The sequence below is a fragment of the Myotis myotis genome, unplaced genomic scaffold (genome assembly GCF_014108235.1).
Source record: "Myotis myotis isolate mMyoMyo1 unplaced genomic scaffold, mMyoMyo1.p scaffold_m19_p_9, whole genome shotgun sequence".
Lineage (NCBI taxonomy): Eukaryota > Metazoa > Chordata > Mammalia > Chiroptera > Vespertilionidae > Myotis > Myotis myotis.
This window is the reverse complement of record NW_023416401.1, coordinates 89,969,708-90,084,035: the sequence shown is the minus strand read 5'-3', so window position 1 is coordinate 90,084,035 and position 114,328 is coordinate 89,969,708. Positions and strand designations below refer to the sequence as shown.

Sequence of the window (114,328 nt, the reverse complement as noted above, 5' to 3'; positions counted from 1 at the left end):
GTGTCTGACTCCCCCTGGATTGTGCCTTGCACACACGAGACCGAAACTAATATGCATTGTGTCCTCTCTTATTTGCTTGCCCACAGTGCTAGGTGCTGTATTTGATTTCATTTAATTCTGAAAATTACACTACCTGGTAGATAACATCCCCATTTTTTTTAGTTGAAGAGAGTGGAGCGCACCTGAAGTCCCACAGCTGGTAAATAGCAGTCAGTACCCAAACCTACCCCAGAACCCAATTTTGATGATGATTGATAGAAAAGAATTTTTATCTAACACTATAATCTAAAAACCTATTTAACAACAAATAAGATTAAAAAGAGTGATTGCCTTTTTTTCTTCCTTGTGGTGGTATACTGATGTTTACCAAACAATTCCTATGCTTTTTGTACAAATGAAACAATAAAAGAAATCTAACTCTTCTCCTCTGCTACAAAGTGGCACATTGAGAAATCACTACTTATAATTTTTGAAGTGTCTGCTGTATCCATTTCTGCATGGCTTGTATATTTTACCCAAGCACGATTGCTTTTATCGTTTAAACTGATACTTTAAATGGAAACATTGTAAAAACCCTGGGATATACTGATGCTCCTGCTCAGTATCAGGCCCAGAGGGGCGAAGCCTAATTTCCCAGAAGGGACTTGGGTTCTGCCTACTGAAGAGGCAGCTGCTCCTGCTTCCAGGAAACCCAGGCAGGAAACCCTCCAGCAGAAAGGACACGGGCTTGGCAGCCTGGCGGGGCGGGGCGGGGCGGGGCCGGACAGGGCGGGGCTGTCGGGAGGAGGGGGCGTGGCCGGCGGAGAGGGAGCGAGACTGACGCAGACTGAGTCTTGGCCGGAAGCCAGGGCTAGGGCGCGGCAGTGAGGCTTTGAGGTCCGCGGGGACTTGGTCCGTGTGGCTCTGCTGCCCTCTGCCGGCCCGCAGCGTGGGACTCTCCAGAGGGTGTGCAACCCCAAGCATCCTCGCAGGTTCGCTGGTCTCCCTCGTCTGTGCGGCCCTGACTAGCCCTCCCGGGTGGTTGTGGGGATGGCAGGGGCCCTCGGAGGAAGAGACAGAAGAGAAGCTGAGGCCTCCTCTGGCTGCGCATACCTGAGGAGAAGCCTTCCGGCGAGGACGGCGCCCGGGAGGGGTCAAGGGTCGGGGTTGGGGTCATGATCAGGACGCTGCAGTCCACTTACTTGAGGCTCAGAGCCACGCCCACCGCGGCGCTCCTGACTCTGGCCTCCTGCTGCCGGCACGCGCGACGGTTACAAGGGGCGGGACCTTGCTGGGCGGTAGCGCTGATTGGACATGGTGCATAGCGCTGATTGGACGGACGCTTCCCGCCTTCCGCTGGCCGCCTCAGGCGCTGAGACACGACTCTGGGCGGCCGTTGGGTCTGGACTCCACGCAAACTCCGAGAGCGGCAGGTTGAGCTGGGCCCAGGGGCGGGGGACCTGCCGGCCCAGACGGTGAAGGGTGAAAGAGGAGCCATTGTGAAAAAGGCCAAGCAGGCGCGGCGCCAGGTTTGAGGGCGTCCAGAGGGCCTTGCGTAGCCCGCGGGGGCGGGGGAAGAGGCGCTCTGGGGTCCGAGGGGGCGGTGCGCGCTGTGCGGGCTCAGCCTGTGCTCTGAGCGGCAACGGTCACTCGGTCACTCGGTTAGGGGCGGATGTGACGGGAGCCCTCTCCGTGCCCGCAGTGTGTCTCAGAACCGGGCCTGCTCGGCAGGTGTGATCTTACGGTTTCAGGGGGGAGGCCACGGTGGCTCCCAGGGGTGGCAGTGCGGTGCGAGTTGCGGCAGGCGGGGCGGGACTGGCACGAGGCCCACTTCGGAGGATGGTGCCCGCCCCTGGCCCCGCCCCGCGGGCCTTCAGGGCCTGCGCTGTCTGCTCGGCTGCCCCTGGATCCCTCTTTCAGGCTCTGTTCCGAGGCCCCCTGTATCCGAATAGTGGTCAGAACAAAATGGGTCTGTATGCTGAATGTCGGGGCGGCATGACGCGTGCTTTATTAGATAGTTGCGTTAACACTTCAGTCGTTACGGAAGGTGTTGCCCTCCCTCTTGGCCAGCGGCTCGCATTTGGGAAACGTGGCATGTAGCGAGGACCTCGTATTGAACTATCGCTGCGTGCGTGCGTCCGGCTCTGCCTCCGGGCTCTGTGAAGCTGCTGGGAGTTTTAACCCTTAGCCGTTTTCGGCCGGCTTGCACACGGAGCAGACCAGGGCGCGGAGCCTGCTGGGTGGACGCGCAGGCCCGGCGCTTCTTGCAGTTATTCTGTCGGGGCTTCCCGGGCGGGCGGCGCCTCGTTCCTTGTTGGCGAGGTGGTGTGTGGTGAGGCTGCTTTAGTTGTGTGCTCTTGATGCGGGAAAGGGGGTGAGCCACGTTTCCTCCTGGAGGTCGCCTTTGCTTGCAGGCGCGAATGTTTCCCCGCTGAATGGAGAGTACTCCCTTTTTGGCTCCAGTGAATCCAGTCTTCCGAGGAGGGGGGAGGGGGAGTGCCTGGATTGTTCCGTTTCCTTACTTTTAAAAATCTGCCTGTGTGGATGCTAATTTTCTTTTTCTTCGGCTGACTTGCACAAAAGTAGATTTAGAAACTAAATCAACTTGTTAGCTTTACATGCCTCTGGGCCTCAAGTAATTCTGTGCTATATCCTTGTCGAGGACCACTTTGTAAATTACACTTAACTTGAGGTTGTTTCCAGGTGGGGGCCTGGCCCAACGGTTACTGGACCCAGGCAGAGTACAAATGGAGGCCCCTACTGTATATTTAAGTATTTAAGCCTTTTAATGAAGTTTTAAAATTGTGAAATAAAATGTTCTAGTCTTCAGCCTCACAAATATACCACCATTGCAACAAAATAGAAAAATATATGTAAAGCTATTTTTATGACTGACTTGGAAAAATATCACAGATATTTGAATGCATTTATTATGGCTATTTGATGATAGACTGGTGAATTTTGGATAAGTAATAAAATAATAATGAATTAACTGCCTAATGTAAAATGTAAAGGTTTAAAAACTTACAAGGAAATACGTAGGATATCTCTCAGGCTTTATAATATGGGAATATTTAAGACAAAAAGCACAATCATGAAAAGTAATAGATATGAAGTTTTTGTATATCATTGTCTCTTACACAAATTGCTATTTGATATTTTTACATTTTACATTAGGCAGTTAATTCATCTATTATTTTATAACTTAAAATGAGGCCCAATGCACAAAGATTCATGCAAGAATGGCCTTCCTCACCCTGGCTGCGTGCACTGCCTTCGCTGAGGCCAGACCTGCCTTTCTGCCTTCCCACAGGCCCCCAGAGGGTGGGGCAGTGCAGAGTGCTTGTGTGGTGCCTCCCACCCAGCCCCCAGCGCTTCAGGCCTGTGTAAGCAAATTACCCACCATCTTTGTTGGGTTAATTGGCATACTCACTCCTGATTGGCTGGTGGGTGTTGTGAAGGTATGGGCAATTTGCATCTTTCTCTTTTATTAGTGTAGATATTAATTATATCAATATATAATGAATAAATTAGTATACCGTATATTTTTATCAAAATCAGTGAATATGTTATAAGCAAGACTTATTTGTTCTAGTGACAGTATGATTTAAGGATAAAACTATGTATTTATTCAAAATATACTAATTTGAGTATATTTTTATCAAAAACATAAAATAAGTATAGAAAGTATTGTTTAAAATTCTCTGAAATATTAAAATTATTTTAAAATTAAGGTACAATACAATGAATATTAATAAAAATTATTTGAATAACAAATTATTTATTTTTAATATGTAAATCTTATTATTTTAATATAAACGTAGTCACCATTCTAGTCTTTACTTGCCATCTAATTGCCATTTTAAAGAGTTCATATCATGTTCATGCAGATATGTCTAGATTTACATAGATACAAATTAAAGAATAATATGAATTGCTTAGAACTACAAGTGTTCCCCAGTCACTATGTGTAACTGTTGCAAATACTGGTATTGTGCACAAAATTGCTAGTGCTTCTAGTACCACAAGTTGGAATACAAAGAGAAGCAAGAAAATGGACATTAGGCATTATTAAGAATCAGTTCTTCTTTATGCAAGAATCAACTGTAAGCTCTGCCAGAGGAAGGATTTGATTTAATTACTATCTTTTCTCTTACCTGAGAGCACTTAAATTGCTCAAATTATAGCATCATTCTGAAGTATAGACTAAAATATCAGTATCAGCGCAATCTATATCTTATCCTGCATTGTTTTAACCCCCCCCCCCCCCCCAGCCCATTCTTTAAACTTTTTATTATGGAGGATTTCTATCCTATCCTATCTAATTAAGAGGGAATATGCTAATTGACCCTCATGCTGTCACAAAGATGGCGGTGCCCACAACCAATAAGGAGGAAATATGCTAATTGACTGCCACGCCCTCAAAGATGGCAGCGCCCACAACCACAAGATAGCGGCACCCAGTCCCCTCAGCCCCACCAGGGTGGCAGGCATGCATCAAGCCTTGGATGGCAGCTGCCCAGCCACCCAGGGCTGCCTGAGGCACAGGTAACCAGGGCCAGCCAAGGCTTGCACTGTCAGCAGTGGCAGCAACAGAGGTGTGATGGGGTGTCTCCTTCCCCTGATCACCAGGTTGCCTCCCACCCCGGAGAGCTCCTGGACTGTGAGAGGGGGAAGGCAGGGCTGAGGGACCCCCCCACCTCCAATGCATGAATTTTCATGCACTGGGCCTCTAATACCAAATAAACAGAATAGTGCAATTTACTACAGTCCCCCTCTTTCAGAGGCATGGCCAAGGGAAGTGTTTCTTTGGGATGTGATGGGTGTAAGTTGACAGTAGAGGTGTTATGGTTATAGGACTTGCTGAGCCAGTACTAAGCAGTTAATTCATCTAGAGTTTATTTTTGTGAATGGTGGGAGATAGAGGTCTAATTTTATTTTTTCCCATATGGTTAATTTGCGCATACCATTTATTAACTAGTTTACCTTCATCCTCTGGTTTGCAAAACCTTACTTATAAATGAACTTCCAATATATGCTTGGATGGTATGCATGTCACTTCTCTTTTATTGATCCATTTGTCTATTTCTATTCCTAATACTGTCTTTTGGTAATTGTGACTTTGTGATATGTTTTAATATCAAATGGGATGATCCTTCCCTTTATTTTTGAATAGTATTTTTGCTGGTTATAGAATTCTAGTTTTTAGTTTTTTCTTTCAGCAATTGTAATTTATTTTCTTGTGTTTCTGCGTTGACTTTGGTATCATGGCAGTGATGCTTCTTAAAATGAGTTTGGAAGTGTTCTTCCTTTCTTCTTCCTCCTCCTCCTTTTCCTCCTCCTCCTCCTCCTCTTCTTCCTCATCCTCTTCTTCCTTCTTCATTTGAGAAGGATTTGTGTAGTTCTTTAAATGTATAGTATAATTCACCAGTGAAGCCATCTGATCCTGAACTTTTTGTTGTTAAAAGGTTTTTGATTGCTGATTAAATCTCCTTTTGTAATTGATCTGTTCAGACTTTATATTTCTTTAAGATTGATTAAGTATTAGTAGGTTGGATGTTTCCTCCAGCTTTCATTTCTTCTAGGTCAGAGGTTCTCAACCTGTGGGTCGCGACCCCTTTGGCGGTCGAACAACCCTTTCACAGGGGTCGCCTAAGACCATCCTGCATATCAGATATTTACATTACGATTCATAACAGTAACAACATTACAGTTATGAAGTAGCAACGAAAATAATTTTATGGTTGTGTCACAACATGAGGAACTGTATTTAAAGGGCCAGAAGGTTGAGAACCACTGTCTATCAGTGATGGTGAACCTTTTGAGCTCGGCGTGTCAGCATTTTTGAAAAACCCTAACTTAACTCTGGTGCCGTGTCACATATAGTATTTTTTTTTATATTTGCAAAACAAAGACTTATATTTTTGATATTTATTTTATATATTTAAATGCCATTTAACAAAGAAAATCAACCAAAAAAATGAGTTCATGTGTCACCTCTGACACGCGTGTCATAGGTTCACCATCACTGGTCTAGGTTGTCCAATTTGTTGTGTTTATCTTATTTTCATTTCATCTGTGTCTAATCTGCCATTTAAACCTATCACCTTTGTTCTGAACTTAATTATTTTTTTAATTGACTATTTTTGTTTCTAGAATTATTTGGTTGTTTTTCAAATTTTCTGTGCTTGTTCTCCCCCTCCCCCCTGAGTTTCCAGTTCTCTGCCAAATTTCTCAGTCTTGTTTAATAATCTTTTTTTGTTGTTGTTTATTAATCCTCATGTGAGGATATCTTTTCCATTGCTTTTCAGAGAGAGTGGAAGGGAGGGTGAAGGGGTGGAGAGAGAGAGAGAGAGAGCGAGGCGCAGACAGACATTGATGTGAAAGAGACACACCAATCGGTTGCCTCAGGCACATGTCCCAACCAGGGGTGTGGGGGTGGGAAGCGAACCCTCAGCCCAGGTATGTGCCCTTGACCAGGAATAGAACCCACATCCCTTTGGTGCTTGGTCAAGTCTAACCACTGAGAAACACCGTCCATGGCCTTGTTTAATAATCTTTATGTACGTAGTATTTACAGTTATTTTAAAATATTTGTTTAATAACCCTACCATTTGTTTAATAACCCTACCTTCTGAAGATCCTAGGGACCTGTTTCTCACCATTTTTGTTTGTTTGTTAATCCTCACCTGAGGGTATTTTTCCATTGGTTTTTAGAGAGAGTGGAAGGGAGAGAGAGACAAACATATATGCGAGAGAGACACATCCATTGGTTGCCTTCACAAACGTCTGACCAGGCTCAGGGATTGAGCCTGCAACTAAGGTACATGCCCTTGACCAGAATCAAACATGAGACCCTTTAATCTGCAGGCCGATGCTCTTCCCACTGAGCCAAATTGGCCTAGGGCTGTTTTTTACCTTTTAATAAATTCATTTAAGGCTATGAATTGCATTTAAATATTGCTTTGGTTGCATCCTGTAGGTTTTTATGTATATACACATGTTCTTATGCAGTTAAATATTTTGTCATTTCCATCTTTTTATATCCCATGGACTATTCAAATGTATGTATTTTAATTTCCAGATATATAGGAAGTCTGAGGCTACCATTGTACCTAATTTCTACATTTTTATTGCATTCTAAGAACAGGGTATCTATTATGTTGATTTATTTGCATGCTTCTGTTTGTTTTTGCTCTGGTGACCTAAGATTTTCTCTTTTTTCTTATTCAGAAATGTCCTCACAGTGTGTCAAGATGTACTTTTTTTATTTATCTTCCTTGGAATTCAGTGGATTCCTTCAATTTGTGGGTGTTTATATTTATTTTGGGAAATTTCTTGGCTATTATTCAAATGTTGTCACCCTTTTTTTATTTTATTTTTTTTTTCTGAAATTCTTTTTTTTTAAATTAAATCTTTATTGTTCAAATTATTACATTTGTTCCTCTTTTTTCCCCCCATAACTCCCCTCCTCCCAGTTCCCACCCCACCCTCCACCCTCACTCCCCGCCCACTGTCCTCATCCATAGGTGCACAATTTTTGTCCAGTATCTTCCTGCATCTCCCTCACCCCTTTTCCCCCCAAGAATAGTCAGTCCATTCCCTTTCTATGTCCCTGATTCTATTATAATCACCAGTTCATTCTGTTCATCAGATTATTTATTCACTTGATTCTTAGATTCACTTGTTGATAGATGCATATTTGTTGTTCATAATTTGTATCTTTACCTTTTTCTTCTTCTTCCTCTTCTTAAAGGATACCTTTCAGCATTTCATATAATACTGGTTTGGTGGTGGTGAACTCCTTTAGCTTTTCCTTATCTGTGAAGCTCTTTATCTGACCTTCAATTCTGAATGATAGCTTTGCTGGATAAAGTAATCTTGGTTGTAGGTTCTTGGTATTCATCACTTTGAATATTTCTTGCCACTCCCTTCTGGCCTGCAAAGTTTCTGTTGAGAAATCTGCTGACAGTCGTATGGGTACTCCCTTGTAGGTAACTGATTTTCTTTCTCTTGCTGCTTTTAAGATTCTCTCTTTATCTTTTGCTCTTGGCATTTTAATTATGATGTGTCTTGGTGTGGTCCTCTTTGGATTCCTTTTGTTGGGGTTCTCTGCGCTTCCTGGACTTGTAAGTGTATTTCTTTCACCAGGTAGGGGAAGTTTTCTGTCATTATTTCTTCAAATAGGTTTTCAATATCTTGCTCTCTCTCATCTTCTGGCACCCCTATAATTTGGATGTTGGTATGCTTGAAGCTGTCCCAGAGGCTCCTTACACTATCTTCGTATTTTCAGATTCTTTTTTCATTTTGCTTTTCCGGTGGGTGTTTTTTGCTTCTTCGCATTTCAAATCTTTGACTTGATTCTTGCACTCCTCTGGTCTGCTGTTGGGAGTCTGTATAATATTCTTTATTTCAGTCAGTGTATGCTTAATTTCTAGTTGGTCCTTTATCACAACATCGAGGGTCTCATTAGATTTCTTGTACATCTCATTAAGTTTATCAGCAGTCTCTAGAAGCCTCTTGAAAGAACTCAAAAGTGTGGTTTTGAATTCCATATCCAGCAGCCTGCTTTCCTCCAGTTCTGCCATTTGTGTCCTGTTTCTTTGTCTCGGCATTTTTTATGCTTCGCTGTGTCGATAGAGTGGCTTTCTGTGCTAAGTGTCCCAATTACCTGAGGTAGACACTCTTGGTGCACCCCCTTGTGGTTTTGTGCACAGTCTTGTTGTAGCTAAGCCTTGATTGTTATAGGTAACACTGGGAGGGATTTGACCTCCAGGCCAACTGGCTGTGAGAATCAGCTGTGTCTGCAGTGGGAAAACTTCTGTCCTCTAGGGAGGTGCTAATCTAGCCTTTGCCTGAGGCTATCCCGAAAATGCCTCTGTGCAGGGCTTGGGCGGGGCGGGTCCCAGGGGATCAACAGGGCGGGCTGAGCAAGCAATTATGACTGCTCTCAGTCCCATCCCCAGAGGCTCTGCCTCTCAGTGTCCCAGCAACCGCTGCAAACCCCGGAGAGAAAGCTGCCCTCGAGTTCAGACCGATGCCAGACAGCCCCACTTCTCCCATTTGAGTCTGGGTCCCTAGAAACTCGCCTGGAACTGGAGCTCAGAGCCTGAGACTCCCTCCTGATTGAAAAAGACAACTGCGCCCTCCGCCGCCAGCCCACTCCATGCGCACCTCTGCACCTTAGTATTTCACTTCCGCACTGCGCCTCCTCTGAGTCTCGGTATGCTTTTTTCTTTCCTTCTAGTTGTGGAATTTCCACTCAGCCAGCCTTCCTGTGGTTCTGGGTGATGTCCGTTCCGTCTTTTAGTTGTATTTTTGAAGTGGTTTTGCGAGGCAGCAATCTCCGGTGTTTACCTATGCCGCCATCTTGGTTTCTCTACTGAAATTCTTATTGAATAGGTATTGGAATGTCTGCATTTCTCCTTTATATCCCAACTTTATCTTCTGTATATTCTTTGTGATATTCTGTATTATGTTTTCAACCTGGTTTTTCTGTCCCAAAGAATGTTTCCTCCTGAAAACAGCCATCCCCCTGAGCTTTCAGGCCTATGATGATATGGGTTGCTGACCTCAAATACTTATTTATCTCCATTTTGAAATAATACTTTCCTATCTTTTAAAAAACGTTCTATCTATGAAGCAAGTTTATACATATGTCTGTATATATGTGTGTATATGTGTGTGTGTGTGTGTGTTTGTGTATACATGCATATATAAATGCACATGCACATTTTAAGCTAAAATCTTGTAACTTGTGATAATAATATTTTCAAACAGGACCAGGCTAAATTTCTATCTTCTGTGATGGCCTGGGAAGAATGAAAGAGTGAAACTACATAGAAAATAGGCAAACTCCTTTTTAGGAATTGGGGAGGCAAAGAGTGTGTCCCTGCATCTCTGAGTTGGATACAATGACTTCTGACTATGTAGAGGTCCTGGAATCATTGTTGGTGTATTGGAATCCCCAGCTACCACAATTAGACTGGCCCCTTTTAGAGTTAAGCCAGAGTAAATAAATACAACCAGATGGGGCAAAACCACAGTTAGGCCCTGGATAGATTTGGATGGAGTAGCTGGACTCCTAGATGTTTAACTGCAAAGGCTAGCTTTGGTCATTTCAGTTCCCTCACAATGACTCAAATCCACAATTTACTGATCCCATGTTTTGGATGTCGCTTACCTGCATTTTGGCAAGAATTTACTATACTTTTAGTAAGGTATCTATATATATATATAAAAGCCTAAACAACTGTTACTGCCAAAGGACTGGAATGACTGGTCACTATGATGTGCACTGACCACCAGGGGGCAGATGCTCAATGCAGGAGCTGCCCCCTGGTGGTCAGTGCACTTCCACAGCCAACCTCTCACGGTCCCTCCCCCCGGCCAGTCCCTCCCCCAGGCTAAGGCTCCGGGCACAAGAGAATCTGGGTCTGGGAAGTCTGTAGGAAGAGAGCGAACCTGATGCTGATTGAAACAGAGTAGCAGCTCAGAGGGGGCAGAAGGGGCAAGGCAGCAGCCTAACTGCAAAGACGCAAAGTAAGCACCACCACCACCTTACCTCTACCACCGCATAGTGCCACTCGCCCTTCTGCCCCTGTCAGCCACTTCTAGCTCAGCCCCGCACCTTTCTGGGCTCCCAACCACTAATTGGCTAGTGCTCCTACAGCGGTGTGCCACCATTGGCCAAAGTCAGCTACCTATCATGCTTGGAGCAGAGCCCCCCAAAAATGTGCAGCAGAGGTAGGAGAGATGACCTGTCTGTCAGCAACTCTGCCCTGGGGAGAGTGAGATGCCCAAGGGTGGGCAGCAAAATAGAGCTGTATTTCCACCTCAGAGCATAGCTGGTGTTGAGGCCATTTTGGAGCACTCTGTCTGTGGTCTTTGCTTGCCACTACCTCAGCACATGTACACAACTGGATTGGGGCCTGCCAGCCATCCTCCTGTGGTCCCTCCCCCACCCCCGCCCCTGCACGAATTCATGTACCAGGCCTCTAGTATAAATATAAATTACAAATAAAACTAAAGTCTTACTTTGACAAATAGTTTACAGTTTACAGTTCTGTACAACTCCTTACTGCTCCTCTCCAATGAGCCTGATAAGCATTCCAACTGTCTTGATTGATATAGGTCAATGGTCGGCAAACCACGGCTCGCAAGCCACATGCGGCTCTTTGGCCCCTTGAGTGTGGCTCTTCCACAAAATACCACGTGCGGGCGTGCACGTACAGTGCGATTGAAACTTCATGGCCCATGCGCAGAAGTCAGTTTTCGGCCTGGGCGAGTCTATTTTGAAGAAGTGGGGGTACGTTCGCTGAGGTCGACCCCTCAGATCGAGGACGTTTTTAGCAAAGGCCAGCTTAGGAGTACCCTAATTAAGTTAATAACAATGTACCTACTTACATAGTTTAAGTTTAAAAAATTCGGCTCTCAAAAGAAATTTCAATCGTTGTACTGTTGATATTTTGTTCTGCTGACTAATGAGTTTGCCGACCATTGGTATATGTGAATGTCTGTCTGTCTACACACATGCACACACAAATATGTGTATATGTACATGCATATACCTAGACATATAAATGATACAAAGTTTCTTTTTTCGCTGTATCATTTAGCAACATATTTTTAATCACTTAAAATTTAATACAAATACCTAAAATTCTGGGCCTTTTTATTTGACTATTATATTCACAAAATTAGTTACCACATTGTATTTATTTATTTCTCATGCTCCTCTCATTCCCAAATCCCATCTAGGTGCTTTTGAATCATTGCCACTCAAAACAATGCTGCAAAAACATCTTTAGACCTAGTTTCCTATGTACATAGAGCAAATATTTCTTTGGGGATCAGAACTTTTTCCCTAAAGTTAATCTTTGGAAATGCAAGAGATTATTTTTACTCACCCTTTTTGTTTGCCTTATATGTATATCCTCATTGGCACTTAAATTTCTCTACTGCTATATCTGCAAGAAAGTAAACTAATGCCTCTTGTTGTCTTATAGTACACAGTCCTCTATTCCTGTTGGATTAATGAATTAATTGCCTCTCTATGTTGGATGTCCTAGTGTTTCTGTTACATAGTAGATTAATTTTAAATTGTTCTAGTCGTGATATCTAGAAAAGATTGTAGTATTTCTTTTCCTTTATAGAGCTAACCTCCAAATTGCATTTGGAAATTTTAGACACTTTTGTTAAGGTGGTAGGTGGTGCTTCATGTAACTGCATTGTTTCTTGTTTCCATTCTCTTTTTAAGAGAAAATGTGTTTAGGTTATCTTTTCCTCACTCTTCTCATCGTATTTTTGTGTGTTCCCATATATCCTATTCTTTGGTAACATACTCGCATATTCTTCCCTTCTTAACCTATTGTGTTTATAAGTCTGAATATCATTTAGACAATAATTCAAGGTTATTTTTCTTCTTTTACCCAAAATTGGAACAAATATAGCAAGACTCTAGGATGAGGCAGATCCCGATTTTTCTTTCACTAGTTTTGTGACCTTTTAGCAGAGTTTTTGGCGTTTAAGTAGTTCATAAACAGTAACAGCTTGAATAAATGCTACTCAGGCTTTTTTCCAGAAACTTTTTGGCCAAATTAAAATGAGTAATTTCATAAACAGCGAGGAAATTGAAGAAACAATATTTATTGCCTTTGGTATAAACAGCAATGCATATGTATGTGTATTAAGATTTTTAAATATGTAGAACAGATTGTAAGATACAGAGTGTATGTTTTCTTTTATAGGTGTTTGTTTTGACCTGCCATTTTAAAAATTAAATCAAAATGCCAATAAGACCAGATCTCCAGGTATGTAGTCCTGGACCAAAAACAAGTATTTTATTTTAGTCTCTAAAATCATTTTTTGTTTGTTCATAGGTATTAAGTGCTATATTTTTAAGAAAGACAAGCGTTCTTGTTTTTATGAAGAGGTCAAGAGGAGAATAAATGCAAATGTTATCTTTTTATTTTTAATAGATTTGTTTTCAATATTTAAAAATATTTAAATTATAGACGCTAATTATTTATGTGTATATGTATCTATATATCTTTTATATTGAAAAGAATCATACATTTATTCATGTTTAAAACTTATGCCTGAATATTATCATATCAAAGTTTAAAATGGTAAGATACTTCATTTAGGTAAAGACTAAGTTTTATCTATTTAATTGCTATGCAATTCATTCCAAAGTCTGATGATCAGATTGTAGTATGAAAATTACTTATTAATGATGTTTACATTAATACCTGGAATGACAGATTTTGTAAAGGTTATACAGTCATGCGCTGCTTAATGATGGGGATGCTTTCTGAGAAATGCGTCATTAGGCAATTCTGTCATTGTGTGAACACCATAGTACAAGTACACAAACCTAGGTGGTCTACTACACACGTAGGCTATATGGTATGTAGCCTGTTGCTTCTAGGCTGCAAACCTGTGTAGCTTGTTACTGTACTGAATATTAAGGCAGTTATAACACAATGATATTTGTGTATCTAAACATAGAAAAGGTACAGTAAAAATATGATATGAAAGATGGAAAATGGTACAGCTCTATCAGGCTCTTAACTGTGAATGGAGCTTGCAGGAATTGAAGTTGCTCTGAGTGAGTCAATGAGTGAGTAGTGAGGGATTTTGAAAGCCTAGCACATCACTGTACACTAATGCAGACTTTATAAACACTGTACACATAGGCTAAACTAAATTTATAAAACATGAGATTAAATCAAACATAAGAGAAAATTATGCATTCAGAAGATGTAATAAACATGAGATGTATGAGGCTGCTTGCAGGCCTAATGGCATACTGTTTTACAGCAGATATCTATAATTAGAAAGAGTACTAGTATACTCTAATGTAATAAAAAGTATAGTACAGTAAATATACATAAACCAGTAACATAGTCATTTATTATCATTATCAAGTACTATGTACTGTACATAATTGTATGTGCTGTGCTTTTCTATGATTGGCAGTGCAATAGGTTTGTTTACACAAGTATGTGAGCAACGTGTTGTGATACGAAGTTACAATGGCTATGATATCACTAGGCAATAGGAGCATTTTAGCTCCATTATAATCTTGTGGGACCACCATTATATACGTGGTCTGTTGTTGACCCAAACCTCATTATGTGGCACATGACTATAAATATGTAATACAATAAATACTGTGTTTGTGTGAGAGAGATGCTTAACTCATTGGTTGGTATAGTTTCTAAATAGTGCTTTTAACCATCTATGCATTTTTTATACATTTAAATCTCATTAAGAAGTTGATAGATATATTTAAGTTTTATCCATGGTATTACAGATTATTTACCATAAAATTTATTTTACTTCTTTTATTAACAGGTTTTTGTTGAATTCAACATAATGATGACTTTCCAATTTAAGACATGAAGTGGAAAATTAGTAAAATATATTTTTCTTATATAGAATCTTATCAAAGAAACTTAATCTGACTATATTACTCCAAATTTAAGAGTGGGCAGTTTAGCCGAAACCGGTTTGGCTCAGTGGATAGAGCGTCGGCCTGCGGACTGAAGGGTCCCAGGTTCGATTCCGGTCAGGGGCATGTGCCTGGGTTGCAGGCATATCCCCAGTGGGAGATATGCAGGAGGCAGCTGATCGATGTTTCTCTCTCATCGATGTTTCTGACTCTCTATCTCTCTTCCTTCCTCTCTGTAAAAAATCAATAAAATATATTTAAAAAAAAAAAAAAAAGAGTGGGCAGTTTAAAAAAAAATAAGTGTGCATTGATATTATATAAATTCTTTTGAGAATTTTCATGTGAAAACCATTCTCAAATTACTAGATTGCATAAGGTGAATAATTTTCGTTTTGACTCAATATATGTGCCATTAATTATATTTCTCTAGCAGTTGGAAAAATGCATTGATGATGCTTTAAGAAAAAATGATTTCAAACCTTTGAAAACACTTTTACAAATTGATGTTTGTGAAGATGTGAAGATTAAATGCAGCAAACAGTTTTTCCACAAGTTGGATGACCTTATATGCAGGGTAAATATATTTATTTTTGTTGAATTATTGTTATCATTATTGGATAGCAGTCTACTTTCCAGGAAAGTACCATTGGAAAAAAATGAATAAAAACCTTTGGCAAACTCGCTTATAATTATATAAATAAATCTTTATTTTACCACTTGCTTTTTTGTTTTTTAATTTGACAAGCTCCAAATAGCATATTGGACCATTTTCTAAATAAAGTACTAAAATAGCTATGTTTGCAGAGTTACCACTGGTGAAAAATAGTATACATCTTGGAAGTTTAAACAATTTAATCTCTTTTTTAAAAGCCTATCAATATATTCTGCATGTTATATGGACAAAGTTTGTTGCTTGCAAATATAAAAAATAATATCCAAAACCTTGGACTTTGTAAGACAGGTTTATATGCAAGAAAATGTGGTTATTGACAGTCTCTCCCAGTATTTGAGATTTGCTTTGACTCTAAAAGATTGCGTAAAAGTTTATTTTATTTGTTAAATACCTAGAGCTTTTTAGAATGGAGAGTAACTTTGTATCATAGTCTAAAGTTTCTTGAATTTATACAGATCTGCATTTTTTATCCTCACTCGAGAATATGTTTTTTATTGATGAAAGGGAGAAAGAAAGAAAGAAAGAAAGAGAAACATTGATTGGTTGCCTCCCATATGCGTCCCAACTAGGGTTCAAAACTGCAACCTAGGTATGTGCCCTGACCAGGAATCGAACCCACAACCTTTTGGTGGATGGGATGATACGCCAACCAACTGCTAGATCTGCATTTTTGTACTGAGTTTGTCATTTACTGGCTTTAGACAAGTTGCTTTTTTTTTAAAACCACATTTTGTCCTTTGTCCTTGAAGATTAAAATTATAGCTTTCAGGATTTGTGACAATTATAAAGTCCTTAGCCAGTTCCATGCTATTTTGTGTTAACAGATGTTTAAATGTATACTTTTCATTTCAGGAACTTAATAAAAAGGATATCCAAACTGTTTCAATCATTTTGATTTCTTTTGGAAGATGTAGCAGGAATATCAGTATTTTGGGGCAAGTTGGACTTCTAACTTTGATAAAACAAGGACTAGTCCAAAAGATAAGTATAGACTATGTAACATTCATATGAGGGAAATATTATTAAAGGTGTGCTTTCTAATAAAGTAAATGCTTCAAACCGTTGAAAAATAAATTTGGGTACTTTATATAAAACTTTGAGTTACAATAAAGATTTTTATAACCTGTAGTATGTCACAAGGAAACTATTCACAGGGTCCTTGATAATCATGTGAATTTAAGGCCACAAGACTCTCTAGCGACTTTACTTGCTTTATTTTCTCTTCAGCTCATCTTAATCACTATCTGACTTTATTATTTTTTAATATTTATTGTCTTTCTGCCATACCAGAATGTACGGCATTAATTTTTGTTTGTTTTGTTCGTTGCTGTATACCCAGTGCCCTGAACAGTATCTGAGATGTAGTTTATATTCAAATATTTTAATTAATAAAAGTGAAAAATACCAAAAATTATCAAATAGTAACAGTGCCAAAATAATCTAACTTGTGATTATTATTTTCATCTAGTATATGAATGTATCTGAACAAGGAATTTGAAGGGGGAAATAAAGGTCTTCTACCTGGAATTAGTATTAACTTTATCCATTCCATCCAAACAATGGGCAAATAGAGTGAGTTACCAAAAAAACAAAAACAATCACGATGTTTTGAAAGCATAAATTTATTTTGATACAATACTGGAATTTTTATTTTTGTTATTTCTTTATTCCTAGGTTTACTATTTATACAAATATAGATAAGTACATTCTCAAAATTGAATTTAAAATAACTAATATACATTTTTCTTTACATGGTTGCCTGGTTTGAAAAATCCAAGGAGATAATTCTGAGTCGAGGAACTTCAAAAGATGAAGCTCTTATAAATATGATAGAAGACTTATTTGATCTTTTGATGGTAAAATCACATTGATTAACCAATGTTATAAAGCTTGTGCTTATTTAGTATATATGCTGCCTAAGCGAGCACTTTATTTAAAAACAAGTTGTACATATGTCTCCTTTTTTTCCCACAATTGACCTTCTCCCAGCCTCCCCTAACCCCAGGCACATGCCCTCACCCCCTCCCAGTGTCTTGCGTCCATTGGTTATGCTTATATTTGTAATACTTTAAACAATAAACAAAGAAAAGAAAGAAAAAGAAAACACAGTTCATGATGAAAAAAATTAAATTAAAAATAAATAAAAACAATTTGTGTTCTATATGCCTTAAGCCTAAAAGACAGTAACAGAATGGCTTGTGACTTGGTTGGATTAACCTATTCAGATTGTAAAGCATTTATCTTGTGTAATGTAATTAAATAATTAGTGCTTATGTGGTGAGTTCAAATTTAACCTGTTATTTTAATACTATTTATAATGGTTTATAATATAAGACAGTAAAATATTAATATTATTCCTTGCTTTTCAGGTCGTATATGGCATCAGTGATGAAGGTATAATAAACATTTTCTTTTATGGAACAGTAATTTGCAGTTAGAGTTTTAGTATAATTTTGCAATTCTCATAGCAATTTTCCCAATATTAGGAATTTATTATCTAATTCGGAGATCAACAAACTTTTTCTGTAAAGGGCCATATAGTAAATATTTTAGGTTTTGTGGGCCAGAAAAAAAATTGAGGATAATATGTAGGTACTATAACAAGAAAGAAAACACATTTCCACAAATGTTTTATTGGTGCAATTCAAAACATAATAATTGAGTATGATGTTTTTGTAATACAGGTATACTAATGTGAAGAATAGCACTCTTTTTTGAGGGAATGATATTTCACTTATTCAGGTTCAGAGTTAGTTTTTGCTCTAGTCAAAATTGATTATATTCATTTATTGATGCTTATATGTAATGAGAATATATATATATATATATATATATATATATATATATATATATTGCATTAGAAAATCTTTTCATGCCAATGACAAATACTGCTATAAGTTTATCAGCATGATTCTTTTTTTTAAAATATATTTTATTGATTTTTTACAGAGAGGAAGGGAGAGGCATAGAGAGTTAGAAACATCGATGAGAGAGAAGTATCTATCAGCTGCCTCCTGCACACCCCCTACTGGGGATGTGCCCACAACCGAGGTACATGCCCTTGACTGGAATCGAACCTGGGACCCTTCAGTCTGCAGGCCGACGCTCTATCCACTGAGCCAAACCAGCCAGGGCTATAAGCATGATTCTTAATTGAGCATATTCATCACTTAGAAAGCATTTATAGAATTAATATTAAGTTATTTTCTTAATATTTGCCTTTTAAAATGTCATTGCACTGCAGATTAATCACTTTAATTGAAGGTTAAGTAGAAGCTCCTCATCTGCACAATTAAAAAGATTTTCACATATGGAAACTTTCCCTTGCACTTACATCAATGTCTAAAAATGCTGCTGGACCTGTAGTTGGAACTTGAAAAAAAAAAATATCCCCTATAAATATGTGTGTGGGAATGGAGATGTCAATTCTTGTTTTAGTTTTTGACAACCCAGGAAGTACAGAAAGAAGGTTGGCATTACTTGTAATGCAAATAACTTCATTTAGTGTCATTAAAATGACTTTACTGAATTATAAGTTTCTTATATAGCACATTTTTGCCTTGTAATTTTGGGTTGAGGTCATTAAGAAACATTATTGACTCTGCAGCACAAGCTATTACCAAAATCATTCACTGGTAACTGAAGATAGCTAAGTTCATGAAAGTAAATGAAATTCACCTTGATGCTACTAGTTCAATAAAACATGATAAATTCAAACATTTCCAGAGTACTTGCTGGTGAAATGTATTATTCATCAGCAGTGGGTTGAATTTGGTTCATGGGCCATAGTTTGCCAACCCTTGAGCTAATGGAACAAAATTTTCAATAGTCCACTGAGAACTCTTCCATTCACTTATGGCTAGCAGGTGTCTTATGAAAAGCAGTCAGTCCAAGTTATGTTTATCTCTGTGTTGCTTGAGAAAGAATTAACTAGAATTGGTAACTGAGGCTGGTGAATTATTTATACATAAAGGAACAGCTGCTATTTGCTGCCATCAAAGCCAAAATGTTAAAGATCAGTTGCTATTTTGTTAGCTGTAATTTAAAAAAATTAATGGAGATTTCCCTATAAGATGGAAAAACTAGTAGACTTGCTTTTTATGTAGTCACCTTCTCAAAATAAGTTTACATTTTGAAAAAGTTTTAATTTGTCCCTCATTATTTAAACATTTTTGAAAATGTCTTTGAAAGACCATATGTGCTTTTAGTTGAACTACTATACAAAAGAAATCATATGATAGTTGAGAATTACATAGATATAAAATTTTAGGCCATTGATCATTAGCTAAATGTGGTTGTCTAGATATCAAAATTGTTTACTATGTCTTTGAGACCCAACTTCTCTGTCCTCATTTGGAGACAGTACCTCATTGATCACTGTTACTTTGCTCTCTGTGTTAGCACTTGCCATCTCCTCACATTGGAATGATCTACCTCAGATATGCTCATGACTCACTATTGAATTTATTTAGGTCTTAACCTCGAAACCCACTTTAAAGTAGCCTTACTAAGCAGTTTTCTCTAAAATATACCCATGTATCACTAAAAAAAAAACTCAATTACTGTTTATTTCAATAGTAGCTACTACTTTTTCAATGATTTCTTTGCAATCTAGCCTGAATTCTTACATTTTTAGAGTAGAAAACAGTCTTAAACCACTAGTGATTATAAAGTGATCTAACAGGGTTTTTTAAAAGTAAATTATTATATCTTTTCCCCTAATTGAGTGATTTTTTTTAATGTGGTCACTTTGGAATGTTCTGTTACATTATTGGCATTTTTAAAAATTATTTTTAAAATTTGTATTATGAAATAGCATGTGGAAAATTTCTTTAAATATATTTAGTATTGATAAAGCCTAGTCTTTTGAGAATACGGTTAGCTTTTAGGAATAGCTCAGAAGTATTGATGGCTATTATGGAATTTTTGAGTTATTAATATTAATGAGGTCAGTTTTCTAAAAATCTCAATATAGAAGTTTACACTTTTGAATGATATTTAGTTCATCCAGAAAAGTGCCTTATGTGCCTGAAAGAAGAAGCTGGATTTGGATTTCTTTGCCAGAATTCAGTCATATCTGTTGGTTTTGTGTGTGTTTTTTTCCAAAGCCACACACATAGCTAGTTCATAGCAGAACCAGGACTGAATTGTATGCTTCCTGATGCCCAGGCCTGTCAAGTCGACCTTCTCAACTGAACCAGTACTTCCTTTACATTAACTCATATAAGTAAAGACTGTCTTTTAAAAGAATTTAAAATACACATTTATCAATAATTTAACACTTTTATTCAGGTAAAAAGCAAGTAGTGGAAAGTTTCATACCTCGAATTTGTGCCCTGGTTATTGACTCAAGAGTGAATATTTGTATTCAGCAGGAGGTAAAGTCATTTGTTAGATTTTTCTTTTGAAACTTAAAAATGAGAAAGAAGAAAACGTGGTAGCAATTTATCAAATTAAATAATCATTTTATCTTGGCACTAAATTATTTATCATGTAGTATATATCTGTTGTCTTAATTCACTGCCTGACATGATGAATATGTTACCTATTTATTGAAAATTAATAACCATATTGGCTTATGTATACATATATCTCACATGAAAATAAATGATACCATCTAATATTAGGAGTTCTTAAGTATTAAATACTAAAAATAACCTTAATAGTGTGTAGATATTTGTACATTTGTATAACCATAAGAATAAATATTAATAAGTTAATATTTTTGCCTTCCTAGTTCGTAAAGTGATAATAAACATATGTTGTATTGCAAAGAGTATAACTATTTTAGTATAGAAATCATGGTATATTCTTTTTTATTATATTCTACATTTTTTTTGTATTCACTATTTTACACTTTACTAGAGGCCTGGTGCATGAAATTTGTGCACTCGGGTGTGTCTCTGAGCCTGGCCTGTACCCTCTCGTAGTCTGGGAGCCCGCGGGGGATGTCCGACTGCCGTGGAACCGCTGCACCAGCCAGCTATGAGCCCAGCTCAGGGCTTCTGGCTGAGTGGCGCTCCCGCTGTGGAAGCGCACTGACCACCAGGGGGCAGCTCCTGTGTTGAGCATCTACCCCCTGGTGGTCAGTGCACATCATTGTGACCGTTCATTCTGCCATTCAGCCTATTTGCATATTAGCCTTTTATTATATAGGATAGTCTTTACCTTTCTCCATTCCCTGCAAAAAATCCTATATAAAAAAAGCCCAGTACCATAATGGTGTCACAACCAGAATGACCGCTTGACCAGTCACTGTGAGGTGCTTTGACCACCTCTCGGTCCCTCCCCCCAGCCCACAGGCTCTGATTGCAGGATGGTGAACGGGAAACCACGGTGAACCAGGGTGGAGGTGGCGGCAGGGCAGGACTGGGGACTGGAGAGTGGGCAGAAGATGGCCGTGATCACAGGCTAGGCCTAAGGACCCTACCCATGCACAATTTTGTGCACTGGGTCTCTAGTGCTATGATAAAGAAAAAAATAGGCTTTTAAATTTATATACCTAGAATATTTTTCTGTAATGTTTCACAGAATATAAAATATTGATGGCTTATCTTTTTTCTTTTCTTTTGTAGACTCTAAAAAATATGAATGCTATGCTTGACAAAATACCTCAAGATGCCAGGAAAATACTCTATAACCAAGAAATGTTAAATCTCATGTAATAATTTCTACTATATTGCTTTAATTAGTGGTTCAAGTTAAGAATTTAAAGGATGCTTTATAAGGCAACCATGAATTGCATTGATAATTAAAACTCATAAAACTGTTGTAGGTTTCTATTATAATTTATGGATATAATTTCTGAAAAAGTGTGATACTAGCCAATTGTAAATTTTAGTGAAGTCCCTTCCCCCAACATATAGGCTTTCTATTTAATTTATATTAGTCTAGTATATAATCTATTCTTTTGATTCATAGGAATAGTATGGGAGAAAGGATTTTAGATGCTGGAGGTAAGTTTTTTTTCAAAATGTTTATATTTGAAGTTATTACACACATAATAGAATTGTTTTAGTCAAAATATATTAACATTTTAATGTAGTGAGATGTGAGAGGATTATAAACTATAGTCAAGCAATTTTAATTACTTTAGCAAGTAATTAAATGACAAATATTTTAGTAATTAACTGAAATAATTAAGCAGGAGTTAAATATAATTTGTACCCAAGTTGTAGATTTATGAATAATAACTTAATTTTCCAATAGATTTTAATTACTTTTGCTAAGAAGTGCCTCAAATGGTATTTTATGAAGTTAGGAGGTTAAATATTCCTGGGATTGATAGATTTATTTTTAAGCAATGTGTTTATTAAAAGAACTCAAATTTTCTTTTCTAAGTTTCATATTAGAAAATTTTGATCTTGTGATTTTATCTATAGAATAAACAAAGTACTTTGGAATAACTTTAAATGTCATATTACACAAAAGGAAAACAAAGATTCTGTGATTTATAGGCCATTGAGTTGTTTTATAGTTCACAACTCTAATAATAATGGAATGCATAGTCTTTGAATATTTAGGAGGGTCTCTTAAGTAACCTTTAGAAATTTTTTTCTCTCTTGTTAGTAAGCTTGTTTTGTTATTTGGGCTGTATTCATTTCTATAAGGAGCTAGTTTTAATTCATATGAAGAAATGGCAACAGATAAGTAATTTACACTAATGTTTTCTTTATCTTGCTAGTTGTAATACCTTATAAAATATATTGACATTTATAAACTCTTAATTTTTATAATTTCAAATAATACATTAACTTTTTTTTCAAGATTATGACTTACAAGTAGGTATCGTAGAGGCTTTATGTAGAATGACGACAGAAAAACAAAGACGGAAACTGGCATGTCATTGGTTTTCAATGGATTTTATTGCTAATGCATTTAAAGGAATTAAAGACTCTGAATTTGAAACAGTAAGTAGTATAAAAATCTACACTAATAAAAGAGAAAGATGCAAATTGACCGTACCTTCACGACGCCCAGCAGCCAATCAGGCATGAGTATGCAAATTAACCCACCAAAGATGGCAGGTTAATTTGCATACACAGGTGCCGAGTGGCCAGGGGTGGGGCGGAATGCTTGTATTGTGGCCATGGCGACGACGCAGGCATTCCGTACCGCCCCAGCCTCTCAGGGCCTCTGGGCAGCATGGGAAGGCGAAAAGGCAGCTCTAGGCCGGAACGAAGGCAGAAAGGTGGCTCCAGCCGGAGCAAAGGCGGTGCCAGCAGCCAAGGGAAGGAAGGCTCATTCTTGCACGAATCTTCGTGCATCAGGCCTCTAGTAAATTATTAATAGCTTTTGAAAATTAATATGCTTTTTAAATATATTTCTTATTATTGACATTATTACAGGTGACCCCCATTACACAGTCCCTTCCTCAACCCACTATTGTCTGTGTCCATGGGCTATACATATCCTATATAATAAAAGCCTAGGTGGCGTCACATGTGACATCATAACAAGATGGCCACCCTCAGGTCGTCACAAGATGGCCAGCAGGGGAGGGCAGTTGTGGGCGATCAGGCCAACAGGGGAGGCAGTTGGGGGCGAGCAGGCCAACGGGGTGGGCAGTTGGGGGCTATGGGACCAGCAGGGGAGGGCAGCTGGGTGCAACCAGGCCAGCAGGGGAGGGCAGTTGGGGGTAACCAGGCCTGCAGAGGAGGGCAGTTGGGGGAAATCAGGCTGTCAGGCGAGGGCAGTTGGGGGCAATCGGGCCAGCAGGGTAGCAGTTAGGTGTCAATCAGGCTGGTAGGGAGCGGTTAGGAGCAATCAGGCAGGCAGGTGGGCAGGCGGGCAGTTAGGAGCCAGCAGTCCTGGATTGTGAGAGGGATGTCCAAAACTGGCAGTCGGACATCCCCCAAGCGGTACCAGATTGAGAGGGTGCAGGCTGGGCTGAGGGACACCCCCTCTCCTCCATGCACGAATTTTATGCACTGGGCCTCTAGTAAGTATATAAGTTCTTTGGCTAATCTCTCCCTGTCACCCCCCTCCCTCTGAGATTTGTCAATTTACTATGCTTTTTTAAAGTCTCTCTTTTTTAAAAAAATTAGGATTGCAGGATTTTTCTCAACCTTGTAAATGGCATGCTTGGAGACAAGAGAAGGTAAATTTAATGCAGATTATTTAATCTCAGGAGTAGGCATGTGAGGCTAAGTGATGTAAACTTTTATCACTTTGATAATGACAGAAGAGCACAGTATTTGCAGTGCCTGGCACCTTATAGGTGCTCAGATACACTGGATGTCTGAGTTCACATTTTCTTTACTTACTAAGGAAATGAAAAATAGGTTGAGGGGTAAGTGCAATAAGTCATACTATTTGGATTTGAATCATAAATTTCTCTCTTTCTATTCTAACATTGGGCAGATTATTTAACCTTACTCGCTTCTGTTTCCTTATCTGTAAAATAAGAATACTAATAATATTTACTTAATACATTTGTTGTGAGGTTTAAAGGAGATAATTATATGGGAGTACTTGTAATCATATCTGACCAAGGAAATATTCACTGAATTCAGCCATTTTTATTAGGAGTATTATTCACTTCTCTTCTTTTCCCATCTAAGGTCTATGGGAACTTTCATTGTATTAATAGTACACGCTAAGATGGGAATCTCTGCTCAGAGTCAATAGCATGGAATGTAATAGCAATCTCCACTCAGAGTCAATCACTTCAGACATAATGGTAGTTTGAGTAGTACCCTCAAGATAATATGCTTTCTCTACAGAAATAAATTTTCATTAAGCTCTTTTTTAAAGTAATAAAAGAGATATGATTTTATTTAAATTGCTTTGACCACTGCCTGATTTCCCTTTGATCCTAGGCATGATTTCTATGGCTAGTCAAGCTTATGCTGTTGTAAAGTCTGATTAATTTATTTTTTTACCTCAAACTTCTTATTTCAGGGTCTTTACATTTCCTTGTTTATCAGCATTTCTTGATAAATATGAGGTAAGTTTTAAATTAACATGTGTTTTAGTTATTGGATAAATTTTGATGGAAGAGCCAAGTGAATTATAGATTACAAAGTGACAAAAACTTTAACAATAGTCATAATTAGACAAAAAATACAGCTGGTCTATTATTCTGTATCTAAAAGACATTTTATAACATGGCATATTTGTAGCTGTAGATAAATGAAATACAAAAAGCTGTATTTCAAATATTTTTCTGTTTCCTTAATTTCATTATTGATTTATCATTCATGAATATATTCAAACTAATACTTTCAACATTTATTTGCACTTGGAATATTCATGATTGAGCTAGCTAATTTCTGTGTATAAGACTAAGCATTTTTTTTATTCTTTCTAAATTTATTTAAATGCAATACTTGTCTCCTCTATGTTCCCTCCCCTTCCATCTATACTCTTTTAAAAAACAACACTCAACTATGAATTACATGATCATAATTCTCCGTTGTCACTTTTAATAGCATAGGATATATTAGTTTTATATGTTTATTTTAGTTTTATATGTTTATTTTATTAGCTGCAAATACCATCAGATGAAAAACTTGAGGAATTTTGGGTAGATTTTAATTTTGGGAGCCAGACCCTATCATTCTACATTGCTGGAGATGATGTAAGTTTTATTCCCTTTGTACTATTTTATATGTATGTATATGTATATATAAAATGTCCTAATTCAAACCCTATCAGTGTGGCTCAGTGTTGAGTGTCAACCCATGAACCAGGATGTCTCAATTTGATTGAGGGTCAGGGCACATGCCCGGGTTGCGGGCTCAATCCCAGTAGGAGAAATTCAATTTAACAATGTAGCCTTAGCCAGTTTGGCTTGGTGGATAGAGCATCAGCATGTGGACTGAAGGGTCCAGGATTCAATTTCGGTCAAGGGCATGTACCGAAGGCTCAATCCCTGGTCCTGGTCAGAGCGCATGTGGGAGGCAATCAATCAATGTGTCTCTTTTACATCAGTGCCTCTCTCTCTCCCCCACCCCCCTTTCCCTTCCACTCTCTAAAAATCAATGGAAAAATATCCTCAGAAGAGGATCAACAAAACAAACAAAAAACCAATTTAGTAATATTGATTTCATTGTATATTTTATAGCTATTTCAATATATTTCAGTGTTATCTGAGTGATTTCTATTAGTATGGTAATGTATCAAGCTAATCCTAACTAATAAAAGAGAAACATGGTAATTAACCATAACTTCGCTACCCTTCCCATTGGCTAATCAGCGAGATATGCAAATTAACTGCCAACCAAGATGGCGGCCGACAGCCAGGCAGCTGAGCGAACAGGAGGCTTGCTTGCTCCAGTGATGGAGGAAGCCAAGGTTCCCCGCCTGCCACTGCTGGCCTCTGAGCTTGCACTCTAAGAAACAATGTTGCAATTATAGAACCTAAACAAACCCCAGAAACCTGCTTTCAGTCAGCCAGCTTCGGAGCTGGAGCTGAAACAGTGTTTCAATTATAGAATCCAAACAAACCCAGATCAGCAGCCGAGGTCTCAGAGCTGGAGCCGTGCCTCAGAACTAAAGCCGGCTCTCAGTTCCAGTGACAGCCATAGAAGGCAAATCCCGGAATAAAAAAAAAGAAAAAAAGGAGAGGTTGGGAGCTTCAGTTGCCCGCCAGCCTGAAAACGGCCCTCAGCCCCTCACCCAGACCGGCCAGGCACCCCAGTGGGGACCCCCACCCTGAAGGGGGTGTGACCAGCTGCAAACAGCCATCATCCCCTCATCTAGGCTGGCCAGGCACCCAAGCGGGACCCCCACCCTGATCCGGGACACCCTTCAGGGCAAACCAGCCAGCCCCCACCCGTGCACCAGGCCTCTATCCTATATAGTAAAAGGGTAATATGCCTCCCAGCACCGGGATCAGCGGAGCTGTGAGGCCTCTTGGCCCCTGGAGCAGCATGACGGGGCAGCGCCCAAACCCCCTGATCACCCTGCGAATCTGTGTGTGACAGGGGCCTGGGCCACAACCTCCCTATCCACCCTGCTCTGTTGGTGACAGGGGAAGGCGCCCCAACCCCCTGATTGGCCCTGCTCTGTGTGTGACAGGATGTGGTGCCCCAACCCCCCCATGGGCCCTGCTGTGTGTGATGGGGTAGAGCCGCAACCTCCCCATCAGCCCTGCCCTGAGTATGACGGGGGAGTACCCAAACCCCCTGATCAGCCCTGCTCTGTGGGTGACGGGGCGGCGCCCCAACCCCCTGATCGGCCCTGCTCTGTGTGTGACAGGGGGTGGTGCCCCAACTCCCCTATTGGCCCTACTCTGTGCGTGACAGGGGGGAGCTCCCCAACCCCCTGATGGGCCCTGTTCTGTGCGTGACATGGGGGAGCTCCTCAACCCCCTGATGGGCCCTGCTCTGTGCGTGACAGGGGGCAGGGCCACAACCTCCCCATCGACCCTGCCTTGAGTGTGACGGGGTGGTGCCCCAACCCCCCAATTGGCCCTACCCTGAGCGTGACTGGGGGTGGCATCACAACCTCCCGATCCGCCCTGCTCTGTGCATGACAGCGGGTGGTGCCTCAACTCCCCAATTGGCCCTGCTCTGAGCCCGACCAGGGGCTGCACCTAGGGATTGGGCCTGCCCTCTGCCACCTGGGAGCAGGCCTAAGCCAGCAGGTCGTTATCTCCCGAGGGGTCCCAGACTGTGAGAGGGCACAAGTGGGGCTGAGGGACACCCCTCCCCCCATCCGTGCACAAATTTTTGTGCACTGGGCCTCTAGTCTAATCTAATAAAAGAGAAACATGGTAATTAGTGTCACTCCGCTACCCTTCCCATTGGCTAATCCCCCTGTCACTCACAGAGTAGGGCCGAGATATGCAAATTAACTGGCAGCCAAGATGGCGGCCGGCAGCCAGGCAGCTGATGCGAACAGGGAGGCTTGCTTGCTTCAGTGATGGAGAACTCCAACGTTCCCCGCCTGACTTGCCGTCCTCTCAGCTGCAACTCTAAGCAACTATGTTGCGAATAAAGAAGCTAAAAAACCCAGAAACGTGCTTTACTCAGCAGAGCTTCAGCCAGCCGGACTGCAACATTGTATCAAATACAGACGGTAAACAAAGGCCAGAAACCTGTTTTCAGCAGCCGAGGCCTCAGAGCTAAAGCTGGCCCAGAATAAAAAAAAAAAAAAAAGAAAAAGAAAAAAAGGAGCGGTTGGGAGCTTCAGTCCCAGCCTGAAAACAACCCTCAGCCCCTCACCCAGGCTGGCCAGGCACCCCAGTGGGGACCCCCACCCTGAAGGGTGTGTGACCAGCTGCAAACAGCCATCATCCCCTCACCCAGACTGGCCAGGCACCCCAGTGGGGACCCCCACCCTGATCCAGGACATCCTTCAGGGCAAACCAGCCAGCCCCACCCATGCACTAGGCCTCTATTCTATATAGTAAAAGGGTAATATGCCTTCCGGCACCGGGATCAGTGTGACAGGGGGCAGTGCCCAAACCCCCTGATCACCCTGCAGCTCTGTGTGTGACAGGGGGCGGGGCCCCAACCCCCCCACCCCCCACGGGCCCTACTCAGTGTGTGACGGGGTAGAGCCATAACCTCCCCATTGGCCCTGCCCTGAGTATGAGAGTGGCGGCGCCCCAACCACCTGATCGGCCCTGCTCTGTGAGTGTTAGAGGGCGGCACCCCAAACCCCCCCCCCCCCCCCGCCACGGGCCCTGCTCTGTGTGTGATGGGGTGGAGCCACAACCTCCCCATTGGCCCTGCTCTGAGTGTGACAGTGACGGCGCCCCAACCCCCTGATCGGCCCTGCTCTGTGGGTGATAGAGGGCGGCGCCCCAACCCCCCCCCCCAAGGGCCCTGCTCTGTGTGTGATGGGGTAGAGTCATAACCTCCCCATCTGCCCTGCCCTGAGTGTGACAGTGGCGGCGCCCCAACCCCATGATCCGCCCTGCCCTGAGTGTGACGGGGCGGTGCCCCAACTCCCCTATCAGCCCTACTCTGTGAGTGATGGGGGGGGGGGCTCCTCAACTCCCTGATCGGCCCTGCTCTGTGCATGACGGGGGAGCTCCCCAACCCCCTGACTGACCCTGCTCTGTGCATGACAGGGTATGGAGCCCCACCCCCCCTGATGGGCCCTGCTCTGTGCTTGACAGGGGGTGGTGCCTCAACCTCCCCATCGACTCTGCCTTGAGTGTGACAGGGGGTGGTGCCCCAACCCCCCAATCGACCCTACCCTGAGCGTGACTGAGGGTGGCATCGCAACCTCCCAATCGGCCCTGCTCTGAGCCTGACCAGGGGCTGCACCTAGGTATTGGGACTGCCCTCTGCCACCTGGGAGCAGGCCTAAGCCAGCAGGTCGTTATCTCCCGAGGGGTCCCAGACTGCAAGAGGGCACAGGCCGGTCTGAGGGACCTCCTTTCCCCCGAGTGCACAAATTTTTGTGCACTGGGCCTCTAGTCCTATATAATAAAAGCCTAATATGCTAAGTGTCTGGTCGTCCAGTTAGCTGTTCAACCAATCAAAGCATAATATGCTAATGATATGCTAAGGCCACTCAACCGCTCTCTATGTCATACACTGACCACCACGGGGCAGACGCTCCAATTGGTAGGTTAGCTTTCTGCTGGAGCCCGGCCAATCAGGATGGGCTGGACACACCCTGGAGCCCTCCCGCATCCCTCCCTGGCCCCGATCGTGTACCAGTGGGGGTCCCTCGGCCTGGCCTGCACCCTCTCGCAATCCGGGACCCCGTGGGGGTTGTCGGGGAGCCGGTTTCGGCCTGATCCTACAGGCCAGGCCACGGAACCCCACTGGTGCATGGATTCGTGCACTGGGCTTCTAGTTAGAAATAAAAACTATTTCTTGCCCTAACTGGTTTGGCTCAGTGGATAGAGTATCAGCCTGCGGACTCAAGGGTCTCAGGTTCGATTCCGGTCAAGGGCATGTACCTTGGTTGCGGGCACATCCCCAGTAGGGAGTGTGCAGGAGGCAGCTGATTGATGTTTCTAACTTTCTATCCCTCTCCCTTCCTCTCTGTAAAAAATCAATAATATAGCCGAAACCGGTTTGGCTCAGTGGATAGAGCGTCGGCCTGCGGACTGAGAGGTCCCAGGTTCGATTCCGGTCAAGGGCATGTACCTGGGTTGCGAGCATATCCCCAGTAGGAGATGTGCAGGAGGCAGCTGATCGATGATTCTCTCTCATCGATGTTTCTAACTCTCTATCTCTCTCCCTTCCTCTCTGTAAACAATCAATAAAATATATTTTTTTAAAAAAAATCAATAAAATATATATTTAAAACAAAAAAAAACTATTTCTGATGATTTATTGCAACAGAAAAGAGAAATTAACACTAAATTTTTAACAGCTTTTCAGAAATAAGTTACAGGTTAATGTCAGATAAAATTTACCACTCACATGAATAAAGTGAATTGAGTCTAGAAAAAAAAACAGTTACTCAAATACAGATGCACTCAGAAATAACATTAACAGATAATGACAAATGCTCTTATTCAGTCATATAATCTTTTGCTTGAAAATCGGCGTTAATTCTTATTGGTAGTATTTGGAAGTGAATTTTAGTTCTTTTCCTTCTGTGGTATATGGTAGCTATGTTTAAAACCTCCAACCAGGCAGTATATTGACTGACCTCTTTTTAACCTGAGGAAAACTCTTGAGCCTTTGTTTCCAAATAGCTGCTCCTTAATATTTGATACTTTGGGATACTTTAGCTCAAACTGTATTATCACTTTGCCAAAATCTGAGCAAAGAGTTGATCTGTATGTACTAATCCAATTGTGGCATCTGATATTATAATGAAGCATTAGTCCTTTTAGTTGATCTCTTGTAAAATCCTGCTTTTTCTTCCAGTTCAACTCTTAAAAATGAACATTAATCAAATGCCTCTTAGGACTTCCACATACCTTTGTTTCTTTTTATTTTGTAGTACTTCTTAGACTGTTTGATTAAAATGGAGTTCCAAATACTAGCACTGTTTCTAAGAGGTGCACTGACAGTTTTCATAAGTTTATTTATTCCTGCTGGATTTGTAGGAATATTTTGTTTATTTTTATTGATTTCAGAGAGGAAGGGAGAGAGAGAGAGAAAGAGAAACATCAATGATGAGAGAGAATCATTGATTGGCTGCCTCCTGCACACCACCCACTGGGGATCGAGCTCGAAACCCTGGCGTGTGCCCTGACCAGGAATCGAACCATGACCTCCTGGTTCATAGGTTGATGCTCAACCACTGAGCCACGCCAGCCAGGCTATAGGAATATTTTTAACTGGATTTTCTTCAGAAACTGAACTTCAGTTTTGGGAGAAGAGGACAGAATCGTATTGATGTAGTTCCTGCCTTCATTCAGCTCAGTTTATTGGTTGATTTAGACAAAATAAGCAATATAGTATTAAACATGATTGGGATAGCATAAAATGCATTTATAAGTATTTAATGCCTGTTATGTTCCAGACAGTGATCTGGAGATTCTAGGAAATTCTTTTTCCCCAAAATAGAGTATTTGGAATCCTCTCTCCTCTGGATTTCTATAGTAATAGTACATTATCCCTGTATTAGAAGCCATTCTACATGAGCAGCTGCTTAGAACCTTTTTTTTTTTTTTTTTTTTTTTTTTTTTTTGCTTCTTTACCATGGTATAGATCAGTGAGGTGAACCTTTTGAGCTCGGCGTGTCAGCATTTTGAAAAACCCTAACTTAACTCTGGTGCTGTGTCACACATAGAAATGTTTTGATCTTTGCAACCATAGTAAAACAAAGATTTATATTTTTGATATTTATTTTATATATTTAAATGCCATTTAACAAAGAAAAATCAACGAAAAAAATGAGTTCGCGTGTCACCTCTGACACGCGTGTCATAGGTTTGCCATCACTGGTATAGATGGTCTTTATGATCTGACCTCTGGCTATTGCTCTGACAGCTCAAACTGTTCTTTATGCTTACTATGTTCCAGCTGCATCTTACTTTTTTCTGGTCCTCTAATACAGATTATGCCCATTTTAGGTCTTTCTGCTTGCTGGCTCTTCTGCTTAGAAACCTCCTCCAGATCTTTGTATCTTAGTTCCTTCCCATTTAGATTCCAGCACAAAGCTCACCTCCTTGTAGAGGTATTCTCTAATAACTCAACCTAAAGTAACCTCCCAGCCACATCACAACACATTGTCCTGCTTTATTTTTTTTTTAGTATGCTGTTTCTACTTAAAGTTACTGTGTTTATTGTTTGTTTGTTTGTTGTCTGCTTTCTCCCCATTGAATGTAAGATTCATGAAATCCAGAACACAACTTTCTCATTTATAGCTATCCATATTTATTATAAGAATAAATAAATAGAATATTCAAAAAACTGAAAGATACATAGTATGGTTAGTGCAAAGGAGACTGGAAATAATAAGGCAGTGTGAAGCCAACTGATTAAAAGTAGGAGGTAACGGAGAAAACCAAGATGGTGGCATAGGTAAACACCGGAAATTGCTGCTTAGCACAACCACTTCAAGAATACAACTAAAAGACGGAACGGACATTATCCAGAACCACAGGAAGGCTGGCTGAGTGGAAATTCTACAACTAGAAGGAAGGAGACTCAGAGGAGCTGCGGTGCGGAAGTAAAGTACAGAGGTATGGAGGCGCACGCGGAGCGGGCTGGCGGCTGAGAACACGGTTGTCTTTTTCAATTGGTAGGGAGTCTCAACCTCTGAGCTCTAATTCCGGGCGAGTCTCTGGGGACCCAGACTCATACGGAAGAAACTGGACTGTCTGGCATCGGTTGGAACTCGAGGGCAGCTTTCTCTTAGAGGTGCTTGCAGCAATTGCCCAGACACTGAGAAGCAGGGCCTCTGAGGGCAGCCATAGCTGCTTGCTCCGCCCTGTTGATCCCCTGGGACCACCGCCCTGCCCAAGCTGTGCGCTGGCTTTTGCATATGAAAGGCCTGGCCCTTTGCAATCTGAAAATTACCTAACAAACTTGCAGCTGGCCCAAGGCCCCACAGCAACTTGCATTGCTTCACAGCTGAGCTCCTGCTGGGTAGCCTCAGGCGGAGGCTAGATTAGCACCTCCTTAGAGATCCAGGAGCCAGTGTGCCCGGTGGTCAGAGTGGGACCATCCAGACTGCAGCTCCTCAGATCCATAAAGGACACACTCAGGGGTCAGACTCAGTGAGCACCAAAGCCCCACTGAAGCAAGTCTTGCCCCAGAAGAGTGTCTCCAGCTCAGAAGTTCTCCCACTGCAGACACAGCTGATTCTCACAGCCAATTGGCCTGGAGGTCAATTCCTCCCAGTGATACCTACAACAATCAAGGCTTAACTACAACAAGACTATGCACAAAGCCCACAAGGGGGTGCACCAAGAGTGTCCACCTCAGGTAATTGTGGAGGCTGAGCCACTGGGCCCTATAGGACACCTAGCACAGAAAACCACTCTATCAACCCAGGGAAGCATAAAAAATGCAGAGACAAAGAAACAGGACACAAGTGACAGAAATGGAGGAAAGTAAACTACTGGGTATAGAGTTCAAAACCACACTTTTAAGGTTTTTCAAGAATTTTCTAGAAACTGCCGATAAACTTAATGAGATCTACAAGAAATCTAATGAGACCCTCGAGGTTGTGAAAAAGGACCAACTAGAAATTAAGCATACACTGACTGAAATAAAGGATATTATGCAGACTCCCAACAGCACACTAGAAGAGCGCAAGAATCAAGTCAACGATTTGAAATACGAAGAAGCAAAAAACACCCAATCGGAAAAGCAAAATGAAAAAAGAATCCAAAAATATGAAGATAGTGTAAGGAGCCTCTGGGACAGCTTCAAGGGTACCAACATCCGAATTATGGGGGTGCCAGAAGAAGAGAGAGAACAAGATATTGAAAACCTATTTGAAGAAACAATGACAGAAAACTTCCCCTACCTGGTGAAAGAAATAGACTTACAAGTCCAGGAAGCTCAGAGAACCCCAAACCAAAGGAATCTAAAGAGGACCACACCAAGACACATCATAATTAAAATGCCAAGAGCAAAAGATAAAGAGAGAATCTTAAAAGCAGCAAGAGAAAGAAACTCAGTTACCTACAAGGGAATACCCATACGACTGTCAGTGGATTTCTCAACAGAAACTTTGCTGACCAGAAGGGAGTGGCAAGAAATATTCAAAGTGTTGAATGCCAAGAACCTACAACCAAGATTACTTTATCCAGCAAAGCTATTATTCAGAATTGAAGGTCAGATAAAGAGCTTCACAAATAAGGAAAAGCTAAAGGAGTTCACCACCACCAAACCAGTATTATATGAAATGCTGAAAGGTGTCCTTTAAGAAGAGGAAGAAGAAAAAGGTAAAGATACAAATTATAAACAACAAATACACATCTGTCAACAAGTAAATCTAAAAATCAAGTGAATAATCTGATGAACAGAATAAACTGGTGATTATAATAGAATCAGGGGCATAGAAATGGAGTGGACTGACTATTCTTGGGGGGGAAGGGGTATGGGAAATGTGGGAAGAGACTGGACAAAAATCGTGCACCTATGGATGAGGACAGTGGGGGGTGGGGGTGAGGGCGGAGGGTGGAATGGGAACAGGGTGGAGGGGAGCTATGGGGGGGAAAAAGAGGAACAACTGTAATAATCTGAACAATAAAGATTTAATTTTAAAAAAAAAGAAGAAGATAAAGAATAAAAGTAGGAGGTAACATCCATTTAATGAACATTAGGAACTATGTGCCAGATATGTGCGAGGTGCTGAAGACCACATCATATAAAAGATTCTCCTACTGGGGACAATGGATTAAAAAAGGGACAAGACCAGAAGCATGTAGGAGATTTGCAATAATACAGGTGAGAAATCATGGTGGCATGGTTTTAGAAAGTTACAGTGGTGATGGATGGAAACATAGATTCCAGAAAAACTTGAGAATAGATAGAATTGAGAAGACCTGGTGATTTGTTCGTGGTAAAAAGAGAAAGGATTAATAAAACTAGGGTTAACTGGATGGTTGGGGATGCTGTCACAGGAGGATGTTTTGTAGAGAAAAGATGATGAGTTCAGCTTTGAGCATTTTGATTTGGAGATACTTGTGGGATATTTAGCTGGGGATATCTGGTGGGCAGTTGCATATATTGGTCTGACATTCAGGTAAGGGAACTGAGCCTTAGTAGAGATTTAGAAGCTATCTACATATAGCTGATAAATAAAATCATAGATTTAATTAATGCCTAGATAACAGAACTGTGAAAAACACAAATTTATACAAGGTAGGTAGAAGAGACTTTAGCCTGGAGGATACTTGAAGAATCAGTCAAAAGAGAACACAGTTAAAAGGTATGTTATGGAAGGCAAGGGATTAGTGTTTTCATGAGGAAATGATCCACACTGTAAAAAATGTTATCAATGAAAGCAGTTTCACTTAAGAGACAAGGATTTAGACATTCCTGGAAAGCTGAAATATAGAGGAAATAAGATATCAAGCTAAGGAAAAGAGCACAATAACAGCTCAAGTGTGATGTGGATTCAAGGGAGGGATTTTTGTTAGGTACTTTCTTTTAAGGATAAGAACTTTTTTAAGTTGATGACTGGGATGGCAGGTTAAATAAAAAGTTAATGCCAAGAGGAAGAGAGTGTAATGGAGGGAGAGTAGGGGGTGAAGATGAAATAAGATGGACACAATGTATTAGTAACTGTTGAAACTAGGTAAGCACATATTTTGCATTAGTTATATAATGATTTCTACTTTTTAAAAAGCTGCTTAAAATTTCCAAAATATAAAAAAAATGTAAAGGAAGGCAGTGAACCATGTGCCTCCATATACAAGGAAGAGTCATTTTGAAGTTAGTAGATGATAACCAGTAGGTTCTGGCACAGAGTATGTCACTTGGCATGGGCCTGGAAGGTAACATCTGTGTTTTACACACAGAGAAACAGAAAGCTGCTCAGAGCACTGGGCTTAGATGATTCCAACACTTTCCTCCTGACCTGGAGCTTTTGAGCTTTGGGAGAATTAGCACCTTAACTGAAGAGGGTTATAATGGTAGTGTTGCCATCAGAGTATAGACTGGTTTCAATTAGGGAGACTTTCTATAGAATGAGAGTGGTCCTTAAGTTAACTACAAAACTGCATCTATTTTTCTCACAGATTACTGGAAGGTTTTAGGATTCCATCTCTTAGGAATGGCATCCAATGTTCACTGACTTTTTTGTTAATTCAGTATTTTATTCAGTTATACACATTTTCTTTTTTAAATGTATTTTTATTGATTTCAGAGAGGAAGGGAGAGAGAAAGAGAGAAACATCAGTGATGAGAGAGAATCATTGATTGGCTGCCTCCTGCATGCCCCTTACTGGGGATCGAGCCAGCAATCCAGGCATGTGAGCTTAACTGGAATCAAACCTGGGACCCTTCAGTCCACAGCCCGATGCTCTATCCACTGAGCCAAACCAGCTAGGGCTATACACATTTTCAATGAAAGTACTTGAAGGGAAAATTATTTTAGGTTATTACTGTGCATTCAATGTTTAAATCTAAGGACAGTCAATAAGTGAAAATTGAGGAATGTGTATTTCACAAAACACTTCCAAGGAAGAAATGACAGGTTTTGATAACATTTTTGTTGTTGTTGTTAATCCTCACCTGAGGATATTTGTTTTTTTGTTGGTTTTTCAGAGACAGTGGAATGGAGGGGAGGAGGGGGAGAGAGAGAGAGAGAGAGAGAGAGAGAGAGAGAGAGAGAGAGAGAGAGAGAGAGAGAGAGAGAGACACCTGGTAGTGAGAGAGACACATCAACTGGTTGCCTCTTGCCCATGGCCTGACCAGGACATGGAGCAAACCTGAAACTCAGGTACATGCCCTTGATCAGAAATGGAACCTGAGTCCCTTTGGTACATGGGCTGATGCTGTAACCACTGAACCACACCAGCCAGGGCAGGATTTGGTAATTTTTTAAAAGGTATCTTCAAATAAATATTAATGAACAGTCACTTTTTTATGTCAAGAGTCAGAAACCATAAAATTAATACCATTAATTTCCTTTTAAGAGTGAAACAAATGTGACATGTATAATGTATTATGCAGTCAATAGATGGAGCAAGAAACATGTTATATCAACTGGTTACTTAGTAATAAATAACCATTATTGGTTGTATAACTGAAAAATTGTGATTATAGAAGCTTTAAAGCAGGAATAAATTATTTGTTTATAGTTAAAACCTGTTTTAAATTTTAAGGATCATCAGTGGGAAGCAGTCACTGTGCCTGAGGAAGAAGTACAAATATACTACATTAAAGGTATTAGTCTTATTTTCTGATTCTCTTCTTGACTCATCATATGGAGTACAAGTTGGATGCTGTCTGGGAAAACTAAATAGGCTAATAAAAGCAAAGTCAACATTTTCATTATGTTCACCTTCATAAATTTGATGGTTACTTTCCCCCCTCCCACAATCTCCCAGCTCCCTCCTGTACTTATTTCCTTCTCTGTCTAGTCTACAGTCCATGAACAGTCACTTTCTTGTTAATATGTTCAGGAGTCTTGCCCTTCCATAGTATTTTTTCAATTAGATCCAAACAACTGGAACTGCATAATCCTGGTGGACAAAAGCAGACAGTTTGGCAGACTGGCACCACTGCAGGTTCAGATATCAAGACCTGTTAATCATTGCAATTGGCATGGGGTAGAGCAGCAGTCACCATCCGGTGGTCTGTGGACCACTGGTGGTCCATAAGGTCTGAAAAGTTGGCAACTGCTGGTTTAAGGAAATCTTTGGAGCAGTGGTCGCCAACTGGTGGTCCATCAGGTCCGAAAGTTTGGTGGCCACTGGGGTAAAACATCATGACAGTTCTTATTTGTATTTTCCTAATGACCAGTGGTATTGAGCACTTTCTCATATGCTTAGTGGCCATTCATGTGTCTTCCTTTGTGAAGTATTTATTTAAATATTTAAACATTTTGTCCATTTTTTACTGGACTGCCTTCTTTTACTACATTTTTGAGTTCTTACATATACTAGATACCAATTCTTTGACAGATATATGTTCCATGAGTATTTTTCTCCCAGTCTATCTCTTACTTATTCTCTTAATGGTCATTATGAAATGGCCCTATTTTGCCTATGGTAATATTATTTGCTCTGTAATCTACTTTATGTAACATTAATATACCCTTCTAGCTTTTCATTGGTTAGTTATAGCAAGGCATATATTTTCTTTTATTTTTAACTTATTCATTTGTGTGTGTGTGTGTGTGTGTGTGTTTACGTATATATAATGAATTTCTTGTAGGCGTCATATATTGGCTCTTGTTTTTTAAATGTAATTTGTAATTTTTAAATGTAATTATTGATATACTTTAAATTTACCATCTAGCTCTTGTAAAATCTTGCCATTCCACCTGCCATGTTTCTATTTTTCTCTCTTTTCCTTCCTTTGTGTTAATTAATTTTACATGCTTTTATTGTATCTCTTTTGTTGGCTTTATACTTCTTTTCTTTGTGGTTGATTTAGGGTTTATTTGATACATCTTTAACCTAATAGTGTGTATGTTCAAGTAATATTATACCCCTTTATGTAGAGTATAAGAACCTTGTAACACAATATACTTCCAAAATAGCATAGAATGTTTGCTCACTCAATTTCTCTTTTGGTTTTTTTTTGCAATAATAAAAAAAAGTATAATATAAAATTGACCATCTTGGCCATTTTTAAGTGTATAGTTCAGAATAGTAAGTATATTTACATTGTTGTGAAATAGATCTCCAGAACTTTTGTCATCTTGCAAAATTGAAATGTATCCATTAAACAACTCCACTTTCACCCCTTCACCTAGCCAGTGATAACCACCATTCCATGTTTTATTTGTGTGAATTTGTATGAATTTGTATGAATTTGACTTTTAAGTGTAATTAATTAATATTCATCTCTAAAACCTGAAAACTTAATGTTGAAACTCATGACTCCCCCTAGTAACCCCCACCTTCCCCCCCCCCCCCCCCGCAAAAAACACACACAAAAAACAACCACTGGCACTGTTTGAGTTAGAAAATGTTGCAACTATCTTCAAACAATTAATAATTCTTAGTTCTATCAAAGGACATTACTGTGGAAGTTTCATGACTGTATAGTTGCAAAAGCAAGTAAGATTTTCAGCTGGGTAGCCTCATAAAAATCAGAGTGTTCTAGATTGCAATATAGTGACCGGCAAGAAGGTAGGGAGGGAGAGTGTGTGAGAGAGTGAGGGAGTGATAGAGGAGTGTGTGGACATGTGTGGTGTTTGTGTGTGTGTGAGCTAGGGACAGTTAGATCCTGCAGGTCTTCCAGGGTACTGCCAAACCGGGCAGTCTTAGACAGCAAAACCCTGCTGCCACCACAGACACTCCAGGGGCAGCCAGCACAGCACAGAGACCATGCCATCTTGAAAAACAGAATTGCTTGAGACTAGTATCCTAGCCTCACCACAACCCAATCTGGTCTCAGACACAAACCAGGACCCTACAGCCACTGGGGACAAAGACCTGCAACCACAGCTGCAGACCCACAGACACCAAGAATCCAGACATCCTGGCTCCAGATTTCTGTGAGTCACAGAGCCCAACCCCCTCCCCACAGGCCTGCTACAGCGGCATAGGAACTGCTAGACCCACTCTGCGCAAGGAGGCCTCCTGCCCACACAGGGCAGCTGTACTACCTGAATTTGAGCCTGAGTGCACAGACACTGGGAGGCTGTTTCCTGCAGCGCACACTTGCGCGACCAGACCCCACGCCAACACAGTGAGGCTGCACTACCTGAATTTGAGCCTGAGTGCACAGACATAGGGAGGCTGTTTCCCACAGTGTGCACTTGCGTGACCAGACCCCACGCCCACACAGGGCAGCTGTGCCACCTGACTTTGATTCTGGGCAAGCGCACATGGAAGTCTGTTTCCCACAGCACAGGAGTGGACCTCCCGCCGACACAGGGAGCTGTGCTACCCAGTCCCCCAAGCAGACCGGGGACCCTGATTCTCCACGTGAGAGGCAGCACTGAGTACCAGTGACTTGACTCTGTTTCTCATCGTACACACATGGGATCCCTGATTCCCAGCGCACGCACACTAAGAGCCAGTGACTCCAATTCTCAGCGCATGCACACACAGGGACCCTGATGCTTGCTTGGCACAAGGCCCCACCAAGCAACAGAGACTCTGATACTCGATTCTTGGTGCGGGCACAGGGGGACTCTGACTCCTGGCGTGCACTAGGGGACTCTGATTTTTGACACACACCAGTGGAGTTCTTGATTCTAGGTGTGTGCACAAAGCCACACTGAGCGCTGGTGACTCTGATCCTGGGTGAGCATGGCTCCCACCGACCCATGGTAGCTACAAGTCTTGGTGTCGGAGTTCTTCAGTGACACTCATGTGGCATGAAGCTCCCACTGCACATGGCCCAGGCCCCCACAACTAGTCATTTGAACCTTCTAGTGATAGCTAGAATGGGGAGACAACAAAACAATCCCCAGAGGAAAGAAAAAGAGGAATCACCAAGGAAGGAAATAAGTGAAACAGAGGCATGCAACATGACAGGAAAAGAATTCTGAGTAATGGTCATACAGTTCATAAACCTGATGGATGAGAAAATCAATAACCTATGCAAAAATCAGAAAGAAATCAAAAGTGATATAGCTACAATCAAAAACGCTATGTAAGGTTTCAACAGTACACTAGAAGAAGCAGAGGACTGAATTAGTGAGTTAGAAGATAAGGTAGAGAAACAAGCCCAAGCTGGACAGCAACTGGAGAAAAAAATTAGAAAGCAGGAAGAGAGCCTATGGGAGCTTTGGGACAACTTGAAACAAAGAAACATATGTATAATAGGGCTACCAGAAGGACAAGAAGAACAGCAAGGATTAGAAAATCTATTTGAAGAAATAATGACAGAAAACTTCCATGATATGGGGAAGAAAAAACTTACATAAGTACAGAGTCCCAAGCCAGATGAATCCCAAAAGACCCACACCAAGACACATCATAATTACAATGGCAAATGTTAACGACAAAGAGAGAATCTTAAAGTCTGCAAGAGAGAGACAGAGAGTTACGTACAAAGGATCCCCCATCAGATTATCAAATGATTTCTCAACAAACACATCAAGCTAGAAGGGAATGGAATGAAGTATACAAAGTGATGCAAAGCAAAGGACTGAATCCAAGAATACTCTATCCAGCAAGACTATCAATCAAATTGAGGGGGCAATCAGGAGCTTCATAGACGAAAAAAAAAAAAAAAAAAAAAAGGCTAAGGGAGTTTATCACTACCAAGCCAGCAATGCAAGAAATGCTAAAGGGAATGCTGTAAAAAGAAGAAACAGAAAGAGAGGAAGTAACACAGACATAAAGTACAGAAATGGCTACAAACAAGTACCTATCAATAATAACATTAAACATAAATGGATTAAATGCCCCAATCAAAAGACATCAGGTGGCCGAAACCGGTTTGGCTCAGTGGATAGAGCGTCGGCCTGCGGACTGAAAGGTCCCAGGTTCGATTCCGGTCAAGGGCATGTACCTGGGTTGTGGGCACATCCCCAGTAGGAGATGTGCAGGAGGCAGCTGATGGATGTTTCTCTCTCATCGATGTTTCTAACTCTCTATCTCTCTCCCTTCTTCTCTGTAAAAAATCAATAAAATATATTTTTTAAAAAAAAGACATCAGGTGACTGAATGGATAGGAAAACATGACTCATATATATGCTGTCTACAGGAGACCACCTCAGAACAAGGGACTCACACAGACTGAAAGTGAAGGGATGGAAAAATATCTATCAGACAAATGTAAATAATAAAAAAAAAAACCTGAGGTAGCAATACTTATATCTGACAAAATAGACGTCAAAGTGAAGACCATAATAAGACACAAGAAAGGCCACTTCATAATTTTAAAGGGATCAATACACCAAGAGGATACACTCTGGTAAACATTTATGCACCCAATGCAGGAGCTCCCAAATACATAAAAACACTTCTGAAAGATATCAGGGGAAAGATTGACAGCAATGCAATCATAGTAGGAGACTTTATTACCCCATTAACATCACTGGATAAATCCTCTAAACAAAAAAAAATAGCAAAGAAACATCAATCCTAAACAACTCACTAGATCAGATGGACTTAATTGACATCTTTAGAACATTCCACCCCAAAACTACAGATATACATTTTTCTCAAGCACACATGGGACATTTTTAAAGGTAGACCACATATTGGGACACAGGAAGAGTCTATACAAATTCAAGAGGATTGAAATCATGTCAAGCATCTTCTCAGATCACAATAGCATAAAATTAGAAGTCAACTACAGTAAAAAACAATCACAAAAATTCAGACGCTTGGAGGCTGAATAGCATATGGTTAAACAATGAATGGGTTACCAAATAGATCAAAGAAAAAGTAAAAAACATCCTGGAAATAAATGACAATGAAAACATAACAATCCAAAATCTTTGGGACACAGTGAAAGCAGTCCTGAGAGGGAAGTTCATAGCATTACAGGCCTACCTAAAAAACAAACAAAACAAAACAAACAAACAAACAAAAAAACAAAAAAAACACAAGAAAAACTAGTAATAAACCATTTAACTCTGCAATTCGAAGAATTAGAAAGAGAGCAACAAGAAAAGCCCAGTGTGAGCAGAAGGAAGGAAATAATAAAGATCATAGCAGAAATAAATGACATAGAGACCAAAAAAAACAATACAAAATATCAATGAAACCAAGAGTTGGTTCTTTGAAAGGATAAACAAGATTGATGAACCTCTAGCCAGACTCACCAAGAAGCAAAGAGAGAGGACCCAAATAAACAAAATCAGAAATGAAAGAGGTGAAATAACAACAGACCCCACAGAAATACGTAGAATTGTAAAAAAAAAAAAAAATACTATGAGCAACTCTGCTCCAACAAACTGGTCAACCTACAAGAAATGGACATATTCCTAGAAAAATACAACCTTCCAAAACTCAACCAGGAGGAATAAAAAAATCTGAATAGGCCAATAACTATGGAGGAAATTGAAGCAGTAATCAAAAAACTTCTAACAAAAAAAAAGCCCTGGACCAGATGGCTTCACAGAGGAGTTTTATCAAACATTCAAAGAAGGAATAAAGCCTATCTTCCTCAGACTATTCCAAAAAATTCAAGAGGAAGGAGCACTTCCAAGCTCTTTCTATGAAGCCAGCATTACCCTAATCCCTAACCCAGATAAAGACAATACAAAGAAAGAGGATTATAGGCCAATACCCCTCATGAACATAGACGCCAAAATCCTCAACAAAATCCTAGGAAATCGAATCCAGCATTACATTGGAAAGATCATGCACCATGACCAATTGGGATTTATTCCAGGGATGCAAGAATGGTACAATATCTGCAAATCAATAAATGTGATACACCACATAAACAAACTGAGAGATAAAAACCATATAATCATATCCATTGATGCAGAAAAAGCATTTGACAAAATCTAACAACCTTTTTTTTGTGGATTTCACTTGTTTTTTTTTTAAATTAAATCTTTATTGTTCAGATTATTACAGTTGTTCCTCTTTTTCCCCCCCATAGCTCCCCTCCACTCAGTTCCCACCCCACCCTCTGCCCGTACCCCCGCCACCCACTGTTCTCATCCATAGGTGTACAATTTTTGTCCAGTCTCTTCCCACTCCCCTTTCCGCCCCCCCCCCAAGAATAGTCAGTCCACTCCCTTTCTATGCCCCTGATTCTATTATATTCACCAGTTTATTCTGTTCATCAGATTATTTATTCACTTGATTTTTAGATTCACTTGTTGATAGATGTGTATTTGTTATTCAGCTGACAGTCGTATGGGTACTTCCTTGTAGGTAACTGATTGTTTTTCTCTTGCTGCTTTTAAGATTCTCTTTGTCTTTTGCTCTTGGCATTTTAATTATGATGTGTCTTGGTGTGGTCCTCTTTAGATTCCTTTGGTTTGGGGTTCTCTGTGCTTCCTGGACTTGTAAGTCTATTTCTTTCACCAGGTAGGGGAAGTTTTCTGTCATTGTTTCTTCAAATAGGTTTCTTTTTTTATTATTATTTTATTGCTTACAGTCTTACAAAGGGTATTACATATGTATCCCTTTTTTCCCGCCGCCCTTGACAATCCCCTGGCCTCCCCTACTCCCCAGTGTCTTATGTCCATTGGTTATGCTTATATGCATGCATACAAGTCCTTTGGTTTTCAATATCTTGTTCTCTCTCTTCTTCTGGCACCCCCATAATTCGGATGTTGGTACCCTTGAAGCTGTCCGAGATGCTCCTTACACCATCTTCATATTTTTGGATTCTTTTTTCTTTTTGTTTTTCCAGTTGGGTGATTTTTGCTTCTTCGTATTTCAAATCTTTGACTTGATTCTTGCGATACTCTAGTCTTCTGTTGGAACTCTGCATAATATCCTTTATTTCAGTCAGTGTATGCTTAATTTCTAGTTGGTCCTTTTTCATAACCTCGAGGGTCTCACTAGATTTCTTGAGGGTCTCACTAAATTTATCAGCGGTCTCACTAGATTTCTTGAGGGTCTCACTAAATTTATCGGCCGTTTCTAGAAAATTCTTGAAAAACCTTAAAAGTGTGGTTTTGAACTCTATATCCAGTAGTTTGCTTTCCTCCATTTCTGTCATTTGTGACTTGTTTCTTTGTCTCCGCATTTTTTATGCTTCGCTGTGTTGATAGAGTGGCTTTCTGTGTTAAATGTCCTATAGGGTCCAGTGGCTCAGCCTCCACAATTACCTGAGGTGGACACTCTTGGTGCACCCCCTTGTGGGCTTTGTGCATAGTCTTGTTGTAGTTAAGCCTTGATTTTTGTAGGTATCACTGGGAGGAATTGACCTCCAGGCCAATTGGCTGTGAGAATCAGCTGCGTTTGCAGTGGGAGAACTTCTGAGCTGGAGACACTCTTCTGGGGCAAGACTTGCTTCAGTGGGGCTTTGGTGCTCACTGAGTCTGCCCCCTGAGTGTGTCCCTTATAGATCTGAGGAGTTGTAATTTGGATGGTCCCACTCTGACCACTGGGTACACTGGCTCTTGGATCTCTAAGGAGGTGCTAATTTAGCCTCTGCCTGAGGCTATCCAGCAGGAGCTATGAAGAGTTTCCTCTTCTTTGTTTGGGGTTTGGAGGTGCACAGATGAGGCCCAGCTGTGAAGCTATGCAAGCTGATGTGGGGCCTTGGACCTTCTTTTGGAAGATCTGGGTCTCTCTGATTCAGCTGCAGTATGTTAGGTAATTTTCAGGTTGCAAAGGACCAGGCCTTTCATATGCAAAAGCCTCTGTGCACCCCTTGGGTGGGGCGGGGTCTCAGGGGATCAACAGGGTGGAGCAAGCAACTGTGGCTACTCCCCAGTCCTACCATAAGAGGCCCCGCGTCTCAGTGTCCCGGTAATCGCTGCAAGCACCTCTGAGAGAAAGCTACCCTCGAGTTCTGCCTGATGCCAGACAGTCCAGTTTCTCCCCGTATGAGTCTGGGTCCCCAGAGACTCACTCGGAACTGGAGTTCAGAGCAGTCGGGAGCTTGAGACTCCCTCCCGATTGAAAAAGACAACCGTGTCCTCAACCGCCAGCCCTCGCCACATGCACAGCATCCTCAGCCGCCAGCCCTCTCCACGTGTGCCACGTCCTCAGCCGCCAGCCCTTTCCATGTGCACCGCATCCTTAGCCACCAGCCCTTTCCAAGTGCGCAGCATCTTCAGTTGCCAGTCCTTTCGGCGTGCACCTCTGTACCTCTGCATTTTACTTCTGCACCTCCTCTGAGTCTCAGTGCTTTTCTCTTTCCTTCTAGTTGTAGAATTTCCACTCGGCCAGCCTTCCTGTGGTTCTGGATGATGTCCGTTTCGTCTTTTAGTTGTATTTTTGAAGTGGTTGTGTGATGCAGTAATTTCCAGTGTTTACCTAAGCCGCCATCTTGGTTTCCCCCTAACATCCTTTCTTGATAATAACTCTCAGCAAGGTGGGAATAGAAGGATCATACCTCAACATAATAAAAGCCATATATGACAAACCCACAACCAACATCATACTCAATGGGCAAAAACTAAAACATTTCCCCTAAGAGCAGGAACAAGACAGGGATGCCCACTCTCACCACTCCTATTCGACATAATACTAGAAGTACTAGCCATTTCTTCTTCAGACAAGAAGAAGGAATAAAAGGCATCCAAATTGGAAAAGAAGAAGTAAAACTGTCCTTATTCGCAGATGACATGAAATTGTACATAGAAAACCCCAAAGACTTCATCACAAAACTATTAGACTTAATAAATGAATTCGGCAATTTAGCAGGATACAAAATTAACACCCAGAAGTCTATAGCTTTTCGATACACCAATAATGAACTCACAGAAAGAGAAATTAGAAAGCAATCTCATTTACCATTGCAACAAAAAAATTAAGATACCTGGGAATAAACTTAACCAAGGAGACAAAGGACCTGTACTCAGAAAATTTCAAGACGCTTAAAAAAGAGATAGAGGGCCCTAACTGCTTTGGCTCAGTGGATAGAGCGTCAACCTGTGGACTGAAGGGTCCCAGGTTCGATTCTGGTCAAGGGCATGTACCTTGGTTGCGGGCACATCGCCAGTAGGGAGTATGCAGAAGGCAGCTGATTGATGTTTCTCTCTCATTGATGTTTCTAACTATCCTTCTCTCTTCCTCTCTGTAAAAAGTCAATAAAATATATATTAAAAAAAAAAAGATAGAGGAAGACATGAACAAATGGAAGAATATACCATGTTCATGGATTGGTAGAATCAACATCATTAAAATTTCCATACTACCCAAAGCAATCTATAAATTCAATGCAATCTCCATTAAAATACCAACAGCATACTTCAAAGACCTAGAACAAATTCTACAAAAATTCATCTGGAATAAAAAAAAAAAGACCCCGAATAGCTGCAGCAATCTTGAGAAAGAAGAACAGTGTTGGAGGGGTCATAATACCAGATATCAAGCTATACTACAAAGCCTCTGTTCTCAAAACTGCCTGGTACTGGCACAAGAACAGACATATAGACCAATGGAACAAAACAGAGAACCCAGAAATCAACCCAAGCCATTATGCTCAATTAATATTTGACTAAAGAGGCAAGAGCACACAATGGAGACAAGACAGTTTCTTCAATAAATGGTGTTGGGAAAACTGGACAGATACTTGCAAAAAAATGAAACTAGACCACCAACTTACGCGATACACAAAAATAAACTCAAAATGGATAAAGGACTTAATGTAAGATGTTAAGCCATAAAAATCTTAGAAGAAGCCACAGGCAGCAAAATAGCAGATTTGTCATAGCAATATCTTTACCGATACAGCTCCTAGGGCAATGGAAACTAAAGAGAAAAATAAACAAATGGGACTACATCAAAATAAAAAGCTTCTGCACAACAAAATAAACCATCAATAAAACAAGCCTACTGTATTGGAGAACATATTTGCCAATTTTATCTCCGATAAGGGTTTAATCTCCAACATTTATAGGGAACTCATACAACTTAACAAAAGGAAGATAAACAATCCAATCAAAAAATGGGCAAAAGACCTAAATAGACGCTTTTCGTAAGAGGCCATCAGAAAGCCAAGAAACATATGAAAACATGCTCATAGTCACTAATCATCCGAGAAATGCAAATCAAAACAACAATGACGTACCATCTCCCACCTGTCAGAATGGCTATCATCAACAAATCAACAAATGACAAGTGCTGGAGTGGATGTGGAGAAAAAGGAACCCTTCTTCACTGCTGGTGGGAATGCATACGGGTGCAACCATTGTGGAAAACAGTGTGGCGTTTCCTCAAAAAATTAAAAATGGAACTGCCATTTCACCCAATAATACCACTTCTAGGAATATATCCCAAGAAAACAGAAACACCAATCAGAAAGCATAATGCACCCCTATGTTCATAGCAGCACAATTTACAGTAGCTAAGATTTGGAAACAGTCTAAATGCCCATCAGCAGATGAGTGGATTAGAAAACAGTGGTACATCTACACAATGGAATACTACGCTGCTGTAAAAAGGAAGGAATTCTTACCATTTGCAACAGCATGCATGGAACTGGAGAGCATATTATGCTAAGTGAAATAAGGCAGTCAGTGAAAGATAAATATCACATGATTTCACTCATTTGTGGAATATAAAGAACATTATAAACTGTTGAACAAAAATAGAGGCAAGGAAGCATGGAACAGACTGTCAAACTACAGTGGGAAGGCAGGGGAGGTTTAGTGGGGGGTAAGAGATCAACTGAAGGACTTGTATGCATACATATAAGCATAACCAGTAGACACAAGACACTGGGGGGGGGGGCAGTTGAGGGCAAGTGCCAGGGGGTAGGGGAGGCCGGGAGGAGGTCAATGGGGAAAAAAAAAAAGGAGACATATGTACTACTATTTGTAATACCTTAAACAATAAAATCAAAATAAATAAAAGAATCAGAGTATTCTAGGCTGTGGGGACATGTGTCCTTTAGTGTAGGTCAATGAGTGGCCAACAGAGCTTTTCCTGTTATAGGGATAAATTTTTCTACTTGGTGTGCTCCTTTTCCCTGAAGATGATTTCCTGCCCAAAATTATACATGGGTACATGGGGCACAGGGACGGGGGGCGGGGGGGAGACAAAACTATACATGATCAGCAAGAAGAGCACTAGTGGAGGTTGGACAGGGCCAAAGTGGCGGTTGGCCCATAATACAGGCACAGGCATTGGGTGCCAAGTAAGTCTTTGATGATTTCTTGGAGGAAGGGAGGTGAATACCTCTTATAAACTGGCACTTACAATATCTTCTTTTCACTGTATTGATAAATTCATTGAAGGTTAGCACTATATCCTTAATTCACAATTTCCTAGCACTCATGTTTTTAGCAAATGCTGTTTGTCTACTGTCAACATGTTTGTAACTACTGTGGATTTAATAGAAATGTTCAAACAGATGCTTACGTATAGAAATATAGTTATTTATGGAATGAGCTCTTTTCTTTGCCTCTTTTAAATTAAGAAAATAGTTTTCTCAGATATGTTCAAGGACTATTTATTAAGAACCTGTTGGTGTTCAGAATATATTCAGAGCTTTTAGCTCATTAGTTATTTTATGGCCCGTTAATTTATAGATCAGGAAAGGGAGGCTCTGAAAAATAAATTGACTTAAAATTTATTTTAAAATTGACTTGATTTGTTTACATAGATAATATTAGAATTAATTTAAATACTGTGAAATTCTAAAAGTTAACTTTATCAAATTTACTTTTATGAATATGCTGTATACTTTTCTTATTTATGGTATACCTATAGAGTAGTATCATAGAAATGAATATAAAGTAATCAGTGTGATTTGTTTGTGTACAGAGAAAGAATCGAAGAAGCTACTGACCATAATTCTGAAAAGTATTTTAAAAATTAGTAACACAGAAGGGAAAGAATTGCTTTTGTATTTTGATGCTTCATTAGAAATCACTATTGTGACAGAAAAACTTTTTGGTGCAAATAAACATTGGGTAAGTGTTTAAACTATTTATAATCCATTATTTTCAGATTCTGGAAACTTGGTTACTTGGGATTATAAGTTCCATTAATTTTTTCTAGAATTTTTTAAATGACACATAGATTTTTAGTTCTTTAAATTTGTATTGGAATAGCCATTAGATTGTTAGCCATACCCTTTGAGATACTTATTAGGAAAAATTTCAGATGACAAAATTAGCAGCAGCTACTAAAAGCATTTAATGAATTCCTGCCAATTATTTAAAACATAAAATGAGATGAAGCCCTGTGAGAATTCTGTGAGAATTACAGAATAAACCTCAGAAGATGTAAATAAGTGACATAAGGAAAATGAAGTATAGACATTGAGGGAAGAGAAGACTCCTTAGAAGTCAGACTTGAAGGAAAGGCTGCAGAGATGGGGTTTGAATGGCCTTTGAAGTTTATGGATAAAAGTAGGTACGACCCTTTCCACCACATTATGAGTTAGATATTGTCTAATTGGAAATCCAAGGTGACAATTCATATTATGTTGGGGGGAAATAGTCTGTCGACAAGTTCAGGCTGCTATAACAAAAATACCATAGACTAGGTGGCTTAAACAACAAACATTGATATCTCACTGTTCTGGAGGCTGGAAAGTCCATGATCCAAGGTACCAGCAGACATGGTGTCTCATGGGGGCACTTTTTCTGGTTCATAGTGGCCATCTTTTCACTGGGTCCTCCTCACATGGTGGGTAGGAAAGGTGAGGGAGCTCTCTTCAGTCTCTTTTATTAGGGCACTATCCCATTTATGAGGGCTCTATTTTGGTTAGCTCTTCACCTCCCAAAGGCCCTGCCTCCTAACACTATCACATTGGGGTTTGGGTTTCAACATGAATTGGGGTGGGAGCACAGTCAGTCTATATAGTGTAAAAGATTTATGGTGAAAAACAGAGAATATGTTTATGAGCAGCCCTTGCCAAAATGACGGGCTAAGAAGACTGGTTAGTGGGGAGTCATTAATGTATTCTGAGAAATGTATTTATATATACAAAGTAATGACTTGAAATAATTTGGCAATTTTGAAACAGGTAGGAAATATATTAAAATAGAAAGAGCTAGAAGAAAATGATATCACTGAATTAATTTAATTTTAGGAGTATACCAGCAAACAAGGTATTTCAATTGCCCAAACATCTGTGCATATACATTTTGACGCAAGTGGATCACAGGTATGTGTCTAACTTATTTGATTTTAATCATTGGGCTAAGTTTAACTCAAATAATAGTACAATAATAAAAGTTCATGTTGTAGGGTAACTGTCTAAAAATTAAATTGTCTAAACATGGATACTGAATGCTTCAATAAGATGTTAGTGATTTTTAGACATGTTATTAATGACTAGAGGCCCGGTGCACAAAAATTTGTGCACTTGTGAGGGGGGGAATCCCTCAGCCCGGCCTATGCCCTCTCTCAGTCTGGGACCCCTCGGGGGATGACCACCTGCTGGCTGAGGCCTGCTCCCCGGGGGATTGGGCCTAAGATGGCAATCAGACATCCCGCTGGCAGCCCTCGGGGGATGTCCACTTGCCAGCTGTTAGCAGACCTAAGCTGCAGTCGGACATCCTTAGCGCTGCTGAGGAGGCAGGAGAGGCTCCCACCACCACCACTGTACTGGCAGCCATCAGCCTGGCTTGTGGCTGAGCAGAGCTCCTCCATGTGGGAGCACACTGACCACCAGAGGGTAGATCCTGCATTGAGCATCTGCCCCCTGGTGGTCAGTGTGTGTCATAGTGACCAGTCATTCCCAGTCTTTCTGCTGTTAGGGTCAGTTTGCATATTATCCTTTTACTATATAGGATAGAGGCCTGGTGCACAGGTGGGGGCCAGCTGGTTTGCCCTGAATGGTGTCTCGGATCAGGTTGGGGGTCCCGCTTGGCCAGCTGGGTGAGGGGCTGATGGCTGTTTTCAGGCTGCCCATACCCCCTTCAAGGTGGGGGTCCCCACTGGGGTGCCTGACCAGCCTGGATGAGGGGCTGAGGGCTGTTTTCAGGTGGACCAAGCCTGCAACTGAAGCTCCCAGTCCCTCCTTTTTTTCTTTTCTCTCTTTTTTTTTTTATTCTGGGATTTATTTACCTTCTGTAATTGAAACTTTGTTGCGGCTCCAGCTCCAAGGCCGGCTGGCTGAAAGCAGGTATCTAGGGTTTTTTTAGCTTCTATAATTGCAACATTGTTGCTTAGACTGGAGCTCAGAGCCCGGCTGCGGCAGGCGGGGAACCTTGGCTTCCTACATCACTGGAGCAAGCAAGCCTCATATTCACTTCAGCTGCCTGGCTGCCGGCCGCCATCTTGGTTGGCAGTTAATTTGCATATCACCCTGATTAGCCAATGGGAAGCATAGCAGAGGTATGGTTAATTACCATGTTTGTCTATTATTAGATAGGATTATTTGAGTACAGAAGATAGGTATTAAGTTTTTAATCAATATCAGTTTTGGTAAGTTTAAAAATCAGAAGTATATGTCCTTCCACTAATGCAAAAGCTTTTGTTAGGTCTATCAACATTTGAAAAAGTGGATGCCTTTAGTTGAGTTATTTTGTAGGACTAAAAATTATAACAATACATAGAATATGGAAAGAATTGACCTTCGGAAGTGTGAGATATCCAATGGTTTTTGAGGATGTCCTATAGTTTTCAGTTTTAAATATTTTTTTCCACATTCTCCAACAGATTCTTGTGCCAGAAAGTCAAATCTCACCTGTTGCAGAAGAACTCATTAGTTTGAAAGAAAATCCTAACTCCCAAAAGAAATTTCCTAAACCTCCAGAATACATCAAAAATAGTACTCAAGGGGACAGAAAAAACAGTCAATCTGAGGTAAATATGGTGTCAAAATAGTTATTTATAAAAAATATATAGATAGATCAAATTATTGTTATATATAATTACAGAGAAAAGCATCTGTAACATTTCAAAGTACTTTCCCTGCCTTTTACAAATAGAAACAAAAGGTAGTGTTTTAGCAAATTGTGTTCATGTGTAAGGTTAGAATAAGGTGCACTCTATACTTGGAAATTCCAAGTTAGAGATATAACCTTTCTGTCCTCTGTTTTCCCCTCTTCCTGTGCCATTGGGGATCTTCTCTAGGTCATGTCCTATAGCACCATTTCTCAGCCTCAGCCTTCTTCGTCATAGCTTCCTGGGACACTGAACATTGCTAACAGCCCTCTCTTCCTTAATGTCCTCCTATTGTTTGACGTCTATGTTAGTATTTTAATTCTCTACCTCCTTCTATTACTGTATCAGAGATACTGTCTCTCCCTACCTCCAGAAAGTAGATTTGCTCTCAAAGCTTCATACCCAAAATCTCTATGCCTTCTCCTTTAGCCAGCTTCCTTCCTGTGCATTAATTTAAGCTCTTAAAGTTCTGTAGCTACATCTCCACTTATTGTTTTAATATTTCCTTCTCTGTGTCTCCTCAAGCCCTTTTCTGAAGCCTAACAGGTATGTCTTTATCTTTCACCTCAAATTTGTATCTGCCTTCATACTTCCATAATGCACCATTGACAGTATCCTTGATTCCAGCCTCTTCTCCCCCTTACTACAACCACGGTGTTAGTGATTGTGTTTCCTGTATCTCCCTACTCTCCTCCTTGTTCCCTTTCATTGCTCACTTTAACTGACCTTAGTTAACATAGTAACCTCTTAATTGATCTTATTTGAACATTGTTTTTCCTCTGACTACCTTATATGGTAAACACTGGTTTTTCTTAATATTAGCACTTTTCTGCTCAGAAAACTTTGTGATCCGTGTTGATCTCACTCAGTCTAACCTTTGACTCTGTTCTGAGACTACAATTTTACTATATCAAAATGCCCTTCACTTTGAGAAGGTCAGTTGCTTTACTCTCTTTTATGTCATGGTCATTCTTGCCTCGATACTTTTACTTAAATTGTTTGTTCCTATTTTACCTTTACTCATCTAAGGTGTACATACATTTGCAAATCTTGGTTCATTTTTCTTCTTCCTGGAGTTTTTTTTCTGATTATTTCAGTGTTTACTAATCTCTTACCTTTAAGCAACTATAAATCACACAGGCTTTTCCATACATTTAATCATGTTTGTTATGATTTTTCCCTTTAATCTTGTGTCTGTCATTAAATTTAAAATGTCATAATTTCCTTAGATGATTATATCATAAAAGGCATTTTTGTGTCTTTATATCAGAATCATAACTTGAGTACTTATTAAAATGCAGATTCTTGGACTCTTCCCTCCACCCCTTATAACTACTAAATCATAAACCTCTGGGAAAGATCTTAAGCACAGTAAAGTTTTAAAATATTGCAGTATTGTGAAATAGCCACTATGTTTTCAGTAATTTCAAAAGATATTGTGTGTTTACTGTGGTTGTTTCTCATGGTTTAAGATAATTAACTCCTAGCACAGCGGTTCTCAACCTGTGGGTCGTGACCCCTTTGGGGGTCGAATGGCCCTTTCACAGGGGTTGCCTAAGACATTGGAAAACACATATATAATTACATATTGTTTTTGTGATAAATCACTATGCTTTAATTATGTTCAATTTGTAACAATGAAATTGGGGGTCACCACAACATGAGGAACTGTATTAAAGGGTTGCGGCATTAGGAAGGTTGAGAACCACTGTCCTAGCAAAAGAAAAATGTCTGATGCCTCAATAAGGAGTCACTGAAGCATTTATATGATTGAATAAACAGTGTCAAGTCCCATTTGCTATACCACTAGGAACTGACTTTTTTTTTTTTTTTAAGGAGAAGCAACTGGTTTCGTAGTTTGTTTCCAGCTTAATGTTAGAATGCACTTTTCTCCTGTGCTCTTCCACCTTTCTTCCATGCACCATATGCAGACCTACACCAGACTCCATCAGTATTTTTTTCTCTTAGGGGCAGGTGCATTTTTTAAATAGCTCTCCTCCTCCTCTATACTTGGTTACCATCTACTCCGTTATATGGTACCCTCTAACATTCCTGTCCCATGGTATCCCTGCCTCTGCTTATCTACTTCTGTGGCTCTTACCAGTCATTCCAGGGTGAAGTTAAAAATGCAGCTCATAGCTTGTGTGTCATTGAGTTTCTGAATTCCTGTAGCTACTTTTTACTCCAAAAGCAGTTTACTAGTAGTCTTCACAAAATATTAAAACAAATTTTTAAATGTGAGAAAGTTTTAGACAATGATTAACATTATGAATGTATTCACAAACAAGTTTACATCAATATGTCTAAACATCCTCTACATGAAATACAGTAGGAAACTATGAGCCATTGGTTAACTAGATAAACTCAGTAGCAATAAAAAAATTTTTTTACATGTCTAGATGTTCTATAAATATTCTTTAAAAACAACATTTCTTTCTTGTTTTGGCTACCTGTTCAATACCAAATATTAGGATTAAATTTTTAATGAAAGCCTAAAACAGAAATTTTTGGGCATCATCCTATATAATAAAAAGCTAATATGCAAATTGACCGGACAGCAGAATGACTGGTCACTATGATGCGCACTGACCACCAGGAGATAGATGCTCAATGCAGGAGCTGCTCCCTGGTGGTCAGTGCGCTCCCACAGGGGGAGCGCTGCTCAGCCAGAAGCCCTGAGCCAGACTTACGGCTAGTGAGCACAGCAGCGGTGGTAGGAGCCTCTCCCACCTCCACGGAAGTACTAAGGATGTCCAACTGATGGCTTAGGCCCGCTCCCCCATGGGCTCCCAGACTGTGAGAGGGCACAGGCCAGACTGAGGGACCCCCTGAGTGCACAAATTTTGTGCACTGGGCCTCTAGTGTTGTTTATAAAATGCCACATATCTTTTGTGTATAGTTAAGGTAAATTGTTATGAAGAATATTGTAGAATATTTAATTTCAAAAGATATTGTGTATTTACTCTGTTTCTCATGGTTTAAGATATTTACTCCTGGCAAAAGAAAAATGTCTGAAGCCTCAATTCTTGTTACTGGTGCAGAAATATACAACAAGAGAAGTCCATTACATTTAACCAACACATGTGAGTTTTCCCGTCTTAAAAGATTTCTAACAACTGTTAATATATTTTAAATCAGGCCTTTTTAAATTCAGGGATATTCTGGACATAATTTACCTGCGCGATAAGTTGGGGATATAAACATTGAAAACTATGAACCACTAATATCTTGTAATTGTCAAGAAATTTCAAATGACTAAGAAAGGTTTAATGGGGATTGACATATAAATATTATTCAAAATATTAATATCCAGCATAATAATTTAATATCACAAGTGGCAGCAGAATGACATAGTGGATAAAACATTGAATTAGGCCACATTGGGTTGTTTCCCCACTCCCAACTATGTACATGGTACAGATTATCCTCTAGCTAAGCTTAGAACCAGTTTCTTTTCTATAAAAGTTGTATAGAGGTTTAAGCAAAAATCATTCATTCACATGACAAGGAATATTGTGAAACATTTGGACAGTACCTGTTACATACTAAGAGCTAAATAAAAATAAATAACCTGATACTATATACAAATTGCTATAAATACCATCTTATTTCATTTTTATGACAATTTTTTTTAATCTTTATGATAATTTAATAGTGACTTTCTGTTTCCAGAATCAAATTGCCTACTGGGCTGCTGTCTAATGTCCAATAGGCTCCTCAGATTTAACAGGTCCAAGATAAATTCATCTTTCCACCACCACCACCCGCCAATTTTTTCTCCATATCTTACCTTGGTAAATGGTATCCACTTACTCATCTAAACCAGAAACCTGGGACCCATCCTAGAACCTTCCTTTTTTACCTTCCTCATCTAAATAGTACCTCAATAATAGCAATATGTAATGTTAAAAACCCACAAATATACCAGTCCTTCATTCTCCTTTTTAGCAACATCACGAAGAGGAAAAATTAAACCACCGCTGCAAGTGAGGAGTTCTGCAGAGAAACCTGGTGTTTCTGAAACTGGAGTGGATAATGCTGTATCACGTCAGTCTAAATCACCTGCAGAAAGAAGTAGAGGAGATGAGACACACAAAGTAACTTTACTTTGAAAGAATTTTTACATAAGTTATTTATCAAGTTATTGTAGAAATACATATAGAGCTAAGTTTTTACAAGCAGTGAGTGTCTTTGTTTAAGGCATTGCTTTCTTAAAAGTTATCATTTATTGTCCTTGAAAGTAAGGTCATTCTCACATACAACTCATTTACTGTGCTGACAATAGACTTTAGTAATATCCATTCAGTATAACTCTGATTTACCTACCCATTTGGTGGGAGAATGGACTCATCATCATTCTTTTAGTTATACAAATTAGTGTGTGCTATGGGGATGTTCTAGTATAAAAATATAAAATACAAGTGGACTCTGTCCTTAAGTATCTCCAACTCTAGCATGGGAATTAGATAAATTAATAAGATCATTCTACTATTGTATAAATCTTCTCACATCTACTTATAGCAGTGATGGCGAGCCTTTTGAGCTCGGTGTGTCAGCATTTTGAAAAACCCTAATTTAACTCTGGTGCCATGTCACATATAGAAATTTTTTTATATTTGCAACCACAGTAAAACAAAGACTTATATTTTTGATATTTATTTTATATATTTAAATGCCATTTAACAAAGAAAAATCAACCAAAAAAATGAGTTCGCCTGTCACCTCTGACATGCGTGTCATAGGTTCGCCATCACTGACCTATAGGGTTCAGTAGGAACCTATTGGGAGGCTAATGTCTAACCCCAGAGCTGGAGAGGGAAGGAAAAATCAAGAGAGGCTCTCTAAGGCAGTGGTTCTCAACCTTCCTAATGCCGCGACCCTTTAATACAGTTCTTCATGTTGTGGTGACCCCCAACCATAAAATTATTTTCGTTGCTACTTCATAATTAATTTTGCTACTGTTATGAATCGTAATGTAAATATCTGATATGCAGGATGTATTTTCATTATTACAAATTGAACATAATTAAAGCATAGTGATTAATCACAAAAACAACATGTAATTATATATGTGTTTTCCGATGGTCTTAGGCGACCCCTGTGAAAGGGCTTTTGACCCCCAAAGGGGTCGCGACCCACAGGTTGAGAACCGCTGCTCTAAGGAGATGGAAAATGAGTTGGTTTTTGAAGGATAAATAAAGGTTATTCAAATGGACATTGAGAAGAAGGGTATTCATTCCTGCTCTGAGGAAACAGAGCAGGGAATGGATAAGAGAAAGTTGTTTCTTGGAGAAATAGGAGGTAATCAGAGATATAGATAACTTTGTAGGTGAAGAACACCTACTAGCTAGCTTTTCTTTCCTCTGAAGTGTGAGGATGGTGGATTTTTCTTGGGGATACATTGATGTAGAGTGTTCAAGGAAAATTAAAGATTTGGAATAGCTACTGAGAGATAATGGAGAAAGCTAAGAATGAGTATCGTGGTAGGCAATGTGGAGACCCAGTTTAAATTAGAGACTATGAATTAACGTGTAATATTCTTCCAGAGTTTAGTATTCTTGATGTTAGATTGAAAAAGAATATAATAAAAGAAGATTGCAAATAGATAAAGAAAAAGAATAGATGGTGATTTTTAAAAAAATTAAATGGTTATATGGCATAAAGATAAAGGGTGCAAGAGTTCAAGATATTAGAAAAAGTAATCAAAGTGATGGTTCAAATTGTCTCGCTAAGTGCTTCTTACTAGGGACACTATTCAGTTCTGTGGTGTGGTACTGAATGTTGTAGGATGATAAGCATGCTAGGCCTGTGCTGGCTTATTGTCAGGGGAACCCTTCTTTCTTTATGATAACCAAAACCACACCTACACATTTTCATACTGCTCCTCTCCCAGGGTAGTGGACCACTGGCTAGAGTAAGTAGGAAGAAAGCCAGGATGGCCCTGGCTGGTTTGGCTCAATGGATAGAGCGTCAGCCTGCGGACTGCAGGGTCCCAGGTTCGATTCCGGTCAAGGGCATGTACCTTGGTTGCAGGCACATCCCCAGTGGGGAGTGTGCAGGAGGCAGCTGCTCAATGTTTCTCTCATCGATGTTCCTAACTCTCTGTCCCTTTCCCCTCCTCTCTGTAAAAAATCAATAAAATATATTAAAAAAAAAAAAAGAAAGCAGGATGAAGCAAAATATCTTAGCCTAGATTGCAGTGATGGCGAACCTATGACACACCTGTCAGAGGTGACACGTGAACTCATTTTTTTGGTTGATTTTTTTTTTGTTAAATGGCATTTAAATATATAAAATAAATATCAAAAATATGAGTCTTTGTTTTACTATGGTTGCAAATATAAAAAAAAATTTCTATATGTGACATGGCACCAGAGTTAAGTTAGGGTTTTTCAAAATGCTGACACACTGAGCTCAAAAGGTTCGCCATCACTGGTCTACAGGGTATATTCTTCTGACACTGATGTCAGATTTTTATTTGATCTGGGTAAGTGTGTATCTGTGGCTGTGGAAAAAGGGAAGCTTGCTGTAGTTAAGAAGTTGACTGTGCAATGGCCATAAAGTTACAAAACATTTAATGTTCCATGATTTCCAACTCCTTTATGTATATTAATGAAAAGACAGAATAGATGCAGGTTATGAGATCAAAACAATAGGAAATGTGCCATGGAGGTTCTAGAAATTGTCAGTTCCAGATGAAGATTGAATTGTTTTACTGGCTATGAAGTGATCAGAAAATTTATAGGATCTTGTGCTTCCTTATCTGCAGTGAAAATTATTTTCTTGTATTTTAGGGACAAGTAAAGATTTGGAATAGCTACTGAGAGATAATGGAGAAGACTAAGAATGAGTATCAGTGTTAGGCAATTTGGAGACCCAGTTTAAATTAACTGATATTCTAAAATGGGCATAACCTTAATAAAATACAGTTGACACTTGAACAACATGACCTTGAGCTGCATGGTTCACTTATACATGGATTTTTTTCAATAAATACTGTAAATATATGTATTTTATCAAGATTTTCTTAACATTTTATTTTCTCGGGCTTTATTATAAGAATACAATATATATACATATAACATACAAAATATGTATTAGTCAACTATTTGTTATCAGTAAGGAACCCAGACAATTCACTATTAGTAGTTAAGTTTGGGGGAATCAAGAGTTCTATGCAAATTTGACAGTGAGGGGTCAGTATCCCTAACCCCCAACTTGGTTTTTTTTTTAATTGTTTTATTGCTTAAAGTATTACAAAGAGTATTACATATGTCTCCTTTTGTTCCCACCCTTGACAATCCCCCGGCCTCCCCTACCCCCAGTATCTTATGTCCATTGATTATGCTTATATGCATGCATACAAGTCCTTTGGTTGATCTCTTACCGCCCCCCTCCTGCCCTCAACCCTCCGCGGCCTTCCCGCTGTAGTTTGACAGTCTGTTTGAGGCTGCTCTGCCTCTGTATCTATTTTTGTTCATAAGTTTATAATGGTCTTTATTATCCATAAATGAGTGAGATCATGTGGTATTTTTCCTTAATTGACTGCCTTATTTCACTTAGCATAATGCTCTCCAGGTCCATCCATGCTGTTGCAAATGGTAAGAATTCCTTCTTTTTTACAGCAGCATAGTATTCCACCATGTAGATGTACCACAGTTTTCTAATCCATTCATCTACTAATGGGCACTTAGGCTGTTTACAGATCTTAGCTATGGTGAATTGTGCTGCTATGAACATAGGGGTGCATATATCCTTTCTGATTGGTATTTCTGGTTTCTTGGGATATATTCCTAGAAGTGGGATCATGGGGTCAAATGGGAGTTCCATTTTTAGTTTTTTGAGGAAACTCCATACTGTCTTCCATAGTGGCTTCACCAGTCTGAATTCACACCAGCAGTGAAGAAGGGTTCCTTTTTCTCCACATCCTCTCCAGCACTTGTTGTTTGTTGATTTGTTGATGATAGCCAGTCTGACAGGTGTGAGATGGTACCTCATGGTTGTTTTGATTTGCATTTCTCGGATGATTAGTGACTTTGAGCATGTTTTCATATGCCTCTTGGCTTTCTGAATGTCCTCTTACGAAAAGCGTCTATTTAGGTCCTTTGCCCATTTTTTGATTGGATTGTTTATCTTCCTTTTATTAAGTTGTATGAGTTTCCTATAAATGTTGGAGATTAAACCCTTATCAGTGATAACATTGGCAAATATGTTCTCCCATGCAGTGGGCTTTCTTGTTGTTTTGTTGATGGTTTCTTTTGCTATGCAGAAGCTTTTTATTTTGATGTAGTCCCATTTGTTTATTTTCTCTTTAGTTTCCAATGCCCTAGGAGCTGAATCGGTGAAGAAATTGCTTCAGCATATGTGTGAGATTTTGTTGCCTTTGAATTCTTCTAGTATTTTTATGGTTTCCCATCGTACATTTAAGTCCTTTATCCATTTTGAGTTTATTTTTGTGTATGGTGTAAGTTGGTGGTCTAGTTTCATTTTTTTGCATGTATCTGTCCAATTTTCCCAACACCATTTATTGAAGAGATTATCTTGACTCCATTTTATGTTCTTGCCTCCTTTGTCAAATATTAATTAAGCATATTGGTCCGGGTCGATTTCTGGGCTCTCTATTCTATTCCATTGATCTATATGTCTGTTCTTGCCAGTACCAGGCAGTTTTGAGAACAGTGGCTTTGTAATACAGCTTGATATCTGGTATTGAGATCCCACCTACTTTATTCTTTCTCAGGATCGCTGCAGCTATTCGGGGTCTTTTTTTTATTCCAGATGAATTTTTGGAGAGTTCGTTCTAGGTCTGTGAAATATGCCGTTGGTATTTTAATGGGAAGTACGTTGAATTTATAGATTGCTTTGGGTAGTATGGACATTTTAATGATATTGATTCTACCAATCCAAGAACATGGTATGTTCTTCCATCTGTTTATGTCTTCCTCTATCTCTTTTTTCAACATCCTGTAGTTTTCTGAGTAGAGGTCTTTTACCTCTTTAGTTAAGTTTATTCCTAGATATCTTAATTTTTTTTGGTGTGATGGTAAATGGGATTGTTTTTTTAGTCTCTCTTTCTGTAAGTTCACTATTGGTGTATAGACATGCCATAGATTTCTTGGCATTAATTTTGTATCCTGCTACATTGCCAAATTCATTTATTAAGTCTAATAGTTTTTTGAGGGAGTCTTTAGGGTTTTTTATGTATAATATCATGTCATCTGCAATTAAGGACAGTTTTACTTCTTCTTTTCCAATTTGGATGCCTTTTATTTCTTCTTCCTGTCTAATTGCAATGGCTAATACTTCCAGTACTATGTCGAACAGGAGTGGTGAGAGTGGGCATCCCTGTCTTGTTCCTCTTCTTAGGGGAAATGGTTTTAGTTTTTGTCCATTGAGTATGAGTATGGGTTTGTCATATATGGCTTTTATTATGTTGAGGTATGATCCTTCTATTCCCACCTTGCTGAGAGTTTTTATCAAAAATGGGTGTTGGATTTTGTCAAATGCTTTTTCTGCACCAATTGATATGACTATGTGGTTATTTTCTTTCAATTTGTTTATGTGATGTATCACGTTTATTGATTTGCGGATGTTGTACCATACTTGCATCCCTGGGATAAATCCTACTTGGTCATAGTGTATGATCTTTCTGATGTACTGCTGGATCCAATTTGCTAAGACTTTGTTGAGGATTTTGGCATCTATGTTCATGAGGGATATTGGCCTGTAATTCTCTTTCATTGTGTTGTCTTTACCTGGTTTTGGTATTAGGGTGATGCTGGCTTCATAGAATGAGCTTGGAAGTGTTCCTTCCTCTTGGATTTTCTGTAGTAGTCTGAGGAGGATAGGTTTTAGTTCTTCCTTGAATGTTTGGTAAAACTCCCCTGTGAAGCCGTCTGGTCTTGGGCTTTTGTTTGCTGGAAGCTTTATGATGACTGCTTCAATTTCTTCCATAGTTATTGGCCTGTTGAGATTTTTAGATTCTTCCTGATTGAGTTTTGGAATGTTTTATTTTTTAAGGAATATGTCCATTTCCTCCAGGTTGTCTAGTTTGTTGGAGTAGAGTTGTCCATAGTATTTTTTAACAATTATTTGTATTTCTGTGGGGTCTGTTGTTATTTCGCCTCTATCATTTCTGATTTTGTTTATTTGGGTCCTCTCTCTTTGCTTCTTGGTGAGTCTGGCTAGAGGTTCATCAATCTTGTTTATCCTTTCAAAGAACCAGCTCTTGGTTTCATTGATTTTATGTATTGTTTTTGTGGTTTCTATGTCATTTATTTCTGCTCTAATCTTTATTATCTCCTTCCTTCTGCTCACTCTGGGCTTTTCTTGTTGCTCTCTTTCTAATTCTTTGAGATGTAAAGTTAGATGATTTACTACCATTTTTTCTTGTTTTTTGAGATAGGCCTGTAGAGCTATAAATTTCCCTCTCAGGACTGCTTTCATTGTGTCCCATAGGTTTTGGATTGTTGTGTTTTCATTGTCATTAGTTTCCAGGATGTTTTTAATTTCTTCTTTGATCTTATTGGTAATCCAATCAATATTTAATAACATACTATTCAGCTTCCAAGTGTTTGAGTATTTTGGGTTGTTTCTATTGTAGTTTATTTCTAATATTATGCCATTGTGATCTGAGAAGATACTTGGTATTATTTCAATCTTCTTGAATTTAGGGAGACTTTGTTTGTGACCCAATATGTGGTCTATTTTTGAAAATGTCCCATGAGAACCTGAGAAGAACGTATATTCCATGGCTTTGGGGTAAAATGTTCTGAAGATGTCAATTAAGTCCATCTGATCTACTGAGTCATTTAGGATTGCTGTTTCTTTGCTGATTTTTTGTCTAGAGGATTTATCCAGTGATGTCAGTGGTGTATTAAAGTGGTGTCAATCTCTCCCTTGATATCTTCCAGGAGTTTTTTTATGTATTTGGGTGCTCCTGCATTGGGTGCATATATGTTTATCAGGGTTATATCCTCTTGTTGTATTGATCCCTTTAGTATTATGAAGTGGCCTTCCTTATCTCTTGTTATGGCCTTCACTTTGAGGTCTATTTTGTCCAATATAAGTATTGCTACCCCAGCTTTTTTTTCCATTTCTATTTCCTGAATGATATTTTTCCATCCCTTCACTTTCAGTCTGTGTGAGTCCCTTATTCTGAGGTGGGTCTCTTGTAGACAGCAAACATATGGGTCATGTTTTTTTATCCATTCAGCCACTTGATGTCTTTTGATTGGAGCATTTAGTCCATTTACATTTAAAGTTATTATTGAAAGGTACTTGTTTGTAGCCATTTCTATTTTTTGTGCCTGTTTTCTTTCTGAGATTTTTATTTCTTCTTTTTACACCAGACCCTTTAGCATTTCTTGCATTGCTGGCTTGGTGGTGATAAACTCCCTTAGCCTTTTTTTTTGTCTGTGAAGCTTCTTATTTCCCCTTCAATTTTAAATGATAGCCTTGCTGGATAGAGTATTCTTGGATTCAGTCCTTTGCTTTGCATCACTTTGTAAATTTCCGTCCATTCTTTTCTGGCCTGATGTGTTTCTGTTGAGAAATCATTTGATAATCTAATGGGAGATCCCTTGTATGTAACTTTCCGTCTCTCTCTTGCAGCCTGTAAGATTCTCTCTTTGTCCTGAAAATTTGCCATGGTAATTATGATGTGTCTTGGTGTGGGTCTTTTTGGGTTCACCTTGTTTGGGACTCTCTGTGCTTGTGTGACTTTTTTCTTCCCCACCTCAGGGAAGTTTTCTGATATTATTTCTTCAAATAGGTTTTCTAACCCTTGTTCCTCTTTCTTTTGTTCTGGCACCCCTATTATTTGTATGTTGTTTCGTTTCATGTTGTCCCATAGCTCCCTTAGGCTCTCCTCCTGTCTTTTAATTTTTTTCTCTAATTGCAGTTCAGTTTGGGTGTGTTTTGCTTCCCTGTCTTCTGATTCGCTAATTCGGTCCTCCGCTTCTCCTAGTCTGCTCTTGAAACTTTCAGTTGTGTTTTTTATTGCAGCTATATCACTCTTCATTTCTTCTTGGTTCTTACATAAGTTATTGATATTTTCATCCATTTATTTTTTATTCTTACATAAGTTGTTGATTTTTTCATCTGTTTCTTCTTGATTCTTGCATAAGTTGCTGATTTTTTCCTCCATCCAGTTTATGCATTCTAGGACCCTTAATCTAAATTATTTTTCTGTCATGCTGCATGCCTCTGTTTCACTTAGATGCTTTTCTGGCGAGTCCTCCTTTTCTTTCCTTTGGGGGTTTCTTTGTCTACCCATGTTTGATCTCAATGACATATCTAGCTGTTGAATCATTCAGGGGCTGCTCCTCGGGCTGTGGTTGCTCCTCGGGTGGTTGTGGTAGGAGCTGCTCCTCATTTGGCAGCAGCTCCTTTGGTGGGTGCTGTTCACAGCTGTGGTGGCTCCTCTGGCTGGTGGGGTGAGTCTTCACACACAGCTGCTGTTCCTCAGACAGAGGGTGTGCTGATCACGAGGCTGCTGTTCCTTGGATGGGGGCGGGCTACACACACAGTTGCTACTCCTTGAACTGGGGTGGACTGCTCATGTGGCTAGTGTTCCTTGAATGGGGGCTGGATGCACGCTGCTGTTGTTCCTCTGATGTGGTGGGCTGCTTGTGGGGCTACTGCTCCTTGGACTTGGACAGGTTGATTGCAAGTCTGCTGCTCCTCGGATGGGGGTGGGCTGCTTGCGAGGCTGCTGCTCTTTGGACAGGAGTGAGCTGCACGCGTGGCTGCTCCTCCTTGGACGGGGACGTGCCACTCACCTGGCTGCTGCTCGTCGGACAGGTGCAGGCTGTTGTGGTTCTGCTCCTTGGACCGGTGCGTGCTGCGCAGGGCTGCCGCTCTTTGGACGTGGGCGGTCTGCTCGTGTGGCTGCTGCTCCTCGGACCGGGGTTGGCTGCTGCTGCTCCTCAAATGGAGATGGGCCGCTCACAGAACTGCTGCTCCTTGGATGGGGGCGGGATGCCCACACAGCTGCTGTTCCTCAGATTGGGCAGGCTGCTCGTGTGGCTGCTGCTGCTTGGACGAGGACAAGATGCTTGCACAGCTACTGCTCCTAGGACTAGTGCAGGGTGTGGGCTGTGCGCAGCTGCTGCTCCTCGGATGTGGGCAGGGTGTGCAGGGCTGCCGTTCCTCAGATGTAGGTAGACTGCTCATGTAGCTGCTGCTCCTCGGACAGGTTGGACTGCTCGCATGGTTGCTGCTCCTCAGACAGGGAAGCGGGCCGCTCACACAGCTGCTCCTTGGACAGGGGCAGGCCACATGAAGCTGCTGCTCTTAGGCCTGAGGCAGGCTGCTCATGGGGCTGATGCTCCCTGGACAAGAGTGCACCGCTCATGTGTCTGCTGTTCACGTGGTTGAAAAAATAATGTGAAAAAAGGTAGGATATAAAGGAACAAACAAAAAAAAAGAACAAAGAGAAAAGCAAAAAAGGAGAGCAAAAAACAAAAAAAAAAGGGAAAACAAAAAAGCCACAAAAAAAAGCTAACACAATAATAACTAAAAAATAAAAATGAAAAATTGAAATGTCATTCCTTTGGCTGGCTTAAGATCCCAGTTTTCTGGAATGTCTGTGATTTTTTTTTCTGTTTTTTTTTTTTAATATATTTTATTGATTTTTTACAAAGAGGAAGGGAGCGGGATAGAGAGAATCATCGATGAGAGAGAGACATCAATCAGCTGCCTCCTGCACACCCCCTACTGGGGATGTGTTCACAACCAAGGTACATGCCTTTGACTGGAATCAAACCTGGGACCGTTCAATCTGCAGGCTGATGCTCTATCCACTAAGCCAAACCTGTCAGGGCACCCCCAATTTGTTTTCAGGTCAACTGTAAATAGAAATACTATCCAGCTTTTAATAGCAAAGCAAATTTATTTTTAAAGTTTTAATCTTTAATATTCTGATTTTTAAAAGTTGTTTTCCTACAATACCTTAATTCACATTTACATTAACATGTCTCCTGTGTTTATAGCATATCAAAACTGCTGATGTTGCAGAAAAGACAGAAAATAAGAACATTGAATTCCGAAACCAAAATTTTAGTAAGTGCTTTTTGATTTAATCTTCTTTATAAATTTCCTTTTTGCCACACTGGCTTTCTTTGATTTGAAAAAGAAAGATTTATAATAAATGTATTCAACTTTATGCAAGGAACGTAGAGGTTACAAGGAAATATAATATACTCTCTATTCCCAAGAAGTTTGGGTTTGAGAAGGGGAAACCTTGATCAATCAATCTCTCCATCCCAATATGTAAACCTTGATCAAAATCTATACCAATTTTACCCTGTCAACTGCATGAAAAATGAAAATACCATAATTTTTGTTTTATTTAGATGAATCCCAGTATAGTGTTCATGGTTCTCAAGCAGTGGGGAAAATAGAGAAATCTGTGTAAGTATGAGAAAGCCTATCAATTTTTTAAGCATGTATATTTACTTTTTGATGAATGTGACAAATTTAAAGGAAAAGGCTTTATAGTCTTACTAGAGGCCCGATGCATGAAATTCGTGTGTGGGGGGTGGTGGTCCCTCAGTCCAGCCTGTGCCCTCTCGCAATCCAGGACCCCTCACTCCTAACTGCCCACCTGCTTGCTCTTTACCGCTTGGCTCGCCATTCCTTAGCGCTGCCTTGGAGGAAGGAGAGGCTCCTCCATTGAGTGTCTGCCCCCTGATGTGCACATCATAGCGACCGTTCATTCTGGTCGTTCTGCCATATGGTCGCTGGGCTTTTATTATATAGACTAGAGGCCCAGTGCACAAAAATTTGTGCACTGGCGGGGCGGGTGTCCCTCAGCCCCACTTGTGCCCTCTCACAGTCTGGGACCCCTCGGGAGATAACAACCTGCTGGCTTAGGCCTGCTCCTGGGTGGCAGATGGCAGGCCCAATCCCTAGGTGAGCCCCTGGTCGGGCTCAGAGCAGGGTCGATGGGGAGGTTGCGGCACCACCCCCTGTCATGCACAGAGCAGGGCTGATCAGGGGGTTGGGGAGCTGCCCCCTGTCACACACAGAGCAGGGCCCATCAGGGGGGTTGGGGCTCCGTACCCTGTCACACACAGAGCAGGGCCGATCAGGGGGTTGGGGAGCTCCCCCCCGTCATGCACAGAGTAGGGCTGATAGGGGAGTTGGGGCACCACCCCCTGTAACAGAGCAGGGTAGATCAGAGGGTTGGGGCGCCGCACCCTGTCGCACACAGAGCAGGGCCAATCAGGGGGTTGGGGAGCTCCCCACTATCAGGCACAGAGCAGGGCCAATCAGGGGGTTGGGGTGCCCTCCCCTGTCACGAACAGAGCAGGGCGGATAGGTAGGTTGTGGCCCCGCCCCCTGTGACACACAGAGCCGCTGGGCGATCAAGGGGTTTGGGTGCTGCCCCCTTCACACTGCCCCAGGGGCCAGGAAGCCTCGCAGCTCCACTGATCCTGGTGCGGGAGGCCTCGCAGCTCCGCTGATCCCAGGTTCGGGAGGCCTCGCAGCTCCGCTGATCCCGGTGCTGAGAGGCATATTACCCTTTTACTTACTATATAGGATAGAGGCTTGTTGCACGGGTGGGGGCTGGCTGGTTTGCCCTGAAGGGTGTCCCGGATCAGGGTGGGGGTCCCGCTTGGGTGCCTGGCCAGCCTGGATGAGGGGATGATGGCTGTTTGCAGCTGGTCACACCCCCTTCAGGGTAGGGGTCCCCTGGCCAGTCTGGGTGAGGGGCTGAGGGCCATTTTCAAGCTGGCAGGTGACTGAAGCTCCCAACCTCTCCTTTTTTTCTTTTTTCTTTTTTTCTGGGATTATTTACCTTCTATGGCTATCACTGGAACTGAGAGCCGGCTTTAGCTCTGAGGCTTGGCTCCAGCTTTGAGACCTCGGCTGCTGATCTGGGTTTGTTTGGGTTCTATAATTGAAACACTGTTTCAGCTCCAGCTCTGAGGCCGGCTGGCTGAAAGCAGGTTTCTGGGGATTGTTTAGCTTCTATAATTGCAACAATGTTTCTTAGAGTTGCAGCTCAGAGGCCGGCAGCAGCAGGCGGGGAACCTTGGCTTCCTCCATCACTGGAGCAAGCAAGCCTCCTGTTCGCTTCAGCTGCCTGGCTGCTGGCTGCCATCTTGGTTGGCAGTTAATTTGCATATCTCACTGTTTAGCCAATGGGAAGGGTAGCGAAGTTACGGTTAATTACCATGTTTCTCTATTATTAGATAGGATTGTTTATAGCATTAATCATCTCTCAAGTATTATGATAGCACAATGGGGAATAGTCTGTTTTGTCCATTTGTACCAACATAACTACTTTCAAATTGAGAGATTCAGATGAATGAGATTTTAAAAATAATAAAGTATGAATGTATACAAATGTAACCTACTTTAAATATACAATGGAACACGTAAGTTATGTGAGTTATATTTAGGTAGATATAAATATAGTAGCAATAATGGAACTTTTTAATCTCTAATTTGATTAATTATATGATAAATTTTAACTTCTATAATGACTTACTAAAACATTTTCATACTTGACTAGTAAAAATTGCTATCAATAAACATTGACTACATTTTAAAAAAACAAAGTCCTATGTCAGAATTATAGCTAATGTTTTATGATATATTAAGCAAATGAATTTATTTTCCAGGTTACCTGGTGTTTCATACAACATTCATGGAAATAAAATGTCTTCTAAATGGGCATGTTGGACGCCTGTAACAAATATTACGCTGTGTAGTAATGAAAGATCAAGTGCTTCACAAGGAGACACATTTATTCAAGGTGAAACATATACAGTTGATTCTAAAAAAAAAAATTTTATTGATTTCAGAGAGGAAGAGAGAGGGAGGGAGAGATAGAAACATCAATGATGAAAGAGAATCATTGAGCAGCTGCCTCCTGTCTGTCCCCCACTGGAGATCAAGTCTGAAATACAGGCATGTGCCCTGACTCTGACCCAGAATCAAACCGGTGACCTCATGGTTCATAGGTCATCACAACCACTGAGCCATACCAGTCCAGCTACAGTTGACTCTTAACACATTTCGTACCTCTCAGGAGTTTTCTCATGTTTTGTTAAGGACCTCTCATGAGTGTTCTCATTTTTCACGCCCATGGAAAAAGGAGCGAATCTAGATACTTATGTAAATTTTGTTTGGTCCTTCTTCATAGAGGAAAATGTTTTACGCAGTACCATACGTTAAAAAAGTACTAGGAACTTTAATTGTTTAATTGTTTTTGTAAATAAAAATGTTATAATTATTGAAAAACAACACCTAAAGTGCATTATGATGATTTAAATAACGTGCAGTTTGCCCAAAAATGTGTGGTCCCTGGCGTATGTCTTAGAGATTTCTATGCGGTATGCAATGTGTTAACAACACAGGTTTGAATTCCATGGGTCCATCCATTTATATGGAGATTTTTTTCAATAAATTTTGTAAATGTATTTTCTTTCTCATGATTTTCTTAATATTTTTTCCTCTAGTTTACTAGAGAAAAGAATCTATACTAATAAAAGGGTAATATGCTAATTAGACTAGACATCTTCTGGACGACTTCCAGACATCCTTCCAGAAAAGGCCACTGTGGCGGGGCCGAGGCAGAAGCCATTAGGGGTGATCAGGCTGGCAGGGGAGAGCAGTTAGGGAGATCAGGCTAGCAGGGGAGAGCAGTTACGGTGATCAGGCCGGAATGGAAGAGCAGTTAGGGGGATCAGGCCGGAATGGAAGAGCAGTTAGGGAGATCAGGCCAGCAGGGGAGAGCAGTTAGGGGGATCAGGCCAGCAGGGGAGAGCAGTTACTGTGATCAGGTCAGCATGGGGGGAGCAGTTAGAGGGATCAGGTCAGCAGGGAGATCAGTTAGGGCAATAAGGCAGGCAGGCAGAGGCGGTTAGGGATGATCTGGCAGGCAGGCAGAGGTGATTAGGGGCAATCAGGCAGGCAGGGGAGCAGTTATGGGAATCAGGCAGGCAGGCAGGCAGAGTGATTAGGGGTGATTAGGCAAGCAGGCAGGTGAGTGGTTAGATGCCAGCGGTCCCGGGTTGCGAGAGGGATGTCTGATGTCGGTTTAGGCCCAGTCCCGGGAATCAGGCCTAAACTGGCAGTCAGACATCCCCCAAGGAGTCCCAGATTCGAGAGAGTGCAAGCCAGGCTGAGGGACACCCTCCCCCCTGCACAAATTTCGTGCACTGGGCTTCTAGTATATAATACAAATTTCATATAAAATATATATTAATTGAATGTTATTATTAAGGCTTCTGGTTATTTAGTTTTGTGAGTCAAAAGTTATACGTAGATTTTTGGCTGTGTAGGGATTGATACCTCTAACCCTGTGTTGTTCAAGGGTCAACTATAGTTTTTTCTGTATATAATAGTAGTTCAGGGGAATATTCATTTCTTGAAATGTCTGACAAATATCTTTGGTTTTAATGAAGGTTATACATTATCAGTTTATTAATTTAACTAGAGGCCTGGTATATGAAATTAGTGCACAGGTAGGGTCCTTAGGCCTGGCCAGTGACCAGGGCCAATCTGTGGGGCCACCGGCGGGGTGATTGGGGCCCCCACTCACACCCACTTTGGCCTGGCGCTGCCCGCTTGCTGGCCTCACCACCGCCAGTTGCCTCTCTCTGTGGGGTGACTGGTGTTTATGGGATGACTAGCAGGACGATCAGTTGGCCCCCACTCACACCTGCCTTGGCTGGCCTGCCACCGCCTGCTTGCCAGCCCCCCCCCCCCCCCCCCCGCAAGCATCTGTCAGGGCCTGCGGGTTGGGGGCAGCTCCTGCAGTGAGCGGCTGCCTCCTGGTGGTCAGTGCATGTCATAGCAACCAGTCGTTCCACTGGTTGTTCTGCCATTGGGTCGATTTGCATATTAGGGTTTTATATAGATAGATAAGGATTAATTTCTTTTTTTCCCACTAGATATTTCTATCAACAAAAATTTTACTAAACAAAAATCATCCTCTTCAGTATCTGATGATAATTCTGAAGAAACAGGAAAGGTGGAATATAAGAAAGAAGTAACGCAGCATAACAAAATAGATAAAGGAGAAGTAGATGTTTGCAGAAGAACCAATCAACAACTAAATCAATGTTCAAAGCAGAAAAATATTGAAAATACCAAGCAGAGTGATTGGCATATTGAATCTGAAACTACTTTTAAATCAGTTCTCCTAAATAAAACAGTTGAAGAATCTCTCATCTATAGGAAGAAATACATATTGTCAAAAGATGTGAATACTGCTATTTGTGATAAAAGCCCCTCTCCTAGTAAAAATGCAAGGAGTCTTAGGAAATCAAGGAAAAGATTAACATCTGAACTTAATTCCTTGGATTTGAAACAAAAAAAAATGGTGAGCTTTCAGTGTGTTTTATTTCTGTTTACCCATAACATGCCTACTTAATAACATAAGAAAGAGAAAGAAGCTTGTTTGATTACTGTAAATTTAACATTTGTAAATACCTTGTTCTTTAATACAAACTCAAAGCAAGTGCATCTTGAATTCCTGCATCTCTCCCTAATCCTGGCTCTGACAAATCACATGCCTGTGGGTGCCATAGGAATTGCTTGAATGAACCCGGTTTTGGCGCCTTTTTGTGTGTCTGTGAGCCACATATGTAATTTTTCATTTTCTAGTTATATTACAATTTCTATAATACATTTGTAAAGTTTACAGGATAAATTCATTTTATTAATATATACTTTTACTTTTCAATTACAGTTGACATTTGATATTAATATTAGTTTCTGCCTTGTTTCCTCTTATTGGGTTTCCCACTCTGTCCCTTAGATTCTTTTGAACATGCATGTAGAACTGTGTGCCTTTGCCTCTCAAATGGTGCTTACCTTTCTTCTTAAATACATGGTTGTGTTTTGTGATTTTTTTCACTTTATAAGTGTAAAGACTTTCATTCAACATTTATACTTTGCACATAGTAGCATCTGAAGTATTTCTTGCATTATTGCATTAAAGTTTTACAAGGTTTTTCAAGAAAGGATGTAAGTGGGGTGGAAGATACTATCTTCTTCTATAATTGTTGCTCATCCCTATTGGCTGCCCCACTTTCTTCAGATGAATCATCTGTAGAACATCTCTAGGACAGTTTTAGGTATTTTGTACCATACTTTGAGACATATATCTGGGCTCTCTGTTTTCTTTCATTCTCTTTGTTTATTCTTTCACCAGTACTACACTATACTGATAACTCGATCATTATGCCTTAAAAGTAGAGTACTGTCAGTTCTCCAACTTTGTTCTTCTCCTTCAGCATTGTGTTGGCTATTCTGGATCTCTTGCTTCTCCATGTAAACTTGAGAATCATATTGTTGATAACCAAAAAATGACAGTCTGAGATTTTGATTGGGATTACATTGAATCTATAAATCAAATTGGAAAGAACTGACCTCTTGACAATATTGAGCCTTTCCATTTATTTTGATTTTTTTTTATTTTTCATCAGAGTCATTTAGTTTTCCTCACATGGATCTTGTGTATATGTTTGTCATATTTATTCTTTTTTTTTATTAAAATATATTTTATTGATTTTTTACAGAGAGAAAGGGAGAGAGATAGAGAGTTAGAAACATCGATGAGAGAGAAACATCGATCAGCTGCCTCCTGCACATCTCCCACTGGGGATATGCCCGCAACCCAGGTATATGCCCTTGACCGGAATCAAACCTGGGACCCTTCAGTCCACAGGCCGACACTCTATCCATTGAGCCAAACCGGTTTCGGCATGTCATATTTATTCTTGATTCCATTTTGGGGGGTGGTAATGTAAATGGAATATAATTTCATATTTCAATTGTTAGTTACTGATGTATAAGAAAGCGATTAGCTTTTATTATTACTTTTATATCCTTTCACCATTTCTATAATTGCTTTTTAGTTCCAGAAATATTTTTGTTGATTGATATTTTTCTACATAGACAAAAACAGTTTTATTTCTTCCTTCCCTATCTTTTTACTATGTATATCCTTTGCTTGTCTGTTGCCTTAGCTAGGACTTCCAGTATGATGTTGATAGGAGTGTGAGAGCAGACATCCTTTTCTTATTTCTGATCTTAGTGGAAAAACATCTAGTTTCTATTAAGTATGATGTTTGCTGTATTTTCTTTTTATAGCTGTACTTTATGAAGTAGAAGATGTTCCCTGTATTCCTGGTTTTCTAAGAGTTATGAATTGATATTGGATTTAGTCAAATGTTTTTTGTGCATCTATTGATGTGATCATGATTTTCTTCTTTAGCCTATTAATATTATGGATTACATTAATTAATTTTCAAAAGTTGAATCAGCCTTGCTTACCTGAAATAAATTCCACTTGGCTATGATAGACAATTCTTTTTATACATTTTTGGATTTGATTGCTAATATTTTATTCAGGATTTTTGCATCTGTGTTCATGAGCTGATAATCCTATCTAATAAAGAGGGAATATGCTAATTGACCTTCACACCATTGTAAAGATGGTGGCGCCCACAGCCAATAAGGAGGGAATATGCTAATTCACTGCCCCGCCCTCAAAGATGGAGGTGCCCACTCCCCTCAGCCCCACCGGGGTGGCAGGCGTGCGGCAAGGCTGGGCCCACCCCATGGGCCTGCCTCCAGAGCTCCTCCGTCCCCTCAGCCCCCCAGCCACCCAGGGCCGCCCAAGGCTCAGGTAACCAGGACCGGCCGAGGCTTGCGCTGCCGGCAGTGGCAGCAGCAGAAGTGTGATGGGGGCCTCGCCTTCCCCTGATCGCTGGGTCGCCTCCCACCCCTGAGGGGGCAGACTGGGCTGAGGGATACCCCCTCTGGTGCATGAATTTTCATGCACTGGGCCTCTAGAATCTTATAAAGTGAGTTAGGAAGTATTCCCTATGCTTCTGTCTCCTGGAAGATTGTAGAAAATTGTTATACTTCCTAAATGTTTTATAGAACTCACCAATAAACCCACCTGGGCCCGGTGCTTTCTTTTTTGGAAGGTATTAACTATTGATTTAATAGATACAGGCCTAGTCAGGTAATTCTTCTATGAGTTTTTATAGAATTTCAAGGAAATGGTCCGTTTAATCTAGGTTATCAAATTTGTGGGCATAGAGTTGTCTATAGTGTTTCTTTATTATCCTTTTAATGTCCATGTAATCAGTAGTGATAGCCTCTTTTGGTATTAGTAATATCTGTCTTTTACATCTTTCTTTCTTTTTTTCTTAACCTTACTAGAGGCTTGCCAACTTTATTGATCTTTACAAAGAACCAGCTTTTAGTTTCCTTTAGTTTTTTATATGAGTTTTTTTTCTATGGATAGAAACTTTTAAAAAGCAATATCTACAGAGCACTCTCCATAGTTCTTTCTATATGGGAAAGGACTGACCCTGGCTTGTTTTCATGCTCAACAAAGCCCAAGCTACCAAGTCACCTCTGGCTCCCTTTATTTCTCTTTGTGGCTATACTTAGAGCCAGATTTTTCTTAATTTTTTTCAGCCTTTATTTTCATTTGAAGGTTAACTTACAGAGTTTTTAAGTAACTTATGAATTGTTTCAGAGAGAAAAGTCAAAAGGGAAAATACTTGCTGATGCAGCAGAATCCTTGATAAGCCAAATTAATAAGAGATACAAACCAAATGATGCTATACGGTCTGCAAGAAAATTAAAGGAGTCTTTCATTAGCAGGTATGTTCCTAAGTTTTAGAAATGAATATCTTTCTGACAGATACAACTAAATTATTTTACACTGTTTTAAGGTTAGTTTTCAACAAGTTAAAGTAATGTAACTTTCTAGGAGAGAACACATAGTAACTTATTTACTTTTAAAAATAGTAGCTGTTTAAATTAGAACTAAATTTGAAATTAGACATTGTAGTATCTGATTACATTTTATAAAATATCAAAAATACCAAATTGATGCAGCATATCATTTTAGAAATCTTTAAGATATAGACATTATAGAAATTTTTCATTGAGTCTAGTGATGAGTAAAATGAAGTATATTTAAATATATTGCTTAAGTAAGAGATCAACAAAAGGACTTAATATGCATGCATATGAGCATAACCAATGGACACAGATGGGGAGGGGCGGTGAGGGCATGTGCTGGGGGTTGGGTTAGGCCGGGGAGAGGTCAATGGTGGAAAAAGATTTATGTAATACATTAAACAATAAAGAACTTAAATTAAAAATAAAAAAACAAAAATGAAATTTAAATAAGCTGAAATGATTTACTTTTATATAGTAAATATGTATTCCTTGTTTATAATCTTTCTGAAGGTTCTTTTCTTATTACAAAATGTATTTTTATAGGCTGCCAGTTGGTTAATTCACATTTAAATTCATTCCACTCTTATTGTAAGGAATGAAAATTATTATTTTCATGGCAGAACATTCAATTTAAATTGCTTGGCACCTCCTGCTACATAAATGATTCAGCTTAGAATTAAATATTATTGTTGCTATATACTGTGAGTGAAGGTGCAAAAATAGGGTACTAGTGCTATCACATCACAGTGATTTAGAAACATATGGATGTGGACTTAGTGACCCAAATATGTTCTACCTTATATAGAATGCCTTTTATGGAAAACATTCTACTGATATTTAATTGCTTTCTTAATTTTGACAAAACCTTTTTTATAGTGGTTTTTCAAACAAATATGATCTACAGCTCAGCAAGGTAGGTTTCATTTATTTAACTATATATCATAGCATCTGACTATATATATGAACATATCTATAATTGACTGTAAACACTAAAATAGAATAATGGTATGATGGAATTAGATTTAATGTTTTCAGCATATTGATAAAAGGATTAAACAACTAACATGTTTAGTGGCAAGTACTCAAAGAAGCCTTCTACTCTGCTTTTCAAAGAAAATGCTTCTTTTACATATATGAGCGTGATTTTTTAGTTTTTGGTTCATGATTTAGTATATCTTCTTTCTTAAGGCCACCTGCCAGTTTTCCATTGTTCTGTGGCCAGGTTTTGGTTTCCCACTATGAGTGGGTCATTTATAGCCTTGAGCTTGTGCAGGTATGACAAAGACAGAGGGACATTACAGTAGTTTCTGCAGGCCACTATAACAAACATAGCACTGTCTGGTGGAGTGGCTCAGTTGGTTGAGCATCATCCTGTGCACCAAAAGGTTACCGGTTCAATTCCTGATAAGGGCATATACCGGGGCTGTGGTTTGATCCCCAGTTGGGGTGCGTGAGGAAGGCAACCGATCAATGTTTATCTCTTTCTGTCTCCCTTCCTCTCTTTAAGTATGTCCTTCTGTGAGGATTTTAAAAAATACTATAGATTGGGTGGCTGAAACAACAAATATTTATTTCTCACAGTTCTGAAGGCTGGAAAGTTCAAGATCAAAACACTGGCAGATTTGGTATCTGCTGACTGCCATCTTCTTGCTGCATCCTCACATGGTAGAAGGACATGATTAGTATATCTTTGTCTCCATTTTTTTTCTAGCTAATCCTATCTGAAAGATTGAAGTTGGTGATACGTGGGCAGGCTAAATAGCTATCTCAGATGGTGAATAAAGAAAAATTGAATTTATTTCAGGAAAAGGGGATGGGGGATGGGGATAGCCAAAGGGAAGGACTACATAGCACTGAGTCAAAAGGGTATTGGTTCCATGATGGCAGCAAAAATATACCTAGGACAGTGAAACAAGGAAGTGCATTAGAGAAGCAACAGGAAAGCCTAGGCTGGGCTGCTTTGGCTCACTGAGAAGTCAGAGGGAAGGGGCCTTGGACACAGGTTCAGGGGATAAACCCTAGATGAGTTGCCTCTGCCCATTGCTCTCCTGGTTTCAAGTCTCATGGGATCCCTTGGGTTAGGGAATATGTTCCTGAGGGGGAAAGGAAGGGGAACGGGAATGGTAAGGGCATGCTCCTGGGAGGGAGAATACATGCTGGGTCATTTGTCTTGAGCCAATTTATCTCTCTCTCTTGCAGGTGGAAATCTTAGGGGAGGTCTCAGGGGGGTATCTCCATAGAATATTCATCAGTTTTCCAGCTGTGCTCTTTCTGGGTTGTGGTCTCCACTGATTGGTCGGTGCCAGGGCAGGGGATCATTAGTCAATGTAACCAGTCCAGGGGCAGCCATGGCAGCACCACTTGTCTTGTTTGCTGCTTTTCTGGACCTGGAGATGAAATATAACTGAGGCCTAGATGTTATCTTTAGGGAGGAAAAGGTCAGGGGTTCTAAACTGCATACCTGGTGATATGCTTAAGGGAGTATAGGTTACCCTGGGGACAAGGTTCTTGTTTTCCCAGTTTTGCCCCTTGCTAGGCATCCGGGCTTTCTGCCCTGGTGAGTTTCTGTACCTGGCCCATCATCCTTGCTCTACTCATGTCTGCCTAATACTATCTTCCCTCATAAGTAGGTCCTCCTTAAACCCTTATTTTTGTTAACAATGTTTATTATTCACCCAGGCTTAAAATATCAATTATCTTTTATTTCCTCACAATTACTTTCTCTCTCAACTTAATTTCAAGTTTTGAGGTTTACATTTTGTAATTTCCTCTTGAATCTTCCCTCTCCTGCCTATTCCAGCTGCTGTTTTTCTAGTTTGCATTCTAAATTTCTAATCCCTAGATTGCTACAATAGCCTTTATGTAAGTCTTAATGCCGCTAGTATTTCTTTGTGCCAATCCATTCAATACCAGCTACTTTCTTTCTAAATCGCACTTCACTCGTGTCATTCTCTTGTTCAGAACCTTTCTTGGATCCCTGTTGCTTATAGAAGTAAGCATGGAGACTTAGTCTGGCTCCCTAGTGCCTTTCAAAGTCAATCTTGTTTCTTAATATTAGTTTCCTAGAGAAACTAATAATCTGAAACATAACTTCAGATTCCCGAAGTGTTTATTCTCTTTTTCTTCGACCTTTGGAAAGAACTTGGAACTGACTCAGCAGGTTCCCACCTTCTTTTCTGATTGTCAAAACTTTATTCTTCTTTGTAAGACTTACTTTAGCAGTGGTTCTCAACCTTCCTAATGCCGCGACCCTTTAATACAGTTCCTCATGTTGTGGTGACCCCCAATTTCATTGTCACAAATTGAACATAATTAAAGCATAGTGATTTATCACAAAAACAATATGTAATTATATATGTGTTTTCCGATGGTCTTAGGCGACCCCTGTGAAAGGGTCATTCGACCCCCAAAGGGGTCGCGACCCACAGGTTGAGAACCGCTGCTTTAGAGTCTGCCTTCTTTACAAAAACTTTCCAAGATGTCCTGACTCAGAATCCATAATGCACAAGAATTCTGAATCTGCACAATTATTTTGGTACCTTTTGATGTCTTCTTCACTAGTGCAGATTTTTATATCACTTCTGTCTTTTAGCAGAGTGTAACTGTTTAATATCATCTTTGTATCCTGTATAACATCTTTGCTCATTTTTGTATCCTCTTTAATATCTTTTCTCATTTTTGTATCTTCTGTAATACCTAGCACACACTGGCATGCAAAAGATGAAATGAACAAGTGTAACTGAATAGTAGTAAAAATCATATTGGAAAGGGTAAGTCAGTTAAAGTAATAATATTCCCAAAAATATATACACACACTTTGAATAATTCTGAAGGCAGTGTTTATTAAAATACATTTCATTTTCAAAATTGAGCTATCAACTCTTAAAGTGTGCATACATTTTTGGGAGGACACCATATTAAGAGAAAAAAATTTTGGAATAATGCTCATCTATATAAAGCAGCTAAAAGAAATAATAAAATTGAAGATGAATTACAACTAAAATGAATATTTTCATTTTAATATTTCTAGCTTACTAAATATTATATTAGACGTCTGATTATTTCAGATTAGTAATCATTTAGTGACATTAATTATTTGTGTACCTAATAATCTACACTAATAAAAGACAAATATGCAAATTGACTGTACCTTCGCTACACCTTAAGGCACTCCCACCAGCCAATCAGAGTGACTATATGCAAATTAACCCAACCAAGATGGTGGCCAGCAGCCACAGAGCTGGAGCAAGCAGGAGGCTTCCCTCCTGCCTGCCCTAGCCAGCTCTGAGCTCCTCTCAAGGCTACAAAGTTTCAATTATAGAAGGTAAATAAACTTCAGAATTAAAAAAGAAAAAGAAAAAACGAAGAGGCTGGGAGCTTCCGTCACTGGGGGGCTTGGCCAGCCTGAAAACGGCCCTCAGCCCCTCACCCAGGCTGGCCAGGCATCCCAGTGGGGACCCCCACCCTGAAGGGGGTGTGAGCACCTGCAAACAGCCATCAGCCCCTCACCCAGGCTGGCCAGGCACCCCAGTAGGGACCCCCAACCCTGAAGGGGGTGTGACCAGCCTGCAAATACCCATTAGCCCCTCACCCAGGCTGGCCAAGCACCCCAGCGGGACCCCCACCCTGATCCAGGACAGTCTTCAGGGCAAACCAGCCAGCCCCCACCCATGCACCAGGCCTCTATCCTATATAATAAAAGGGTAATATGCAAACTGACCCTAACAGCAGAACGACTGGTAATGACTGGTCACTATGACACACACTGACCACCAGGGGGCAGACGCTCATGCAGGAGCTTCCCCCTGGTGGTCAGTGCACTCCCACAGGGGGAGCTCTGCTAAGCCACAAGCCAGGCTGACCGCTGCCAGTACAGCAGTGGTGGTGGGAGCCTCCCCGCCTCCTCAGCAGCACTAAGGATGTCTGACTGCAGCTTAGGCCTGATCCCCGCTGGCAAGTGGACATCCCCCGAGGGCTGCTGGGCTGCCAGAGGGATGTCTGACTGCCAGCTTGGGCCCAATCCCCCAGGGAGCGGGCCTAAGCCAGCAGGTGGACATCCTCCAAGGGGTCCCAGACTGCAAGAGGGCATAGGCCAGGCTGAGGGACCCCCCCGAGTGCACAAATTTTTGTGCACTGGGCCTCTAGTAGCTAAATATTTTAATAAAACAATTTTATTTTAAAAAAAATTTTATAGCAACGGTAGAAATTTATTAAAGTACAAGTACAGACTCCCACATAGGGAGGGGGAAGAGTCCCACTCACTTCCTGTTTCCATAGTTTATAAAGGCTGTAGTTCCTGTGTCCTAATATCCCCTCTGATTGGTCAATATTTCCTTTCAAATTGGTTGCTATAGTGACTCCTGAGGCCCCCCTTTTTCATTGTCCTCCTATTCCCTCTGGGCTTTCTTCCTTCTTTATTTTGTAAATATAGACCTTTTTTGGCTACTTCCAATTTTCTTGTCTTATGGAAATATACCTATTGCTGTTTCCTTGTCTTATGGAATTTTATTTAATAACTTTTCTGCCCTCACTATTTTTTGATCAGGTTGAATACATTTTGAACAGTAGTCTATAGGAATAATCTCACACATATTTTTCCCTAAGAGCCCTAGTTGATTGATAAAATTTTGAGCCTTACACTTGAGATTTTACATAAACCTTAGCCTGTCCCAAAGGTTTTTCTATTGAAGAATTTAAAGCAAACAAGTATTTAAAAAGTGCTTTGTGTGTATGTGTGATTCTAGAATCACTAAAATTCAGCTTGTGGAATACCAGAGAGGTCATTTTATCTAAGTTCAATAAGGTCTTATATTTTGTATTTGATTTTCAATACTTTCTATTATATTTTTAGTTAATCCTGAAGTCTTCAGTATTTTTAAAATGTATTTTTATTGACTTTAGAGAAGAAGGAAGAGGGAGAGAGAGAGGAACATCAATGATGAGAATCATTGATTGGCTGCTTCTTGCACACTCTCTCCTGGGGATTAAGCCCACAACCCAGGCATATGCCTTGACTGGGAATCAAACCCTGACCTCCTGGTTCATAGGTCAATGCTCAATGACTGAGCCACGCCGGCTGGGCAGTTTTCAGTATTTTTAAGTATGGATATTTAATGCTTTTATTTAATTCACATTAAAGAAACTATTACAAATGTAAAATTTATATTAGTGGAAAAACAACTAGAAAGTATATGAAAATTTAATTGCACATGTTCTTTATTTGCCAAGTATAGTAATATACAAGTTTGAATAGTTTTATGTAAACTTTTGTATTTAGGAAAAGGGTCAGAAAAAAAGTTATAGACAACTGAAGACTACTTTTGTTAATGTTACTTCTGAACATTCATTGTAAGTAATTTTTCATAAATTTTACAAATTGTTTTATATTTGAAGAAAACAAGTTTATTATATAATAGAGTTAATATTTCTCTTCATTTTTACAGGAATGATGTTTACAATTTTAATTTGAATGGAGCTGATGAGCCTATTATAAAACTTGGGGTAAGCTAGAAGTCTGTAGTTATTTTGTATTTATTCAGTATTTATTTTGTAACTATGATGCAGTTATTAGCGTGTATATTTTATTTCCATCCTCATATAGATGTTGTCCCAATTATGTCCCAATTAATTGATTATCTGTCTAGACTTAGTGGGACAAACGCAGGTGACCAGGAGTCAGCAATAACGGCCTATCCCCTGGTACTTCAATGTCTAGACAGCTGAGCCTAACTGGAACACATGAACACACACGACAGAATTAGTATGCAGTCACACAAGGTTTATTTACCTATTCCTAGTGGTCCTAGGCTCCAGCAAAGGCCACCTGGTGATGCACACCGAAAGATGGACGAGGAAGATAGAGACAGACAGGTGGCCACAATTGGTTCAGGCTCACACAGCAGGGCAGTCAATCAGGGGCTTGTCTCACAGAGTGACATGGAGTCCTCCTTTCATCAGGCAGGAGATGTTCACTGGAGAAAAATCTGTTGCTTGTATAGTCGGTGGTAAACAACTTGTGTCTTATTAGTGTGAGCCAGACGGTGTGCCTTGTGCTGGGAGCAGGGTGTTTATACTTTAAGGGCTTTAGGGCATTCACATCAAGATAGTGGGGTGTTCACCACATTTGGAAGTTACAGAGTATTGGGGTCTTCACACAGCAAACATTTCACATATTAATTATTTCACACATTAATTATTTCCACACATTAGAGGGGTTTCCTTATGACCATAACGTTATTATAACCTATGTGCTTTAAAATATTTTAAAATATATATTCTATTTATTTTTATTAAACTTATTGGAGTGACATTAGTTAACAACATGAATTTAAGTGTAAAACTTTGTAAGAAGACATATATACGCCATTGTGTGCTCACTACCCAAAGTTCAGTCTCTTTCCAAACATTTTTAAACATTTTAAAATTTGTTTGGTATCTACCTAGCTATATTTAGTTTCCTTTCAAGTACTTCGCATTGAAGTAGAGGAAAATGAGTAATTGGGACATGGAGGAACTCAGACTACTTCATCAAGAAAATCACTTTTCTTATAGATACAATAATTTAAAATACTTACAATTGGCTTGAAAATTTAAAACAGTTACTCTTTATTTTATTTTTAGTATATTTTACAGTTCTAGCTTTCTAAACTTAATTTTGTTGTCACATCTTAAGACTATATGAAGTGATAGAAACTAGATTTTATGTTTATTTCTTTTAGTTTTTGTTTACCTTATTTTGACACTAAGAAAAAAAAATTAATGCTTACTCACAATATAGATCCAGGAATTTCAAGCTACAGCTAGAGAAGCCTGTATGGATAATTCAATAAAATTGTAAGTGGTTTATTATAATTAGTTGAATCAGATTAAAATACACTTGTCTCAATTGTTCTTTTTCTTAAACATTTCCTTCCCATTTATCTGAGAGTTTTTAATATATGAAATACTGTCATAATTACTCCCATTATTATCCTGTTATTTCAGCATTTATAGTTGATCCTTGAACAACATGGGGGTTAGGAGCACCAGCCCCCTATGTAGTTAAAAATTTGAGTATAGCTTTTGACTCCCCAAAAACTTAATTTCTAATACCCTACTGTTGATCCAGAAGCCTTGCTGTTAACATAAACAGTTGGTAACACATACTGTGTATATTGTATGTGTTATATACAGTATTCTTACAGTAAAGTAAGCTAGAGAAAAGAAAATGTAAAGAAAATCATAAGGAAGAGAAAATACATTTGTAGTAGTTATTGAAAATAATCTGTGTATAAAGGAATCTGCGCAGTTCAAATCCTGTGTTTTTTAACAGTCAACTATATTTCTAAAGTTAATAATGCAGATTCTGTGCACTTTTTTATATTATTATTTTTATTGATTTCAGAGAAGAAGGGGGAGGGGGAGGGAGAGGGAGAAAGAGATAGAAACATCAATGATGAGAATCATTGATCAGCTGCCTCCTGCAACACCCCCTACTGGAGATCGAGCCCACAACCCTGGGCATGTGCCCTTGACCGGAATCAAACCCAGGACCCTTCAGTCCGCAGGCCAACACTCTATCCACTGAACCAAACCGGCTAGGGCCAGATTCTGTGCACTTTTAATATTAGTTGTACATCTTACATGATAAAACTGAAAGGGCTTAGTAGTACTTTCATCTAATCTTGTAATTTTATAATTAAGTGAAATCAGAGAGGAAACATCACTTGGCTAGAATTATATAAGTGAATTAGTAAAGACTAAGGCTGAAAATCCAGATCTAACTGTTCAGTGCATGCTACCTTAAGAAAAAAGTACTTAAGATTAATTAAAATTAATGTATATTTTTGTTTAAGGGTTGGTTTAAGGAATCATGATGAACTCGAACCTTCTCTCAAAACCAAAGATAAAAGAGTGAGTTATAATATCCTCATATTAAAACCAGTATTTCTTTTAATAATTTTCCAATACCAAAGGTTGTCACAGAACTGGAAAACATAAACAATTAGATCTTTTTTTTCCTCAGAGCTTATCCATGTTCCCAATTTGACTTTTCTTAATGGTCTCTGAGCTACTGTGATCATTGAGTAATAGATGTGACAACTTTAGTTCCTTTCTTTGATGGTAATAGGTTGTGTCTCTATGGAAGACAGCTGATGTGATTCAGCTTTTAATTAACAACAGCACAGAAAACAAAATACAAATCTCTGATCTGGATTTTCTCATGACTTCTTGGATAGGTCCTTAATGCCAGGTAGATTAGTTTGCTAAAAACATGAGAAGTTATTCTGTTTGTTGTTTTGTTTGTGGAATTTATTTTTGGCTTAACTTACTTTGGATGCCATATAAGACACATTTCTTCATCTATTATGAGTATTCTTTTTTTTAAAATAGGTAACAAGTCATAAAAATAAAAACCTCTTTAGTGATACTGACACAGAATACAGCTGTGATGACGGCAAGACTGACATTAGCTGGCTAAGAGAATCAAAATCAAAACCACAGCTAATAGGATATAGCAGAAATAAAAGTGTGAAGAAGAAAGAGAAAAGTGGGAAATCAAGTAAGAAATCACTTTTTAGAGAAATGTTCCAAATAATTTTACTATTTCAGCTATATAAAATGCTCTGTTGGTAGCTAAGTATATTTTTATATGTGGATAGTATTTTTTATTACACACCCTTATGAATAGAAAAAAGAGTGAAAGCAAATACACAAACACTACAGTGGTTTTGCTTTTTGTTTTATTACTTTTGTAAGATGGTTATATTTAAATTGCTTTTTTTTAAATGGGATATTTAGGGACATAAAGTATGATTTATCATGATCTTGGGTTCATGACATACTGTTACCATGTATCTGTTCTTGGCCTACTGTTATTCAGTTATTGGGTATTTATTGTGAATAATTATATTAAGTACTCATGAACCCAGCACCCTAAATAAAATCAAAGCTTGGACAACATCCCCATTCCCTGCCATACCCAACACACATGAGTTTTAGGAATTGATACAGATGCAGCAAATATATATTGAAAGGAAAACAATTTTTTTGTAGAAATATTTTTCCCAAATTTTCACAGAGTGTTTTGCTAGCATATATATGGCTTCTGCTTTCTCTAGTAAATCTCCTGAAGTAGTTGGATAAGAGTTTGAGGTATGTGTTTTGGGCTAGACGTAATGACCATTTTCATTGTTTAACATCAATTTTAATGTTTACTAAAATGCAAAGACTTAATATATTCCATTTTTAATAGAAGACAACATAACTGAGCTGTTAAATTTATATTTATTTTAAGGGAATCAGCTTTTTAAATTTAAATCATTTTTTTCAATTACATTTGACATACAATATTATATTAGTTTCACATGTATATCCCAGTGATTGACGTTATATAACTTATTAAGTGATCATCCTGATAAATTTAGTACCCACCTGACACCATACATAGTTATTAGAATATTATTGACTATATTCCCTATGCTATATTTTACAACCCCATCACTATTCTGTAACAACCAATTTGTACCTCTGAATCCCTTCATTTATTTACCAATTGCAACTCCCTTCCCATCTGGCAACCATCAAAATGTTCCCTGTATCTATCAGTCTGTTTGTGTTCTGTTTCTTCATTTATTTTGTTTTTAGATTCATTTGTTGATATATATGCATTTGTTGCCATATTATTGTTCATGTTTTTTTATTTACTCTTCTTCTACTTCTTTAAAAATACCCTTTAACATTTCACGTAATATTGGTTTGAGGTAAATTCCTTTAGCTTTTTCTTGTCTGGGAAACTCTACATATGTCCTTCAATTCTAAATGATAGCTTTGCTGGATAGAGTAGTCTTAGTGGTAAGTCCTTGCTCTTCATCACTTTGAATATTTCTTGCCAATCCCTTCTTGCCTGCAAAGTTTTTGTTGAGAAATCAGCTGACAGTCTTATGGGAGCTTCTTTGTAGGAAACTAACTGCTTTTCTCTTGCTGCTCTTAAGATTTTTTGTCTTTAAACTTTTGCATTTTAATTATGATGTGTCTTGGTGTGGGCCTCTTTGGATTCAGCTTATTTGGTACACTATGAGCTTCCTGTACTTGTATGAATATTTCCTTCATCAGGTAAGGGAAGTTTTTTGTCATTTTTTCAAATAGGTTTTCAACTTCTTGCTCACTCTCTTCTCCTTCCAGCACTACCATGATGCAAATGTTGGTACCCTTGAAGTTGTCCCAGAGGCTCCTACATCTTTTTGTATTCTTTTTTCTGGGAGTCAGCTTTTATTTTATTTCAGGATAAAAATAACCAGTAGCAACCTGTGAGGTGGGAGAAGAGGTAATGGCTTAAAAAGAAATAAAAATAGAGATATGGAAATGAACTTTGTCATGTGTTTAGATATGAGGCTGATTTTTGAAAACAGATGAGAGGCCAGTCATATGCACAAGGAAGAGAAGAAACAGGATTATCATAAAAAAGAGACTGAAGTATGAAGTAGCTTAGTGTGCTCAGAGGATGCAGTATTGTAGTAATTAGAATGTAGATCAAATTTGTGGGAAAATGTTCAAAGATGTGGCTAGATCTAGTCATAGTTAGTGGACTTTGAAGCATTGGAGAAACATAAGATTCACATGTTCTCAGGGAACTTACAGTCTAGTGGGAAGATGTACAAATAAGGACAAAGTGGAAGATTAGAGATCTTGGGAGACATGAAAGGTTAGAATATTGTAGTCAGTAATTACTTTTAAAGTTGAACTTCTGAGTGAATTGTTTTGTGCCCTTGACTGGAATCAAACCAGGGACCTTTTAGTCTGCAGGCCAATGCTCTATCCATGAGCCAAACCATCTAGGGCAACATTAACACTCTTGTGCTGGAAGCCAGTCCATCCTTGCTGCTTGACACAGTCACTGCAGGGAAGAAACATCTGCACAGCATATGTTTCAAGGGACCTGGCATATATGTCATACTGTTCTTAATATGTTTGCTCACCTTCTTGGCGCTATGTGTTTTAACCAAGGTCGCCTCTCCAAGAAAGGTTGTTTCCCCAGGTAGGGGTTTTTCCCTGAAGTTAGGGAGGGAATAAAACCCCTTAACTAAATGCCAGGCGGGTAGTTAATCACTTTAACTATGAACAATCACCCTTAAGCTACATAATCTTTACTCCCTGGAATGGAGATAAGAAACGCCCTAACCTTTGCAATAGAAATTGACAGGATTAAAATCAACTGGTATAAATACAGATGTAACAAGACAAGAACCAGAACTTGGCTGGAGTTCCTGGCTAGAAATCCTGGCTAGGCTGCTGATCAACTGAACGCTGTCTCCGTGTCATTCCTTCTTCACCGACTCCGTCCACACCTTTGGGGACCCCTGGACCTGTTGGGGTTGGACCCTAACACTCTTGATGGTCTCTTTATGTTTTAAAATTGTGTTAATCATTGATTTCACCAGCAACAAAAACGTTCTCTCCTTTGTTGCCCAATAGATGCTTTTTGTCAGGGGTTATCAGGTTGAAAACTGAAGTTTTGGTCGACAACCGAGACATTTTTTCTGTAAAAAATTAGGTGGAGAACCACACTGTTCAAGATGGGAGGCGTTTGAGAAAAGAGATCTGACTGATTGTAGATTGTCAATATGTTGAATCTACTTATATGTATTCTTTTATGAGATCCTCCATATTCCCTCTGCTGAAGGACTGAATGATAAGTCAATATGTCTGAGCTGTCTTATTGCCAAGGTTGGGAATCTTTCTTCCAGAACTTCATTGCTTGCTTTGCTTGGATAATCTCACTTCTTAGACTACAGAGAATATTCAGGAAATTGAAATTGTGCTTGAAAGGAAAAAGTGAATAGGGTCTAAAGCTACTCTCAAGAATGTGAATAAATCTCAGAAACAGAATGAGTGAAAAATAAAACAAGTCATAGAATATTACATAAAATATGACTATTTTATAAAGTTGATTGTATTGACTAGGGATACATATTTGCGAATTAAAACCTTTTTTGAGACAAATGAATGAGAAACACAGATTTCAGGATAGTGATTACCCTTTAGCAGAGGGAATGTAGAGGATCACATAAAAAAATACATATAAGTAGATTCAATATATTGACAATCTACAGTCAAACCTCATTTCTTGAGCATCTCCCATCTCAAACAGTGTGGTTCTCCACCAAGTTGTTCACAGAAATAATGTCTCGGTTGTTGACAAAACTTCAGTTTTCAACCTGATAATCCTTTCATGCTGATACTTCAGCATGACAAAAAGCATCTCTCAGGCAACAAAGGAGGGAATGTTTTTGTTGCTGGTGAATACAATGATTAACACAATTTTAAAACAAAGAGACCATCAAGAGTGTTAATGTTGCTCTAGCAGGTTTGGCTTAGTGGATAGAGCATTAGCCTGCAGACTAAAGGGTCCCTGGTTTGATTCCAGTCAAGTGCACATGCCCGGTTGTGGGCTTGATCCCCAGTAGGAGGTGTGCAGAAGACAGCCAATCCACAGTTCTCTCATCATTGAAGTTTTTATCTCTCCCTCTCCTGTCCTCTCTGAAGTCAATAAAAAATAAAGAACAAAGACCACAGGTCAGCAATTAAAAAAAAAAAAGAGTATTAATGTTGATAAGGATGTGAAAGTGCTCATAAAACAACAATCATGGGCAATTGAATAGGTAGAAAAACTGTTGTTGATTGGATAAAGGAAAAGCAGTTAGCCCGTGATAGCATTTTGGAGGCAGTGATATATTTAAAATTCATTTAAGGCTAGTAGAGGGTGGTTCGATAAATTTAAGAAGTGTTTATAGATGACACAGTACATTACACATTGTATTATATATAAGAAATCTACATTAATAAAATACAAACATGCAAATTGACTATACCTTCACTGTGCCTTAAGCCAGTGGTTCCCAAACTTATTTGGCCTACCGCCCCCTTTCCAGAAAAAATATTACTCAGCGCCCCTGGAAATTAATTTTTTTAAAATTTTAATAGCAATTAAACAGAAAGATATATGTATTAATGTTTCTACCTTTTTTGTAAAATATAGTAAAGAAAGGTGTAAATTAGAAACATTGAAGTTTGAAATTATGAAACTATTTATTGAACTCAGAATAGAAAGGTAATACAAAAAAAGTTAAAACAAATGCACCTGTGGCCATCACCGCCTCCCTGGATTGCTGCAGCACCCACCAGGGGGCGGTAGCGCACACTTTGGGAATCACTGCCTTAAGCCATGCCCACCAGCCAATCAGAGTGACTGTGTGCAAATTAACCCAACCAAGATGGCGGCCAGCAGCCACAGAGCTGGAGCAAGCAGGAGGGTTCGTTGCCTCAGTGATGAAGAAAGCCAAGCTTCCGGCCTGCCGCGGCCATCTCTGAGCTCTACTCAAAGCAACAAAGTTTCAATTATAGAAGATAAATAAACCCCAGATACCTGCTTTCAGCCAGCCGTGGCCACGGAGCTGGAGCAAGCAGGAGGCTTGGGTTGCCCCTGGCGATGGAGGAAGCCAAGCTTCTGGCCCACCCTGGCCGGCTCTGAACTCCACTCAAGGCTACAAAGTTTCAATTATAGAAGGTAAATAAACTTCAGAATTAAAAACGAAAAAGAAAAAACGAAGAGGCTGGGAGCTTCCGTCACCGGGGGGCTTGGCCAGCCTGAAAATGGCCCTCAGCCCCTCACCCAGACTGGCCAGGCACCCCAGTGGACCCCCCACCCTAAAGGGGGTGTGGCCAGCCTGCAAACAGCCATCAGCCCCTCACCCAGGCTGGCCAGGCATCCCAGTGGGGACCCCCACCCTGAAGGGGGTGTGAGCACCTGCAAACAGCCATCAGCCCCTCACCCAGGCTGGCCAGGCACCCCAGCGGGACCCCCACCCTGATCCAGGACAGCCTTCAGGGCAAACCAGCCAGCCCCCATCCATGCACCAGACCTCTATCCTATATAATAAAAGGGTAATATGCAAATTGATCCTAACAGCAGAATGACTGGGAATGACTGGTCACTATGACACACACTGACCACCAGGGGGCAGATGCTCAATGCAGGAGCTGTCCCTTGGTTGTCAGTGCGCTCCCACATGGGGAGCTCTGCTCAGCCACAAGCCAGGATGATGGCTGCTAGCACAGCGGTGGTGGCGGGAGCCTCTCCCTCCACCTCAGCAGCACTAAGGATGTCCGACTGCAGCTTAGGTCTGCTCCCTGCTGGTAAGTGGACATCCCCCAAGGGCTGCCGGGCTGCTAGAGGGATGTCTGACTGCCAGCTTGGGCCTGATCCCCCAGGGAGCAAGCCTAAGCCAGCAGGTGGACATCCTCCAAGGGGTCCCAGACTGCAAGAGGGCATAGGCCAGGCTGAGGGACCCCCCCGAGTGCACAAATTTTTGTGCACCAGGCCTCTAGTCTACATATATAAAAGCCTAAGCAACTGGAATGACCGGTTGCTATGACGCACACTGACCACCAGGGGCAGATGCTCAATGCAGGAGCAGACTCCTGGTGCTCAGTGCGCTCCCACAGCCAACCACCCCCAACCGGACAACCTCCTGGGGTCCCTCCCCACCAGCCAGCAGTCCCTGATCACCCGATCAGGGCTGGCCCCTGGGGTTGGAAAGGAGAATTGGGGATGGGTAGTGGCAGACATGGCCCCTTTCCCAGGGGGCTGAGGACCGGCTCCCTCCTCGGGGCCGGCAGCCAACCTCCCATGCCTCATCCCTCCTTCTGGCCAGCAGGCCCCGATCAGCATGCCGCCCTCCCGCCGTGGTGGTGGCGCAGCGGTGAGGAAAGGAGGAGGGGGGGGGAGGCGGGGTACTACACGGTGGCGGAGTGCCAATGATGACGGCAGTGGCCGTGGCCGGCGTCTGTTCCTTCCATGCCCCGCCCAGCAACCGTCGCTCCCTCTCCAGCAGTGCCCTGATCGGCCTGGCCTCAATTGGACCTGAACACTGGCCAGGCCTGTGGACCCCACCCATGCATGAATTTTGTGCACTGGGCCTCTAGTGTTAAATAAAATGGAATCATTTGGGGGTCTGGAACAGATTAATTCAATTTACCTTATTTCTAATGGGAAAAAATGATTCAGTGTTTAAACAAATGATTCAGTGCTTCTCGAACAGCCTTCCGGAACGCATTAAGTTTGAGAACCAAGGTTCCACTGTAGTTCCTAAACTGAATAGTAGCATCATGGATGTTAACTTTATAACTTACGTTACATATTCTCTTGTATGTTTAAAAAGTTTTATAATATAAAGGAGAAGGGAAATGGGTAAGTCACATGATATCAAATACTATACAGTTAAAGTTTTCAAAGTCAATTTGGCCTCAAATCATCTTTAAATTTAAAGTTGGAATGAGTTTAAAAATGTATTCCTATTTTCTATGATTTCAACTTATATACAGAAATATTCTAATAAGATTTATTTACTTATTTATTCATTTACTTATTTATTCATTTATTTATTAAATTGATTGGGGTGACATTGGTCAACATGAATGAGATTTCAGGTGTGGGTTTCTATCTTACAAGATCTGTATATTGCACCATGTGTCCACCACCCAAAGTCAAATCTTCTGTAACCTTATATTACAACCCCTTTCTCCTCCCACCCCCTTACCTCTGGCAACCACCATGCTGCTGTTTGTGTTCATGAGTTTCAGTCTTACATCCCACATATGAGTGAAATCATATGGTTCTTAGCTTTTTCTAACAGACTTATTCAACCTCACTGGCAATTAGGGAAATGCAAATCAAAACTACAATGAGATACCTTATACCTGTTCAAGTGGCCAGTAAGTTTTAATGCCAGTTTTTAACCATTTGAAAATTTTAACCTTATTTTCTTGAATTGCAGGACCATCTTTGGAAAGGGAACAACCAAGATCTAAAATGGTAAAACTTGGAAGTTTGTGTTCACACATCCCTTTAAAATCATTTTTCTCTTTGTCATGAAAAAAAATTCATGTGTCATCACATAATTTTATCCTTATCAGTCACTTGTTTCTCATATTTGTGTCAGTCTTTGCACCCTTACTCCTACCTTCTGCCTTTTTAAACATGTTAGCCTGTTGTACGTCTATTTTATTCTGTGGTGAAAGGTATTTTTGACATCTCTTTTTTTTCTCTCTCTTTTTTACTTAAGTTAGGTAATATAAATCAGGCCTTTCAAACCTTTAATTACAGGGATAAAAAGGCAATAGAGAAGATATTTGGAATGGAAATGTAAAATCCAGTCTTTTTAAAATATATAACTGGAAGTTCATGCTTTTTAATCTTTAGCCCCTTTGTCTTTCCTTCCCCCCTCCCACTTTGGCAGCCATCAGTTTGCTCTGTATTTATGAGTTGGTTTCTGTTTTGTTTTTGAGATTCTACATGTAATTGAAATCATACAGTATTTGTTTTTCTCTGAATTACTTTAGTTAACATGATATTCTCTAGGTTTTTATCACTAAGTAATACTCTGGTATATTCTAGTCTTTTTTGTAAAATTCTGTCTTTTTAAAAATACTAATCTGAAATCTTTTATTTCTAGAAATATATTATAGCAAATAACTTGTGCTTCTTGTAACTCAAATATTGATATAATATTCAGGAATTTTTCTCCCCCAGACACCCAAGAAGAGTACCACCAAAAAGGTAGATGAAACCATTCCAGATGGGAGAACCAGACTTCCACGAAGAGCAGCAAACACAAAAATAAATTATAAAGATCTCTCAAATTCAGAATCAGAATGTGAACAAGAAGTTTCACACTCATTGAAAGAGAAATTGCTAGTAAAGGTAAATAGAAACAATTTAGATTAATAATTTCTAAAAGCCTTTTAAAATATTAAATATAGGATTTTTTAAATGTCAAATGTATCTGTTCACTTCTTTTTAAGATTTAATCCTCTATATGAGAAAATTTATATAATTCTAAAAATTGATCCTTAGGCAATATAATGCTTGTAATAAGTTGTCATTAGTGTTACAAAACAGATGTTTGACTCCAGTAGAATTGTAACTTTAAGAATTTGTACTTCTCCTTGAATTAGAGAAATACTTGATCTTTCCAAAAAGCTTCAAGAAAGTACAGACTGATAGGAAACTATAGATCTTTCTCTTGATTGAAAGTAAAACTACTGGATCTGAGGTTCTTCTCATACACTATTTTTTCTCTGTCCATCCCTGACTTCTTCCTTAGATCTCATAATGTCACAGCCATTCCTACTCACTTGTGCTTGAAAGCTTTTAAATGAAGTTTTAGAAAATGGTGTTTAGCCCTGGCCGGTTTGCTCAGTGGATAGAGCGTTGGCTTGAGGACTAAAGGGTCCCGGGTTCGATTCCAGTCAAGGGCACATGCCTGGGTTGTGGGCTCAGTCCCCAATGGGGGGCGTTCAGGAGACAGCCAATCAATTATTCTCTCTCATCATTGATGTTTCTGTCTCTCCCTCTCCCTTCCTCTCTGAAATCAATAAAAATATATATTTTTTAAAGTGTTGTTTATAATGTGCCAGGTACTATTTTAAGTGCAGAAAGTCCTCAACTTACAATTGTTCAACTTATAATTTTTTACTTTACACTGGTGTGAAACTAGTAGAAACCATTCTTCAGGTTTTGAAGTTTTATCTTTGCCCAGACTAGCAATTTGTGGCCAGGGGCAGCAAGCCACAGCTCCCAGTCAGGCACACCATTGCCAGGGTCAACAAACAACACTGTAGTGCACTGTGTTGCCAGGGTTTTTTGGATAATGTGTTCTGAGCACAGTTAAGTAGATGAGACTAATGAAGTTCAGTAGTTAGATGTAGTAAGTACATTTTTTACAACCATATTTTCAACTTATAGTGGGCTTATAGGGACATACCCCACTGTAAATTGAGGAACATCTATATGTACTTTGTAAATTTGACTTCTTAAAATCCCATAAGTACTATAGGTGACTAGTACTATTATTATTTTTAATATGTATTTTTTATTGTTGATAGTATTAGAGATGTCTCCCCTTCCCCCCGCCTTCCTCCCAGCCCCTACCCATCCCCCAGGTCTTCACTACCCTATGCCCATGTCCATGGGCTATGCATATAACTATATAAGTTCTTTGGTTTATCTCTTCTCATCCCCCCAACCCCACATTAAGGTATGTCAGTCTGTTCCATGTCTCCATGCCTCAGGTCCTATTTTGTTGATCAATTCATTTTGTTCATTAGATTCCACAAATAAGTGAGATCATGTGATACTTGTCTTTCTCTGACTAGCTTATTTCAATTAGCATAATATTCTCCAGGTTCATCCATGCTGTCCCTAAGGGTAAGAGATCCCTCTTTTTTTTACAGCTGCATAGTATTCCATTGTGTAAATTTCCCACAGCTTTTTATCCACTCATCTACTGATGGGGACTTGGGCTGTTTCCAGACCTTAGCTAGTGTAATAATGCTGCTATAAATATAGGGATGCATATATTCTTTCTGGTTGGTGTTTCAGGATTTTTAAGATATATTCCCAGAAGTGGGATCTCTGGGTCAAATGAAAGTTCCATTTTTAATTTTTTTGAGGAAACTCCATACTGTTTTCCATAGTGGCTGCACCAGTCTGCATTCCCACCAGCAGTGAACTAGTGTTCCCTTTACTAGTACTGTTATTGACATCTCATTTTACAAATGAGAAAATTGAGGCACAGAGAGATGAAGGAACTTGCCCAAATCAGCACAGATAGGAAGTGGTAAACAAATGGTTTGAACCTAAAGAGTTTGGCACTATAGGTATGTGTCTCTGGCCATTACACTGTTCTGATTTTAAATCGTTAAACCTCCATATCCCTTTGTTTGTAACCTTATCTCTTACCTGGAAGACATTAAGGTAATGTCTTATTTTAGTTTACTATACATGTAGTCAGGTCAGTCTTCCCAGGCCACCTTCTCATCTTCTCCATCTTCAAAGGAAAACTTTGAGTATCTATCTCCATGTAGTCAGACATTCAAAGCATCAAAATACCTTTCCAAGCTTATTTCCTCTCCTCCCTAGTGTACCCCCAGGGCTGTGACAGTCAGAATACCTGCAGTTTCCAAATGAGACCTGTACTTGTCTACTCTGTGTGCCAGCAGGCCTCCATCCCCTCAATGCTCCTTCTCTCCCCACCCTCTTTTCCAGACTCCAGAGCCCTGGAACCCAGGAACTCTCTCTGCTTTCACTAAACTGAGTATAATCTCCTGAACTTTATTTTATTGTTATCTCTTGTGGTATTTATTATCCTATATAATAAAAGCCTAGGTGGTGTCACCATCACAAGATGGCCACCACAAGATGGCCAGCAGAGGAGGGCAGTAGGGGGCCATCGGGCCAGCAAGGGAGGGCAATTGGGAGTGATCAGGCCAGCAGGGGAGCAGTTAGGCGTCAGTCAGCCGAGCAGTTAGGTGTCAATCAGGCCAGCAGGAGAGCAGTTAAGGGGTGATCAGGCTGGCAGGCAGAAGCAGTTAGGGGCATGGAGGCAGACAGGCAGCAGGTGAGTGGTTAGGATCCAATAGTCCTGGATTGTGAGAGGGATGTCTGACTGCCAATTTAGGCCCGATCCCTGTGGGGATCGGCAGTCAGACGTCCCCCAAGGGGTCCCAGGTTGGAGAGTGTGCAGGCTGGGCTGAGGGACACCCCTACCCTCCATGCATGAATTTCGTGCATCGGGCCTCTAGTCCTATATAATAAAGAGCTAATATGCAAATGGTCCTCACGCCCTCATGCCATCACACTGTAACTGCTCAGACACTCAACACTGGGGAGAGAGGAATGGGGACCAGCCAGGCTGCAGCCCAGGAGAGGGACAAGCCGCCTGCCCCATGGTCCTGGGCGCCAGTGCCTGCAGCTGTGGCCCAGGAGAGGGACAAGCACCCACACCACAGTCCTGGGCACCTGCAGCTGTGGCCTGGGTGAAGTCGCCAACCCATGGTCCTCTGCAACTTTGGCTGGCCTGGGTGAAGCCAGCCCAGGTCCTGGGTGCCTGTGGCTGGCCAGAGGGAGGGAAGCCTGGGTCTCGGGTGTCCGCAACTGGCTGCAGGAGGGAATCCTGGGTCCTGGGTGTGGGGCAAGGCAGAGGCAATTAGGGGCAATCAGGCCAGCAGGGGAGCAGTTAGGGGTGATCAGGCCGGTAGGGGAGCAGTTAGGGGTGATCAGGAAGGCAGGCAGAGGTGGTTAGGGGCGATCAGGCAGGCAGAGGTGGTTAGGGATGATGAGGCAGGCAGGCAGGCGAGCGGTTAGGAGCCAGTGGTCCAGGATTGCAAGAGGCAGTCAGACATCTCCCGAAGGGTCCCAGATTGGAGAGGGTGCAGGCTGGGCTGAGGGATGACCCCCACCCCCAACATGAATTTCGTGCACTGGGCCTCTAGTAGTGTATATATTATATTTCTGGTGAATTTCCCATATGTCTTTGGGGGTATTAGACTCTTCCACTACTCATGTTGCAGCCCCTGCTATGCTCATATGTAGTAATATAAGACATTTCATAAATATTTCAATGTAATTTAAATTACTTGTATTATAGTATAATTTGAAAGTTATTAATACATTTAGGAGGAGAATATCCATTCCAGAAGCAAAACCATGAAGCTGCCAAAGAAACAGCAGAATGCCTGCTCTGCGGAAACACAAAAGGATATATCAAAAGAATGGGCAAACTCATCTCTCCTAAAAAGTACTACTATAAGAGACAACAGCCTTGACTTATCTTCTGTGTCTTTACCTGGGAGTTCACCCTCTATAGAAGTAATGAGATGTCAGTATCTTCTTATTTCTTTAGTTGAATATTTAAAAACCTTATAACTAATTATATGAAAATATAATTTGAAGAGTAATTTTAAGAGGTGTATTAAGATTATAGGTAGTCAAAATTTTATTTTGAAACTAGTTAATGCTCAGAACTTGGTCTTTGCTAAGTATAAGTAGACTTGGGATTAATGTTACTATGACACTGAAGTTGTTCATATTTGCACTTTTTATACTTTCAGTTTCTGTAAAGGGTGTTTTAAGCATTTCTAAATGTCTATAATTTCAGTTAAAATTCAAGACTTACATCAGTTAACATATACACTTCCTCTAAAGTGACTATTTTGTTCTTTTCTAGAATATTTCCATAATGCTTGGGAATGCTGTCAGATAAGCATATACTCACGAAGACAGATGCACATGCCCTAATTTGTTCTGAAAACTGAGAATTCACTTATATTGATTTATTTTAGCCATGAATTTCCTCATCCTATGTAATAAAAGGCTAATATGCAAATTGTCCCCTCAACCTGGAGTTCAACCAGGGGGCAGGGCCAGCCAGCCAACTGCCTGTGCCCCCCCCCCCCCCTGGCCGGACCCCACCCGTGCACGAATTCATGCTCTGGGCCTCTAGTATATATATGAAGGATTTAAGCCAAATGATTTGCCAAGTCTTTCCAACCATAAAATTCTGTGACTTATATATAATAGTACTGATGTCAAATACTCTGGTTGCTCATTATAGTAGTGCAGCTTATACTATAGATAATTTTGTTTAGAAATATTTGGACTATTCTTATGGTTACAATTACATTTTAAATGGACCCATTTAATATTTTTCAAAGTCTTATATAATATTTTAAACATAATTTGGTCTTGATTTAGTGAAAGTTTACCCTTTTTAAATACAGCTAAGACTTGAGAATTTGATAAATTATATATTCTTTAGAACTTAAATTAATCATGCTGTTCTAAAACAGACATCATTAAAACCTGCCATCTCTCTTTTATTTGTGTCTTGTGAGGAAATATAGGCACAGAAAAAATAACAGGAAGGGATTTTACTCAGGATCATGACTGTATAACAAAATCTATATCATCTAATACAAAAACTTCCTCACCTGAATCCTTCAACAGTAAATATGGAGTGGAAAGACCAGTAAAGTCACTGAAAAACAGTGTGAAAAATTTACTGTGTGCAAGAGAAAGTTGTTCACCAATTCCACAATCATTCTCTTTGGTAAGATTATAGAATATTTTCCTTAATCAGATATATTTATAGTTAGTAAATCATTTTCCTCTAATCAAATACACATTGTTTATCTACTATAGCTTAAGCTTTTGTGTCTGGTCTGGAGGAGAAGAGGATCCTACCAATAAGTAAAATAGCCTCAATAAACCTAATAGACTGATTAGAGCTGCTGGACAGGAGGAAAGTGGTGGTATGAGAAACACAGAGTGCTGGCAAGAGTGCTGTGATGGGAAGGCTTGTTTCCAAAGAGGCACGCTTATTTGTCTATACATCAAAACTACATAATTTATTTTCTAGATTTGAATAAGCTTAGTCCTGCAACACTGACACTTGTTTCAGATTCTACCGTAATTCTAAGTTTGTAACCTTTAGTTACTAAATCACAGATTGACAAAGCAAATTGCCAAGAATTTCAGTTGAAAACAGTATGCTGGGGGAGAACCAAGATGTCAGTGTAGGCAAATGCCTGTACTCGCTGCCTCCCCCAAACACATCAAAATTACAACTAAAATACAGAACAACCATCATCCATAACTGCCAGAAAGCTGGCTGAATGGAAGTACTACAACTAGAGAAGTAAAGAAGAAAGCACATTGAGACTGGTAGAAAGTGCGGAGGCATGGAAGGGGCTGGACTGAAGCGGCTGGCTGTGCCGCTTTTTTAATCAGGAGGAAAATTGCCTCTGCAGAGGCCACCCAGAGGAGCATGGGGTCCCAGCGCCACACCAGATGCCCAGCCCTGAGTCCCAGAGCTTGGAAAAGAAGTCCCTACAGGCAGTAAGAACTATGGGCTATAAAAACCAGCGCAGATTGGAGCTGAGTGACACAGGCTGCTGGAGACCCAGCTGCTCCTCTTAAAAGGCCAGCACCACGAATTGAAATTACAAGCTCCCACTTCCTCTGAGCTCCAGTGCTGGGTGAGGCTCTGGGGGACCCAGACACATATGAGGAGAAACTGGACTGTCTGGCATCAGGGCAGGCACTCGGGGGTGGCTTTCTTCCAGACGGAGGTACTTGCAGCAGTCTTGTTCCTGTGCAGGGACCTCCCCAGTTGCAGGACTGACTGGCATCCATTTCTGTTTGCTATGCTCTGGTGATTCCCTGAGACCTGCTCCACCCAATTTACAACCCCATCCAAGCTATGCACAGCAGCTTTTGCATATGAATCCCCTGTCCTTTATCAGGCTAAAAACCTATCAAACAAGCTGCAGCTGGATTGGGGAGCCCCAAACCTATTAAAAGGCCCAAGACCCTGCACCAGCACCAGCCTGCTTTGCTTCACAGCTGGGCCTCCTCTGGGCACTTCTAAACCTAATACAAAAAGAAGGAATATGCAGATCTCTCTGTAGCTCTTGCTGGATGGTCCCAGGCAGTGGCTGACTTTGCACCTCTCTGGAGACCCAAGAGCCAGTGTACCCAGTGTGAGACCATACCGGATTAAAACTCTACACATCCATAAGCAAAACACTTAAGGGGAAGACTCAGTGAACACCAAAGCCCCACTGAAGCAAGTCCTGCTTCATAAGGGTGTCTGCTGCACAGCAGCTCTCCCACTGTAGTCGTAGCTGGTGCCCACAGCCAACTGGCCAGACGTCAATTCCTCCCAGTGACACCATCAGCAATCAAGGCTCAACTACAACAAGACTGTGCACACAGCCCACAAAGGGGTGTACATAGAGTGTCCACCTCAGGTGATTGGGGAAGCCGGGCCACAGGGCCCTATAGGACACCTACTACACAAGGCCATTCTACCAACTCAAGGAGACTTAGCAGCTATCCAGTACACAGAAACAAACACAAGGAAGTAGCCAAAGTGTGGAGACAAAGGAACATGTCACAAATAAAAGAAATGGAAGAAAGCAAACTACTGGATATAGAGTTCAAAATCACAGTTATAAGGTTACTCAAGAATCTTGTAGAAACCTCCAAGGGACTTAGTGAGACTTTCAAAGATCTTAGTGAGAATGCCAAAAAAAGTGGAAAAGAACCAGTCAGAAATTAAGCATACACTGACTGAACTAAAGCATAATATACAGGAATTCAACAGTAGACAAGAGGTCCCGAGAATCAAATCAATGAGTTGAAATATGAGGAGGCAAAAAACACCCAAAGGAAAAAAGAATCCAAAAATATAAAGATAGTGTAAGGAGCCTCTGGGACAACTTCAAGCATACCAACATCCAAATTATGGGGGTGCCAGAAGAAGAGAGAGAGCAAGATATTGAAAACCTATTTGAAGAAATAATGACAGAAAACTTCCCCTACCTGGTGAAAGAAATAGACTTCAAAGTCCAGGACGCACAGAGAACTCCAAACAAGAGGAACCCAAAGAGGACCACACCAAGACACATCATAAGTAAAATGCTAAGGGCAAAAGACAAACAGAGAATCTTAAAAGGAGCAAGAGAAAAGCAGTTACCTACAAGGGAGCACCCATACAACTCTTCGCTGATTTCTCAACAGAAACTATGCAGGCCAGAAAGGAGTGACAATAAATATTCAAAGTGATGAATAGCAAGAACTTACAACCAAGATTACCCTACCCAGCAAAGCTATCATTTAGAATTGAAAGTCAGATAAAGAGCTTCACAGACAAGAAAAAGCTAAAGGAGTTCATCACCACCAAACCAGTATTATATGAAATGCTGAAAGGTATTCTTTAAGAAGAGGAAGAAGAAGAAAAAGGTAAAGATAAAAAATATGAACAACAAAGTGGCAACAAATACATATGTATCAACAATTGAATTTAAAAATCAAACGAATATGTGCCACGCCAGCACAGCCAAGGGTAAACCTGAGTCAGGGTGGTGAAGGATTTAGAAAAGACAGACAAGAGAATAAAGCTGGGTCTTGGTGGGACGCTGCTTCTCTGATGGAGAGACAGTCTTGGCACTCACAAGCCAAGTCTTTATTTTATAGCCAGATTCCACGAGGTAAAGTAAGGGCGTGGTTCAGATGTTTACACTCTTCTAATCTACTCAATTACATGCACCTGAACTCTATCAAGCCCACATTACTCAAACACATGGGGCCACGTGTTCAGACTATAGGTTCAAACTTACAATTATAGCTGTTGGCTATAATTGTGCTGGGAGTGTTCTGCCCTCAAAGATGGGACTTGCACATGGCAATGAGAGGATTGTGCCCTCTCATGAGGCTTGAACCTGTCCAAACACTGTAGTCACTCTCCACACAAAGAAAAAATCTGATAAACAGAATAAACTGGTGAATGGAATAGAATTGGGCATGGAAATAGAAGAGATTGACGATTCTCAGAGGAATGGGGCTTTGGGGGAGGAGGGTGCGGGAAGAGATTAGAAAAGATCTTATATGCATGTATGCATTACCTATGGACACAGACAATAGGGTGACAGGGGCCTGGGGCGAGGTGGGAACCAGATGGAGAAGGTCTATGGCAGGAAAAAACAGGGATATCTGTAATAATCTCAACAATAAAGATTAATTTTTTAAAAAAGGAAGGAAAACAGTATGACTATAGTATTTGCTTTAGAGCAGTGGTTCTCAACCTTCTGGCCCTTTAAATGCATTTCCTCATGTTGTGACCCAGCCATAAAATTATTTTCGTGGCTACTTCATAACTGTAATGTTGCTACTGTTATGAATCGTAATGTAAATATCTGGTATGCAGGATGGTCTTAGGCAACCCCTGTGAAAGGGTCATTCGACCGCCAAAGGGGTTGCGACCCACAGGTTTAGAACCGCTGCTTTAGAGTTTTGTAAGGAACTTTAAAACTGGTAGGTAAATACTATGAATATTAAATTTAATATATTGAAAATTCCTTTTATGTGTTGTTACATGTACTATTTTTTTTTAAATTGATTTTAGAGAGGAAGGGAGAGAGAGAGAAACATCAATGATTAGAGTGCATCATCGATTGGCTGCCTCCTGCACAGCCTCTACACTGGGGATTGAGCCTGCAACCCAGGAATGTGCCCCGATCAGAATCAAACCATGCCTGGCTCCATTATTTGTTGCCTATGTAACATTTTACAAGTTGATGATTCCCTCTGCACCTCCGTTTTCTCATCTGTCAAATGGGGTTGTGAAAAATTAAATAGGCTGATTATGTAAGTATAATACCTGATACATTGTAAATATTCAAATATTTACATAGTAAATTCTCTTGATATGTACTAACCTCTGTATATAAAGTGGAATTAATGACAGTTCAGAACACCTATAGCCAAGATCTACAACCTCTAATAAAAACAACCTTGTGTTTTACCACTTCAAACAGTGTTTTTATTCCTAGAAATGTTTTAAGGTCCTTTTATTCTGTTTAACCAGTAGTTTTCACAGACCATATTTTTCAAACAGAATTTTATATGAAACCTCCAATGTGCCAAACAGATAAAAATGAACTATGCTGTTTAGAGCAGATAGGAGATCTAAACCAGGGGTCCTCAAACTATGGCCCGCAGGCCACATGCAAATACAAATATTGTATTTGTTCCCGTTTTGTTTTTTTACTTCAAAATAAGATATGTGCAGTGTGCATAGGAATTTGTTCATAGTTTTTTTTAAACTATAGTCCAGCCCTCTAACGATCTGAGGGACAGTGAACTGGCCCCCTGTTTAAAAAGTTTGAGGACTCCTGATCTAAACCTTAGCCTACTCAGCCTGTCTCCAGTAACCCCAAGGGACTTTTGCAGGGCTCTCAATTTTTGCACACCACAATTTGAAAAACAGTTTCCCACTAGACCAGCCGTGGGCAAACTACGGCCCACGGCCCGTTTGAAATGAATAAAACTAAAAAAAAAAAAAAAAAAGACCGTACCCTTTTATGTAATGATGTTTACTTTGAATTTATATTAGTTCACACAAACACTCCATCCATGCTTTTGTTCCGGCCCTCCGGTCCAGTTTAAGAACCCATTGTGGCCCTCGAGTCAAAAAGTTTGCCCACCCCTGCACTAGACTATCATCCCATGGTCCTTTGTCAGTATTACTCTATCAGCCTTACTTTCACTGAATCTTTTATCCTTTCGGTATCCTGGTTTTCAAATCTCAAAACCTAGGTAATCGCCCACTTTCTTTGATGCTACTTTGTACTAGATGGAATTTAAATTGTTACATTTATTGGCTGGACATTTATATGAGACATTTTGTTTCCTACTTACTGTGTGCTATTAATTAGGTATTGGAAATTTGCTCTATAAGTTAGTTGTACCAGCTTGCATACTTTACCCTCACCAACAGTGCCCATTTCTCTATAGTTTTCATTAACTGGCTGTTATCAAATGTTTCTGTTTTTGCCAACCTGATGCCTATGTAATGTCTCTCACTTTAATTTGCATTTTCCTGATTAACAGTATCTAGTGTTTTCATATGTTTTTTGACCATTTTGTGAATTGCCTATTTTTTCCTTACTTTTAAATTGCGTTGTTTGATTTTTCTTACAAATCTATAGAAGTTCTTAATATACTCTGGACATTAATTCTGTATTGGTTATATACAACACAAAATTTTTTTCCAGTATTTATCTTGCCTTTATATCTCCCACAACTTTGACAGTTCCACCAGAATTGCCTGCCAATCTAGATTCTCCTGGATTTTGCGTATAGCCAATCACAAACTGTTATACCTGATAATTTTGCATTCTGTTCCACTCCTTATTCTTTCTGGGGTTTGTTTGTTTGTTTGTTTGTTTGTTTGTTTGTTTGTTAAGGTGGCTATGATCTCTGGAGCGATGTTAAATAGATATTGTGCTAGCAGATGCTTAGCCATGGTTTTTGGTAGATACTTGTTATCAAATTAATGTTCTTGTTATCTAAGGATTTCTTTTATAATTTTGAATAGATGTTGAATTTTAGCAACAGATGAATTATTCCCTCAAAATTTAAATAGTTTTGGTTTAATAGTTTTGGCTTTAAATAATTTTTTGGGTTTCTATATGTCTTGCTCATTCATAGCCCAGGATACTCCTATTAAAAATAATACTATTGTGCCAAAACCGGTTTGGCTCAGGGGATGGAGCGTCGGGCTGTGGACTGAAAGGTCCCAGATTCGATTCCGGTCGGGGGCATGTGCCTTGGTTGCGGGCATATCCCCGGTGGGAGATGTGCAGGAGGCAGCTGATCGGTGTTTCTCTCTCATCGATGTTTCTGACTATCTCTCTCTCTCCCTTCCTGTCAAAAATCAATAAAATATATTAAAAAAATAAATAAAATAAAAATAATACTATTGTGAATAGAAAAAAATGTAAATTTTGTTGTTTTTAAATAAGAAACATAAAATTGCAATAGCTATTCAGATATAAATAATTATAGTTCAGAAAAAAACAGTTTATGGATATTGAACCTCCAAATATCAATAACAATCATATACAAAGCAAAAGGGAGAGATATATATGATAGTATGGCCATAAAATTTTCCCTAAACTAAGGTGGTCTTATAAGAATCAATTATTGGCCTTTAATAATTATTGTAATATTTTAATATTTTCAACTATTATCTGTAAATCTCATGTTTAAAATGTGTAAGATAATTGGATCATAGAAAACTGAAATTTTTATTTTCCTTTTTCTAAAACAGAATACAATACTTTCTTTACATATATACTAGAGGCCCAGTGCATGAAATTTGTGCACTGGGGGGCGGGGTCCCTCAGCCAGCCTGCGCCCTCTCGCAGTCTGGGACCCCTCGCTCCTTACCACCCACCTGCTCGCTGCTCCTTAAAGCTTGGCTGACTGCTCCTTTGTGCTGCTGCAGCTGCACTCACCAACCATGAGCCTGGCTTCTGGTTGAGCAGCGCTCCCCCTGTGGGAGCACACTGACCACCAGTGGGCAGCTCCTGCATTGAGCTTCTGCCCCTTGTGGTCAGTGCGCATCATAGCAACTGGTTCTGGTCACTCTGCTGTAATGGTCACGTAGGCTTTTATTTTATATATATTACTTTCAGAGAGGAAGGGAGAGGGAGAGAAAAACATCAATGGTGAGAGAGAATCATTGATTGGCTGCCTCCTGCATGCCCACTGCTGGGGATCGAGCCTGCAATCCAGGCATGTGCCCTTGACTGGAACTGAACCTGGGACCTTTCAGTTCACAGACCGACGCTCTATCCACTGAGCCAAACTGGCTAGGGCAAAAAGCAAAAATTTTTAAAATGAGAAGAAATAAGGTCTTAAATAGTGAGGATATAGCTGCTGAACCAATGACATATATTTATAACTAGGACTTTATAGGCTTCATGATTATATAGGAATTTGGTTGATTTTTTTGCCACTAAAAAGTCCGTCACTCCATCAACAAAAATATTTTAATCTGTAAAATACAGAAAGTTAAAACAGAATTTTAAAGCATGGAGGGGCAGGGATTCGCCCTAGACTTAAATGGAGTAAGAACAGTAAACTACGTAAAGGAAGGGAACTGGAAGTGGACACTTTCATGAAATTTGACTGGAAGAAAGAAACCTGTATGTTGAAACAGTAAAACACAAGGTTAGATGAAAAAGATGTCTTAAAGATACAGCTTTAAAAAAAGTTTAGAATTATTTTCTATTATATTCCCCCAGTTTCTGACTCAAATAAATTAAAACCCTAATAAGGAAGAATTGAAAAGTAGGACTAGTCACAAAAGCCAGCTCAAAATTATTACCATAGTTTAAGATTGAGGTTCACCTAGGAATTTAGATTAATGCATAATAGTGTCAAAGATGAAAAGACAGGGAGAGAAACAAGACAATCTGAAAAAAAGAATCTACAGCTTTTGTAGTTTCCTGACTTTAGGGTTTGAGAGAGATGGTCAAAGGTGAGTCCAAGAATACTTATGGTATTTTTTTCAATTTTTGATATATATTTTAGGAAAGTCATTCAGCGTCTCTACTATCCATGTCTAGTGAGGAAGGAGAGAAAATAAGATGTGACATGCCCTGTGACTCTGCTCATTTATCAGGTTTGACTCACAGCCTTGCTTTTGTTTCTAAGTTAGTTACTGAAATGCTGTGAAAGTTCATCTAAAGGAATTATATATTTTAAGTCATACTAAATTATTCATTAGTTCATGTCAAAATGAAAACAAGGAACTAGATAGAATTTAATGCACAGTTGCCTAAAATGACATAAATAATTAATGAAACAAATTCTTTTTTCATAAAAGCAAGAACATATTAGGTATTTTAATCAATATTATAGCACTATTAATTTTTTAACTGTTCTTAAGGCCCTACACACCATCTTAATCGCAAACGAATGTACATAGAAGATATTAATCCTGTTGAAGTAGGATTGGAAGAAGAAGAGGAAGGGAGAGCAAACTTGCTTCCCAAAAAACTGTCTAAAATGGAAAATGCAGATCATCACAGTCACAAAAGTAGGTAGATCAAATGTGTTTGTCAAAATGTAGCTATTTGGGAAGGTAGTTTCTTAGATCTTGAGTGACTCTATCTACAAAACAAATCCTTTGTAAAGACAACTTTGGTCAAATCCAAGAAGGGTCATGTTTTATCACAAGTGTATTGATGTGAATAATGCAGTAAGAGTCTTTTTTACTCATAAATATCCTTCATCTTTCTATTACTGATTACCTCATACAAATTGTACTAGCGTGTGAACTTACTGAGAAATTAGTGTGTTACTAGATACTGGGGAGTACGGAAGTAGCTAAAACCATTAAAAATAATCTAAAATGTTCCATATTAATGTTACCATTCCTGCTTTAAATACCCATGCCAAAAGATTTTTTATAAATCAACTTTTTAAATTAAAAATATGTCTGCCTTTTTTTACACATAGAACCTAAAAATAAGGTTTTGTTCTCAGCTCATGACAAGTAAGGCTAAATTCGTAAAGTGTATTTTAACTTTGGTTGCTTGCCTTCATTTTTTAGTGTCTGAAAGTACATGTCCATTATCAGCAAATGACTCTTCTGTTCCTGTGAAGAACTGGGGAACTGAAATTTCAGATGTAGACATGATGTGTGAGCAGTTCAATACAGAATTTAAGAAGAAATATAATGTGAGTTATTTAAATTATACCCAGTAACATTATAATTATACCCAGTAACCCTACTTTCTTCTAAACCAGTGGTTCTGAACCTGTGGATGGTGACCCCTTTGGGGGTCGAACAACCCTTTCATAGGGGTCGCCTAAGACCATTGGAAAACACATATATAATTACATATTGTTTTTGTGATTAATCACTATGCTATAATTATGTTCAATTTGTAACAATGAAAATACATCCTGCATATCAGATATTTACATTACGATTCATAACAGTAGCAAAATTACAGTTGTGAAGTAGCAACGAAAATAATTTTATGGTTGGGGGTCACCACAACATGAGGAACTGAATTAAAGGGTCGTGGCATTAGGAAGGTTGAGAACCACTGTTCTAGACTATCCACTTGTTTGATCTTTTGGCAACAAAACACCCATTTGTGAATTCAACTTTCCTCATGCAGTGGTGAAAAATTGGAATGCTTCCTGGGTGAAAACCTTTTATCTCATGAGTGTATTTCTCTTCTAAAAGCCGTGCATTATCCCTATTGTTTTTTTTCCTACAGGTTCTTTCTCTTTATCCTATTTTTCTTTTTAACTAGTAGCCCAGTGCATGAAATTCGTGCACATTAAAAGGGAATTAATTGCCCTAACCGGTTTGGCTCAGTGGATAGAGCATTGGCATGCGGACTCAAGGGTCCCAGGTTCGATTCTGGTCAAGGGCATGTATGTACCTTGGTTGTGGGCACATCCCCAGTGGGGAGTGTGCAGGAGGCAGCTGATCAATGTTTCTCTCTCATTGATGTTTCTACTCTCTATCCCTCTCCCTTCCTCTCAGTAAAAAATCAATAAAATATATTTTAAAAAAGGGAATTAATTAGCAGAGATATTTTAATATTGCTATTTGCCCTTTCTCTATAATAAGTGTGAGAGATGAAAGGAAATTAGTAAAATGTATATGAAAATCATACATAAATTTATTAATAAACAGTAACAAAAGGATATAACAACAACAGAGGCATGATATAAAAATGGCAAAAACATGATATGAAAACAACAGTGATGCAAACAATAACTGATAAAGTGATTAAACTTATTCTAATATCTCCCTGTACACCACATTAAGAGTGAAAACACTTTCAGAGTGCTTGACTAATTTCCCTTGTGATGAAGTACTTAGAACTTTAACTGTAACATCACATACTCTTCAAACTCGAGAGAAAGCAGTATATAACTGACCATGTGCAAAAATGGGTTCAGGTAGGAATATGCCTACTCTGTCTAGAGTTTGTCCTTGTGATTTATTAATAGTCATCACAAATGCTGGCATCACGGGAAACCATCGTTGAATCAATTTAAATGGGAGGCCAGTGTCAGATGGGGACAAATTAATTCTTGGATTCAGAACAGCCTCTCCCACTGCAGATCCTGTTAATACTTCAGCTTCAATAATGTTAGGTCGTAATCTTTTGAAAATAAATCTGGTACCATTACAAAGACCCTATTGACTATTGAGATTTCTCAATAGCATGATGATTGCACCCACTTTCAATTTTAATTTATGACATGGCATTCCCGAAGGAGTAATACTATTAACACATTGTTTGCGGGTAGTTTTTATCTTGTGCTAACAGGTGGCGCGGGCCATTTTTGCTAATTTTTTGCGCAAATGGCAACGTTCAGTAAAATTACGATAACTTTAGTTTACATATTTATACATTACCCGCATTCTACCGCTAGTCTATAAAAAACGTATTAATACGTGTCCCGCGCTCTACTACACTGGTAGAACATATAAATACGTAAAACGTATAAATACGTTTCCCACATACAATGTGTTAAGAAATTCGATGGGAAAATTTTCCTTTTCAGCATCATCTGTGGAATCAATGGAATCATCACTCAAATATGTGTGAAAATCTCCGAGTATATCCAAATTTTCTTCATTTAATTTTTGAACATGCTCATTTTTTGGACAAAAATTGCACGTTTAGATATATTTTTAATATTATCTATAGCAGTGGTTCTCAACCTTGGCTGCACATTAGAATCACCTGGGAATCTTTTTAAAATCCTGATTCCTGGGCCTCATCCTCCAGAAACTGTTTCTTTGTTATGGGGTGGGGTCACAACATCAGTAACAAAGAAACAGAATTAAAACTTTATTGTGGGGAGCCGCTAGTGTTTTGGACAGGTTCAAGCCTTGGACTGAGGAGAGGGCACAGTCCTCTCATTGCCATGTGCAGGTCCCAGCTTGGAGGGCAGGGCCCTCTCAGCACAATTATAGCCAACAGCTGTAGCTGTAAGCTTGAACCTATGGTCTGAACACGTGGCCCCATGTGCCTGAGTGATGTGGGCTTGATAGAGTTCAGGTGCATGTTGTTGAGTAGGATTGAGACCTAGGAGAATGTTGTAAACAACTTGGTCACACCCTTTTTTTGCCTCGTAGGATTGAAACCTAGGAGACTGTTGTAAACAACTTGGTCACGCCCTTATTTTGCCTCGTAGCATCTGCTATAAAATAAAGGCATGGCTGTGGGCAGGGTCGTTGTCTCTCAGAGAAGCAGTGTCCCACCGAGACCCGGCTTTCATTCTCTTGTCTATCTTTTCTAAGTGTTTCAGCCACCCCCACTCAGGTTTACCCCTGGCCGTGCTGGCGTGGCACACTCTCAGGGAACCACGCTCCCAGGGCGGGTTCCTGCCTCAAACCCCGCCCTTGCCGGAAACAGCTCCAGGAAACAGCTGGGGAGGGTGCAGCCATTGCCAAGACAACCCCTGTAGGACTGACTTCCTTCTGGTTGGTCACGGCTGTTCTTCTGGATGTGATGAACACCACCCATGGTTTTTATATAAGTAGGTTGGTTTAACATTTTGACTCTTCTGTGGTGGTTCTTTTTTTTTAATCTCAGAGGTGACAGCTAGTGAAGGTACTAAAGGATGAGCAGCCTGTCAGAGAAATCCCATTTCACTTTGACCAGCTCTGTACTTACTAGTATATATCTATCCTTAGTTATTGAGGTTCCAATGTGGTCATGTTGATTTATTTGAGGTTGACCTAGTATAAATAGAGAAGCCCTCCTTGGTTGCGGGCCCATCCCCACTGGGGAGTGTGCAGTAGGCAGCTGATCGATGTTTCTCTCTCATTGATGTTTCTAACTCTCTATCCTTTCCCCTTTCTCTCTGTAAAAAATCAATAAAATATATTTTTAAAAAAATAGAGAAGCCCTGACTTGTATATAGGGTGGGGCAAAAGTAGGTTTACAGTTCTGAGTACTCAAAACACAGTTTATTATCCTTATGCACAACTGTAAACCTACTTTTGCCACACCCTGTATTATACATCTGGCTAGATGTGAATACAGTAGGTCCTTAGGTTACATCAGAGACCCATTCCTACGGCATGAAGTAATGCGATTTTCACTGTAAGTCAGAACCCACCTACATAAGCACCTATATCATGCACATGGAGCACATACACAGCAGTAATGAAGTGAAACAGTAAAAAAAAATTAAAATAAAGATAACAATTCCTAACCTTTACTTGTGGTAAATAAATGATAAAAAAACATAAAGCACATATGTACATACATCAAATGACGGAACTTTTTTTTTTTAATAAATAAACTAATGGCCCTGTCCATGAAATTTGTGCACGGCAGTGGGGGGAGCGGTGTTCCCTCAGCCCAGCCTGCACCCTCCAATTTGGGATCCCTCTTGCAATCTGGGACTGCTGGCTTTTAACTGCTCACCTGCCTGCCTGCCTGATCGCCCCTAATCACTGCCTGCCGGCCTGCTTGCCCCCAACTGCCCCCCCCCCCACCAGACTGATAGCCCTCAACTGCCCTCCCCTCCTGACCTGATCGCCCCTAACTGCCACTGCCTTGGCCTCACCACCATGGCTTTGTACGGAAGGATGTTGGGAAGGTCTCCTGGTCTAATTAGCATATTACCCTTTTATTAGTATAGATGGGAGATAGCGATGTAACCACAAAATGATGTACATTGAGTCCGAGGTAACCCGAGGACTGCCTGTATATGTTTTTGTGAAAAATGGTGATAAATAATTCTGACTCTGACTTTGAGGCTGTATTCCTGAAGGGAATTGTAATCACTCGCATTTTTAAAAAATATTGTAGAGTGTAGTGTCCTTATGAAAATGATTAGTTGCCAGTTCAGCCCTTAGTCAAAGCCTTTCTGATGGAAGCAGACACTGCTCTGCCTGAGCTTACTCATTAACACTTCCGGCTCAATCACTGAGCTGTTAATTTTTCACTTTTCTAAGTTCTTAGTCATTTACATTTTGTGGAAAAGGCTTTGTTTTTTATTTTGTTAACAAATATTTTTCAGAGTCACCACAAATTGATGGATAATTTTACTATGCAGTCTTGGAAAACAGCTCAACAACATCTGAAAATAATGAACCGTCATATTCAGGAATACAGGTATGTAATAAAAATCTCCTTTGAATGCTGTATGTTCTGAGTGCTATAGTTTTTAAAAATAATCTTATTTTGTTTCCTTAATAGGATAAAAAAACTTGATAAATTCCAGTTCAGCATCATAAAAGAGTTGGAGAATTTTGAAAAAGATTCACAGTCTTTAAAAGATTTGGAGAAGGAATTCGCGGTTTGTGTTTTAAGAATTTAAAAATAATTGTATAACCTCATTTTTAAAGAGCTACACTCAGGAAAACCTCTGGTGACCTGCTTTTAGAGCCTCCATAAATATTTTTAGTCGATTTCTTATAAACACACTTAAATTATAGACTTTAAATTTATGATGAGGGAGAAATCAAGAGAGACTTTACTTTCAATATTTTTTATCTAGAAAGAGTTTATAACATCTGGAATATTCTTAGCATGTAGCCAGCTTGTTTATTTAAATTAGAAATAGAAATATAGAAAATTCTACTGTCAACTTTGAATATTTAATGCTATTAAAGCATAACTAGTTTTTGTATTAAAATTTAGGACTTTGGAGAAAAGATGGTTCAGAAGTTCAGTGCCTATCAAAAAAGTGAACAAGAGAGGTTAGTATGACACTTTCTAGGACTGGAATCTATAAAACTAGTTTGTATTATTTATAATGTTTACTTTATATACTATACTATAGAGATTTAATTTGACTTCCTGATAAATGCCTTTGTAACTTGTCATTATTTTACTTGTTAGGCTTCACCATTTGAAAGCTTCCTTGGACAAAAATGTCTTCTATGGCACGGGTCAAGAAGAAACTATTTGTACATCTGAGGTATCAATTTCATATTTTTTATATAATTTCAGTACTGGTTAGTCTATCTTTGTGAAAATTTTATAGTAAATTTCATGGGGAAAATACATATGTTGATTTTTACAGATGTGTTCCATGAAAGAAAACATGAAAATTCTGCAAGACAAGCTTCTTAAGAAAATGGTAAATCAATTATCTAGTTTGGGTTTTTCAAATGGAATAAATATGCCTTTATTTCTTTTAACAGGAAATTGTTTCACAGGTTTTCTTTTTAGATTGAGAGGAGGCAGTTTTAGCTTAGTTGACTTTGGTATATAAATTAGAATAATGGGAGCATATTTATAGTAAAATACTAGAGGTGATTTAAAAGTGACCCTCCTGCCCTGCCTGTGTGGCCCAGTGGTTGAGCATTGACCCATGAAGTAGGAGGTCACGGTTTGATTTCCCATTAGGGCACATGCCTGGGTTGGGGGCTCAGTTCTCTCTCATCATTTATGTTTTTCTCTCTCCCTCTCCCTTCCTCTCTGAAATCAATAAAAAAATATGTGTTAAAAATAAATAAATAAATAAATAGTGAATAAATAGAGACCCTCCTAAAAGAAAAAAGACTATCAGTTTCCCACTTGAACAGTCGCTAGAAGAATGAGTCTAAGCACTATGCAGAGCAGTAGAACTCTGCCTTCTCCAGGAGAAGGGGTATCAGGAAACCCCCAAAAAATTATTGTCCACTTGGACAGCAAGACTTTGTATACATAGATTTGGGGATAAAATTAAGTGCTTCTTACAGATCTAGACCAGAGCTGGTTCTGGGGGGAAAGTACAGTTGTATGGGGGCTAAAGGCACTGCTCCAAGTGAACGTGTCGGTTTTTTCTCAAAGAGAGTAGACATGTTTTTGTATATTTGGTACTAATCCTTTTATATAGGCCATAATGTATTTAATAAATTTTAATAGAAGCTCAACATGCTGAAATAGTTGAAGATCAGGATGTTGAGCTTGAAGCAGACAAGCTAACTAACTAGATTGATCCTTTTTGAAATTGTTTCCTAGCCTATACTTACTTTACTTTCTTTATTTAAATATTAAATATAAATTTCATTGACTTGGGATTGAAAAGACTGAAAGTCTTCTCTCAATTGGTGATCAGTGATGATCATCAAGTGCTGTAGATATCTAGGACTAGATGCTGGGGGAGCAGAGAATGAGTACATTTGTTATAGCATTATGGAAGGGGTTGTTTTAAAATGAATCCCTAATAATGACATAATTTTCTTTCTTGGCCATAGCAAGAAGAGGAGCTTCTTAATGTACGCAAAGGACTACTGTCATTATTCATGGCTTGTGAAACAAATGTTAATGTGGAGCTCTAGCTGTTACCAAGTTCTATCCAATTCCTTTTTGTGTATAACTGAGGAAATACCAAATACAAAGAAAAAATACATGTTCCCCAGGAAAGAGTGCCTTTGACTCTGGATTCAAGGAAAGATCTTATGGATGAGAAAACAAACATTATAATAATACTCCAAACCCCCAACCTTGTCTGTACAATACTGCTCTTTTTTTTTTTTTTTTTTGGCTTCTTTTGTAGTAATATTAGCATTAGGCAGATAGTACTGTTAACTATACTGAATTATATTTATTATATTTACAAAACTAATTTAATCAACTAAAATTTATCACATAAAAAGTATTTTAGCCAGCACCGGTTTGGCTCAGTGGATAGAGCGTCGGCTTGTGGACTGAGGGGTCCTGGGTTCGATTCCGGTCAAGGGCATGTACCTTGGTTGCGGGCACATCCCCAGTGGGGGGTGTGCAGGAGGCAGCTGATCGATGTTTCTCTCTCATCGATGTTTCTGGCTCTCTATCCCTCTCCCTTCCTCTCTGTCAAAAATCAATAAAATATATTTTAAAAAAAAAAGTATTTTAAATGTATATAGTTTTATATATTATATTACTACTAGAG

The 114,328-nt window shown here is 39.8% G+C and overlaps 1 protein-coding gene across 1 annotated transcript; it reads left to right on the top strand.

Annotated features, from left to right (window-relative positions):
• Positions 1-12,767: 12,767 nt before the first annotated feature.
• Positions 12,768-113,931, top strand: SYCP2 (synaptonemal complex protein 2). Its single transcript, XM_036320983.1, is given in 44 exon segments — positions 12,768-12,791; positions 14,868-15,011; positions 15,963-16,091; positions 16,862-16,966; positions 17,480-17,504; positions 20,403-20,488; positions 21,686-21,771; positions 22,032-22,066; positions 22,878-23,020; positions 24,158-24,210; positions 25,014-25,059; positions 25,600-25,692; positions 37,270-37,330; positions 49,429-49,577; positions 50,705-50,779; positions 52,279-52,425; positions 55,490-55,589; positions 56,455-56,603; positions 66,501-66,574; positions 69,141-69,274; positions 71,418-71,848; positions 75,026-75,153; positions 76,114-76,150; positions 81,515-81,585; positions 81,681-81,738; positions 83,015-83,070; positions 84,072-84,129; positions 84,610-84,778; positions 92,052-92,089; positions 92,807-92,977; positions 96,734-96,935; positions 97,960-98,158; positions 104,103-104,149; positions 104,392-104,474; positions 104,477-104,537; positions 105,999-106,091; positions 106,359-106,508; positions 107,025-107,152; positions 111,485-111,579; positions 111,664-111,763; positions 112,108-112,166; positions 112,309-112,387; positions 112,493-112,549; positions 113,652-113,931. Coding segments are annotated over 44 exon segments (4,512 nt in total). The 3' UTR covers positions 113,736-113,931.
• Positions 113,932-114,328: the final 397 nt, after the last annotated feature.